We start from the raw sequence: 144,179 nt of genomic DNA on the forward strand, positions 1-144,179 counted from the left end.
ATCCATTCTCCCTGTTTGGCCTGGGAAATGGCCTTTATACACCTCATCCTCTCCTCCTGCTTTTGCACCTCGTTGACTACCAGCTTCCTCCTTTGAGCTGGGGCTGCCTTGTGCCATGTAGGAGGAGTTGAACTGAAACCAAGACCCCCTCTTCCATGCTGAACTTGCCCCATGATATCACCAATTCGAAGGGCAGCCTTTGCATCTTCCATAGCTTTCTTTGCCGCCCACTTTCTTCCAGTTTTCAACACAGGTGCTGCCTCCCTTACGCATTTATCGCGTGACTCTACTAATGTCATTTCCAGTCTGACCTTGGCGCACTTAAACTCCTCGGTTAGAGCAGAGACTGGTAGCTGCAGTATTCCTTTACCATAAAGTCCCACTCTGCTGAGGCAGCGTGGAACTCCCAACCATTTCCTGATGTATGAACTGATTAAAGCTTCCAGCTTCCAGCTTCTCTACTGTTGTCAAAGAAACCTCGTACACAGTCAGTGGCCACAGCAACCTCGGCAGTAGAGCAAACTGAAAGCACCAGAGTTTTAGTTTACCTGGTAGAGCGCAGCTGTCTATGCTCTTCAACCCTTCCACTGCTTGTTGTCTAACTTCTCCCACACGAACTGTGTCCTTTAGATCCCCGTCGTACCATCTCCCAAGACTCTTCACTGGCTTCTCAGACACTGTTGGTATTGCCTCACCATTAATGAAGAATGTTTTATCTACTACTTTGCCTTTAATTATAGAGATGCTCCTTGATTTAGTGGGCTTGAATTGCATTCGTGCCCATTCAATGTTATTGGTTAATTTGCCCAATAATCGATTAGTGCAGGCTACTGTTGTAGTCATGGTTGTCATGTCATCCATGTATGCTCGAATTGGTGGTAGTCGCATTCCAGAAGCCAAGCACTCTCCTCCTACTACCCATTTTGATGCCCTAATGATTACTTCCATTGCCATGGTAAAAGCCAGTGGAGAAATGGTGCATCCTGCCATTATTCCAACCTCTAGGCATTGCCATGTAGTGCTGAATTCTGAAGTTGAAAAACTGAATTGCAAATCTCCAAAATAGGCTTTCACTAAATTTGTTATTGTCATCGGTACACTGAAAAAATCAAATGCTGCCCAAAGTAGTTCATGTGGCACTGAACCATATGCATTAGCCAAATCCAGGAATGTCACATGGAGCTCCTTCCTCTCCTTTTCAGCTGATTGAATTTGTTGCCAGATCACATAGATGTGTTCTAAGCAACCTGGGAAACCTGGAATGCCCGCTTTTTGTATTGAAGTGTCAATGAAGCAGTTCTTTAATAGGTAAGCTGACAATCTCTGAGCAATAATGCTGAAGAAAATCTTGCCTTCTACGTTTAATAGGGAAATGGGACGAAACTGACTGATGCTTGTAGAATCTTTTTCTTTAGGTATAAAGACTCCACCTGCTCGGCGCCATGCTCTTGGTACAACCTGTTTTTCCCATGCCAATTTCATCAATTTCCACAGAATTCGTAGAACTCCTGAAGCACTCTTGTACACTCTGTACGGAACTCCATTAGGCCCTGGAGATGATGAAGCCCTTGCTTTTTTCACAGCTTGCTCTATTTCTTTCCACTTAGGTGCACAGTCCTCCATTTGGTATTCTGGTGGATTGATAGGTGGGATGTCTGACGGGACTGACATAGGCTCCTGCCTTTTTGAATCTGTATGTGTTTCCTCCAAATATCTCTCCAGCTCAACCTTAGATGCTTTTAGTGTGCCATTCTTCTCACTGGTGAATAACTTCTTTACAAATTTGAATGGGTCTTTATAAAAGTTCGCTCTCGCACGCTCCTTCTTTTTGTAGCGTTTCCGTAGGCGCTCAGCTCTGCGCAATGTTGCAAGCTTATCTTTTATGACCCTTTGTAAGAGATTGAGTCCCTCCTTCTGACTTTGTTCTGCTCTTCTCCATTGGTTCCTCAGCTGTCTCCTTTCTCTAACTAAGCGTTCAATCTCCTGCTGCCGTCTAGACTTTCCAGGAATAGTTTGTACTTTTTCCTTCCTTTTTTCAACTCCAAACCTCTCACTTCCATATGCGTAGATGATGTCCCCAAATTTATCCAGCTTCTTTTCAACTGTTCCACTTAATCTTTCCAATGCAACGCAGAGATCTGTGTTTACTGTGTCCCATGCAGTTTTCTCACAAGCTCTTGGCCATTTAACTCCAGGCTTGTGCCCGTTGAGGTTCTTTTCTCTCTTATGCTGGTTTGTCTGACCGGGTTCACAAGGATCATTAGGTTCATCACTAACTGTGTCCATGCAAGTCCTCCTCACATCTATGACAGGGGTGCTGATATCCTGCGAACTGTGGTTTGCTTCCTGTCGCTGGATTTCATTCGACTGACTTGACTGACTTCATAAGATCAATGCGAGGCCCTTGTCCCTTCTCCCTCAAGCATTTCATTCTCCCTTGATGAATCTTCAAACCCCTGACCGTTGTCGCCTTGCTCCAGCCGCAGACACAAACCTGGAGTTCCATGTCTTTGTTAACTGCAGATCTTGAACTAGTCTTTTGTGAAGTACTCTCCATACTCATATCTGTTTCCGTTCCTAAGTCGTTAACCGTGTTGTCCAACGTTGAGTCATCTTCCGCCCCCGCTCTCGCAGACTCTAGGGGTATTTTTCTCTTTAATTTCTTAGAAGCCTTGGGCGGGTGTCTCCAGCATCCTGTAAACACAGAGCTGGATACTGCCGACAAGGGTAGCTAACCCTTACCAGCCCCAATGGGGTCTCTTTCCTCCTGTCAGCTGTCTCTCCAGGCTGTCACAAGGTCTTTCCCTTGTTGCCAGCTGCACTATTCACAGCAGTCACTGGACGTATCCAGATCTTCATGATTTCCATTACACGAGAGTAGATGTTAAAACTTCATGCTGATTTGAACTCGGCTCTCGCCAAGATAACACCAACTAAGACGTAGCTTTACAGTAAACTAATGTGATCCATATGTGTCTCCCTCCATTTACGTTTCCTTCCATATGATGATGTAGATATCCTTCTGTCTGGTGTTAATGGCTGAAGTGTAATGCTGGCTCCAGGGATCAGCTTATTTTGCCTCCCTGGCGCATCAGCACACACAACGGCTGCGATGCTGGCTCCGGGGATCAACCAAAGTGCGGCCTCCCCAGCGCATCAGCATGACAACCGTCTGGATTGAGCTAAGTAGGGTACATCTCTGGGGTTTTCAAGTGGGCACCTTCCATCCTCAGTGTTTCGTCGACTAGCCCACGACACCTCAAGAGGGCTCGACGGTGATTCTGGCGTCCCAGCATCACCCCCCTCCGTCCCCCACTCAACTCAGCCCAGCTTACTTACCTGTCCCCAGCCAGAATCTTTCCGTCTCAACCACAGCCAGTTGCTGCTCCTCTCTGCTGCTTCAGATAAGTTCTTCACTGTGCGACGCAACTCTTGGCCACTGAATCCGACGTCTCTGAGAAACCGGGTTGTAGAGTGTGCCACAAATCCTCGACAACCCACTTCCACTGGGTAAACCCGAACTCTCCATCCTCGCTGTTCCGCTTCAGTGGCTAGTTGAGCATACCGCAGTTTCTTCCTCTCATACGCCTCATCTACAGCATCCTCCCATGGCACTGTTAACTCTACCAGGTGAACAAGGCGTGCTGATCCAGACCACAAGACAATATCTGGTCGAAGGTTAGTGGTGGCAATCTCAGGTGGAAAAATAAGCCGTTGACCAGCATCTGCCAGCAAATTCCAGTCTCTAGCAGCTTCCAGTTGTCCTGGGCGAGGATTGGTTTTAACACCTTTTCTTGGTGGTTGCTCTCCTGGGCGGAGGAATGTTGTCTTTTGTGTGTAATGTTTTGATGGAACAGGTGGCAACTTATTGGTCATGTTACGCTTGTCTTCCAATGCTAAGGCCAAACATCGCAGCACCTGGTCATGGCGCCAAGTAAACCGTCCTTGGCTAAGAGCCACCTTACATCCTGTCAAAATGTGCCTTAATGTTGCAGGTGATGAACACAAAGGACATGAGGGATCCTCTCCTACCCAGAGGTTTAGGTTCTGTGGTGATGGAAGAACATCATATGTTGACCTGATGAGGAAACTGATCCTGCTCTGTTCCATTGACCATAGGTCTTGCCAGCCAATCTTGCGTTGTTCCACACTCTCCCATCTCATCCATTCTCCCTGTTTGGCCTGGGAAATGGCCTTTATACACCTCATCCTCTCCTCCTAGTACAATCAACAATACTACTTTTTGCCGCGCCCATTATATCACTAACCCTAACCCTAACCCTCTCTTAATTACGCCAGTAATTTCAAACACACACAACAAACGAACAGACGACAAAACAAGCACAAAAGACAAACTATTAGTTCAATTAAGTTTTGTTAATGAACAACATAGAAAAAGAATAAAATATTGATCCAATTAATTTCTGCGTACAAACGATAATTATCCTAGGATTTCGATAATTATTATCTTAAACAAAACTTACAAGCGCTTCTTTTACAATGGAACTATTGTCCATTTGTAAGTATCCTTAAACGAATTTCCCGTCCGTTTCTTTTACAATGGACTAAATGTCCTGTTGTAAGTAGCCTTAAACCAGTTCTTTTACAATGGAACTCTTGTCCAATTGTAAGTATCCTTACTTATTTAATACAATATTGCAGTCTCACCGTGTCTCAATATTGTCCGGGATCCTTTATCCGGCTCACTGACACCCCCATCCAGATTTGAAGCGGACTCCGTCAACTTTTTTAATTACGGCCGTCCTGACCCAAGTTAAGGATAGGTCTCACCGGTGATTTACTCCGTTTCCCGGGACGATCAGTGGACGGAGTTTAGGACCCTGCTCGCAGCGCCATATTGTGGTGGAAGTTTTGATATTAATTCCTGTAATAGAGACTCAGTGGAACAGACAAAATTGAGTGAAAAAGTTTAATGATTTGCAAATCTGAGAACACTCTCAACACACGTGGTGTTAGAAAAACATTGAGTAGAGTTCTGACTTTGCAGAGCCAGTAAACACAATATATATATACCTTGCAACATACAGTTATTGCGAGCCAATCACAGAAGCTTAACTCAATATATGTCGGATAGCAAGAGCTTGGAAGATCAAGAGGAGACCAATCATATACAACAAAAACAACTTTGTCCTACTTTGCAAGCAGACTGTCTGTCTTAATATCTTAACTAAACTCGGTGCCATTTCTTAAGAAATGTCACGGATGCAGCTTGCGATTACAAAATGAAGAGAGCTTCCTCTCTCTAACTAGCAGTTAAAACTTTCCACTCCAAATAAGGTCAAGCCTCTGCACCTGCAAAAGGAAATGAGGACACATGCACAATAACAATTATTTTTATCATCTTAAACTTAATACTTCATAAGGCACAAAACTACTTAAATTGGTATATCTCAGGTTCTATATACCTTAAAAACTTGATACACATGTTATTTTAATGCATATGACAAGGTTAATGTAATGCATAGCAAATTATTCTTCCACAGGTCCCCCTGCAATATTAAATTCAACCAGCAGATGGCAGTATTTGTCAAGAAATAAATAAATACATTAAAAAACAGACTCTTTTCTCTATAATTTCTTACTAGACCTGAGAAACCCCAAAATATATTCATGTTTTATTAGAAAAAGAGGATTCTTATACCTAACCACGTATTTTTGTTCTTAAATAAGTCACATTAAGCCAACATATTCAATATGTGTCTGCTGCAATATTAAAATCAACCAGCAGATGGCAGTATGCGACATGCTTAATCCTGCAGCATTTATACAGTTTTTAACAGAAAAAAATATTATTCTTATACCTAACCACGTCTTGTATGGTCTTAAAATAATCACATTAAGACAAATTACGTGGTGGTCAATGTTTTTAGCTTCAAAAATAACATTAACTATGTTTTTAGAGTTCTCTGTAATGTTAATAGAAACCAGTATGCAAATACAGGTGTATTGTGGGTAGGCTCCTTAAAAACCCTAAATCCTTTACAATTCAGCCTGTGCTAACCTTTATTGTATTCAAAAACAAATTTAAATCGTTGTTTAGAATACGCTGTAATATTAAAATCAACCATTAGATGGAAACATGTGTATTATGGGATGGACACAGCTACCTACCACGGCCTGGAAAGCCAACAGAAATGTAGGGCCCAGCACATTTGATGTCTGTTAGTATGGGTTAATTTTCAGTGTAATATTTGTATGATATACTGATTATGAGACTCTTTCATATGTTTATGGACTCTCTGTTGGTTAATAACTCTGGTTATTATTATGGGGGTCTTGAATATAATCAAAAATATTTAGGGACTCTCTGTTTAGAACATAAGAAAGTTTACAAAAGGAGGCAATTCAGCCCATCTTGCTCGTTTGGTTGTTAGTAACTTATTGATCCTAGAATCTCATCAAGCAGGTTCAACAACATTTTTGGGGAGTTGGTTCCAGACCCTCACAATTCTCTGTGTAAAAAAGTGCTTCCTATTTTCTGTTCTGAATGCCCCTTTATCTAATCTCCATTTAGGATCCCTGGTTGCTCTTCTTTGCACTCTTTCTAGAACAGCAATATCCGTTTTGTAACGAGGTGACCAGAACGGAACACAATATTCTAGGTGAGGTCTTACTAATGCATTGTAGAGTTTTAACATTACTTCCCTTGATTTAAATTCAACACTTCTCACAATATATCCGAGCATCTTGTTAGCCTTTTTTATAGCTTCCCCACATTGTCTAGATGAAGACATTTCTGAGTCAACATAAACTCCAAGGTCTTTTTCATAGTTCCCTTCTTCAATTTCACTATCTCCCATATGATATTTATAATGCACATTTTTATTGCCCGCATGCAATACTTTACACTTTTCTCTATTAAATTTCATTTGCTATGTGTCTGCCCAATTCTGAATGCTGTCTAGATCATTTTGAATGACCTTTGCTGCTTCAACAGTGTTTGCCACTCCTCCTATTTTTGTGTCGTCTGCAAATTTAACGAGTTTGCTTACTATACCAGAATCTAAATCATTAATGTAGATTAGGAATAGCAGAGGACCTAATATTGATCCCTGTGGTACACCACTGGTTACCTCACTCCATTTTGAGGTTTCTCCTCTAATCAGTACTTTCTGTTTTCTACCTGTTAACCACTCCCTAATCCATGTGCATACATTTCCTTGAATCCCTACTGTGTTCAGTTTGAGAATTAATCTTTTATGTGGGACTTTGTCAGAATGTCTGGAAATCTAAATAAACCATGTCATATGCTTTGCAATTATCCATTGTCGATGTTGCATCCTCAAAAAAGTCAAGCAGGTTAGTTAGACACGATCTCCCTTTTCTAAAACCATGCTGACTGTCTCCCAGGATATTGCTACCATATAGGTAATTTTCCATTTTGGATCTTATTATAGTTTCCATAAGTTTACATATGATAGTAGTCAGGCTTATTGGTCTGTAGTTACCTGGTTCGGTTTTGTCTCCCTTTTTGTGGATCGGTATTACGTTTGCAATTTTCCAGTCTGTCGGTACAACCCCTGTGTCAAGAGACTGTTGCATGATCTTGGTTAGCGGTTTGTAAATAACTTCTTTCATTTCTTTGAGTACTATTGGGAGGATCTCATCCAGCCCAGGGGATTTGTTTATTTTAAGAGCTCCTAGTCCCTTTAACACTTCTGCCTCTGTTATGCTAAAGTTATTTAAAATTGGATAGGAACAGGTTGACATGTGGGGCATGTTGTCCGTGTCCTCCTTTGTAAAAACCTGTGAAAAGTAATCATTTAATATATTTGCTATTTGCTTTTTTTCTTCATCTATGATTTTGCCATTTGTGTCTCTTGGACATTTAACCTCCTCTTTGAATGTTCTCTTGCTGTTATAATATTGGAAAAACATTTTGGAATTGGTTTTGGCCCCCTTAGCAATATTGATTTCTATCTCTCTCTTGGCCTTTCTAACTTCCTTTTTGACTTGCGTTTGCAGTTCCAAGTACTCTTTCTGTGTACTTTGCTTTTGGTCCCTTTTAAACGCTCTGTAAAGTGCCTTTTTTCGCTGAATATTTTTTTTAATTGATCTATTAAACCATTGTGGCCATTTTGTTTTAGATTTAGATTTGTCTACTTTTGGGATGTAATTGTTTTGCCCCTCTAAAGTATCCTTTCTCTGAGTAGATTGGTTCCCTTTCTGTTTAAGTGCAGTCCGTCCCACCTATATAGATAGTCCTTGTTGTAGAATGTGATCCAATGTTCAAGAAAGGTGAAGCCTTCCTGTGTGCACCACGATCTCAGCCATGCATTTTGATTTTGTATTTCGAGCTGTCCATATGGTCGTTTGCAAGGTGCTGGCAGTATCCCAGAAAATACCACAGTTTTGGTCTTGTTTTTTAATTTCCTTCCTAGCTCTCTGAATTTGCTTTGCAGGGATCTAGGTCTGTCTATTCCAATGTTGTTTGTACCGATGTGGATGACTACTACCGGGTCGTCTCCTGTTCGTTCTAGGAGCCTGTCCACATTCTCAGTGATGTGCTTGACTGAGGCTCCTGGAAGGCAGCACACTGTTGTAGTAAGGGGGTCCAAACTGCGAACTGAACTTGCTGTGTTTCTCAGTATGGTCCCCAACAATCATGAACTCCCTTCTTTTTGTTGCCTGGCCAGCACTGTTTATAGGGTCCTGGATGTTGTTTCCTTCATTCTCTTGATGTTGGTTTTGGTCATCTAAATGTTGAAGTGGCTCAAATTTGTTGGATGTTTGGATTTCTGGTGGTTGTGTTTGATGAAGTTTCTTTTTTTCCTGCTTCTGACTATCTGAACCCAGCTGTTTCGACTCTCTTCCATCTCCCTGGTGGCTTTTAGTCTGCTAGGGGTGCAGACTTCCATGAATTGTGGGTTTGTCAGCTCCTCAAACTCCTGTTGCTGTCTCATTTCCTCCAGCTCCTTTTCTTGCAGACTCACTCGTTGAAGCAAGTCCTGGATCGTGCGGCACTTTACACAAACTTGGTTGAGCTCTGTTGGGTTTTCTCGGATTTCCCACATCATGCAGTTGTCACAGATTACAAGCTTGAAGACCATGTTTTATTTATTTATTTATTTATTTATTTATTTATTTATTTATTTATTTTTGGAAGTTCAGTTTAGCTTCTGCAGCTGTCAACCTGCTTTCAAACTGCTTCTAACTGCGCTGTACTTGGCCACGACTGTGGGTGTCCTCAGCTCACCGCACACCAGCGACCCCTGTAGTCTGGCCAGGTGCCTGCAGGCTTGCTGCCCAGAGCTGCGTTGTCCTCTGACGCTGTAGCTCTGAGGCGGCTGCACGGTGAGTCTGCAGAGTGTAAAGAAGCGGGCGGCTGATGGCACACGCTTCTGAGAACAGTGTGTGTTCGTCTTCGCCCCTCCCGTGTCAGCGCAGGGTGGTAACGGTGAGCTGAGCATAAAAATAATTGGGCATTTCAAATTGGGGAGAAAATAATAAAAACTAATTGGTAACGATAAATTAAAAAAAAAAAAAAAAAAAAACTATTACATCCGACTGTTTTTCCGTTCGTTATACTGCTGCGGGGCTTCTAGGTATGAGTATATCTCCAGTCCTTCTAGTGTTAAAAGATGACTAAATCAGGGGAAGACTGATCGACAAAATGGTTATCTGCTGCTGAGATGGCGGTGGCTTTACCAGAGAATGTTTTATAGTACTCATAGAACATAGTACCCCAATATCTAACACAGCTCGATAATGTAGAATAAATATTGATCCGGCTCTGATGGCAGTGTGGAACTTAATGTCACGTTGTAACAATCTACCTTTGACTCAAAAGGCCAACACAACATTCCCAGAATAAGAATCGGTTACTACCAAAAACTCCTTAAAAATGACATAAAAAGTAGATGGCAGAAAGGCAGATACACAGCAAAAAATAGGATTGCTAGGTTCGTTTGAGTGCAAAACATTTAATTTCAAAAACATCTGTCCAACCCACACAGATTACCAAACAATTTTATGACCCACAGTACCTCGGGTAGCTGCTGACCCATGCATATAAAACCAAGTTGAAACAGAAATAGGATGGTGGTAAATCCACCGGAAAGCCTATAGAGACAATAAATAAGTAAAAATAATGTCCAGTAGAAATGTCCCAAAATAATAGTCCAGTATCATAAACAAACAAAAAATAGAAAAAAACCCCAAAAATCAAAATTCAGTTTGTAATCCACCAACAAAAATAAAGTAAGAGGAAATGAAACAAACATCCGCTGTAAAAAAAAAAAAAAAAATCAGTTCGGTCTCACTGGTTTGTGTGGTTGTCCATGAGCGCTCCAGAAAGACGACACAAAGTCCAAAAAACACAGCTGTAATCCAAAATCCAATGGAATGTCTTGTTTTCCTCCAGGAAATAGCAATGAAAAAAATAAGTGCCAGCAACGTTTGCTAAACAAAGAACATTGACTAAAACTGTAAAAAACTAAAGCTAGATAAACATAGTATACATCTAACTTTATGCAGTTTTGCATTAACACATCTAAGTTTAGTAAACCTGTACACATGAAATACCCGACGGCAAACCTTCAGCAGCAAACGAACCAGAGTCCAAACTCCTAACAGGAAAAAGTGCCGTCCCATAGTGCATTAGTGCAGGGTTTATAAAGGTCAAGGTCCTCCAACATATTTAAAAGGGCAACGTTTCCTAAAACCCACTCTTGAAAGGGTAACAGTAAGCATACATTGAAGTATCATATATTCTGACTTTAAACAACACATTTTGAATACCTGGCCAGGCTAAAAAGTGGTGCGCTTATATGGACCACTTATATAATATTTACTTTTGTGTGACAGGCGTCACAACATGACTTGGGTGTGACATTTATATCTTTAGCGTCGATTATTTATTTGGTAAAAGACCTGAAAGTTATTGTTTAAACTATGTTTCCATGGAGGAAACGGATATCTCCTATTATTTGTTTTAGAATGTTTAGAGAGAGTGTGGTGCCAAATGGTAGAGGCTGAATGAGAACTGGATGCAATTACTAATGCTAAATTGTACTCTGCCTATGCTTGATGATTCCTTGCAGTGTGAGACGGACTGTTGGGATAGGCAGCAAGATAGGGGAAAAAACTGCCAATAAAACGATAGTGATACTGGATCCCACTAATGTATGATTTAATTGTGTCTAGAGCCAGATGGAGAAAGTATTTTGCATGTGCGATGAAAGCAAGGATCCAGTCTTGATTGAACGGATAGGACGAATCCAGTTTTGAGCACAGAAGACTGAAAGCAGTTACAGCCTGTGGTGCAAGACAACCTTGTGGATGGAACGCCTGCAATGGGACAGGAGCTGCTGCTCCGATGAGAGTGCGGAATCTGGTGATTCATAAAACCCCTGAATCCTAGAAATGAGGCGTCTGTGAAAAGGCACGAGTCATGGCTGAGATGTAGTCTTCGTAGAATAGTAAAAGCCTGTTCCAGTTTAGAGTTAATAATGCACGCATTTTGATGTCCTTCCTGGATTGCGCGGAGATGCTTTTCTGAGCTTCCTGGCTTGATGCTGTAGGAGATGACATTCTGCATAAAGTATTAATTATGTATTTGATTATAAGTTTCTTTACTTCTATGTTGAAGTTTTTTTTCATATTTTGATACAGCTAAGCAAGACATTTGCAGTCTCTCGTATCTTGGCGTCTGGGCAGAGAGCCAAAGTTGGCAGGTGTCTAATCAAGATGTGTGGAGGAGTGGAGACACAGTGTGAAAACAGAACACCTCAAACAAAGGACTAGTTTGAAAGGTTTCTAACAGATTAGGTTAAGATGCTTAAATGTGATGCACTATAGAATGTGATAGATTTGGGTGAGTTCCACCCTTACCAGGAGGTGTGTTGAAGGTGTGTGATAGCAGGGTGGATCCATACTGATTGGAAGAGAGTATAAGAAATGGGGTGGAAATGCTAATATATTCATAGTATTAATGTAATGTTTTTGTTTGAATCGTCAGTCAATTAGTGTACAGGATGGGGAAAACCCAGTACGAATAGCAATGTGAAGGCTGTTTTCAAAATAAACTTGATAAAACAACAACTTAGCCATATCTTTTAGTACTTGCAAGCAGTCTTAAATTAGAACTGTACTTGAAAATGTTCTTTCAGAAAATAAATTAATGATCTGGAAAATAGCTTTGAGAATGTAGCCATTAATGTTGCAAAAGTATTAAAAGTATAAGCCATATGTGGTGGCTGGACTTGATTTCCCACCACAGGCACATGCTGTGAACCACTGAGGGAGCTGATGCCACGTTGTAAGTAGGAACGTCAACTTTGGGGACCGAAAGTGTTGAACCGAGATGGCCGTCATGATTGGAGTGGCTGACTGGAGAGGAGGGCTGTCCCGCTGTCTGTCCTGAAGCTCTGGGAGTGAGTTTCCGGAAGTGCACTTGAGAAGCAGGCAGCATGGTGCAGCGGATTTAAAAGGTACAATAAATACTGAACAACATACTACCGCTTCCAGCCGGAATGGTGATATTGTTGTCGTGCGTTTTTTTTTAAAGTTAAGCGAGAGGCCGATCCTTGTAAAATAGCTGCTCCGGAGGCTGAGCCTGCTAGCGGGGGCATTTTGATCTCCATAATGCTGGGGCAGCGGGTCTGGTTGCTGGGAGAAGTTGCATTAGAAGGAGACGGTACTGAGAATAAATGAGATATTGTTGAGGAGAATCCGGCAGGGAGGTTTCCTGATCTGAAATGGAGTTGGTTCATGCTGAAAATTAAGTTTTCAATTTTGAACGGATCACAGCGTGTGCAAAAAAGCGAAAAAATAATGTCCAGTAGAAATGTCCCAAAAGAGGAGGAGTGTGAGATTGGGGTTTAAATAGGAGGTTAATGATGATAGACGTTAATTAATTAATCAGCCCAGCTACCACCCTCCACATTTGCAACTATATCTAAAACTACAACTTTACAAATACCAGAAATTATGTAACTGCCCAACACTCAGTGGTTTAATAAACAATTACACCACCAGCACAGCACACTTTATAAATCTGTTTCTTAATTCATATCTGTCTAACCTTCTCATTGATATCTCACTTGTCCTTCTCCTCCTTGCGCTCATTTGTAAAAAACTAAAATTGGTTTGAATAAACAAAAACAAAAAGCTGAATAAAACCGTAATCATAATCTCTAATCATCCATGCCTATAAAGTTACAGTGATGATTATTGTAGAAGACCGATATTGAGATTAGTAGCCTACTGTTTCGATGACTTCACGCGCATGTATAGATTTCAAATTGTAGCATGGAAACACTGGTCAGCCACTAAACTGAACCAGACTATTTGGAACCAGATCATTTGAAACCAGGATGTTTTTTAGGCAGTCCCGTGGAAACAAGGCATTACAGTAACCAAAAAGGTTTTCATTTTTTCACAAGCCCACGTTGAAAAGCCCAGAAGGACTCTTTTTCTTTGTTTACATGTTTTTCATTTCCTTTCTTTAGCCATAGCACATCCCCATTGTTTGTTGCTGAAGGTAGTTGCAGGAGGATGGTGGTTTGTGTTTGTTGCTGAAGGTAGTTGCAGGAGGATGGTGGTTTGTGTTTGTTGCTGAAGGTAGTTGCAGGAGGATGATGGTTTGTCTTTGTTGCTGAAGGTAGTTGCAGGAGGATGGTGGTTTGTGTTTGTTGCTGAAGGTAGTTGCAGGAGGATGGTGGTTTGTGTTTGTTGCTGAAGGTAGTTGCAGGAGGATGGTGGTTTGTGTTTGTTGCTGAAGGTAGTTGCAGGAGGATGATGGTTTGTGTTTGTTGCTGAAGGTAGTTGCAGGAGGATGGTGGTTTGTGTTTGTTGCTGAAGGTAGTTGCAGAACAGTGGTTTGTGCTTGTTGCTGAAGGTAGTTGCAGGACAGTGGTTTCTGTTTGTTGCTGAAGGTAGTTAAGAAGAACATAAGAACGTTTACAAACAAGATGAGGCCATTCAGCCCATCTTGCTCGTTTGGTTGTTAGTAGCTTATTGATCCCAGAATCTCATCAAGCAGTTTCTTGAAGGATCCCAGAGTGTCAGCTTCAACAACATTACTGGGGATTTGGTTCCAGACCCTCACAATTTTCTGTGTAAAAAAGTGTCTCCTATTTTCTGTTCTGAATGCCCTTTATCTAATCTCCATTTGTGACCCCTGGTCCTTGTTTCTTTTTTCAGGTCAAAAAAGTCCCCTGGGTCAAAATTGTCGATACCTTTTAGGATTTTGAATGCTTGAATCAGATCACCGCGTAGTCTTCTTTGTTCAAGACTGAATAGATTCAATTATTTTAGCCTGTCTGCATATGACATGCCTTTTAAACCTGGGATAATTCTGGTTGCTCTTCTTTGCTCTCTTTCTAGAGCAGCAATATCCTTTTTGTAACAAGGTGACCAGAACTGAACACAATATTCTAGGTGAGGTCTTACTAATGCATTGTAATGATTTCCATTACACGAGAGTAGATGTTAAAACTTCATGCTGATTTGAACTCGGCTCTCGCCAAGATAAGCACCAACTAAGACGTAGCTTTACAGTAAACTAATGTGATCCACCTGTCTCCATCCATTTGCGCTTCCTTCCATATGATAATGTAGATATCCTTCTGTGTTGATGGCTGAAGTGTAATGCTGGCTCCAGGGATCAGCTTATTGCCTCCCTGGCGTATCAGCACGCACAACGGCTGCGATGCTGGCTCCGGGGATCAACCACAGTGTGGTCTCTCCAGCGTATCAGCATGACAACCGTCTGGATTGAGCTAAGTAGGGTACATCTCTGCGGTCTTCATGTGGGCACCTTCCATCCTCTGTGTTTCATCAACTAGCCCATGACACCTCAGGAGGGCTCAACGGTGATTCTGGCGTCCCAGCATAACCCCCCTCCGTCTCCCACTCAACTCAGCCCAGCTTACTTACCCGTACATCAGTGTTTCTTTCTTTCTATTGTGCTTGAGATCCCCAGCCAGAATCTTTCCGTCTCAACCACAGCCAGTTGCTGCTCCTCTCTGCTGCTTCAGATAAGTTCTTCACTGTGCGACGCAACTCTTGGCCACTGAATCCGATGTCTCTGAGAAAGCGGGTTGTAGAGTGTGCCACAAATCCTCGACAACCCACCTCCACTGGGTAAAGTTTTAACATTACTTCCCTTGATTTAAATTCAACACTTCCCACAATATTTCCGAGCATCTTGTTGGCCTTTTTTATAGCTTCCCCACATTGTCTAGTTGAAGACATTTCTGAGTCAACATAAACTCCTATGACTCGTCCCTTTTCACAAACGCCTCATTTCTAGGATTCAGGGGTTTTATGAATCACCAGTCTTTATCATAGATTCCTTCTTCAATTTCAGTATCTCCCATATGATATTTGTAATGCACATTTTTATTGCCTGCGTGCAGTACTTTACACTTTTCTCTATTAAATGTCATTTGCTATGTGTCTGCCCAGTTCTGAATGCTGTCTAGATCATTTTGAATGACCTTTGCTGCTGCAACAGTGTTTGCCACTCCTCCTATTTTTGTGTTGTCTGCAAATTTAACAAGTTTGCTTACTATACCAGAATCTAAATCATTAATGTAGATTAGGAATAGCAGAGGACCTAATACTGATCCCTGTGGTACACCACTGGTTACCTCACTCCATTTTGAGGTTTTTCCTCTAATCAGTACTTTCTGTTTTCTACCTGTTAACCACTCCCTAATCCATGTGCATGCATTAACTTGAATTCCTACTGCGTTCAGTTTGAGAATTAATCTTTTATGCGGGACTTTGTCAAAAGTCCCACATAAAGTTTCAGGATGGTGGTTTGTGTTTGTTGCTGAAGGTAGTTGCAGGACGGTGGTTTGTGTTTGTTGCTGAAGGTAGTTGCAGGACGGTGGTTTGTGCCTGTTGCTGAAGGCAGTTGCAGGAGGATGTTCAGCTTTAGTTCAGAGTGGTCAGAATGGAATGCCCTGAATGCCAGAATAAAATGGGAGTCAATGGTGACAAGCTCAAATATACACTGACACCTGGACCTGGTTTATACACTGACACCTGGACCTGGTTTATACACAGACACCTGGACCTGGTTTATACACTGACACCTGGACCTGGTTTATACACAGACACCTGGACCTGGTTTATACACTGACACCTGGACCTGGTTTATACACAGACACCTGGACCTGGTTTATACACTGACACCTGGACCTGGTTTATACACAGACACCTGGACCTGGTTTATACACAGACACCTGGACCTGGTTTATACGCAGACACCTGGACCTGGTATATACACTGACACCTCACCTGGACCTGGTTTATACACTTACACCTGGACCTGGTTTATACTCTGACACCTGGACCTGGTTTATACACAGACACCAGGACCTGGTTTATACACAGACACCTGGACCTGGTTTATACACAGACACCTGGACCTGGTTTATACACAGACACCTGGACCTGGTTTATACAGACACCTGGACCTGGTTTATACACTGACACCTGGACCTGGTTTATACACTGACACCTGGACCTGGTTTATACACAGACACCTGGACCTGGTTTATACACAGACACCTGGACCTGGTTTATACACAGACACTTGGACCTGGTTTATACTCTGACACCTGGACCTGGTTTATACACAGACACCTGGACCTGGTTTATACACAGACACCTGGACCTGGTTTATACGCAGACACCTGGACCTGGTTTATACACTGACACCTGGACCTGGTTTATACACAGACACCTGGTTTATACACAGACACCTGGACCTGGTTTATACGCAGACACCTGGACCTGGTTTATACACTGACACCTGGAACTGGTTTATACAGACACCTGGACCTGGTTTATACACAGACACCTGGTTTATACACTGACACCTGGACCTGGTTTATACACAGACACCTAGACCTGGTGTCCCAGGTTAACTGCCTCATATAATTTATTTTAATGTAACGTTACAAACATTGTTATGACGTTTGCAGTCGTTCTTCGTGGTTCTTACTCAGTTTTTAAACCCATTTTAAAATGTGTGTTAAGGTGTTTTCACTCGAGTTCAGGAGTTGCCTTTCTTATCCACAGAGGAGGCTGTGTGGTCCGGTGGTTAAAGAAAAGGGCTTGTAACCAGGAGGTACCTGGTTCAAATCCCGGGTCACTCACTGACTCACTATGTGACCCTGAGCGAGTCACTTAACCTCCTTGTGCTCTGTCTTTCGGGTGAGATGTTGTTGTAAGTGACTCTGCAGCTGATGCACACTTCACACACCCTAGTCTCTGTAAGTTGCCTTGGATAAAGGCATCTGCTAAATAAACAAATGATAATAATGTAACTCAGGCTAGATCAGCCATCTAGTAAGCATCCACTTTGGCCCTTATAACAGGTAAGCATTGTAAACTAGAGATTAGAGTAACGCATATGGTAAATTCACTGTATAGACAGTGGTTTTCAACTTTTTCATCTCAAGTACCAGTGTTTCCAGCAGGGACCAGCAGGTGTACCAGTAACTATGTGCAATCTTAAACCGATGTTGTAAAACAGAGACCTACCCCATTACAAATGGCTTTCTCACTGAAAAGGTGAAGGCATCATCGTAATTATTTGACAAGAGTTCACCACAATCAATAACACTGCTGCTGTGTCCCAGTTGCAGTGCTGGTACACATACTACAGCTTGAAAAGCACTGCTCTAGATGGATATAAATACATTTTGGCTGATCAGCCCCAATTAAACATGTATATGGCAGGCAGCTAGAACTGAAGAGCAGCTCTTTATTGGTCAAAGACAGGAATTAAGTCATTGTAGAGGAAAGAGGAGGAGACAATTTCACCCTCCAGGTAAAATGACTAAGCAAGTGCAACACTAACTGAAAGCATAGCTTACAGAGATTTCCTCAATTCACAGCGATGCCAATTCCTATCGGGTAGACAAGTTCTGATAAAGTGTCCATGCACTTTATGTCATTTGCTGTTATCTGTTCATTTTCTTTTTTTAATGTTTAAACGATGCACTACCTATCATACTGCTCTGAAACGGACAACCCCCAATTATTCCAGCTGCACACCGTCATGTGGGTCATGTTTAACAGAGGATACCTGCTGCACACCGTCATGTAGGTCATGTTTAACAGAGGATACTTGCTGTGCACCGTCACGTGGGTCATGTTTATCAGAGGATACCTGCTGCGCACGGTCACGTGGGTCATGTTTAACAGAGGATACCTGCTGTGCACGGTCACGTGGGTCATGTTTATCAGAGGATACCTGCTGTGCACGGTCATGTGGATCATGTTTAACAGAGCATACCTGCTGTGCACCGTCACGTGGGTCATGTTTAACAGAGGATACCTGCTGCACACCATCATGTGGGTCATGTTTAACAGAATACTTGCTGTGCATCATCACGTGGGTCATGTTTATCATAGGATACCTGCTGTGCACCGTCATGTGGGTCATGTTTAACAGAGAATACCTGCTGCGCACCGTCACGTGGGTCATGTTTATCAGAGGATACCTGCTGTGCACGGTCACGTGGGTCATGTTTAACAGAGGATACCTGCTGTGCACCGTCATGTGGGTCATGTTTAACAGAGGATACCTGCTGCGCACCGTCATGTGGTTCATGTTTATCAGAGGATACCTGCTGTGCACCGTCATGTGGTTCATGTTTATCAGAGGATACCTGCTGCGCACCGTCATATGGGTCATGTTTATCAGAGGATACCTGCTGCACACCGTCATGTGGGTCATGTTTAACAGAGGATACCTGCTGCGTACCGTCACGTGGGTCATGTTTAACAGAGGATACCTGCTGCGCACCGTCATGTGGGTCATGTTTATCAGAGGATACCTGCTGCGCACCGTCATGTGGGTCATGTTTAACAGAGGATACCTGCTGTGCACCATCACATGGGTCATGTTTAACAGAGGATACCTGCAGCGTACCGTCACGTGGGTCATGTTTAACAGAGGATACCTGCTGCACACCGTCATGTGAGTCATGTTTAACAGAGGATACTCTTTTACCCTTCAAACAGGTCTCTTCAAGGAGTGTCAGACAGAAGTAAATAAGATATTAGGCCAAGTTTTATTTTATGAGAAATATTGCCTGTAGAATGGATTACTTCAAATGTTTTGCATACATTTGAAGAGGAGACTGTGAAATGTTCAGGGATGTTTAGATATTTATTAAGCAAGGGTGTAAAACACAACAAGAGCCCACCCACCCCCCTCATTCATGTATTCATGAGTCCAAATACTTGTGGGAAGGTAGTGTATACACAGCACTGCCTAATCCAACACTGTGGGAAGGTAATGTATACACAGCACTGCCTAATCTAACACGGTCTCTGTTTTCAGCTGACCTTCAATGTGAGATGCAGCAGCCATGCCAGTTAAAGCTTGGCAACTTATGTTCAATAAATCACTGCTAAAAAAAGTTCTGGATTTAAAAAAGCAATCAATCACATTTTGTGCATATTTACTTAAAACTGCAAAAAAGCAAAATAGAGAAATACAGGATGAACAGGTTTTTATACTACGGAGTAACCCTTTTTGAACACAGTTTTGAATCTCTTCATCAGGGCGGTAAACCCTCCTGACAGGTATCCAGGGTCCCCTCATCTCTTTTTCTTGCTCTCTTTCTTTGGTTTCTGTCTCGGCTGGGGGACGGGCCCCTTTGGTTTCTTCGTCTGATCCACACTGCGGTGTTCGAAGGGTTCAGGATCCTGAAAGGAGGGGCGAGTTCAGTTCAGTCAGCAAAATGATAGGGTTACTTACAAACACTGTCCTTTTCAAATAGCATGTTTACCCATCTTTGTATATGGAAGTTCAGAGGAGATCCTAGTTTTCCTGAGCAGTATTATCATGCATTGAATTGATCACTAGGCAAGTTAACAGATTTCTATTATGCATGATCACTAGGCAAGATTTCCTTTGGCAGGCTGCAAAAGCGACATTATTTTTTCTGTGTGGTCTGTATTTAAATCCCCTATAGTCTTAGGCATGGAAAAACATGTAGTTGCATAATAAAAGATTTAAAAAGTATTTTTCATTGAATGCTCTTCACTATTGTATAAGAATATAAGAACATAAGAAAGTTTACAAACGAATGGAGACCATTCAGCCCATCTTGCTCGTTTGGTTGTTAGTAGCTTATTGATCCCAGAATCTCATCAAGCAGCTTCTTGAAGGATCACAGGGTGTCAGCTTCAACAACATTACTGGGGAGTTGGTTCCATACCCTCACAATTCTTTGTGTAAAAAAGTGCCTCCTATTTTCTGTTCTGAATGCCCCTTTACCTACTCTTTCTAGAGCAGCAATATCCTTTTTGTAATGAGGTGACTCGAACTGAACACAATATTCTAGGTGAGGTCTTACTAATGCATTGTAAAGTTTTAACATTACTTCCCTTGATTTAAATTCAACACTTTTCACAATATATCCAAGCATCTTGTTGGCCTTTTTTTATAGCTTCCCCACTTTGCCTAGTTGAAGACATTTCTGAGTCAAACTCCTAGGTCTTTTTCATAGATTCCTTCTTCAATTTCAGTATCTCCCATATGATATTTATAATGCACATTTTTATTGCCTGCGTGCAGTACTTTACACTTTTCTCTATTAACTGTAATGTGTTGTCTGCAAATTTAACAAGTTTGCTTACTATACCAGAATCTAAATCATTAATGTAGATTAGGAATAGCAGAGGACCTAATACTGATCCCTGTGGTACACCACTGGTTACCTCACTCCATTTTGAGGTTTCTCCTCTAATCAGTACTTTCTGTTTTCTACCTGCTAACCACTCCCTAATCCATGTGCATGCATTTCCTTGAATCCCTACTGCGTTCAGTTTGAGAATTAATCTTTTATGCAGGACTTTGTCAAAAGCTTTCTGGAAATCTAAATAAACCATGTCGTATGCTTTGCAGTTATCCATTTTCAATGTTGCATGAGGTAATATAGGTAATGGTGTGGTGTGGTTCTGGGTCTGCCTTTGCGCTTGTCTGCAGAATCCGAAGTGCTGGGACTCAACAGCTCTCCTCATTCCATTCAAATCATGGGACAACGTATACAATGGAGAGTGGGTGGGGCTGGCACAGTTGAAAGGTCACATTGTCACATGATTTGAATAGAAGGTGAAACTTTTGTATCCAATTAGATGAGATACTGTACCAACAAAAAAAAAAACTGTTTTCATTGCCTGACTCCTGCAATTCCCCCCCATGGCTCAGGAGACTCAAAGGTTCAGTGGGTGTCCTCCGATCCCATGACCTGCGCTGTACGACTCGCCCTGCGCACCGTGCCGCTGCGCTTCTACCAGGTGAGCCACTCAGGGACCCCAGCTTTGTATTTTTAAACATGTTGCTGAATCACACATCATGGCTCATAAATCAACTGGGAAATACATTTCTCAACATTTACTGAAGAGCGCTTGCCAGGAGAAAAGAAAAAAAAAAAAAAAAACTAAGGAACGCAGGGTATCCAGATAATGCTCCCTTCTGCAACAATGCTGGTTTTCTGTTCCCACAACTCTCATTTCAATCACCAGCAAGAGGGAGCATGAACCAACACACTGCGATGTTCCCTAAAATGTTCCCTAGTTGATTTACCTATGATATGTGAATAAAAATATCAAAACAAAATCAGGATTATGTTGAAAAAATATAAATTATACTCACTTTGCGTACAGATAAGCTCTGGACCAGTAAACTTTCTTATTTAGTAACACGGAGTCAGGTGAGTATTTCATTCTAAAAGTAGCACAATTCAGTGTTTTAAATGTCAGAAGCAATAGTCCAAGAATTGTGTCTCAATCATAGGCGCCTAACTTTGTTAAAATGGGGGGCAAACTGAAGGCCTAACTGCCGAGCGTAGAGAATAGGGCTGTGTTTGAAGGTTTGTTCGCTGGCCAGGAATTTGAAGGTAGTTCTGAACCTTCGAAGGTTCGTCAGGCGGCATTCACACACTTTTTTACACACATTAAATGTCACTCACATGCAAAATTCGACCTTTTGATGTAAAATGCATATTACTTAAACAGAAGTTGTTGTATTAAAATCCACTACCAAATCGTAAGAGAAGTGCTATGGTGGAATATGTTTGAAACATACAAAATATACGCTAACACTAATCATTTTAATTTTGAAAACTGAACCCCGTCTGCCCCTCCCCCTCCAGCTCAGCAGAACTTAAATTTCTTCATTTGCCATCTTGACAGCAAAGCATTGTATAGCGCAAGCTGTATTGAAAAAAATGTCTCGAAACCCCTCTGCTGTTGGGATTTTTTTGTTAAATGCCCAGACAAAAAAAAAAAAAAAAAAAGTTGAATGCAAATTGTGCAAGCGACTCGATGTATCATGGAGGCAAATCCAATCTGCAGGGTCACTTGACAAGCGTGAGTTCATATTATTTTTGTAGTAATAGTAAAATGTTACTGTTAACCTGCTTGGAATGGTGAGTGTTAAATAAAGCTCTTAATTCGCCGCAAAAAGGTGCTGTTCCTATTTCTCTGTGCGCGTCCGGTGTAAAAGTACATTATATATATATATATATATATATATATATATATATACAAAATCAGCATGTCAAATAATTGTTTTGATTCCAGTGCTCAAAATGAAACACGGTGAGAGGGACATGTCCCTGTGAGAGGAGTTTGAGGGAGCCTGTTCTGCAAAGCGATTGTGCCTGTACTCGACCGAACACCTGGTGAGCACTGCACAGGCCTGACAAAAGGAGTGATCCTGGAATGCCTGTTGCGCATGCTCAGCCCCAAGACCACACGCATTGATTGTGCTTATCCTCCTGCAGGTCGTGCAAGAATATAACACAGGCATTGATTGTGCTTATCCTCCTGCAGGTCGTGCAAGAATATAACACAGGCATTGATTGTGCTTATCCTCCTGCAGGTCGTGCAAGAATATAACACAGGCATTGATTGTGCTTATCCTCCTGCAGATCATGCAAGAATATAACACAGGCATTGATTGTGCTTATCCTCCTGCAGGTCGTGCAAGAATATAACACAGGCATTGATTGTGCTTATCCTCCTGCAGGTCGTGCAAGAATAGAACACAGGCATTGATTGTGCTTATCCTCCTGCAGATCATGCAAGAATATAACACAGGCATTGATTGTGCTTATCCTCCTGGAGGTCGTGCAAGAATATAACACAGGCATTGTTGCAGCAAGACTGTATAGTAATGCGCACGGTGTACGGTGCAATACGGTGCCCGGTACGGTGCACGGGTAGTATAGGCAAAGCCTTCACAAAGCGGTGCCGAAGCTGCCCACTTTTGTGGCATGAGCAGAAAAGCAAAGCTCTCTAACTGTTGGGCTACAGCCCGCAAGCCAGTCTGTGCAGCCAGAGAGCTAACACAGTGCCCGTCCAGGAGCGCTGGCTTGCAAGCGAGTCTGAGCCCAGACCGCTGCGACTGCTTGAGCAGTGAGCCGCGCGCACAGCCCCTGGAATAAAACAGACAGGCACACAAATAGAGCAGCTTCAACCACAAAACATTGAAACGCAGTGTAACAGGAGGGAGACCTGTGCTGACTCTTCTGATGTGTTCATAGTGCTGCAGGGAGGGGGCAGCAGCTCGTCAATATCCGCCTGTCAGTCATGGCAGTGACACGGAGAGGTGGGAGAGTGGGTGTGCGGACTTTCCTTCTCTCTGAGTGGCTGAGAGGCGGGTCTTGGGGGAATTGCTGGCCCTATAAGTTAATATTCTGCTGTTCCCTCAGGTCTGCCCTCCGAGACGTAAAAGGTGTGCGGAAGCGCTGGAGAAAAATCAGCAGGGACGGAAATCCCCACAAGAAAAATAAATAAACAAATAAAGAAAAGAATTAGCGGTAGCGGGGAAAACTCTTGGGCAGCCCCGGTGAAGAGTGTATAGCAGGCTGAGGGAGCCGCTAGTGTAGGACGGAGACCCGGGCGGGTAGCGACGGTTGGGGTGAAGCTGCCGAGCGCAGCACCTTTTATTTTGTAGTTTTGTTTACTGTGTTTTATTTTTCCTGTTCCTTTCGCCTTTTGATTATAGTTTTGTTGAAACTCTGTACCCTGTACCGCCCTGGTATAGTTGTGGCTCTGTCGCTACCATAGCTGGTACGGCAGACCACAGACAATAGCGCCCTCTGCGGGCTGAAAAGAAATTAAGCTCCCATAATAAAACTGGGCACCTGTGCGGTGTTTCAGAATTACCTCTCTGTGTCCTGTGTCAGTGAATTACCCACCACCCTTCCACACGTGGTGTCAGCAGTGGGATTCACTGGCACTGCCCCCTGTAAGCAGTGCACACCAGCATGGATGCCACCCAGTTCGCGGAGATGATGAATCTCCTGCGCCAGACCCTGACGGCTGCCGTGCAAGGGGCGGCTAGACCGGCGGGACCTGACCCCCGGTTGATGAGACCCACCAAGATGACGGCAGAGGATCGACCCGAAGCCTACCTTGAGGTGTTCGAGGCCCTGGCGACCTCTACCGGGTGGGATCAGGCCCAATGGGCCAGTTACCTCTTGCCCCAGTTAACGGGGGAGGCGCAAGCGGCAGCGAGGACGCTGTCTCCCGACCAGATGATGGACTACCCCACGCTAAAAGCCACCATCCTGAATCGCGTGGGGGCCACACCGGAGGAAGTTTCGGGAGGAGCGCTTCTCGCCCGAGGAGCACCCGAGAACCATTGCCCATCGCCTGAATGAGTACGCCATGGGGTGGTTGAGGCCGGATGCGACCACGAAAGCCAGGCTGGTGGAGGTGATTGTGGTGGAGCGCTTCCTGGAGAGGCTGTGAGAGCTCCCGGCCCGGGGACCGGGGCAGCGTGGGGTTCCCCGCAGGCTGCTGCGGGGTCGGACCGGGGTTTCGCATGGCTTCCTTACCATCGAGCCCCTTTGATGGCTCCGGTGTTTCCACCTCTTGCCGAGGCTTCAGGGCGAGAAACTAGCCCACTGCGGTATTGGACGTGCCGGGAGGTGGGACACCTCGCGCGGGATTGCCCCGTGATGGAGTGTGACCTCAGCCGACCAGGTAAGCCTGTTCAATTACCTCAGTCACTTCAGCAGACGGGTTTTGTTATTCCTGTGACAATGGATGGTACAAAAACCCAGGCGCTCCTGGATTCAGGGTGTGGTCAGTCCCTAATACAGGATAGCCTAATCTCACTGGGGCATAAACGGTTATTGGGACAGGTGCATATTAAATGTATTCATGGGGATGTACGCTCCTATCCTAAGATAAGTGTGAATATAACTATTGGCCAGCAGGGGACGCAGGTGCATGTAGGATTATGTCCTCGATTGCCAGTACCAGTAGTTCTGGGGCGGGACTGTGGGCAGTTCAAGGATTGGTTAGCTGCTCTGACAGCCCCGCCCACCCTATTGGCCAAGAAGGAGGAAGTAATTGGAGAGATCTTCCCCTTCTGTGACCCGAATTGGTTTTGCCATAGATTTAGACCCCGAAAAACTAAACGGTAACGTCGGGCCGCTAAGAATGAGGGCTGGCGATGGAAGGAGTCCGAGAGGTTTCAGGTGGGGGCGGTTGGTGGAGAGTCGGGGGGGGGAGGCTGCGGAGCCAGCACAGGGGTCTGGCTCGGCTGCCTCCGCTCAGGACCGACCCGACCCAGAGCTGGAAGCCATGGGAGCTGATTTTTTAGCTTGTTCCCGTGACTTCCGACTCGAGCAAGGGCGTGACGACGTGCAGGGCAGGCTCTTTGACCAAGCAGCGGTGGTTAATGGTCGGGTGGTCGAGCCCAGACGCGCCGCCACGTACCCTCACTTTGAAATTAATCGAGACCTGCTGTACCGTGTTGAAAAATTACCCCAGACGGGGGAGGTGCGTCATCAGTTGCTCATTCCTCAGCCCTTTAAGGAGGATTTGCTGCAGCTTGCTCACACTATTCCCCTGTCTGGTCATTTAGGAAGGGACAAAACTAAAGCGAGGCTTGTGACACGGTTCTATTGGCTGGGGTTGGATGGTGACGTCAGACGGTTTTGTGAACGGTGTGGGGAGTGTCAGAAAGCTAGCCCTAGAGCCGTCCCACGAGCACCACTGGTGCCGTTGCCCCTAGTGGAAGCTCAGTTTGAGCGTATTGGGATGGACATAGTTGGGCCATTGGAAAGGAGTGCGGCGGGATACACACACCTATTGGTCATTTTGGATTACGCGACGCGCTATCCAGAGGCTATACCCCTCCGATCTATGTCCGCTAAGTCTGTTGCCAACGAGCTCGTGAAGGTTTTCTCCCAGGTGGGGATCCCCAGGGAGATACTGACCGACCAAGGCACCAACTTTATGTCCCGGCTAATCCGCGGAACATGTAAACATTTGGGAATTAAGACCATTAGGACCTCGGTGTTTCATCCTCAGACCGATGGTCTTGTGGAGCGCTTTAATAAGACCCTTAAGAGCATGTTGCGCAGATTTATTAGCAGTGATGTGCGTTACTGGGACCAGCTGATTCCTCCCCTTCTCTTTGCGATCAGAGAGGTACCCCAGGCTTCCACGGGTTTTTCGCCATTCGAGCTGCTGTATGGGCGAAGACCCCGGGGTGTGCTCGATCTGGTCAGAGAGATGTGGGAGGAACAGCAGGATAATTCGACTAATACAGTCCGGTATGTGTTGGACCTGCGCAAACGTCTGGAGTCTGTTGGAAAATGGGCGCAGGATAATTTGCAGCAGGCACAACACAGACAGGAGACCCAATACAATAGAGGAGCCCGGTTGCGCACATTTCAGCCGGGGGATAAAGTGCTTCTATTATTACCCAGTTCTGAGTCAAAACCTCTGGCTAAGTGGCAAGGACCTTTTGAGGTTACACGCCGGATTGGGACGGTGGATTATGAGATCTGCCAGCCGGAGCGACGGAGAGAGAAACACATTTATCATGTTAACCTCCTGAAGCCCTGGCTGCAACCGGAGGCATTGGTAGTGGCGCAGGCAGATGACGTCACCGACCTGGGACCTGATCTTTCTGTGTTGGCGAAAACAGGGTCAGTACAGATTGCAGAGAATCTGACACCAACACAGAAATGTCAGGCTCGGGCGCTGGTGACGGAATTTCCTGATGTGTTTTCTCCCGTCCCGGGGCAGACTCGAGTAGCCCACCATCACATTGAAGTTGAGCCAGGGGCGCCAGTTCGCCAGAGGCCATACCGTGTACCTGAACGTAAAAGACATGTAATAAAAACGGAGATTGATGAAATGCTGAGACTGGGGGTAATAGAAGAGTCCCAAAGTGACTGGAATAGTCCAATTGTTTTAGTGGAGAAGCCGGACGGTTCAACTCGATTTTGCATTGACTTCAGGCGAGTTAATGAAAAATCGAAGTTTGACGCTTATCCCATGCCCCGGGTAGATGAGTTGCTGGAGCGTCTAGGCACGGCTCATTTTATAACGACACTGGATTTAACGAAGGGGTACTGGCAGATACCCCTGACCCCGGAATCCAGAGAGAGGACGGCGTTTTCAACTCCCTTCGGGTTATACCAATTTAGGACCATGCCCTTTGGGTTGCACGGAGCACCAGCCACTTTCCAGCGGATGATGGATCGCATTTTGCGACCCCATCAGCAGTACGCCGCTGCTTACATAGATGACGTGGTTATCCACAGTGAGGATTGGCCGAGTCATCTGTGTAAGGTAGCGGCGGTGCTGCAATCCTTGCGGGAGGCTGGGCTCACTGCTAACCCAAAGAAATGTGCCATTGGGAAGAGTGAGTCGGAGTATTTGGGGTATCGAGTAGGGGGTGGCCAGATCAGACCGCTGATTGCTAAGGTGAAAGCCTTGGCTGACTGGCCGGTCCCTACAACCAAAACCCAGGTGCGCTCTTTCTTGGGACTAGCGGGCTATTACAGGAAGTTCATTCCGAGCTTCGCCACGCTTGCTACTCCCTTGACAGACCTCACCAGGAAGGCTGCCCCAAATACGGTTCAGTGGACGGAGCCGTGCCAGAGGGCCTTTCTCGCTTTGAAGCGGAGATTGTGTAGTAAGCCAGTGCTATGCAGTCCGGATTTCGGTAAGAGGTTCACCCTGCAGACGGATGCGTCAGAGACAGGTCTTGGGGCAGTGTTGTCTCAGGAGGTGCGGGGAAGCGAGCACCCGGTCCTGTACATCAGCAGGAAGCTCCTTCCCCGCGAGAAAAACTATAGTACCATCGAGAAGGAGTGTCTCGCGGTAAAATGGGCAGTCTAGTCACTCCGGTACTACCTCCTGGGGCGACACTTCACCCTGGTTACAGATCATGCCCCCTTGGCATGGCTTCACCGGATGAAGGATAACAACGCCAGAATCACGCGGTGGTACTTGGCCCTGCAGCCCTATGCCTTCAGGGTTGTCCACCGAGCAGGAAAGCTGCATCAAAACACAGATTTTTTCTCTCGGGAAGGCATGGGGATGTAGGATTTTCGAATGGACCGGTGGTGCCATTCTAAGGGGGAGGATATGTAACAGGGGGAGACCTGTGCTGACTCTTCTGATGTGTTCATAGTGCTGCAGGGAGGGGGCAGCGGCTCGTCAATATCCGCCTGTCAGTCATGGCAGTGACACGGAGAGGTGGTAGAGTGGGTGTGCGGACTTTCCTTCTCTCTGAGTGGCTGAGAGGCGGGTCTTGGGGGAATTGCTGGCCCTATAAGTTAATATTCTGCTGTTCCCTCAGGTCTGCCCTCCGAGACGTAAAAGGTGTGCGGAAGCGCTGGAGAAAAATCAGCAGGGACGGAAATCCCCACAAGAAAAATAAATAAACAAATAAAGAAAAGAATTAGCGGTAGCGGGGAAAACTCTTGGGCAGCCCCGGTGAAGAGTGTATAGCAGTCTGAGGGAGCCGCTAGTGTAGGACGGAGACCCGGGCCGTGCGAGTAGCGACGGTTGGGGTGAAGCTGCCGAGCGCAGCACCTTTTATTTTGTAGTTTTGTTTACTGTGTTTTATTTTTCCTGTTCCTTTCACCTTTTGATTATAGTTTTGTTGAAACTCTGTACCCTGTACCGCCCTGGTATAGTTGTGGCTCTGTCGCTACCATAGCTGGTACGGCAGACCACAGACAATAGCGCCCTCTGCGGGCTGAAAAGAAATTAAGCTCCCATAATAAAACTGGGCACCTGTGCGGTGTTTCAGAATTACCTCTCTGTGTCCTGTGTCAGTGAATTACCCACCACCCTTCCACACGCAGCTTAAAAACACAATACGCTTGTGAAAAACAAGACTAAAAACTCCAGCCGGAGAGAAGAGAGAATAAACAATATTAACCCTTTGCGGTCCATTGTCGGACTGGGTCCGACATTGCAATTATTCCTCACAGGTCCTTTGTCGGACTGGGTCCGACATCATTATAGCAACGCAATAAACGGGTGTTTAGTCGTTTTTTCTCCGGAAAAAGCCGAGAAAACCATTCAATTGCCGAGTGGTAGCGACAGGAGCCGAGACAAGTCGGGAAAAAAAAAAAAGGCGTATTTCATGAATAGTCATACATGGTATCAGGTATCAGATAATGGGCGTCCATAATAAACAAGCTGGCTAAGTGCGTCAGCGCACTGAGACTATCATGGACATTTGCAGAGCTTTTTTCAGATGTTATAGTAATAAAATAATGACTTGGATCGCATTATTGAGGAGTTTGGTGATAAAACGAGTGATCTGGAGATGATCGATCGGTATGTACGACTATTATTATTATTATTATTTATTTCTTACACAGCTGAACGCTATAGCAAACAAAAGGCTGGGGAGGGGCTGGAGATGCCTAGTGTGTGCTTTGTTGATATGCAGGGCCATTTAAACCCGTTTGACTGTGAAAAAAAATACTTTTAAACAGCGCGTATAAAATTAACTGCGCGTGTGAAAATTAATTAGACCTGGCGTGCCTGACGCGCGATTAATAAATGGACCGCAAAGGGTTAATACTACTGTGTCTGTGGAGTGCAGGAGCAGGCAAACCCGCTGCTGCCGCTGGCCAGAAGGCCGCGAAAAAAAAAACAACACAGACTAACAGTAAAACACAATTAAATTATTTAAACAATTTTTTGCTTCAGAAATAATATATAAAAAAAAAAAAAAAAAAAAAAAGGACTAGCTTATCTGATTGCTTCTGGTCGAAGATAGCGAATTTTCACTCTCTCGAATGCTGGGTCACTCTCTGGCTAGGTGAAAAGGCTGAATAGAAAAACGCACAGAGCGCCGTCCTGCATGCAGTTTTGTCTCCTGTGGGGGGCGGAGACAGGCGTGCCAACATTGCAGGCGTAAGATACAGCTTTGGTAGAAGTTTTCAGTTGAATCGGGTATAAGGTTAACCCATTGTGTAATGAAATACATTTCGTACTTGAAAGGGAACTAAGTTCAACACGCAAGTTCATAACCCCTCAGCTCCAAGCTAGTGCCACTGGAAGCACACCCTTTCACTTTCTACTCTAGATCTAACCCCAGACAATGTAACATTGAAGAAAAACTATGTGGTACTTCAGCCTCACCAAAGGGGTCATAAGCAATGCTCAAATGCACGACAAACACAACTTCAAAAATCTGCCAAAAATACAAAATCCTGGGGTACTGTGGCAGAACAGAGCTCTGCCCTTAGAAATACTGGCAGGGAAGGAGTTAAATTCTCCTCCCTGCCCAGATTGATTGTGTCAGGTGGGAGCAATCTGTTCATTAATTATCCAATTATGGACTTAGCCACATGGCATAAAAGGAGGCCTCAGCCTCCCAGTTGGGAGAGAGTTCTGGAAGGAGAAGAAGAAGAGTGTTTTTTGTTTGTGCTGTGTTATTGAAACCAGTGAAGGCAACGCCCAGCCTGGAAGCTTTATTTTGTAAGTTTTGTTTTGTGTTGTTGAAACCTTTTTGTTTGGCCCTTGTGCCTATTTATTTTGTATTTTTGTTTATTAAAAAGCTTTATTTTGAACTTTAAAACTGTCTCTGAGTCTCAAACCTCGGTCATCCTTGTCACAGGTACCAAAATGTTTTGCTTGATTCTTGCAGATCATCAACATCTATCCAAAAATATCTTTGGAATATTTTTTGGAGCCCCCCCCCACGTGAGTTTTGGCTTAAACTTGGTAGAAATACCAAAAATTCAAATTTCAGAGGATGTTAATGACCAGTGGGGGGCCTTGAAACCAAAAGTGTTTCACAAAATTTGGAAGAGTGGTCCCTAAGGTTCTTACAGCAATACAAACACTTAGGACCTGCATCCCCTACAGGGTAAAGGGTTGGGCTGAAGTTCGAATAACACTCGTCACTTACCCCTCATCTGGCAACTTGCCAAAAGTGAGTTAGGTGCTCTTGGTTAGGTCACTTTTTCACTTTAGGTTGAGCTTTGCCAGGTCACCGCTCAAAAGGGGAAAATTAAAACAAAATAAATTAGTATTTCTGAACTCCGCGGGCCCGAATCCTCCAGATTAATTTTACTAACAAAATCTGAGACGGTTGGGCAACGGCACTGGTTGAGTTGGTATGGAATGACCCAAATAGAAAGTGCTTACCGACTCCTGCAGCTTGGATGAAGGGATGATCACAGCCAGGATGCAAATAATCTGGAAGAGGGCACCCAGGAAGAGGCCGTAGCGCAGGACACTCTCCAGGAAAGTGGGCTCAGGAATCTCAGGGGCAGACAGATCCAGCACTCCAGCCATTCTGCTCCCTGCTCTGTACAAAGCCCTTGTCTATCTGCTGCCTGTGGCTGACACCGTGCTGCTGTACTCCAGACACTGCTCCTCCTGCACATACAAACACAACCACAAACAAGCAATCACGCATCAAGCTGGCCAACTTTTTGTGCTAGAACCACCATCAATCTGCTGTTTGGTAGCTTCTTTCTACCTGTGGTGGTCTGTACCGTGCAAGAACATTCACAGTGTCAACGTCATTAATAACTTCGGATTTTATGGAGATATAGATTTAAATTAGGAATGTAAATATCGTTTAATAAGAAATCGGTTTAAACTATTTGATCGGTTAACCAGTTTCACTGTCACACTAAATACCCTTTAAATAAATACACTTTCACATATAGGCCTGTCTACTCTTTGTCATGCACTGACATTTGTTTACCAAACATAAGAAGAGGCAGCTTAGAGCACAAATACTCTTTAATTGCATCACGATTGTATCGCATTGATGATGTGTGTACTGGTACACCTTTCTTCTAAGTGTCTAGTATCTCCTTCATAGTTAATCTTAACCCACTACAGGGGATACTGGGTTCACATAAAATAAAAACACCATTTAAAAAAAGAAAACAAACACACACACACGTTACCATCCCATAAACTTAGCGTAGCAATCAACAATTCATTTTTCAAGATTCTTATGAATTAAATGCTATGAATCAATTTTAAAAGCATGTTATGTAAAAGACAAGATTTTTTTCCCATTTTTTGAAATTACCAGGTACAGCTACAGCACTAAACTTCCAGGGTTCTCCCCAGGAATTCTGTACAGCCGGGCAGCAGACCATTATAGCCAGGAGCACTTTTAACTGAAAAATAAGCTTGCCTTACCTTAAATATATAATAAGGCAAAGAATTTGAATAATGTGTTGTCTTTCATCGACTATATCTGGTTGCTGTTAATGTTCTATATTTTCTTTTTCATTACTGTTTATTCTGGTAAATCACTGTGGTTATTTAGGCACTCTACGATTTGATTGGGGAAAAAATAACATAGGTTTATTGGAGTTCACCAAAAAAAAAAAACTGTAACCTTTGCACTTCCCTTTTAGCTTAATTATTGAGCTTATTGCTTCATTTAAATTGTTTTCTTTATGTTAAGTTTTCAGGGCATTTTGTTAATGCACGTCTATTTTTGTTTTTCACTGTTCTACATTTTTTTAATGCGAGACTTCATTTTAACCTTTTTTTTTTTTTTTTTTTTTTTACAAAACAGTATTTGCACAATTTGGTCACCATCATAACTGTTGCATGAAACCGGAGTGTAATAATCCTGCACTTAAGCATTTGTATGTCAGCTGATATCCCATCACGACTTTCTTCTTAAAGACGTACAGCCTCTATTTATGAACCCACAATATCTCTCATCAGGAACACAGATCAGCCAAAGTAAGAGGTGTCGGCACTTTGGGTCAAGCTTCCTTTTTGTAATACACAGCTGTGCACTAGATGGTGTTGGTGATTCGTCATTTTCCTAGGACTTGTGTACATTTTGTACCATGATAAATAGTCTAAATGAGTGGTAAATAAATGGGCTTTACCAGAGTGAAAATACAAATCCAGAAAGCAAAAGAAACAGCATTTTATAGACTTCTCTGTGTTTTTCTGTGTCAGCCATTTACTCACCAAACAATAAAGAAAATGATCAACAGACTTACTAGCAGAGATCTGCAAGAGCGATGTTTCAGCTCCATTACCCCTTTCACACAAACGGAGCAGTCTCAGAGCACATGCAGTTTCCTTTTAAAATACCCATTCACACAGCACCAAACTGCGCAATCTATGCCAGTACAATACCATCATAACCCTTTCACACAGGCAAAGGGTTCATGTGAGTACAACCTTCAAACCTGTCAGTCAACAAAACTTTTTCATGGCAATGGAAACCAAACCAAACAATCACAAAACAAAATGGCACCGTCGTCTGTTGAAGAAGTAAATTTGGCTGCATTTTGTTTGCTTTTCATTCTCAGTTATATTATACAATGTAACAACCTGTTAAGTGTCAAATTGCAGGAGCTTCAGGCACAATGTAGGTCGTGTGTTTTTATTGCAAAGAAGGCAATATAATATATTTAAAAGAAAGAGTCCAGCTCTACAGGCAAAAGCAGAGAGTGAAATTACAGTGGATGCTGGTATTTGCTATATAAGGATGCTCATGTGACGCTCCACTTGGGTAATGGAACGCCAACACGGTGATGTATTTTGGAGCCAAACGCTCCCAAGATTTTCAGATAGTGAGTGGAAAAAACATTTCCGCATGGGAAGAGAAACATTTGAGTATCTGGCTGAACAACTGCGTCTGGTATACAGTCACATGGGATGTTGACTTTCAATCCACGCCCACTATAGCGCTTCAGTACCGGTATAGCATTTTACACAGTTAAGATGGTTCAGTGCTGTCTCTGAACCACCTCACGAGCATAAAATCTGACAGCTCTGTGAGGGTATAGGCAATTCACACAGACCAAAATGCTACATCAGTGCCGGTTCTGAGCAGTGAGAACTCGTCTGTGTGAAAGGGGTATAAGAGGTGAGAGAATGGCTACGTTCTGCTAGAATCTGCGTTCCTTGATCTGCAACAGTCTGTCCTTGATGCCGGTCTGCATGCCTCAGCAGACAGGTCACTCAGGTACCTGAGCCAATGGAGCAGCAACACAAAGTAAGTGCGAGAGAAAAGACGAGGATGCAAACAAAGAAGTTCGGAAAAATCCAGAGAGGCATGTAAAAACAATTGTGGTTATATTTAAACCTGCTACTGCCACCTAGGTAGTACAGGGTAGCTATGGAAACATTCTGTTGACTATATTGACTGAAAATATGTTGTCTTTGCTTTTAATAAACTATTAAAGCTGTATTTTCCAACCTGATATTTCTCCTACTGCGTCAATGGAATACTAGTCTTGAAATTCCTTGTTACAATAGTTTAGATTAATCTTTGTGTTAAAAAATTGCCATTTATACAGGAATGTTAATATTTGATAAATATGTTTTAATTAGATTGATTGGTCATTAAATGTATAAGTGAGTGTTGACAACAGTTTCATTGGAAAATAAAGAGCAAAGCGGTTTAAAGCCACTTATTGACTTATTTTATGCATATTTAAAAGTCTTATTTTTGCATAACATACAAACACCACAACTGTAGAAAGTGACTCGAGAAATGTGTAAAAAAAACAAATGAAGAGGGAAGGGAAGGGAAACTGAGTGTGTAGGAAGTGCCTCACGAAGAGAAACTGGGTGTGTAGAAAGTTCCTCACGAGAGGAATGTATAAAAAACAAATGAAGGGGGAAGGTAAGGTAAACTGGTGGTATGCTGGCCATGCTTAAACATCAACGCTAGAGTATAGAGAGCCTGAAAAGCATTGGAGATGCTGCTGCAAGGCAGGTCTACACAGGCAGTGCATCCACACAAACAGTGTTTAATGTTACATCTAGAGCAGCACACCTTCAAAGCACAATACCCATGGGCCCACTTCCTTTGTTCATTTATTTTATTATTTTTTTTAAATGTATTTAGAATCCATAGGAAAATAATGTCACCGCTTTTCACCAACTCTTCAACAAGTAGTGTTTGATCTGTATCACAGCATGATACAGTATACAGTGAAGCCCAGCTTTAAAGTAGTGTTTGTTCTGTATCACAGCATGATTGAGAGGAAAAGTAGTTCCTTGTACAAGTTAGAAAAACTTGTTTGAAACTTGTTTGTTCTCTATACAGCTCAAAGAGTTTAGCTGTTTTTACCATGTTGCAGCGGCAAAACTAAATCACTTAGAATTACCATCTGTACCAGTATGAAAAGTCTGAAACTTTCTTACATCAAATGTGAAAAAAAACACATACCTCTTATACACAATGAGATAAACTAAGGTAAAATTGTTATTCTCCTCCTTCTTCCTCCTCTTCCGTCTACTTTTTAAGGGTGTGTAGCGACTTTTCAAACAGAAAAGCTAGATAACTGGACATCTACCAATCATGTTATTCCACAGGTTGGTCAACATCAAAATAAACCAGGGTATGCAAGCAGTTTGATATCCACAGCATCTATATTAAACAATTTATTTATGTTTTAAAACAGCACATATCACAGGAAGAAAAAAAAAAAAATACCATGGTTTGAACTTGCAACATGACGTTCTTGAAGAGCACACAACCTTAGCCCGCTGTGCCACTGCGCAGTTGTTGAAATGCGTTTATTTTTTAAGCTTATATCCAAGCCTGAACAGCTTTCGCTTAAAACCTGAAGGTTCTGCTCAATTCTAAAAATTTTCAATTTCCTGTTTGAAAATTTCTAGTTTCCTGTTTGTTTGGTAGATACCATAGAATGGAATTGTACACAAGAGTGGCATGTAACTTACTTGTCTAAATTTCTGATCTCTGATAAATTGTAGTTCCTCGTTTAATTAAAATAAAGGAATAATTTATTTGGTAGAAATAAATAAATGATTTAAACAAATGCATAGAGGAATAAATACATTTAGAAAATTATTTTTTTAATAAATAAATGTAGAAATGAATACATGTACAGTGCCTTGCGAAAGTATTCAGCCCCCTTGAACTTTGCGACCTTTTGCCACATTTCAGGCTTCAAACATAAAGATATGAAACTGTAATTTTTTGTGAAGAATCAACAACAAGTGGGACACAATCATGAAGTGGAACGAAATTTATTGGATATTTCAAACTTTTTTAACAAATAAAAAACTGAAAAATTGGGCGTGCAAAATTATTCAGCCCCCTTAAGTTAATACTTTGTAGTTTTGCACATCGAGAGACTGAAATTTTTGCCCATTCCTCCTTGCAAAACAGCTCGAGCTCAGTGAGGTTGGATGGAGAGCATTTGTGAACAGCAGTTTTCAGTTCTTTCCACAGATTCTCGATTGGATTCAGGTCTGGACTTGGCCATTCTAACACCTGGATATGTTTATTTGTGAACCATTCCATTGTAGATTTTGCTTTATGTTTTGGATCATTGTCTTGTTGGAAGACAAATCTCCGTCCCAGTCTCAGGTCTTTTGCAGACTCCATCAGGTTTTCTTCCAGAATGGTCCTGTATTTGGCTCCATCCATCTTCCCATCAATTTTAACCATCTTCCCTGTCCCTGCTGAAGAAAAGCAGGCCCAAACCATGATGCTGCCACCACCATGTTTGACAGTGGGGATGGTGTGTTCAGGGTGATGAGCTGTGTTGCTTTTACGCCAAACATAACGTTTTGCATTGTTGCCAAAAAGTTCGATTTTGGTTTCATCTGACCAGAGCACCTTCTTCCACATGTTTGGTGTGTCTCCCAGGTGGCTTGTGGCAAACTGTAAACGACACTTTTTATGGATATCTTTAAGAAATGGCTTTCTTCTTGCCACTCTTCCATAAAGGCCAGATTTGTGCAGTATACGACTGATTGTTGTCCTATGGACAGAGTCTCCCACCTCAGCTGTAGATCTCTGCAGTTCATCCAGAGTGATCATGGGCCTCTTGGCTGCATCTCTGATCAGTCTTCTCCTTGTATGAGCTGAAAGTTTAGAGGGACGGCCAGGTCTTGGTAGATTTGCAGTGGTCTGATACTCCTTCCATTTCAATATTATCGCTTGCACAGTGCTCCTTGGGATGTTTAAAGCTTGGGAAATCTTTTTGTATCCAAATCCGGCTTTAAACTTCTTCACAACAGTATCTCGGACCTGCCTGGTGTGTTCCTTGTTCTTCATGATGCTCTCTGCGCTTTAAACGGACCTCTGAGACTATCACAGTGCAGGTGCATTTATACGGAGACTTGATTACACACAGGTGGATTCTATTTATCATCATTAGTCATTTAGGTCAACATTGGATCATTCAGAGATCCTCACTGAACCTCTGGAGAGAGTTTGCTGCACTGAAAGTAAAGGGGCTGAATAATTTTGCACGCCCAATTTTTCAGTTTTTTATTTGTTAAAAAAGTTTGAAATATCCAATAAATTTCGTTCCACTTCATGATTGTGTCCCACTTGTTGTTGATTCTTCACAAAAAATTACAGTTTCATATCTTTATGTTTGAAGCCTGAAATGTGGCAAAAGGTCGCAAAGTTCAAGGGGGCCGAATACTTTCGCAAGGCACTGTATATATTATAAATGTATAAATAAATTAATAAAAAGCAAGCTACAAAACTACATGTCATATTAATTGATTCGGCTGATGCGTTTATCCACAGCAATTGACATTTATATACCTATATAAAAAGTACAAGTTTCATGTAAAATAAATCTATAACAAAACATTGTCAATGTAAAAAAACAAGTTAGAAAAATGCAACAGCCGATAAAAGGGGTGATATCACAAAAACGTAAGAAAGTTTACAAACGAGCCCATCTTGCTCGTTTGGTTGTTAGTAGCTTATTGATCCCAGAATCTCATCAAGCAGCTTCTTGAAGGATCCCAGGGTGTCAGCTTCAACAACATTACTGGGGAGTTGGTTCCAGACCCTCACAATTCTCTGTGTAAAAATGTACCTCCTATTTTCTGTTCTGAATGCCCCTTTATCTAATCTCCGTTTATGACCCCTGGTCCTTTTTTCTTTTTTCAGGTCAAAGAAGTCCCCTGGGTCGACATTGTCTATACCTTTTAGGATTTTGAATGTTTGAATCAGATCGCCGCGTAATCTTCTTTGTTCAAGACTGAATAGATTCAATTCTTTTAGCCTGTCTGCATACGACATGCCTTTTAAACCCGGGATAATTCTGGTTGCTCTTCTTTGCACTCTTTCTAGAGCAGCAATATCCTTTTTGTAACGAGGTGACCAGAACTGATCACAATATTCTAGATGAGGTCTTACTAATGCATTGTAGAGTTTTAACATTACTTCCCTTGATTTAAATTCAACACTTCTCACAATATATCTGAGCATCTTGTTAGCCTTTTTTATAGCTTCCCCACATTGTCTAGATGAAGACATTTCTGAGTCTTTTTCATAGTTCCCTTCTTCAATTTCACTATCTCCCATATGATATTTATAATGCACATTTTTATTGCCCGCATGCAATACTTTACACTTTTCTCTATTAAATCTTTCATTTGCCATGTGTCTGCCCAGTTCTGAATGCTGTCTAGATCATTTTGAATGACCTTTGCTGCTTCAACAGTGTCTGCCACTCCTCCTATTTTTGTGTCGTCTGCAAATTTAACGAGTTTGCTTACTATATCAGAGTCTAAATCATTAATGTAGATTAGGAATAGCAGAGAACCTAATACTGATCCCTGTGGTACACCACTCGTTACCTCACTCCATTTCGAGGTTTCTCCTCTAATCAGTACTTTCTGTTTTCTACATGTTAACCACTCCCTAATCCATGTGCATGCATTTCCTTGAACCCCTACTGCGTTCAGTTTGAGAATTAATCTTTTATGCGGGACTTTGTCAAAAAGCTTTCTGGAAATCTAAATAGACCATGTCGTATGCTTTGCAGTTATCCATTTTCAATGTTGCACCCTCAAAAAAGTCAAGTAGGTTAGTTAGACATGATCTCCCTTTCCTAAAACCATGCTGGCTGTCTCCCAGGATATTGTTACCATATAGGTAATTTTCCATTTTGGATCTTATTATAGTTTCCATAAGTTTACATATAATAGAAGTCAGGCTTATTGGTCTGTAGTTACCTGGTTCGGTTTTGTCTCCCTTTTTGTGGATTGGTATTACATTTGCTATTTTCCAGTCTGTCGGTACAATCCCTGTGTCAAGAGACTGTTGCATGATCTTGGTTAGCGGTTTGTAAATAACTTCTTTCATTTCTTTGAGTACTATTGGGAGTTATCAAACACAAAAGTCCAAGTTAGGAGAAGCAATTAGGCCAATCTTGTCAAGCATCAAGCAAATAGGCACAATTGGAAAGGTGCTGGGGCCCAAGATTCACACAATTCTTGCTTCTAACTTGGCACCTTTTTTTGATCGCTTCTCTCCACTTTATCGCTCCATGAAATGCTCTTTGTATGACTTGAAGTGAATGAGACACACACTCACACACCTGCTCAGCACCAGCACATCTGACCTACAACCCATTCACAAACCTGCTCAGCACATCTGACCTACAACCCGTTCACAAACCTGCTCAGCACATCTGACCTACAACCCGTTCACAAACCTGCTCAGCACCAGCACATCTGACCTACAACCCGTTCACAAACCTGCTCAGCACCAGCACATCTGACCTACAACCCGTTCACAAACCTGCTCAGCACCAGCACATCTGACCTACAACCCATTCACAAACCTGCTCAGCACCAGCACATCTGACCTACAACCCATTCACAAACCTGCTCAGCACCAGCACATCTGACCTACAACCCATTCACAAACCTGCTCAGCACCAGCACATCTGACCTACAAGCCGTTCATAAACCTGCTCAGCACCAGCACATCTGACCTACAACCCGTTCACAAACCTGCTCAGCACCAGCACATCTGACCTACAACCCATTCACAAACTTGCTTGTGTCAGCTGGCCCGTTCTGTCACAATTCAATTTAATTATGTCTAATCTCATCCGGGGAGAAAATGACAAATTATCACAATGTATTATTGTTGCCATTCTTTTTACTGTGCACCTCCCAGCACTAAGCCACCAGAAAGACGTACTGTATAATTTGTTAATGACATGCAAACAGTGTGAGGGATGCTGTTACAGTGAGCTCAATATGACTGCGCTTCCAGAAATGTTCAATCACAAGTGTTCACTGGCAGTGTCACTGTGATCTTTCTGTCTGTGAGCCCCGTGCCAACTCCAAAACGTTTAAAAAGGAAGAAGAGCTGTCTAAAACAGCAGTGAAGCGTTCTAGGATTTAATAATAATAATAATAATAATAATAATAATAATAATAATAATAATAATAAACACACAAAACAAAAACCATGTATGCAATGGTTCAAGTAAAAGCTCCCTGCGTTATGATAACATAATACTGAACAAAACACAATCTTGAGAAGTAGATCGATTTCTGTTTTCATTTATTTTTGTGTAATGCATTCTCACTACCTTACGATGTTCTGCTTTTTAACTAGAAAAGTGCGCTTTCATGAAAGGGCTTAGAATGTGTATGTTTTAAAACAGCACACCTTTTTTTTTCCCTGTATCGAGTGTCCACCAATGCAGCAGAACAAAACTGTAAATACTTTTCAACTGTAAATTTCAAGAACTGTGGAACTATATAAAGTCTTCCATTGCTATGCTGATGATCCCAGCTATATTTGTCCCTAAAGCCAGGAATTTCTTCTGTCTGAGTATTATTCGCTACTTGCCTTATAGACATCAAGCATTGAATGTCACAGAAGTTTCTAATGTTGAATTCAGATAAAACAGAGGTTATGCTAGTGGGCTCACAGAACCAACTAAAAAGCAAATGTGGGATTACATGAGCTCGACCCTTGCAGTCTCTCATCCAAACTTAAACTAGAAATTAAGAGTTTGAAAACCAGGAAAAAGGAACATATTACCCGTTCTGGCCTCTTTACACTGACTTCCTGTGCAGTATAGAATTGATTTTAAGATTGTTAACTTACAAGGTCCTGAATGGATTAGCACCTAATTATTTGCAGGAGTTACTGACCCTGTATCTTCCAAACCACATTCTGAGATCACAGGCTGCGGGCTGCTGGTTATTTCTCACGTCAACAAAAGCAGCACGGGAGGCAAGGCTTTTTCTTGTAGAGCTCCTAAATTATGGAACGCTCTGCCTTTGTTTGTCAGGGAAGCTGGGACCGTTACAGTTTGCAAGTCAAGACTAAAAACCCACTTTAATAAAATGGCTTAATTATCTTAGTGGGTTTAAATGCAACTTTAAAATTGCTGCTTTTGTATCATGTGCATACTGTTATTTAAATGGTGTGACTGTGGCAGCTGTATGTGTGCCATGCTATACAAATGTATTGTGGTTTGTTCTTTTTTTCTGCTATGTACTGTACAGTGCTTTGCAATACTTTTGTATAAAAAGCACTATATAAATGCAATAAATAAATAAATAAAAATTAATGTAAACATCTAACATTATGACGAAAAGCTGTTCATCACTGTGGTGTAGAGCACTCTCCATTATGTTTATCCAGCTGTTCATCATTGTGGTGCAGCACACTCTCCATTGCCTGCCGAAGCTTCTATTTCGAGGTTTGTTTTTTTTCAAACCCCCATTTTTTGTAAAGGTCACAGTGGTTAACAAATTACAGTTGCGCAGACACACTGCAGACCAAAAAACTAATATTGTTACTAAACTCCAGCCATGGGTAAATCTTCAGCCAGTTTTGTTTAACTTTCCCTTCACTGACATCTTATTTGTGTTGTTGTATCACTAAGGCTGTATATTTTCATGGTGAGCATGGATTTCACGATTTCCACGAATTAGAACCAATGCCATGTAATAATAATATCCAATTCTCCATGAAAATCTAAATTTCTAAAAGAATACTACTTTTAGCATTTAAAAATGCACTGATTCGTTCGCTTCACCAGCGGACAACATGCTATATGAAATCCAGTTGAACTTGCTTACACTAAGTTATGAAAACACATGTGTGGCGGAGTGTCCCAGCCATTGTTTATTATTTATTTATATTATGATTTATATGTTTATATGACGACGAAAGCCAATATTATTTGTTATTTTGTGTATATATTTTAAAAACCTTGTGAGGATGCGTGACTGATCAGCTACTGATTATTTAACTAGCTGACAGTCACGCATCCTTATTAAACTCCTGCAGACTGAGGGGTAATAAGATAATTAGTTAACAGCTAGTTAACCCCTCGGCCAGAATATAAAGGCCTGCAGCTGTCTGCGCTTAAGGAAGGGTGTTCGAGAGTGGAGAAAAAAAACCGGCACGCTTTTTTGTTTTGTGGTGTTTGTTTTGTATACATCTTTTGTTTGTTTTGTTATTTAATAAACAGGCTGAGCGCCGTTGCGCTTGTTTCACCCACAATTCATTGTTTTGAGTCTGTGTTTCTGGTCTGACGTCACCACTGCAAGCCGTCCTGTTCACAACATGGAGGGTTTTAAAAATGCTTTAATTACAGGACCCAGACAAGCGCTATATTTACCTCTTGTTAACTGAGATATCCTGAATATTTATTTTTTGTGCCAAATTACCCTTTGTATTTTTTCATTATGAAAGTTGGTTGTTTTTAAATTGGATATTTTTATACCAATTTTATTTTTGCAATGGAAAAGTGACCTATATTTTATTTTTGTAACAATTAGTGTGTCAATCACTCAGAAAACATTGACTTGTGTTTGTTTGACTTCAAATTTCATCAACATAATAGGCTCTCTGTATTCATTTTTTGTTGTTTTATGAATGAGTATATAACAGGGCGACGCTACTGCCGTCGCCTCCCGAAGGTCCTGCTTCGCCTGGGGTCACTGCCAGTCTTGCCATGCAGCAGGAGAAACTGCGGTCGTAGCCCCACGGAGGGGAGCTGCCGGCCATGAAGAAGTGGGGGAGGTCTGGAGACAACCCCCAAAATTTCCTTGGCCGGAGGAGCCGGCCTGTGCGCGGTCCACCAGGACACTACAGCTGTTTGGGTGAGAGGAAGATATCCCACCATGACCGCCACCCTTGGCCCATTGCTGCCCGTTCCTGGACTGTTAGCCGGGACTGGGACTAAGGGGGGAGGTGGCCGTTGGGCCATGTGTGCCAAGCAGGGGGGGGGGGGTTATGTAACAGGGCGAGGAGCCCTGTATGTGTGTTTATTTATTTTTAGAACGGGGTTTCCCCCTCCGCCCCTGTGTTATTTTGTATTTGTATTTACATGTCGGCGAAGCGCTGTATGTTTTGTTATTGTTTTGTTTTATTTAGAACGTGTTCTGGCAGTGGGGATATGGTGCTCATCCTCTGCCAGGAATAATTTAATAAACTCGTGCAGATTGTGGCCCGAGGGGTAATAGAATAATTATTAACCAGTTAAACCCCTCACCACAATATAAAAGCCTGCAGCTCTCTGCACTCAGGATGGGGTGTGTTAGGAGCCAGAGCGGAGAGAGCGAGAGGAGCGTGAGAGAAACAAAACTTATTTAAAATTAAAGTATACAGGAACAGTGACAGCGACTGCCTAGCCTAACCTGTATTATTTTGTGTTCGTGATTTTGTTTTGTTTAAACTTCTATTTTCGCTCTGGTAGCAAGTCTTTTTGTTAAAACCGTTTATTTATTTTTGTATTTAAATAAACGGCAACGCCGCGTCTTTTGTTTTGAATCTGCAGTACTGGTGTCAGTGTTTTGGTTCCTACTTCTGGCCTGACGTCACAACTCAGCCACCCTGTCACAGAGTATTTAAATCGCCTTGGTGCCCTTGGGTTGGATTTATATTTTGCATTTTTGCCCCCTGGAACTGCCTTGGTGCCCCTGAATCTTCATACTCAACGAAGGCAACATTGCCTTGCCCTTCATGACCTGAACTTGATGCCCTGCAGCACAACAATTTTGTTAATTTCTAACCCTGTAATACAGCCCAAAAAGGTAAATGAGAGCAGTTGCACAAAGGGAAACCTTAAACTGGATTAAGAAAATGGGCTAAATTGTTCAAAAAAGTGTTGATTAAAGAAGAAATGCCATGTCTACTGGTAATGAAGCACACACCCTATGAAGGGCACATTCTGTTAGTTCTTTGACTGGTATTAATAGAGGTTTCCCTGTATTGTGATGTTTTCAAGATTTAACAAACAAAAATGAGAAACGTCTGTATTTTATTTGTAACCAATTGCACTATTATTTACCCAGAATTAGAACAATTGGATTGGATCGTTTCTTAATCTGCTACTATTAAACACAAACATAAATTGACATTCCTCTCAACACATACGTGGACTGGCAAATGGTATGGCTTTACCCCATTTGCTATTTGATGCCGGACTAATCTGGACAATCAATAACGGCTGGTTTCACAGACCCAGATTAGCACTAATATTGGATTACTTTACCTAAATTAACATTGGGTAACCCAGGACTAGTACTAATCAGGGTCTGTGAAACCAGCCATTAGGGTCCGAACGCTGTTTTTGGTTGTTCTAGTGTCAATACTGTATCATAAATGAACACGTTTTAATAAATCTGGACCAATGTGTTAACGCTTTCAAATGACAGCAATTCCACAAAGCGCTGAATTGCGAGCGACTCGGCTTGGCGTGTATGAATGACTGCTATTCTATTTTTGATGTTACCATTCGGATACGAATTCTCACATTATATATATATATATATATATATATATATATATATATATATAGTTCCCCACACTAAACCTGCTTGTTTTCAGATTTGGATTTAGATTTTGGGCACCGGCGAACGACCCTCTATTACTCACGCTCCACTACAATCACAGGCCTAAACTACATACGAAGAGGACGGCAAAAACAGCACATAATAAAACAAAGCATGCCACAGTTTTAAAATGTTATCTGTGGACTTACCAGTTTTCACTCTCCGTGTTTGCAGGGTTGATACAACCGGAACTTATCATATCCTAAGCATCCGTTACAACCACAAAGACAAAGAGAAGTTCTGTGCCGTCAATTACCAGTGCTGCCACCTGCTGTAAGGACGGAGCCTGGAGGTCTTCATCTTTAAACAGAAGTCGGACTCTTTGGTGCCATCAACCACAAACATCAACCACGTTCCAATATTCAAGACGAGGTTCAGTGGTACAGTTTGGTTTTTTTAAACGTAGTGTTTCAGTGCTGACAGACTACGTTTTAAGTGACAGTAAGAGCTGACAGTCAAAAAAGACGGGAAATTGTCAAGTAAGACCATCACTGTGCTCTTACTTCACCCATGTTCTGACAAGGCTTTCCAGCACACATTGCTTAACTGGTACAGTAGGTAGGTTCACTTCAGACAGCATAGGTAGTCACCACCACTGGGCAGGTCAGTGGGTTGCTGAGGATTCAAAAGTTCTCTGAGACATCCTAATATGCCTTAGATCAGTGGTTCCCAATCCTGGTCCTGGGGATCCCCTTGTGTCTGCTGTTACTTTTTTCCAACTGAAGTTCTTTATTGAACACTCAATTAAACTAACAATTGGCCTAATGAAACCTGTTGAATGATTTGAAAGAGATGGAGATTTCAAGTTATGTATGAAATTAAATAGAACTTCAAACCAACTTCTTATAAGCTGAAGAATGGTTTAAAAATGTGATTAACCAAATTGTCAGTTCAATTGAGTGTTCATTTAAGTAACTGAGAGGTCATCTGGAACAAAAAACCAGCAGACACAAGGGGTCTCCATGACCAGGGTTGTGAACCACTGTTTTAGAAGTTAAGAAAGATCACTGTTCTTTGTAACTAAGACCATTGACATATGAATTGTAAGTATACAAATGTTTCTAACAGTAACCTTTGTTTTTAACCCTTTGAGCTTTTTTTTTATTTTGTTGACAAAAGCCATACTCGTGTTTAATATGCTGGAAAATAAATGTGATGTATGTGTGGCATAGTAATGAGATCATTGAAAGCACATCAAATAGTGTCAGTCATGGGGTTTGTTTTGTTGATTTTTAACTGAAGAGATTCATGTTTACAGTAGTTTTTATTTTGTTGGTTTAGCAGAAATGGACATGCCTTGAATGTGTATGTAAGTTGCCACAGAATAGTCAAATTTGTATTCAAAATTACACATAGTTGTGTAATGTTGTTCATAATGAACAGTACACTATTTCACTGGAATTATTACTACACAAATAAAGAGATTAAACAAATGTCACAGTCAGCAGTCATTACTACAGTTATTTTGGTTTTAATCACAAAGGACAGTGACTCTTCAAAACTTCTAAAGGATATCTACTGTATTGGGCTGTTTCAGAGAACTTTTGAATCCTCAGCAACCCACTGACCTGCCCAGTGGTGATGACTACCTATGCTGTCTGAAGTGAATCCACCTACTGTACCAGTTCAGCAGTGTGTGCTGGAAAGCCTTGTCAGAATGAACGCAGTGTCGCCTTACCTGACAATTCCCCGTCTTTTTCAGCTTTGTCAGCTCTTACTGTCACTTAAAACGTAGCTTTTTGTTTTTAATGAAGTTCATAACTAAAGTTCAGGAGGAGGGTCAGACACCAATCTTTGCGTCACCAAATTGAATCATTCAATTTACACATTAGCTAATTAAGATTGTTAGCACTATAAATACCCTCTTCACTAACCTCTCAGTTGCATTTCGATTTCATCGTAACCCACCACCTCCCCATCTCCACCTTTCTTAAAAACAATTTCTATGTTTTATCAATGGGGGTCTCAGCCTCGTCCAGTCGGCCAGGCAGCGAGCCCTCAAACCAAGTTAGGTTTGATGCCAAATGAATGTATATATACAACATACTTCTGTGTAAAATCGCATACTCCGCATTCTCCACAATAAATATTTGTACTAAAACATTTTGTGATTGGTGTTTGTCCCGAACTACTGAAATTTCCATTGTTATTTTTTTTTTTACTGGAATGCTGAGTTAAAATATCTGTATACATATGCAATGGAAAGTACATCATTTTTTTCCACTGTAGGTTTCTCTGTAAGTTTTAGATTTGCAAACCATCTTAGTATTTGCAATATCCTCTATTATTAAAGCACATATTTTCAAGTATGATCACATTTTAAATATATTATACACTTATACATATACTTCTTATTAATAGAGAGTGTACTTGAATTTTCTGTTTACTTATGTGGAGTCTGTGCAATGATGTGGAATAATAATAATAAAACAAAAAGTTGAAGGGAACAAAAATGTACAAATGCATCAAATAACTGCTGTCAAAATTGATTTGTAATATAAGTATAAATATATATAATTGATTGGACTATTCCATTGGTCATGTTAAGCTTTGTATGTAAGATTAACTAAACCACACATACCAGGAAATAAAGTTAACATGCCAAACAGTACACAATGTAAATAATGGTAGAAGTAGAATAGAAGACAAGCTTACCATAAATGTTTTCTTTTCACATTTAATAATGTACTTATTTTACAGGCCTTTTTTTTTTTTTGCATATTACCTGCGACCTCGTGGCTGCGGCCTTGTGTCTTCAACCAACCAGGCTACTCAGGCTTTGCGGGCTTCATGAAAAGCTGACCAATCATTTCTGAGGCTGTTTTCACACCAATGGCCGGTAACCGGCATAATTTCACTAGATTCTAAACCAGTATTAGATGATATGTGGACTAAACGAGTTCCGTGTCAGTTTTCGCAGTGCCGCAGTCCTTCCCGTCTGCGGCGAGCACAATAGAATTTTATGCCGAACCCGACCTTGTTTAAAAGCCCAACGGTTATGTCAGCAGAGAGAGTTTTATAAGGCGATATTTAGTTTAATAAGCAGATGCCGCTGCTGCATGTATATGCTGAGTGAGACTTGTGTGGTGATTTCTCAGATAGCTTTTGAATAGTGTCACTGCTACTGCTTACCTCTGAGTTTTCTTTGTTCTATTCTCTGACTAAATACCACAGTATATTTGCAGTAATTTTTCTGTAATTCTTAGTGACAGAGATGAAAAAACAGATTGTTGGGTGATTTAAATGTTGTTTCAGTTGTATGTTGACATTTTTACCTACAGAAACACTGTTTAGATAATTGTTACTATTAAGGCATAATAATATTAATAGATCAGGTAAGTAAGTTGGTCTATGATGTCATAGCCAATTATTACCACACGGTCATGTGATCTTGTTCAGCTAATCACAGCACTTAATTTATTCAAGCCATTTTATAACAAGTTTTCTTAAACTAATTCTGTGTAAACGTGACTTCTGTGAAAGCTGTTCACTGGGATTGTTTTTTTAATCGGGCCTACTACAGACACCCACATAATATTATTACTGGAGAGTGCACATCTGCATAGCAAATAACTTGCACAATACAGTAATCTGTGACCCCCGTTTATAGCCTACAGTGTCCATTTTCTTAAATTATTATCCCACGTAGCATATTGTGTGTGTGTGTGTGTGTGTGTGTGGTTTTTTAAATTAACGCACACCCCTCCTGTCAGTGTTCTATCTTCAAAATGTTGTTTTTTAATTATAATGATGTGTATATTTTTGGTCGTGAGCAAGAATTGGTGTATTTATACAGCATGCAAATAAGGTGGTTTAATTTTACGGAGACCGATTACAGAACTCTACGGTCTCTGGGGCCCGTGCGCTCGGTGGGAAGGTTGCAGGTACTTTTTCCCGAGCTGCTGGGACCCCGCACCGGGTCTCTGTGGACCGTGTGCTCGGTGGGAAGGTTGCAGGTACTTTTTCCGGAGCTGCTGGGACCCCACACTGGGTCTCTGGGGCCTGTGCGTTCGGTGAGAAGGTTGCAGGTACTTTTTCCCTAGCTGCTGGGAACCGACACCAGGTCGATGGGGCCCCTGCCCTCGTTGGGAAGGTTGCAGGTATTTGTTCCTGAGCTGCTGGAACCCTGCACAGGGTCTCTAGGGAGTGTGCGCTCGGTGGAGAGTTTGCAGGTATTTCTTTGCCAGCTGCTGGGACACCGGGTTGCAGGGGCCTTTGCGCTGGCTTGGAAGGTTGCAGATCATTTTTCCTCAGCTGGTGGGACCGTGCACAGGGTCACTGGGGCCTGTGTGCTCATTGGGAAGGTTGCAGGCATTTTTTTCCGAGCTGCTGGGACCCCGCACCGGATCTATGGAGCCTGTGCGCTCAGTGGGAAGGTTGCAGCTATTTTTTCCCCGAGCTGCTCGGACCCCGCTCTGAGGCCCGTGAGCTTGGTGGGAAGGTTGCAGGTATTTTATTCCGAGCTGCTGGGACTATGCACCGGGTCTCTGGTGCCCGTGCGCTTGTTGGGAAGATTACAGGCATTTTTTCCCGAGATGCTGGGACCCCGGACCAGGTTAGTGGAGCCTGTTCGCTGGCTTGGAAGGTTGCAGGTATTTTTTCCTCAGCTGCTGGGGCTCCACACCTGGTCTCTGGGGCCAGTGCGCTTGGTGGGAAGGTTGCAGGTACTTTTTTCCGAAATGCTGCGACCCCGTAGTAGGTCTCTGGGGCCCGTGCGCTTGGTGGGATGGTTAAAGGTACTTTTTCCGAGCTGCTGGGAACCCGCATTGGGTCTCTGGTGCCCTTGCGCTCGTTGGGAGGGTTGCAGGTATTTTTTCCTGAGCTGCTGTGTCCCTGCACCGGGTCTCTGCGGCCTGTGCGCTCGTTGGGAAGATTGCAGACATTTTTCCCAAGCTGCTGGTACCCAGCAACGGGTTGCTAGTGCCTGTGCTCTGGCTTGGAAGGTTGCAGATATTTTTTCCTCAGCTGCTGGGACCCCGCACAGTGTCGCTGGGGTCCATGAGCTTGGTGGGAAGGTTGCAGGTATTTTATCCCGAGCTTATGGGACCCCGTATCGGGTCTCTTGGTATCTTGCGATCGGTGGGAAGGTGGCAGGTATTTTTTTCCAAGCTTCTGTGACCCCGCACCGGGTCTCTGGGGTCTGGAAGCTTGGTGGGAAGGTTTCAGGTAATTTTTCCCGAACTGCTGGAACCCCGCATCAGGTCTCTTTGGAAAGTGCGCTCATGGGAAGGTTGCTGGTACTTTTTCCTGAGCTGCTGGGACCCCTCACCGGGTCTCTGGGGCCCATGCGCTCGCTGCGAAGGTTGCAGGGATTTTTCCCGAGCTGCTGGGACGCCGCACGGGGTTGCTGGGGACCATGCGATTAGTGGGAAGGTGGCAGGTATTGTTTACCGAGCTGCTGGGACCCCGCACAGGGTCGCTGGGGCCTGTGTGCTCATTGGGAAGGTTGCAGGCATTTTTTTCCGAGCTGTTGGTACCCCGCACTGGGTTGGTGGGGCATGTGCGCTCGGTGGGCAGGTTACAGGTACTTTTTTGCAAGCTGCTGGGACCCTGCACTGGGTCTCTGGGGCACGGGCGCTCGTTGGGAAGGTTGCAGGCATTTTTTTCCGAGCTGCTGGTACCTGGTACTGGGTCGCTGGGGCCTGTGTGTTGGCTTGGAAGGTTGCAGGTATTTTTCCTGAGCTGGTGGGACCCCGCACAGGGTCGCTGGCTCCCATGCGCTCGGTGGGAAGGTTGCAGGTACTTTTTCCTGAGCTGGAGAGAGCCAGCACCCGGTCTCTGGGGCCCGTAAACTCAATGTGAAGGTTGCAGGCATTTTTTTCCGAGCTGCTGGTACCAGCACCGGGTCACTGGGGCCTGTTCGCTGACTTGGAAGGTTGCAGGTATTTTTTCACGAGCTGCTGGGACTCCGCATAGGGTCGCTGGGGCATGTCCACTCGGTGGGAAGATTGAAGGTTTTTTATCCTGAGCTGCTGGGACCCCGCACGGGGTCACTGGGGCCCGTGCACTCGGTGTGAAGGTGGCAAGTATTTTTTCCCAAGCTGCTGGGACACCGCAACGGGTCGCCGGGGCCCATACGCTCGGTTGGAAGGCGGCAGGTATTTTTTCACGAGCTGCTGGGACCCCACACCGGGTCTCTGGGGCCCGTGCACTCAATGCGAAGGTTGCAGGCATTTTTTTCCGAGCTGCTGGGACCCCACACCGGGTCTCTGTGGCCCGTGCACTCAATGCAAAGGTTGCAGGCATTTTTTCCCAAGCTGCTGGGACCCCGCAGTTTCGTTAGGGCTTGTACGCTCGGTGGGAAGGTTGCAAGTACTTTTTCCCGAGATTCTGTGTCCCTGCACCGGGTCTCTGGGGCCCGTGCGGTTGTTTGGAAGATTGCAGGCATTTTTTCCCGAGCTGCTGGGACCCAGCACCGGGTTGATGGGGCCTGTGCACTGGCTTGGAAGGTTGCAGGTATTTTTTCCTCAGCTGCTGGGACCCCGCACCGGGTCTCAGGGGCCCCTGCGCTCGTGAGGTTGCAGGTATTTTTCTTGAGCTGCTGGGACCCCGAATCGGATCTCTGGGGTCCGGTCGCTTGGTGGGAAGGTTTCAGGTAATTTTTCCCGAGCTGTTGGGACATTGCACCGGGTCTCTGGGGCCCGTCTGCTTGATGGGAAGGTTGCAGGTATTTTTTACTGAGCTGCTGGGACCCCGCACCAGGTCGCTGGGGCCTGTGCGCTCGGTTGGAAGGTGGCAGGTATTATTTCCCGAGCTGCTGGAACCCGTGAGCTCGGTGGGAATGCCCCTTTATCTAATCTCCATTTGTGACCCCTGGTCCTTGTTTCTTTTTTCAGGTCAAAAAAGTCCCCTGGGTCGACATTGTCTATACCTTTTAGGATTTTGAATGCTTGAATCAGATCACCGCGTAGTCTTCTTTGTTCAAGACTGAATAGATTCAATTATTTTAGCCTGTCTGCATACGACATGCCTTTTAAACCCGGGATAATTCTGGTTGCTCTTTCTAGAGCAGCAATATCCTTTTTGTAATGAGGTGACCAGAACTGAACATAATATTCTAGGTGAGGTCTTACTAATGCATTGTAAAGTTTTGACATTACTTCCCTTGATTTAAATTCAACACTTCTCACAATATATCCGAGCATTTTGTTGGCCTTTTTTATATTTCTGAGTCAACATAAACTCCTAGGTCTTCTTCATAGATTCCCTTCTTCAATTTCAGTATCTCCCATATGATATTTATAATGCACATTTTTATTGCCTGCATGCAATACTTTACACTTTTCTCTATTAAATGTCATTTGCTGTCTGTCTGCCCAGTTCTGAATACTGTCTAGATCATTTTAAATGACCTTTGCTGCTGCAACAGTGTTTGCCACTCCTATTTTTGTGTCATCTGCAAATTTAGCAAGTTTGCTTACTATACCAGAATCTAAATCATTAATGTAGATTAGGAATAGCAGAGGACCTAATACTGATCCCTGTGGTACACCACTGGTTACCTCGCTCCATTTTGAGGTTTCTCCTCTAATCAGTACTTTCTGTTTTCTACATGTTAACCACTCCCTAATCCATCTGCATGCATTTCCTTGAATCCCTACTGCGTTCAGTTTGAGAAATCTAAATAAACCATGTTGTATGCTTTGCAATTATCCATTGTCAATGTTGCATCCTCAAAAAAGTCAAGTAGGTTAGTTAGACACGATCTCCCTTTCCTAAAACCATGCTGACTGTCTCCCAGGATATTGTTACCATATAGGTCATTTTCCATGTTGGATCTTATTATAGTTTCCATAAGTTTACATATGATAGTAGTCAGGCTTATTGGTCTGTAGTTACCTGATTCGGTTTTGTCTCCCTTTTTGTGGATCGGTATTACGTTTGCAATTTTCCAGTCTGTCGGTACAACCCCTGTGTCAAGAGACTGTTGCATGATCTTGGTTAGCGGTTTGTAAATAACTTCTTTCATTTCTTTGAGTACTATTGGGAGGATCTCATCCAGCCCAGGGGATTTGTTTATTTTAAGAGCTCCTAGTCCCTTTAACACTTCTGCCTCTGTTATGCTAAAGTTATTTAAAATTGGATAGGAACAGGTCGACAAGTGGGGTATGTTGTCCGTGTCCTCATTTGTAAAAACCTGTGAAAAGTAATCATTTAATATATTTGTTATTTTTTTCTTCATCTATGATTTTGCCATTTGTGTCTCTTAAGCCCGCCGCACACAGCCCGACTCAAGCCGTCCCGACTCATGTCATCTCAGTTTGGATTAATCGTATCAGTGTGCGTGCCCTTAAAACCAAGATTATGCAGATTTCAGTCGGGATGTCTTCAGATTTGAAGATTGAACATGTTAAATCATTTTCAGACGCAGTTTCATTCAGATGTGATCAGTCTGTCTGTGTGCGGTGGTTGCCGACCAAGACTTGACTGAGACCGATTAGTCGTAAGGCTGTCAACCAATGGTTAAGCCGGTTTAAGTGACGTAGCTTGTCATACAAGATGGCGGAATATTGACAGCTTTAGTTCCACAGGTAAAAATACATTAGTCTTGAATTGCTCCGAGTGTCCCGAATTCAAAAATACCAGATATGTGCACATTTGAATAGTTTTTTTTAGGCGTTTACTAATCAAAGGTAAATTATCAATTTACCTTTTTATTATCAATCTACTGGCAGCCTATATTTTCTTACTGCGCTAAAACAGAAGTAACCGGTGCGTCGATCTCCAAAAGGTCACAAATCACAAGCCCCTAGATCCACACGCTGAGAAAAAAATGCCAGTCAAATTAAAAAATCAACAGGTTGGATTTTATTTACCACAGGCTAAAGTGTAGTAGACAAGCTATACAAAAAATCAAACACTGCCTGAAACGTTTGCACGGTGTAAATGGTCAATTAATGGTCAATTAATTAATAGGCTAATTGGTTGCCTCGCGGCACTGTCTCCGCCATCTAATCAGCATACGATGCCATGCATATTATGAGGGTCGCTATGTTGGGCTAAGTTAATACAAAAATGTGTACAGGGCAGTATTAATTATATTTGCATACATAGTAATCACCAGTATCTAGTTGTGGCCAGTCTAATTCAGTCTTAGCAGTGTGCAACACCCAGTCGGGAAAAACTCAATTGTGACGTCAAACCAACTGAGCACGACTGATTGCAGAATCTGTGCACACTCAGATGAGATGAGTCGGGACGGCTTGAGTCAGGCTGTGTGTGGCGGGCTTTAGACATTTAACCTCCTCTTTGAATGTTCTCTTGCTGTTATAATATTGGAAAAACATTTTGGAATTGGTTTTAGCCCCCTTAGCAATATTGATTTCTATTTCTCTCTTGGCCTTTCTAACTTCCTTTTTGACTTGTGTTTGCAGTTCCAAGTACTCTTTCTGTGGACTTTGTTTTTGGTCCCTTTTAAACGCTCTGAAAAGTGCCTTTTTTCGCTGAATATTTTTTTTAATTGATCTGTTAAACCATTTTGGCCATTTTGTTTTAGATTTAGATTTGTCTACTTTTGGGATGTAATTGTTTTGCGCCTCTAGTACTACATTTTTAAAAAACAGCCATCCTTTTTCTGTGGATGTTTTCTCTATTTTACTCCAATCTACTTCTGTTAGTCTCTGTTTCATACCTTCATAGTTTGCTTTTCTAAAATTGTAAACCTTAGCTTTAGTCATTACTTTTGGGGTTTTAAAAATTACTTCAAATGAGACCATGTTGCGGTCTGAGTTTGCCAATGGCTCTCTGACCTCTGTTTTAGTTATTCTGTCTTCGTTATTTGAAAAGACTAAATCAAGGCATGCCTCCCCTCTAGTCGGTGCCTTGACAAATTGCTTTAGGAAGCAGTCATTTGTCATTTCCACCATTTCAATTTTGTCTGTTGTGCTCCCCATCGGGTTCTCCTATTTTATACGGGGGAAGTTGAAATCCCCCATTAGTATGGCTTCTCCTTTGCTACACGCATTTCTAATGTCATTGTATAACAGATTATTTTGCTCAGTGTCTGAATTTGGCGGTCTATAGCATGCTCCTATTATTATGCCCTTTGAATTTGTGTCCATTATTCTGACCCATATTGATTCGGCATTGTTTTCTTTTTGTCCTGATTTAACACCTGGGCTTGAAGACTATTTCTTATGTATAGCGCTACCCCTCTGCCTCTTCTGTCCTGCCTGTCTTTCCTATACAGTGTGTACCCACTAAAATTATATTCGTCTCCATCACTCTCAGACAACTAAGTTTCTGTAACACCTATCACATCGTAGTTACTTGTTAGTGCAGTAGCTTCAAGTTCTAACATTTTGTTTCTGAGACTTCTAGCATTAAGATAAATACATTTAATAGTTGTCTTACCTGAGTTGTTGCCCTTGTTTTGATGTGGTCTCCCTTCTGTTTTTTTGTTTTCTCCCCCCTTCCTTTCTAGTTTAAATGCTTCTGGACCTCCTCAAGGATCCTTTCTCTGAGTAGATTGGTTCCCTTTCTGTTTAAGTGCAGTCCGTCCCACATATATAGATAGTCCTTGTTGTAGAATGTGCTCCAATGTTCAAGAAAGGTGAAGCCTTCCTGTGTGCACCACGATTTCAGCAATGCATTTTGATTTTGTATTTCCAGCTGTCCATATGGTCCTTTGCAAGGTGCTGACAGTATCCCAGAAAATACCACAGTTTTGGTCTTGTCTTTTAATTTCCTTCCTAGCTCTCTGAATTTGTTTTGCAGAGATCTTGGCCTGTCTCTTCCAATGTTGTTTGTACCGATGTGGATGACTACTCCCGGGTCGTCTCCTGTTCGTTCTAGAAGCCTGTCCACGTTCTCATTGATGTGCGTGACAGAGGCTCCTGGAAAGCAGCACACTGTTGTAGTAAGGGGGCCCAAACTGCTCGGCGGGAAGGCCGGCAGGTATTGTTTCCCGAGCTGCTGTGACCCCACGCCGTGTCGTCGGGGCCACATGTGCTCGGTGGGAAGGCGGCAGATATTGTTTCCCTAGCTGCTGGCACCCTGCATGGGGTCGCTGAGGGCAGTGCGCTCAGTGGGAAGGTGGCAGGTATTGTTTCCCGAGCTGCTGGGACCTCGCGCAAGGTCGCTCAGGCTAGTGCGCTCATGGGAAGGTTGCAGGTATTTTTTCTGAGCTGCTGGGACCCCGTTCTGGGGCCTGTGAGCTCGGTGGGATGTTGCAGTTATTTTATCCCGAGCTTCTGGGACCCTGCACCGGGTCTCTGGGGCCTGTGCACTCGGTGGGAAGGTTGCACGTATTTTTTGCCGAGCTGCTGGGTCCCCACACCAGGTTGCTGGGGCACGTGCGCTGGATGGGAAGGTTACAGGTATTTTTCCCAAGCTGCTGGGACCCCGCACCAGATCTAAAGGGCCCGTGCACTCGGTGGGAAGGTTGCAGGTACTTTGTCCCGAGCTGCTGGGACCCTGCACTGGGTCTTTGGGTCCCGTGCGCTCGGTGGGAATGTGGCAGGCATTGTTTCCTGAGTTGCTGGGACCCCACGGGGTGGCTGGGGCATCATGCCCTCGGTGGGAAGGTGGCAGGTATTGTTTCCTGAGCTGCTGGGACCCTGAACGGGGTCGCTGGGGCCCGTGCGCTCGGTGGGAAGGTTGCAGGTATTTTATCCCGAGCCGCTGCGACCTGGCACCGGGTCTCTGGGGCCTGTGCGCTGGCTTGAAAGGTTGCAGATATTTTATCCTCAGCTGCTGGGACCCCGCACAGGGTCGCTGGGGCCTGTGAGCTGGGAGGGAAAGTAGCAGGTATTGTTTCCCGAGCTGCTGGGACCCCGCGCCGGGTCGTCGGGGCCCCTGCGCTCGGTGGGAAGAAGGGAGGTATTGGTTCCTGAGCTGCTGGGACCCTGCACCGGATCACCGGGGGCCCTGCGCTCGGTGGGAAGGCGGCAAGTATCGTTTCCCGAGCTGCTGTGAACCAGCACGGGGTCGCTGAGGCCAGTGCGCACAGTGGGAAGGTGGCAGGGGACCCCGCACGGTGTCGCTGAGCCCCGTGCTCTAGGTGGGAAGGTGGCAGGTATTGTTTCCTGAGCTGCTGGGATCCTGCGGGGTGGCTGGGGCATCATGCCCGCGGTGGGAAGGTGGTAGGTATTGTTTCCCAAGCTACTGGGACCCTGAACAGGGTCGCTGGGGCCCGTGCTTTTCGGTGGGAAGATGGCAGGTATCATTTCCCGAGCTGCTGGAACCCCGCGGGGTCACTGGGGCCTGTGTGCTCAGAGGGAAGATGGTAGGTATTGTTTTCTGAGCTGCTCAGACCCTGCACCGGGTCTTTGGGTTCCGTGCGCTCGGTGGGAATGTGGCAGGTATTGTTTCTCGAGCTGCAGGGACCCCGCACGGGGTCTCTGGGTTTCGTGCATTCGATGGGAAGGTGGCAGGCATTGTTTCCTGAGCTGCTGGGACCCCGCGGGGTGGCTGGGGCATCATGCCCTCGGTGGGAAGGTGGCAGGTATTGTTTCCTGAGCTGCTGGGACCCCGAACGGGGTCGCTGGGGCCCGTGCGCTCGGTGGGAAGGTTGCAGGTATTTTATCCCGAGCCGCTGCGACCTGGTACCGGGTCTCTGGGGCCTGTGCGCTGGCTTGAAAGGTTGCAGATATTTTATCCTCAGCTGCTGGGACCCCGCGGGGTGGCTGGGGCATCATGCCCTCGGTGGGAAGGTGGCAGGTATTGTTTCCTGAGCTGCTGGGACCCCGAACGGGGTCGCTGGGGCCCGTGTGCTCGGTGGGAAGGTTGCACATAGCGGTGGAAGCCAGCACGGTGCAGTGGGAGATGTCCCCAGGGTCGTCGAACCCTGCCTGGGCAAGTGGGAGCAAAAGCCCGGGTGGTGGAAGCCAGCCTGGTCAAGTGGAAGCCAGCCCGGGGCAGTGGAAGCTGTCCCCGGGGTCGTGGAACACTGCCTGGTCAAGTGGGAGCAATAGACCGGGTAGTGGAAGCCAGCCCAGGGCGGTGGAAGCTATCCCGGTGCAGTGGGAGATGTCCCCGGGGTGTGGAAGACAGGTTGGTCAAGTGGGAGCAGAGACCTGGATCGTGGAAGCCAGCCCGGGGCTTTGGGAACTTTCCACGGGATCGTGGTACCCAGCCTTGAAAAGTGGGAGCAGAGCTCTGGGTCGTGGAAGCCAGCCCAGGGCTGTGGGATCTCTCCCCGGAGTTGTGGAACCCAGGCTGGGCAAGTGGGAGCAGAGTCATGGATCGTGGAAGCCATCCCCGTGCAGTGGAAGCTGTCTACAGGGTCATGGAACACTGCCTGGGGAAGTGAGAGCAATAGTCTGGGTGGTGGTAGCGAGCCTGTGTAAGTGGAAGCCAGCCCGGGGCAGTGGAAGCTGTCCGCGGTGTCGTGGAACCCTGCCTGGGCAAGTGGGAGCAATTCCCCGGGTGGTGGAAGCCAGCCCTGGGCAGTGGAAGCTGTCCACTGGGTCGTGGATCCCTGCCTTGGCAAGTGGGAGCAATAGCACTTCTGGTGGAATCCAGCCAAGGGCGGTGAAAGCCAGCCCAGGGTAGTGGACGCTGTCCACTGGGTCGTGGAACGCTGCCTGGGCAAGTTGGAGCAATAGCCTGGGTGGTGGAAGCCAGCCCTGGGCAGTGGAAGCTGTCCACTGGGTCGTGGATCCCTGCCTTGGCAAGTGGGAGCAATAGCACTTCTGGTGGAATCCAGCCAAGGGCGGTGAAAGCCAGCCCAGGGTAGTGGACGCTGTCCACTGGGTCGTGGAACGCTGCCTGGGCAAGTTGGAGAAATAGCCTGGGTGGTGGAAGCGAGCCCAGGGCGGTGGAAGCCATCCCTGAGCATTGAATGCTGTCCACAGGGTTGTGGAACCCTGCCTGGGCAAGTGGGAGCAATAGCCTTGGTCGTGGAAGCCAGCCCTGGGCAGTGGAAGCTGTCCCCGGGGTCGTGGAACCCTGCCTGGGCAAGTGGGAGTAATAGCCCCGGTGGTGGAAGCCAGCCCAGGGCGGTGGAAGACAGCCCTGGGCAGTGGAAGCTGTCCTCTGGGACATGGAAACCTGCCTGGGAAAGTGGGAGAAATACCCCGGGTGGTGCAAGCCAGTCTGGGTAAGTGGAAGCCAGCCCAGAGCAGTGGAAGCTGTACCCGGGGTCATGGAATAATGCCTGGGCAAGTGGGAGCAATAGCCCAGGTGATGGAAGCCAGCCCGGGGCAGTGGAAGCTGTCCCCGTGCTCGTGGAACACTGCCTGGGCAAGTGGGAGCAATAGCCCCGGTGGTGGAAGCCAGCCCAGGGCGGTGGAAGCCAGCCTAGTGGAGTGGACGCTGTCCACTGGGTCATCGAACCCTGCCTGGGCAAGTGGGAGCAATAGCCCGGGTCATGGAAGGCAGCCTGGTCAAGTGGAAGCCAGCCCGGGGCAGTGGAAGCTGTCCCCGGGGTCGTGGAACACTGCCTGTGCAAGTGGGAGCAATAGACCGGGTGGTGGAAGCCAGCCCCAGGCAGTGGAACCTGTTCCCAGGGTCGCGGAACCCTGTCTGGTCAAATGGGAGCAATAGCCCGGGTGGTTGAAGCCAGCCTAGGCAAGTGGAAGCCAGCCCGGTGCAGTGGAAGCTGTCCACTGGGTCGTGGAACACTGCCTGGGCAAGTGGGAGCAATAGCCCCGGTGGTGGAAGCCAGCCCAGGGCGGTGGAAGCCAGCCTAGTGGAGTGGACGCTGTCCACTGGGTCGTGGAACCCTGCCTGGGCAAGTGGGAGCAATAGCCTGGGTGGTGGAAGCCAGCCCAGGGCGATGGAAGACAGCCCTGGGCAGTGTAAGCTGTCCTCTGGGTTGTGGAACCCTGCCTGGGCAAGTGGGAGAAATACCCCGGGTGGTGCAAGCCAGTCTGGGTAAGTGGAAGCCAGCCCGGAGCAGTGGAAGCTGTACCCGGGGTAATGGAACAATGCCTGGGCAAGTGGGAGCAATAGCCCAGGTGATGGAAGCCAGCCCGGGTCAGTGGAAGCTTTCCCCGTGGTCGTGGAACACTGCCTGGACAAGTGGGAGCAATAGACCGAGTTGTGGAAGCCAGCCTCGGGCAGTGGATGCTGTCCCCAGGGTCGTTTAAACCTGCCTGTGCAAGTGGGAGCAATAGCCCAGGTGGTGGAAGCCAGCCTGGGCAAGTGGAAGCTAGCCCTGGGCAGTGGAAGCTGTCCACGAGGACGTGGAACCCTGCCTGAGCAAGTGGGAGCAATAGCCTGGGTGGTGGAAGGCAGCCCGGGGCAGTGGGAGATGTCCCCAGGGAGGTGGAACCCAGCCTCGGCAAGTGGGGGTAATAGCCTGGGTCGTGGAAGCCAGCCCGGGGCAATGGAAGCTGTCCCCTTGTTCATGGAACCCTGCCTGGCCAAGTGGAAGCAATCACCTGGGTCACCATGAAGCCACATGACCATAGCTGTGGTTAAGTGACATGACCATAGCCACGATTCAGTGACATGACCATAGTCGCGATTCAGCGACATGACCAAAGCCGCGATTCAGTGACGTTACCCTAGCCGCGATTCAGTGACGTTACCCTAGCCGCGATTCAGTGACATGACAATAGCCGCGATTCACTGACATAACCATAGCCGCGGTTGAGTGACATGATCATAGCCGCAATTTAGTGACATGACCATTGCCGCGATTCAGTGACATAACCATAGCCACGGTTGAGTAACATGACATTAGCTACGATTCAATAACATGACCATAGCCACGATTCACTGACATGACCATAGCCACGGTTGAGTAACATGACCATAGCCGCGATTCAGTAACATGACCATAGCCACGGTTGAGTAACATGACATTAGCTACGATTCAATAACATGACCATAGCCACGATTCAGTGACATGACCATAGCCACGATTCAATAACATGACCATAGCCACGATTCAGTGACATGACCATAGCCACGATTCACTGACATGACCATAGCCACGATTCAGTGACATGACCATAGCCACGATTCAGTAACATGACCATAGCCACGGTTGAGTAACATGACCATAGCCAGGTTTCAGTAACATGACAATAGCCACAATTCATTGACATGACCATAGCTACGATTCAGTAACATGACTATTGCCATGATTGATCAACATGACCATTGCCACGATTCAGTGACATGACCATAGCCACAATTCAGCGACATGACCGTAGCCACGATTCACTGACATGACCATAGCCGCGATTCAGTAACATGACCATAGCCACGGTTGAGCAACTTGACCATTGCCACGATTGAGCAACATGACCATAGCCACGATTCAGTAACATGACCATAGCCACGGTTGAGCAACTTGACCATAGCCACGGTTGAGCAACATGACCATAGGCACGATTCAGTAACCTGACTATAGCCACGGTTGAGCAACTTGACCATAGCCACGGTTGAGCAACATGACCATAGCCACGATTGAGTAACATGACCATAGGCACGATTCAGTAACCTGATCATAGCCACGATTCAGTAACATGACCACAGCCACGGTTGAGTAACATGACCATAGCCAGGTTTCAGTAACATGATCATAGCCTCGATTCAGTAACATGACCATAGCCACGATTGAGCAACATGACCATAGCCACGATTGAGTAACATGATCATAGCCACGGTTGAGTAACATGACCATAGCCACGATTGAGTAACATGACCATAGCCACGATTCATTGACATGACCATAGCCACGATTCACTGACATGACCATAGCCGCGATTCAGTAACATGACCATAACCGCAATTCAGTAACATGACCATAACCGCAATTCAATAACATGACCATAGCCACGATTGAGCAACATGACCATAGCCACGGTTGAGTAACATGACCATAGCCACGGTTGAGTAACATGACCATAGCTATGATTAAACTTTACCTTCTCCTAAGGGGACAGATTTGCTATGTGTGGCCGAGCGGGAGTTCCAGGAGGTCGTCATGAAGTAGTGGCTTGCTCCTTTAATGCAAATACAATGGAGATACACGGGGGGTAGCTGTATATTACTAGGGGCACGGTATTTCAATCAAAAAAAAAATTCTAAGTCAGGACGGAGCTTCATTCCAAGGGCATGAGCGACTGATCGAGGCCATGTGGGAGGCTCTGTACCCAAGGCAGGGTCCCCATTCACCCCTGGCAGCTTCCGCCTCCCTGGAAATCTGCCTGGTGGCCCCCTCAACAGGGTCTTATTTCCCTGTTGATTCTGCCAAGCCCATTCCCTTGGCTGTGGTTTTGTTAGATAGTAGGTAGGGACAGTGGGAATCTCGTTCATCCATTCATGCGCGTCACTAATTAGATGATGAGGCATTTGGCTACTGAGATATCCCTTGCGGGTTCAATTCCGGGTTAGGTGGCCCGTCCACAGTGTCATCCAGTGACATGAATGATCATGCAGAGCCAACATGCATAGTCAAGCAAGGCTCGCAACAATTTTGTAATCATTATGAGACCCCACTGCCCTCCCCGATCTGGCGACCCACAAGGGTCTGGGGACGCAGATGTATGATCCTTTTTCTTTCGACAACCCCCCAGACCATACAGCAGAGGACCATCTAGTCCGACAACTTAGTCAGGGAACCTTTTCCGCTCGGTTGTATGCTCGACTTCTTTCGATAACCCCCAGAATGCAGACAACTACAAAGTGCCATCTAGCCGGAATTAAGTTAAGTCCGGCGACTTAGTCTCGTGGCGGGTGTTACGCCGAACATGGTACACTCGTCATTTTCGACAACCCCCAGGACGCAGCACGATGACTAAGGGGCGTCTAGCCGGTATAGGTTTGTAGACCCGGAAGGCACACGTTACAGAGGAACGGGCACAGACAAGGAGGGAGAAGTGAGAGACTTAACCACAGGGGAGGTTGCCCCGACATGGCTCCTGTCCAGCACAAAACCTCCAAAGAGGAACGGACAAAGGCAAGGAGGGGGCGATCGGAGACTTAACCGCAGGGGAAGACATCCTGACCTAGCTCCCGCCCCGCACGAAACCTCCAAAGATGAACGGACAAAGGCAAGGAGGTGGAGATCGAAGGGGAAGTCAACCGACCTAACTCCTGCCCTGCATGAAACCTCCAAGCCCGGGTCTTTTGTACGCTCACAATCTTTCGACAGCCCCCCAGATGCATACAACGACAAAGGGCTATCTAGCCAGGATGGAAATTAAGTCCGGCAAACTGTTCTCACGGAACCTTTTCCGCATCATATACAAGGGTGGGTCCTGGTTCACTTCGTCCTGATAGCAGACCCTCCCTCAGGGTCGCACACCAGACCATAGCTACTTCTACACCCTTCCCTATTAGGATCAGGCTGCCGCTCCTTGTCACTAGCACTCAGAAGGAAGGGGATGTGGTACCTTTTCCGCTCAGACCGCTTTTCCCTGTCCCCGTCTGACCCGGCTGATGTTTAGTCTTACTTCCTCAGCTGTTATCCAGGACTCGAAGGGTCCGTTGTCCGCTTGCCCTGAGGATTTAAACTGGCCTAGCCCACCGAAAGTCGCTGTATTTTCCGACCTGTCCTTGAACACATTGTGAACCTCTTCGAGTGGTACTCTACAGCGTATCTGTTCGATTCCATTGAGGATTAGCGATGAAAGTTTTGAGGTGTTCCTCGCAAACATCTGCTGATATTTCGCGTATCTACCCCTTTTCATCGCCCTTGTCCGCATCCACGATCTCTCGAGCTGCCATTCCGGAATCCTCTCCACCTGCTCTGCTCTCAGACAGGCCGCTCTTCAAGTTACCAGTCCTCCCGAATTCAGCGTCTGAATCAGACTTGACGCAGAGGATTCTACCAGGGCAGTGACCTGGTCTGTGTCCCTCAGCCAGGCCGCAATCACCGGAATGTTTGCCTCCTGTTCCCCCCTGTGTCTTCAATCCTTTTCCGAGCCAAGTCCCTCAACTTTTCCTGTACTCTGGATTTTGGACGGGGGGGTTCAGAGGCAACCTCTAGATCAACTGTGTTGATCTCTGTCCGGCGATCATGGTCGGCTTTCAGCCGAATGTACCTACTTTTATCACTCACCTGCTTCCCAGTCTTGGAGGCCAGTTCGCCAGCAGTCAACAGGTTAATGTTTCTTTGCCCGACGTACTTAGTTTCAAGCCTTTCTAGAGCTTCCATCTCTTCAGTAGACCAGACCTTCCGAGAGTCCTCAGCATTGGATCTGGCCAAACTCGCCATTGTGATCCTTTCCATATTCCTTTGTGTGACATGTGCATGCCCGACACAAGATTTAAACCCTCTCCCCCGGATTTTCAAGGACCAGCGAGAGCTCACCGGACGCCGGTGGAAGCGCAATGCTTTCCAAGGCGTGGGCCCCTCTCTCGGGGAGAACTCATTCCAGGGCACCCTACCCTTCACAAAGGGGCTCTCGCTGGCTTCTCCGGGATCAGTTGCGTTACTGCACTGGATGCCTCGCGGAGCCCGTCTCCACCACTCCGGATATGGGGATCTGAACCCGACTCCCTTTCGATCGGCCAGGGGCGATGGAGGCCATCGCCTTTCCCTTTCAGAACAGTGTTCGCCTATCTCTTAGGACCGACTGACCCATGTTCACCTGCTGTTCACATGGAACCCTTCTCCACTTTGGCCTTCAAAGTTCTCGTTTGAATATTTGCTACTACCACCAAGATCTGCACCTGCGGCGTCTCCACCCGGGCCCTCACCCTGGACTTTAATGCCCACCGCAGTGGCCCTCCTACTTGTTACGGCTAAGCCTTTGCGGTTCCCGTGGCTGGCGACAGCTGGGTACGGGCCCGACGCTACAGCACCATCCATTTTCAGGGCTAGTTGATTCGGCAGGTGAGTTGTTACACACTCCTTGGCAGATTCCGACTTCCATGGCCACCGTTCTGCTGTCTATATCAACCAACACCTTTTCTGGGGTCTGATGAGCGTCGGCATTGGGCGCCTTAACCCGGCGTTCAGTTCATCCCGCAGCACCAGTTCTGTTTACCAAAAGTGGCCCTCTGGCCACTCGCATTCCACGCCAGGCTCCAAGCCAGCGAATTGGGCTTCTTACCCATTTAAAGTTTGAGAATAGGTTGAGATCGTTACAGCCCCAAGACCTCTAGTCATTCGCTTTACCGGATAAAACTGCAGACAGAGTGCCAGCTATTCTGAGGGAAACTTCGGAGGGAACCAGCTACTAGATGGTTCGATTACTCTTTTGCCAGGTCGGATGACCGATTTGCACGTCAGAACCACTACGGACCTCCACCAGCATTTCCTCTGGCTTTGCCCTGCCCAGGCATAGTTCACCATCTTTCGGGTCCTATCACACAAATTCATGCTCCACCTCCCTGACGCTGCGGGGCTGGATGGGCAGGTGGTGCGCCCACCGTGCTGGGCGAGCGGGATCCCACCACGGCCCGCCAAACCCCGCCAGGGGGTAGGAGGAGCAGGAAGGGGAAGAGGAAGACGGAGAAGGAGCGGGCGCGGCAGCAGTCTCTTTTTCCCTTGGCCCCATGAAAGCGGCGTTTCGCGGCAGGGGGATGTAACGCTCTGGAGGTCGAAGCCACCTTCCGCTGCCGCTTCAAGCCGATCCGGAGCCGGTCGCGGTGCGCCGCCGCGGAGGGAGTGTGTGCCCGACGTGGGATGGGGGTTCAAACGGGAGGCGGTCCCCCCTTGAATGGGGGATGCATCCACCGACCCGGGACGGCCGACCCTCACCGGGTTGAACTCTCCGAGCGGGCTGCGCGGACCCCATCCGTTTACCTCTTGACGGTTTCATGCCCTCTTGAACTCTCTCTTCAAAGTTCTTTTCAACTTTCCCTCATGGTACTTGTTGGCTATTGGGCTCGTGCCGGTATTTAGCCTTATATGGAGTTTACCACCCGGCTTTGGGCTGCATTCACAAACAACCCGACTCCGAGAAGACCGGAGAGAAGGCCACCGGCCTCACACCGTCTGCGGGATGGAGCCTCCATCACAAGGACTTGGGCCTTCAATCGATGCCGGCGGGGATTTGGGTCTTCTATACGCCACATTTCCCTTGCCTGGGTGGGCGGGCGGGGATTCGGTGCTGGGCTCTTCCCTGTTCTCTCGCTGTTACTGAGGGAATCCTGGTTAGTTTCTTTTCTTCTGCTTAGTAATATGCTTAAATTCAGCGGGTCATCTCACGTGATCTGAGGTCATATTCGGAAGCTGCCCACGCACGCGTGTGCCCCAGTCCCAAGCCCCAAGCCCCAAACCTTCGAGACGGAAGGAGGGAGAAGGAGAGAGACAGAGAGAGCGCACGCTCACGAGGTCCAGCCGCTCGGCGACCCGAGAGAGTTCCGGAGCCCCGAATGGTGTGTTATAGGGGAACGGTGCGCACGGACAAAGGAGACCGAATGTTGAGGCGACGGGGTGTGGCAGCTGGGTCACACGGCTGGGTCACACGTCTCCACCAACAGCTCCGCGGAGCGTTCCACGTCCGCCACCCCCACCAGGTCCCTGGGGCAGCCGAGCGCGCGCCGAGCTTCCCTCGTGGCGGGTTAACCTGGGAGCACTGAGACCCCGCACCCCGGGTGGGCGATTGATGGCAAAACAACTCTCAGACAGATGTAGCCCCAGGAGTGAATCCAGCGCCGCAAGGTGCGTTCGAAGTGTCGATGATCAATGTGTCCTGCAATTCACATTAATTCTCGCAGCTAGCTGCGTTCTTCATCGACGCATGAGCCAAGTGATCCACCGCCAAGAGTAGTCATGTGTGTTTCGTCCGCTTTGACGCCAGCCTGTGCTGGGTCACTGACGGGGCCGGGCAACAGTCGAAACCAAGTGAGCAGAATTTTGTCATGGGCAGGCAGGCACTCAGAGGGGAAAATCCACGGAGGATCTTCCACGGAGAGCAGACAGGCAATCACGCTCCCCGGCGACCCGCGCTAACCGTCTGCTAACAGAGGGCGCGGAAGCCACCAAGTCCTTAGACCTTCCACCCGGAGGCGACAGGTACCTGGACCGGGGTTACGAGGGGACAGTGACCGAGCCCGAGCCGCCGTGCCCAGCAACAGTCTCCAAATGATGGCTTCAAACTGTTCCTTCACATGCATTCTGACACTTCGGTCCTGACTTAGTCAAATCATTTTGATCAAAAAACTGTGTTGACGGAAATCTCCGCGGACCCCCCCCCCCCCCCCCCCCCCCCGTTGTACCTCCACCATGGTAACCTGAAGGGAGGGAGGGCCTGGGTCCTCGGGCAAAGGAGTCGCTGCCGCCCGGCAGCACTTTTTTACCTCTGCCCTTGAGAGACTTCCGCAAACTGCCCTGACATGGCCATGGTGATGCAATGTTAAAGATAGGCAACATGACCATGCCTTTTGTAAAACTTAGATTCTGGTGGAGCCAAAAAACTCCGGACTCTGGTCGTGTCATATTAAAGCATCTCGAGCTGAAAATGGGAGCCTCCAGGCCCGCAGGAACGGGCGCCAGGCGTGGGAGGTCAACCCACTTCCAGCCACTTGACCAGAGCCTCGCCAGAACTGAACCGGGTCATTAAGGGGGCTTAGCCCCGTGCTGAGGCTGAAGGAGGGGGCCTCCATCCTGGCCTGAATTGGCCACAGGTGCGGGAGGTCAACCCACTTCCAGCCACATGACCACAGGCCAGCCGAAACTTTACCATGGCGTTAAGGGCACATAGCCCCATGCTAAGGCCAAAGGAGAGGGCCTCTAGCCCGGCCTGAACCGGCGCCAGGCGCAGGAGGGTGCAACCAGGCAGACTTCCAGGGATGCGGAAGTCACCGGGGGTGAATGGGGACCCTACCTGGGGTGCAGAGTCTCCCACATTGCCTTGATCAGTTGCTTGTGCCCTTGGAAAGAAGATCCATCCTTACTTAGAATTTTTTTTTGATCGAAATACCGTGCCCCCAATAATATGCAGGTAACCCCCTCCATGTATCTGCCTTATATTTTCATTAAGGGACCTTCTGGAACTCCCACTCGGCCATAAAAAGTAAATGTGTCCCCTTAGGAGAAGGTAAAGTTTAATTGTGAATATGGTCATGTACTTGAATTGCAACTCTGGTCATGTAACTCTATCACGACCATGGTCATGTGGCTTAATCACGGCCATGGTCATGTAGTGAAATTGGGGCCACGGTCATGTACTTGAATTGAAACTGTTTATGTAACTCTATCACAGCCATGGTCATGTGGCTTAATCGCAGCCATGGTCATGTACTTGAATTGAAACTCTGGTCATGTAATTGAATTGAAACTCTGGTCATGTACTAGTATTGAAACTCTGGTCATGTAATTGAATTGAAACTCTGGTCAAGTAATTGAATTGAAACTCTAGTCATGTACTACTATTGAAACTGGTCATGTACTAGTACTGAAACGCTGGTCATGTACTGGTATTGAAACTTCGGTCATGTACTAGTATTGAAACTCTGGTCATGTACTAGTATTGAAACTCTGGTCATGTACTAGCATTGAAAACTGGTCATATACTGGTATTGAAACTCTGGTCATGTACTAGTATTGAAACTCTGGTCATGTACTAGTATTGAAACTCTGGTCATGTACTAGCATTGAAAACTGGTCATATACTGGTATTGAAACTCTGGTCATGTACTAGTATTGAAACTCTGGTCATGTACAAGTATTGAAACTCTGGTCATGTACTAGTATTGAAACTCTGGTCATGTACTTATATTGAAACTCTGGTCATGTATTTGAATTGAAACTCTGGTCATGTAACTCTATCACAGCCATGTACCGCGGCCATGGTCATGTATTTGAATTGCAACTCTGGTAGCTCAATGGTGAACCAGGCTATTGCTCCCACTTGCCCAAGATTGGTTCCAGGACCCCGGGGACAACTTCCACTGCCCTGAGCTCACTTCCCCCTGTCATTTAATTAAATTCTGACTCAATTTATGTTGTCAGGTGTTTAACTCTGGTCATTTATTGATTTTCCCCCCTGAGCCCAGTTCCAATAACCCTAACTCTAACCTTAACCCTAACCCTAACCCTAAACCCAAACCCAAACCCAAACCCCTAACCTAAACCCTAACCCCTAACCCCTAACCCTAAACCCTAAACCCTAAACCCTAACCCTAACCAAACAGTAGTTCCCCGACCCATGCTCTCAGCTCACAAATCTCTCAAACCTGGTAGCTCCCTGGCTGATGAACCCCACCTGTTTTTATACAGCTCGCCCCATTACGAATTAGCACAGCAATTAGTATGGAGACCAACAGTCTCCCTGGGGTTTAAAGGGACAGTGCAACATTAAAAAAATGATAAAAATCACACAATAGAACTCAATATTATTACATGCAAAAAAATAAACAATACATCCATTGCACATCAGTTTCATATAGCAATAATTACAGTATTTTAAGGCTGTCTTTGTAAATGAATTAATTTGGGGTTAAGAATCATACATCTTTTACCAGAAACATTTTGTTTTACGTTAAATGGATTTCATATTAGAGTGAAGCTATGGTCACATTACTGAGTAAGGAATGACCATAAAACAAGGCACATGCTAATAGTGTGTAGTTAAAAAAATCAACTTTAGCACAGTACATTAACAAAACTATGTTGTGCTATGATTGAATCTTAATGGAAACATTTAACAAAAAATTACATTTAACCAACCTTGGATATAACACTTAAAGAAAGCAGAGATGGTGAAATATAATTATCCATTCATAGGATTTTCTTCTGAAGCTGCTGCTCAGCCACATAATGTCAGGGAGCGAAATGAAACAGTAAAGATCAAAAGTTGCTGAGAGTGTGGGGGTATAGCTCAATGGTAGAGCATTTGACAGCAACTCAAGAGGTCCCCGGTTCAAATCCGAGTGCCCCCTTTTTTTCATGTAAATTAAAATACAAGTGGCATTTTATAATTGTTCATTTCAGCTGCGAAAGTACAAACAATGCTTTAAACAGAGCAACAAGGTACGGATGGGGATTGAACCCGTGATCTTCAGTTTACGAGACTGACGCCTTAACACTTGGCCACAGCACCCTTCACAACTGGAGATGAAATCGGAAGCTTGGCATCTCTTGAGAAGGCCGCCCAGAAAGGCAATCTGGCTGGATACCACCAACCTTACGGTTAACAACTGAATGCCAAGGATGGGCAAAATAGTCACAGAAACTCTTTAACACCTCAAACCACCTTCTACTGGAAAGATCTTGGTTCGAATTTCTCTTAAGACACGTTTTAAAGTGTTTGAGTATTATAAGCGCTGTTAATAACACAGCTCTGTCCTAATATTGGTTATAAGGAGTCTAATTGAGGCATTGTGTTATTTTATAGATTATAAGAACATAGTGCATCTAACCTAGTCTAATTCATATTTAAATAGGTATTCTAGAAACTAAGAAAGATGATTTCCATTACACGAGAATAGATGTTAAAACTTCATGCTGATTTGAACTCGGCTCTCGCCAAGATAAGCACCAACTAAGACGTAGCTTTACAGTAAACTAATGTGATCCATATGTGTCTCCATCCATTTACGTTTCCTTCCATATGATGATGTAGATATCCGTCTGTCTGGTGTTAATGGCTGAAGTGTAATGCTGGCTCCAGGGATCAGCTTATGTTGCCTCCCTGGCGCATCAGCACGCACAACGGCTGCAATGCTGGCTCCAGGGATCAACCACAGTGCGGCCTCCCCAGCGCATCAGCATGACAACCGTCTGGATTGAGCTAAGTAGGGTACATCTCTGGGGTCTTCAAGTGGGCACCTTCCATCCTCAGTGTTTCGTCGACTAGCCCACGACACCTCAAGAGGGCTCGACTGTGATTCTGGCGTCCCAGCATCACCCCCCTACGTCCCCCACTCAACTCAGCCCAGCTTACTTACCTGTACATCAGCGTTTCTTTCTTTCTATTGTGCTTGAGATCCCCAGCCAGAATCTTTCTGTCTCAACCACAGCCAGTTGCTGCTCCTCTCTGCTGCTTCAGATAAGTTCTTCACTGTGCGATGCAACTCTTGGCCACTGAATCCAACGTCTCTGAGAAACCAGGTTGTAGAGTGTGCCACAAATCCTCGACAACCCACCTCTACTGGGTAAACCTGGACTCTCCATCCTCGCTGTTCCGCTTCAGTGGCTAGTTGAGCATACCGCAGTTTCTTCCTCTCATACGCCTCATCTACAGCATCCTCCCACGGCACTGTTAACTCTATCAGGTGAACAAGGCGTGCTGATCCAGACTACAAGACAATATCTGGTCGAAGGTTAGTGGTGGCAATCTCAGGTGGAAAAATAAGCCGTTGACCAACATCTGCCAGCATTTTCCAGTCTCTAGCAGCTTCCAGTTGTCCTGGGCGAGGATTGGTTTTAACACCTTTTCTTGGTGGTTGCTCTCCTGGGCGGAGAAATGGTAAGTCTTAACCAGTCTGTAATTAAAGAGACTTAAATGATGTCCTTCTGGTAAAGTGTATAGAGTCCCGCTAAGATAGTCACAGACCATATTGCAGAGCTTTAGAATGTAAATATCTCTGTGATGTATTTGTAAAGGTCTTTTAATAGACCCTTTTATTAGACATAGTGTACAGACCCAGATTAGCAGCAGTACTAGAAATAATAATAAAAACTACGTGCCAAGCAAGTACATAAAGGGGAATGATCTGACTACAACATTTTAATTTCAAATAACAAAAGCGAACTCGCTCTGGATAAAAGCGTCATGCTAGAAATAAAACAGTGGGTTCAGTATGGATACGACAGGGCAGAGAAGCAAGGACAACAATATAAAGTTAAACTCTTTATTTAAAAAAAACAAATCTGTACAAAATAAACATTAAAAAAAATCCAAACACGTCATGTCCTTGTATCAGTCCCCAATCCTAGGACTATATAAAGAAGGTTAGGAAAATGATGTCACAAGTGGGCGGGGTTAGTAAACAGTGGAGCATTTCTGGAGCCAGTAGAGAACTTTAACAGCGCACTCACAATGCTTTTAACTTATTCACGCTTGCCCTGTCAAAATGTTTCTTGACATAATCAAGCATTAAGTCGCATAAATAAGTCAGTCACTTTATATTAACAATATTTTGTATTGTTATTAAAACAATACCGGTATATCCTGGCGCTGCACCACAGGATCACCACAATGTATTCAGTACTGAGTGGGCTCCACAAATGGCGCCTGTAATTGAGTACCGAACTGCATCACGGGATTCACTGTCCTATCCTTCTTTTTAGTCCTAGCCCAATCCCAGATGTCCTGTGAAAGAGTAATCATACACATTATATATATATATAATCAAAACACGTGCTGAATATCATTCTGCAACAAGTGAAAAAATGCAGACCAACTACATAAAAAAAATGTTTGTGGAAGCACGCTTTTATTGCATGGTTTTACTTATCGTATTTACCAGTCTAGTTATGATGGAGCTGTATGGGAGCAGTGAAAAAAAAAACTTTAGTCGTCTGCAATCAGAAATTCTGTGGTGAAGCCCACTCTGACTGCGTCGTGTGTCCCAGCTCCTGGTAAGTGACGCTTTTGTGAACTTCGCAGTCTTCTGGTAATTGTAGTTTGGCGTGGTGATGTCGTAGCGCTGTTATGTGCAGTCGCTGTAATGTCTGTCGCGGTGATGTCGTAGCGCTGTTATGGGTAGTCGCTGTAATGTCTGTCGTGGAGATGTCGTAGCGCTGTTATGGGTAGTTGCTGCAATGTCGTGGTGATGTCGTAGCGCTGTTATGTGCAGTCGCTGCAATGTCTGTCTTGGTGATGTCGTAGTGCTGTTATGTGCAGTCGCTGTAATGTCTGTCTGTAATAGAAATGTTACAGAAAATAGAATTGGCTCGACATAATGTACTGGCATTTTGCACTCCTATAACCTTGCTCGCATAACCTTGTATACTTTGCCTAAGTCAGAACAAGGAACCGCAAGATGCCTACACTGCAGCTGCAGCTGTGAAGATAACAGGATGAGCCAGTCTTTTTGCACGTATACCCAAACTACCCATCCTGTTATCTTCTTGCTTAGCTATATGCCACGTATGCATAGTTATAAGTTGTTTTTTCTTATATGCTAATATCTGAATCATCATTGGCTAACCCTCTGCCTTGCTGACAGTTTTAAGGTATATAAGAAACTGATCTAACTCTGTATGTTGGAACACTGCTCGATGATTATCTAGCACCCTGTGTGTTGAGAGTGTTTTCAGTTTGCAAACTTAAGAAATAAAGGCCTGTGTGTTTGGAACTCGCAGTCTCTCTTCCTTTTATTAGAATTTCCACAACATGTCGCAGTGATGTCGGCGTGGTTTTAGACTCGCTGTTATGTCATGTAACCGTATATGTTATACTATAACAGTGTGTATTCTATTATTAAGATCTATCATTTGCTCAAAACAGCGTGATGTTGCAGTTTGTTTGTTAGAAAAATTCTAACCATAAAATAAATAAATAAATAAAGTACTTTGTTCAGCTGATGGTAAACAGAATTAGGAAACGATCGCTCATATTGTTTAAAAGCCAGACACTTACTAATACAGGGTATAACAGAATTAGGAAATGATCAGTCATATTGTTTTAAACCCAGACACTTACTTATACATTATTTAAGAGCAGAGGATGCATGCAATAGGGAGAGCCACACCAGTACAAATGTATTGTAATACTACAAGGGATGTGATTGGATGTATATCTACAGTTCACATGACATTGCACAAGTAAGCTTCCAATGTTGTTACTAATGATTATTACACAGGTGGAGTTTGTACAAAAAAACATATTGCTGCACTTTGAAAAGTTAGCATTGTGTAAATCACTTGTTTCCATGAAGCTGCTTTGAGAATAAGCAGCTCTCCTGCTGCAGCCCCTTGTCTGCTTATTGTATTTGACACATTGAAACTTGTATTCTGTGTTGACAGTTTCCATCCCAACCGTTATCACAATACAGTATGAGTTCACAGAAAGACATTCCTCAGATACTTTGCTAAGACTTGCCTCTGTTGTCCTCAGCTGTTGTGTAGTTTCCTGCTGTGAGGGAAAATGTGACATTATGTTGACTCAGAAATGTCTTCATCTAGACAATGTGGGGAAGCTATAAAAAGGCCAACAAGATGCACGGATATATTGTGAAAAGTGGTGAATTTAAATCAAGGGAAGTAATGTTAAAATTTTACAATGCATTAGGAAGACCGGACCTAGAATATTGTGTTCACTTCTGATCACCTTGTTACAAAAAGGATATTGCTTGATGTAAATGCTGCTCCTGTGCCTGGATGGAGCTTTAATTGGTTCAATTAAACAACTTAGAACAGGGTTGGAACAAAGAGCAGCAGTGGAAGGGCCAGCTTTGGACACCCCTGTGTTAGATCTGTGCCTTTCCCCATTTCTGGTAGACTGTTTGCAGTTGTGCTGCTCCCACAGCTTTACAGAGCTGCAGGGATCACATGTCCCACACTGGGTGATGTCAAATCCAGTCGGGTTGCTTAGCGTCCCCAGTAGAAACATTTCAGTAGAGAATTTCTATGGAGAGTATGCAGCAGCATCGCCACAATGAGAGAACCTGTATTGTATGACCCATCAGTCGTATTTTATTTCTTACACTTGATTCAAATATAATATCATTTTTAAAAGCTCATCTCACTACAGCTATCCCAGTTTGCTGGCAGCGCCACATTTCACTTTGTGTGTGTCACAGTAAGCATTGCTTTGTTATTATTGTCACAGTACAGTAAGTATGTGTGTGGATTGGTTCTGTACAGCAGACCAGCAAATCAGTTTCAGCTGTGAGGGGGATTCTGGGAATTGTAGTTTTACCGGATCTTTGCTTTACAGATATTTTACACAAAAATTTTGAATCATAAAAAGAGAAATTTGAAGTGGATCTGACTTTATCCTCTCAATACACAGTCATCAGAGTTCACTCTAGTTGTCATGTTTATGACATGAAGCCCTGCAATGCTGTACAATAACCTTTGTCTCTCTTCTCTTTCTTTCTTAAGCTTCTAAAGTAGATGAAGGAGAACACGACTCCACTCTATCACCCTAGTGCAAAAACTCTTCTAGTGGTGAACCACAGTGCACGAAGAACAGAGAAACAACACCCCAAGAAGAGTATGTGAAGACATTGGGGCAGTTTACAAACAAAAACTGAAAAGCGTGACAACAGATCTCTCATGCTTTTTTGGTCATGACAGTTCTGCTTCCACGTTTACATGACAGTTTATTTTAGAGAGAGAATTGAGTTGTCCAATTGCAAATGACTTCATTAATAATAAAATAATGGGAGGGTTTATTTAAATATCACCAAACGCGCTAAAAAGAGATGCTGCGCGATAAAGGATATCGTTCAAATAATGCATAGGGGATTACATGAAGCTTTACACGCTAGGCGAGATAAAGAGAAGGTTAGCCCCCATCTGTCTAGAATGCAAAAGGCTTGCAGTTAAAACGGTTCATGCTGCCAAGAAGAAAATAATAATAGTCATTACTATTATTGTTTAGAATTAGTTGTTCTAGAAATGGTAGAAGTATCATGTGTACAAAAACCGACAGCACTCACCAATTCCCATTACTGCTTTTCTCATGCTTCTACTGATGTCCTTTCACACACCAATATATATTAGTCTTAGCCAACTGCGTAACTGTTAATGTGCTAAACAAGAGATCTGGGACAGCGTGTGGAAGTGACATCGTGGGAGAAGTACGAGTGGACAAGTACAACGCAGTTAGAAGCAGTTGAAAGCAGGTTGACAGCTGCAGAAGCTAAACTAAACTTAAAAAAGGGTCTTCAAGCCAGTAATCTGTGACAACTGCATGATGTGGGAAATCCGAGAAAACCCAACAGAGCTCAACCAAGTTTGTGTAAAGTGCCGCATGATCCAGGACTTGCTTCAGCGATTAAGCCTGCTAGAAAAGGAGCTGGAGGAAATGAGACAGCAACAGGAGCTTGAGGAGCTGACACACCCACAATTCATGGAAGTCTGCACCCCTAGCAGACTGAAAGCCACCAGGGAGATGGAAAAGAGTCGAAACAGCTGGGTTCAGATAGGCAGAAGCAGGGAAAAAAAGAAACTTCGTCAAACACAACCACCAGAAATCCAGACAGCCAACAAATTTGAGCCACTTCAACATTTAGATGACCAAAACCAACATCAAGAGAATGAAAGAAACAACACCCAGGACTCTATAAACAGTGCTGGCCAGGCAGCAAAAAGAAGGGAGGTCATGATTGTTGGGGACTCCATATTGAGAAACACAGCAATTTCAGTTCGCAGTTTGGACCCCCTTACTACAACAGTGTGCTGCCTTCCAGGAGCCTCTGTCAAGTACATCACTGAGAACATGGACAGGCTCCTAGAACAAACAGGAGACAACCCGGTAGTAGTCGTCCACATCGGTACAAACAACATTGGAAGAGACAGGCCAAGATCCCTGCAAAACAAATTCAGAGAGCTAGGAAGGAAATTAAAAGACAAGACCAAAACTGTGGTATTTTCTGGGATACTGCCGGCACCTTGCAAAGGACCATATGGACAGCTGGAAATACAAAATCAAAATGCATGGCTGAAATCGTGGTGCACACAGGAAGGCTTCACCTTTCTTGAACATTGGAGCACATTCTACAACAAGGACTATCTATACAGGTGGGATGGACTGCACTTAAACAGAAAGGGAACCAATCTACTCGGAGAAAGGATCCTTCAGGCTGTCCAGAAGCATTTAAACTAGAAAGGAAGGGAGGAGAAAACAAAAAAACAGAAGGGAGACCACATCAAAACAAGGGCAACAACTCAGGTAAGACAACTATTAAATGTATTTATCTTAATTCTAGAAGTCTCAGAAACAAAATGTTAGAACTTGAAGCTACTGCACTAACAAGTAACTACGATGTGATAGATGTTACAGAAACTTGGTTGTCTGAGAGTGATGGAGACGAATATAATATTAGTGGGTACACACTGTATAGGAAAGACAGGCAGGACAGAAGAGGCGGAGGGGTAGCGCTATACATAAGAAATAGTCTTGAAGCCCAGGTGTTAAATCAGGACAAAGAAAACAATGCAGAATCAATATGGGTCAGAATAATGGACACAAATTCAAAGGGCATAATAATAGGAGCATGCTATAGACCGCCTGTGACAGGAATGGCTGGTGGTGACGTCAGACCAGAAGAAGGCACAACAAAACAAAAAGGTATGGTGCAGTGGCGCGGGCGCCGTTTTATTTAAAGCAACCAAAAAATAAAACAAATATTTAAACAAAAAGCACTGTGCTCACCGAGCAAAATAAAAGGGTAAACAAAAACAAATCACGAACCCAAAATATATAAACAAAGGTCAGGCTGGGCAAATAGCTGTCACTGATCCTTTTACTTTTACTTTTACTTTAGTTTTGTTTCTCTCCTCCCGTTCTCTCCTCTCGCTCCAAACACCCACTCTGAACTAGAGAGCTGCAGGCTTTTTATATCATGGCCGAGGGGTTTAACTAATTAGTAAATCATCCTATTACCCCTCGGCCACAATCTGCACAGGTTTATTAATTATTACTCCTGGCAGAGGACGAGCACCGATCTCGCCTCTGCCAGGACACGTTTTAAAAATAAACAAAACAATAACACGGCGCTCGCCGACATAAATACAATACAATAAAAATAAGTAAACAATACAAAACAATCTGCACAGGGGCGGAGGGGGAGACCCCGATCTAAAAATAAATAAACAATGTACAGGGCTGCTCGCCCTGTTACATATCCCACCCCTTGTGCAACGCACACATGGCCCCAACGGCCACCTCCCCCCTCAGTCTCAAAGTCCCGGAAGAGGGGGAAGCAAGTTGTTTCCGGGGGGTGGCCATGGTGGAATCTCCGGCACCCCCAAATTCTTTGTGGCCGGCAGCTCCCTCTTCCGGGGCTCCCTCCACACTCTCTCCTGCCGCGAAAGTGCGGCTGGGGGAGGTGGTCTCCTGACCTTCCCCCTCCTCTTCATGGCCAGCAGTTCCCCTCCGTGGGGCTCTGACCACCCAAACTCCTGCCGCAAAAGTGCGGCTGGGGGAGCTGGTCTCCTGACCTCCCCCCCTTTCTTGATGGCCGGCAGCTCCCCTCCGTGGGGCTCCGACCACATTATCTCCGGCCGCGAAAGTGCGGCTGGGGGAGCTGGTCTCCGGACCTCTCCCCCTTTCTTCATGGCCGTCCATTCCCCTCCGTAGGGCTCTGGCCATAGCGTAGTGAAACCAGGCGAAGCCGGATCTCTGGCGACCCCAGGCGAAGCAGGATCCCTGGCGACCCCAGGCGACGACAGCGGACCCTCGGGAGGCAGCGACAGCGGACCCTCGGGAGGCAGTGGCAGCGGACCCTCGGGAGGCGACGGCAGCGGACCCTCGGGAGGCGACGGCAGCGGACCCTCGGGAGGCGACGGCAGCGGACCCTCGGGAGGCGACGGCAGCGGACCCTCGGGAGGCGACGCAGGACCGGCAGCAACCCTAGGAGACGCAAGGGAGACACAGGCGACCCAAGGCGATGCTGACGGCGGGAGGGGAGCCCCTGGCCATGAAGGCGGCAGCAGGAGCTCCACTTCTCCCAATGGTGGTGGTGGTGGAGGTAGAGGTAGCTCCTGCTCCTTTCCTCCTGACGGTAAAGGCAGCAGGGGCTCCTCCCCTTCTGGCGGCCAAGGCGGCAGGGCTTCCTCCCCTTCTGGCTGCGAAGGCGGCAGGGCTTCCTCCCCTTCTGGCTGCGAAGGCGGCAGGGCTTCCTCCCCTTCAGGCTGCGAAGGCGGCAGGGCTTCCTCCCCTTCAGGCTGCGAAGGCGGCAGGGCTTCCTCCCCTTCAGGCTGCGAAGGCGGCAGGGCTTCCTCCCCTTCAGGCTGCGAAGGCGGCAGGGCTTCCTCCCCTTCAGGCTGCGAAGGCGGCAGGGCTTCCTCCCCTTCAGGCTGCGAAGGCGGCAGGGCTTCCTCCCCTTCAGGCTGCGAAGGCGGCAGGGCTTCCTCCCCTTCAGGCTGCGAAGGCGGCAGGGCTTCCTCCCCTTCAGGCTGCGAAGGCGGCAGGGCTTCCTCCCCTTCAGGCTGCGAAGGCGGCAGGGCTTCCTCCCCTTCAGGCTGCGAAGGCGGCAGGGCTTCCTCCCCTTCAGGCTGCGAAGGCGGCAGGGCTTCCTCCCCTTCAGGCTGCGAAGGCGGCAGGGCTTCCTCCCCTTCAGGCTGCGATGGCAGCAGGGGCTCCTCCTCTTCAGGCAGCGAAGGCAGCTCCTCCCCTTCTGGCAGCGAAGGCGGCTCCTCCCCTTCTGGCAGCGAAGACGGCTCCTCCCCTTCTGGCAGCGAAGGTGGCAGGGGCTCCTCCCCTTCAGGCTGCAACAGGGAAACCAGCAGGCATGTTCCCTCTGCTGGCGGCGGTGGAAGCGGAACCAGCAGGCATGCTCCCTCTGCTGGTGGTGGTGGGAGCAACACACAGTCCTCCCATGGAGACGGAGGTGGCACCAGCAGGTATTCTCCCTCTGCTGGCGGAGGTGGGAGCGACTCACAGTTCTCCCAGGGTGGTGGAGGTGGAACCAGCAGGAATGCTCCCTCTGCTGGTGGAGGTGGGAGCGACTCACAGTCCTCCCACGGAGGTGGAGGTGGAACCAGCAGGAATGCTCCCTCTGCTGGTGGAGGTGGGAGCGACTCACAGTCCTCCCACGGAGTCGGAGGTGGAACCAGCAGGAACTCTCCCTCTGCTGGCAGGTACCTGGGCTGTGGACCTTTGGCCTTCCCCTTCTTGGGCCGTGGACGCACCGACTCCCCCCTCTTGGGCCGTGGACGCTCCGACTCCCCCCTCTTGGGCCGTGGACGCACTGACTCCCCCTTCTTGGGCCGTGGACGCACCGACTTCCCCCTCTTGGGCTGTGGACGTTCGGGCTCCTCCCACTCAGGCGCAGGACATTCGGGCTCCTCCCACTCAGGCGCAGGACATTCGGGCTCCTCCCACTCAGGCGCAGGACATTCGGGCTCCTCCCACTCAGGCGCAGGACGCACCAACTCCTCCCTCTTGTCTCCCCTCCAGCAGCTGTAATCCCAGTCTTCAGGGAGGGGGCAATTAACTGGGAAATGCCCCCGCTCCCCACAGATGCAGCAACAACTCAGCTGGCTTATGCTATGGAGGAGGGCTTCCCAGCTCATCTCCTCCTGTGCCTGCTGTTGTTGCTGCAGCGGCTGCTGTCTCCTCATCCTCCTTCTTCCTCCCATCTTCCTTTTCTCCACACACAAAAACGAAAAAAAACGAAAAAACCTGCAGTACCCTCTTCTGCCTGCGTCCTGGAGGCGCTGCAATCCCACTCTGACACCACGTGTGACAGGAATGGCTGGTGGTGACGTCAGACCAGAAGAAGGCACAACAAAACAAAAAGGTATGGTGCAGTGGCGCGGGCACCGTTTTATTTAAAGCAACCAAAAAATAAAACAAATATTTAAACAAAAAGCACTGTGCTCACCGAGCAAAATAAAAGGGTAAACAAAAACAAATCACGAACCCAAAATATATAAACAAAGGTCAGGCTGGGCAAATAGCTGTCACTAATCCTTTTACTTTCGTTTTGTTTCTCTCCTCCCGTTCTCTCCTCTCGCTCCAAACACCCACTCTGAACTAGAGAGCTGCAGGCTTTTTATATCATGGCCGAGGGGTTTAACTAATTAGTAAATCATCCTATTACCCCTCGGCCACAATCTGCACGGGTTTATTAATTATTACTCCTGGCAGAGGACGTGCACCGATCTCGCCTCTGCCAGGACACGTTTTAAAAATAAACAAAACAATAACACGGCGCTCGCCGACATAAATACAATACAATAAAAATAAATAAACAATACAAAACAATCTGCACAGGGGCGGAGGGGGAGACCCCGATCTAAAAATAAATAAACAATGTACAGGGCTGCTCGCCCTGTTACACCGCCAAATTCAGATGCTGAGCAAAATAATCTGTTGTACAATGACATTTGAAATGCGTGTAGAAAAGGAGAAACCATACTAATGGGGGATTTCAACTTCCTCCGTATAAAATGGGAAAACCCGATGGGGGGGCACGACGGACGAAATTGAAAATAATGAAGACAGAATAACTAAAACAGAGGTCAGAGAGCCATTGGCAAACTCAGACCACAACATGGTCTCATTTGAAATATTTTTAAAACCCCAAAAGTAATGACTAAAGCTAAGGTTTACAATTTTAGAAAAGCAAACTACGAAGGTATGAAACAGAGACTAATAGAAGTAGATTGGAGTAAAATAGAGAAAACAAACAGAAAAAGGATGGCTGTTTTTTAAAAATGTAGTACTAGAGGAACAAAACAATTACATCCCAAAAGTAAACAAATCTAAATCTAAAACAAAATGGCCAAAATGGTTTAATAGATCAATTAAAAAAAATATTCAGCGAAAAAAGGCACTTTACAGAGCATTTAAAAGGGACCAAAAACAAAGTACACAGAAAGAGTACTTGGAACTGCAAACACAAGTCAAAAAGGAAGTTAGAAAGGCCAAGAGAGAGATAGAAATCAATATTGCTAAGGGGGCTAAAACCAATTCCAAAATATTTTTCCAATATTATAACAGCAAGAGAACATTCAAAGAGGAGGTTATGTCTCTTATGTCTAAGAGACACAAATGGCAAAATCATAGATGAAGAAAAAAAAATAGCAAAATATATTAAATGATTACTTTTCACAGGTTTTTACAAAGGAGGACACGGACAACATGCCCCACATGTCAACATGTTCCTATCCAGTTTTATATAACTTTAGCATAATAGAGGCAGAAGTGTTAAAGGGACTAGGATCTCTTAAAATAAACAAATCCCCTGGGCCAGATCATATCCTCCCAATAATACTCAAAGAAATGAAAGAAGTTATTTACAAACCGCTAACCAAGATCATGCAACAGTCTCTTGACACAGGGGTTGTACCGACAGACTGGAAAATAGCAAACGTAATACCGATCCACAAAAAGGGAGACAAAACCGAACCAGGTAACTACAGACCAGTAAGCCTGACTTCTATTATATTTAAACTTATGGAAACTATAATAAGATCCAAAATGGAAAATTACCTATATGGGAACAATATCCTGGGAGACAGTCAGCATGGTTTTAGGAAAGGGAGATCGTGTCTAACTAACCTACTTGACTTTTTTGAGGATGCAACATTGAAAATGGATAACTGCAAAGTATACGACATGGTTTATTTAGATTTCCAGAAAGCTTTTGACAAAGTCCTGCATAAAAGATTAATTCTCAAACTGAACGCAGTAGGGATTCAAGGAAATGCATGCACATGGATTAGGGAGTGGTTAACATGTAGAAAACAGAAAGTACTGATTAGAGGAGAAACCTCAAAATGGAGCGAGGTAACCAGTGGTGTACCACAGTGATCAGTATTAGGTCCTCTGCTATTCCTAATCTACATTAATGATTTAGATTCTGGTATAGTAAGCAAACTTGTTAAATTTGCAGACGACACAAAAATAGGAGGAGTGGCAAACACTGTTGCAGCAGCAAAGGTCATTCAAAATGATCTAGACAGCATTCAGAACTGGGCAGACACATGGCAAATGAAATTTAATAGAGAAAAGTGTAGAGTATTGCATGCAGGCAATAAAAATGTGCATTATAAATATCATATGGGAGATACTGAAATTGAAGAAGGTATCTATGAAAAAGACCTAGGAGTTTATGTTGACTCAGAAATGTCTTCATCTAGACAATGTGGGGAAGCTATAAAAAAGGCTAACAAGATGCTCGGCTATATTGTGAGAAGTGTTGAATTTAAATCAAGGAAAGTAATGTTAAATCTTTCCAATGCATTAGTAAGACCTCACCTAGAATATTGTGTTCAGTTCTGGTCACCTCGTTACAAAAAGGATATTGCTGCTCTAGAAAGAGTGCAAAGAAGAGCAACCAGAATTATCCCAGGTTTAAAAGGCATGTTATATGCAGACAGGCTAAAATAATTGAATCTATTCAGTCTTGAACAAAGAAGACTACGCGGCGATCTGATTCAAACATTCAAAATCCTAAAAGGTATAGACAAAGTCAACCCAGGGGACTTCTTTGACCTGAAAAAAGAAACAAGGACCAGGGGTCACAAATGGAGATTAGATAAAGGGGCAGTCAGAACAGAAAATAGGAGGCACTTTTTTACACAGAGAATTGTGAGGGTCTGGAACCAACTCCCCAGTAATGTTGTTGAAGCTGACACCCTGGGATCCTTCAATAAGCTGCTTGATAAGATTCTGGGATCAATAAGCTACTAACAACCAAACGAGCAAGATGGGCTGAATGGCCTCCTCTAGTTTGGAAACTTTCTTAGGTTCTTATGTTCTTAACACCGCACATCATCCTGAGAACAGCATCCCTACCGTGAAGCATGGTAGTGGCAGCATCATGCTATGGGGATGCTTCTCTACGTCAGGGCCTGGAAAGCTCATGAAGATAGAGGGCAAAATGGATGCAGCAAAGTACAGAGAAATCCTGGAGGAAAACCTGCTGAAGTCTGCAAGAGACCTGGGACTTGGGAAAAGATTCATCTTCCAGCAGGACAATGACCCCAAACATACAGCCAAAGCCACACTGAAGTGGCTTAAAAACAAAAAGTTCATGTCCTGGAGTGGCCCAGTCAAAGCCCAGATCTCAATCCAACTGAGAATATGTGGAAAGAGTTGAAAATTGCTGTTCACCAAAGGTCCCCATCCAACTTGACAGAGCTTGAGCAATTTTGCAAAGAAGAATGGGCAAAAATTGCAGTGTCCAGATGTGCAAAGCTGGTAGAGACTTATCCAAATAGACTCATGGCTGTAATTGCTGCCAAAGGTGCCTCTACCAAATATTAACTCAAGGGGGTGAATACTTATGCAATCAATTATTTTCTGTTTTGTATTTGTAATTAATTTAGAACAATTTGTAGATTTTATTTTTCACTTTGACATTATGGACTTTTTTTGTGTTGATCAGTGGCAAAAACTCCTAATTAAATCCATTTTGATTCCATGTTGTAACACAATAAAATGTGGAAAAGTCCAAGGGGGGTGAATACTTTTGAGAGCCACTGTATATAATTTAGTGTGTGTAAAGAAAAACACAAAGTTTCGGTTTTGTTACTTGCACTTAACCCTGTTTTTAACATTTTGTTTTTCAAAGTCAGCATAACGCTATACAACACAGTCCGTTTAATTACTGTATGAACATAGCCTAAAACGTTTTAAACATTTACAAAACTCGACAATGTTGCCAGAATTGTCATTCAAACTTATTTTGTTTTAATCAGTTTTGTCTGCTTGTTACTTTTTTTCATTTAAAATGACCCTTGTTTGTTACATTTTAAAAGATTGTTTTAAACGTTACAATGTAAATGTTGACTCATAGCTACCATTACATTTTAAAATGTTTCAACCTTGGTGATTTTCTTTGATGCACTATTAATTTTAGGCAACTTACAATAGAAACTTTAAAAAAAAAAAGGCACTTCCGTGACAATGCATGAAATGTATTTTTTTTTTTTATTTTTTTATTGTCATTCGTGAATTTCTTGAAAAAGTACCGTGAATTTTCCGTGGCCCTACCTCCACAGATGCTCAGAATGAGCTGGAGGGATTAGTGGCTGAAGAGAAAAAGCATACTGGGAATTGCCAGCAACAATTGACTGTTTAAAACATGCTTTCAAAAGTTCTTAACAAATTGATGCAGTTGTAACTGTCGTAATTGTCTGCAGCTTTAGTACATCTCACTATAATATTGTTTTTTACCGGATTTGTTTGGGTGTTTCTCATAACTGTTAGTCTGATTTTAAGGATGTTAAAAATGTCTTATTCCCAAATCCAATAGCTAATACTATTATAATGGAGCTTGTCACATCAGCCTACCCTAAGTTTTACTCTAGTACCAGTAATTGAGCATATGAAAATGAATAAATAGAAAAACCGTGAATACAGACTAGCTGTGGTGAGCCTCTCCTTACAGCTTTTTAAAATGTTTCTCGTTCAGAATTTTTTAAAAAAATTAAAAAATTAAAATAATAATAATAATAATAATAATAATAATAATAATAATAATAATAATAATAACAATAATAATAATAATAATAATAATAATATAGGCAAAATTACTGCAGCCAACGACAGATTTTAGGGTCACAATAACAATGACGCTAGGAGTCAGAACCTAAGTTTGCTCTAGATATGAAAGGGCTGGGGTTGGGATCCCGTTTCTTATAAGTGTGCAATGTGGCCAGGGATTCATTGATTATCAGTGAACCCTGGCCACATGCCTTTCACAAGGGGCTGGAAAGCCAGTTCCATTGTTCTACAAACTGTCTGTGCAAAGCGAGTCTGGCTGTAGGATCCTCACGCCAGTGTGTGGAACCAGGGGGAGCAGTCAAAGGGATGCACTACTAGTGGTCACAGTATGTGTTAACAGCAATTCGAGAGATTACTTCAGGAGATTTAATCCCATCCCAGGATATCTCAGTGTGTCAGGGAGAAGATTCCTATTTAATCTCACCCGAGGATATCTCAGTGTGTCAGGGAGAAGATTCCTATTTAATCCCACCCGAGGATATCTCAGTGCGTCAGGGAGAAGATTCCTATTTAATCCCACCCCAGGATATCTCAGTGCATCAGGGAAAAGATTCCTGGAGTGAGATCCTCCTTTTAATGGCGGTAGAGCTCGGCTGCCAGTAGGCCAACTTTATTTTGTTAGCTATGTTTTATTTACATTTTGTATTTCTTATTTTCATTTTCACTTGTGTGTATATCCTTTAGCACTAAGGCTGCCACTGCTGGTTCCCTAGTGGCGGCCACCAGCAACTGCAACCAGAGTTGCATGAAATCTTGTAAATAAATCTGCACGTCTGAGTGGCATGGCAAAGACAACCTCGTGTCTCTCCTGTCTATCGTGAGTGGAAAACACCCCCTGTTACAGCAAGTTTTACATTATCACAGAATATTGGAGCATGAAAAACCCATGTTTGTCCCAGCAATTAATCACTAGGATTGTAAAACCTCCAACTGCTCTGCAATAGTTCTATATACAGACAGCTGAAGAACTCTCACTAAAATGATAAGGACAACATCCAGCAAGCAGAATCAGAACAGAAACTACAGCTCCAATCATGCCTCTGCACTGCCAGTAACAAGGGGGGATGATGAGAGCTGTAGTTCTGAAGTTGGAGAGAGCAGTGATGTTAGTTTCCACTAAGCACACTGATGAGTATTAACCTGATTGGAATAAGTGAAGCTCTGCCCACATTGCTGACAGTGATAGGGTTTCTCTCCTGTGTGAATGCGCTGGTGAGTTTTATGATGCCCCGACTGGGTGAAGCTGTCCCCACACTCCTCGCAGATAAACAAGCTCTCGGGGGGCTCAACGAAACCCGCACCCCCTTTAGCGTGGACCCTCTGGTGCTCTTTCAGCTCCTGGAACTGGGAGAAGCCTGCCGCACACTGGGAACACTGGTACGCAGTGTCGCCCCCAGCGTGAATCAGCTTGTGCTGCTTCAGATCCCCCAGCTGTGCAAAGAGTTGCCCGCACTCAGCACAGTGGTAGGCTTTCTCCCCGGTATGGATCCTCAGATGGAGCTTCAGGTTGCCCAGTTGGCTGAAGCTCTTTTTGCACTGGGAGCACTGGTACTGAGCCTGCCCAGTATGAACTCGCTGATGGTTTCTCAGGTGCTCCAGTCTGCCGTAGCTCTCCCCGCAGTCCGGGCAGTGATACGGTTTCTCTCCTGTGTGAACTCGCTGGTGTCTCTTCAGAGAGTTTGAGTGGCTGAATTTGGCGCCACACTCGGGGCAGGTGTGGGTGGGCTCTGATGGGTGTCTGGGTATTTCAGACCCCTTGGAATTCTGATCGCAAACCGAACACCGGGAATTACCAGCCCTCGGGCGAGTCTGATAGTTTTTCCCACATTCTGCACAGATTTCTGAGTCAGATTTGTTCTCTGCTTTGATCAGTAGTTCAGGAGCCTCCTCCTTCACACAGATGGACCCCAGCTCTGACACATCCTCGGCAATGCTGCTTTGTGCCACTGGGGGGAGCTGCTCTTCTTTAATCTGCACCAATTCCATCTTTGTTTAGTAGTGTGTCTAAAAAAAAAAAAAAAAAAAAAAAAAAAACACATTAGTTTCCGTTTTAAAACATTTCAAACTTTAGGATTAAACATATCTTTTATTATACATGTTTACTGAATTTAAAAAAAAATAAAAAATAATTGAGAAATTTCTGCATTTCTCAAAGTTTGTATTTATCGATTTATTTTTTTTCAACAAAAATCTGGCCCAATTCAAGCACGTAAAAAAACGTACCCCCAGAAAACCCTGGACTTTACAAAACCTCGGACATTACATCCGGCAGATACAGTTACGTGAATAACAGTCAGAGTGCAATCCGGGGCAGTCTGTTTCACACTGAAGCACTGACGCAGGTTCACGTCACATGGTTTGCATTCACACAGAAGAGAGACCGGTGAGCTGCTTTTCTGGCTGTCCGAGTATCACACCCCCTATTTACCTACAAAACAGAATAATGCATGCTTTTCACAGATTTTAACCTGTAGGTTTCTGTTTATTGGGAATGTATGGAACCACTCTGAATCCCACAATAACTTACTCTTCACATTTTCCCACACATCTGGAGAACCTCTTCTCTAATTGTGATGGAACTTGATATTAACATTATTAAATCAGAAGTGATTGAGAATACCAGCTGTCTGTCTGTCTGTAACACTTCTATATCTGGAGTACCGCTTCTGAAAAAATAAACACCTACCTACTGTTTGAAATAGACTGAATAACTCAAAACTATCACATAGTAGACTTTTATATTTAAATCAGAAAGTATTTATTGAAACCACTTTGTGCTAAACTAAAGTGGAATGTGTTTCTTTAGAAAAATCTCAAATATGAAGTTTTTGTGGAGGAGGCCCTAGGACAGACCGTTCCGTTCAGAGGCCAGACCCACAGTTGGAGTCTGGTGCCAGAGGGTGCCTCTCACCTGACTGAGGAGATCCATATGCAGCAGAATCTCTTGGGGCTGGGCTTGCAGGCAAAAGTTTGAAAACCAGATTCTCCTGGGCCATCTGGGGGCCACCTGGAGAACTGTTGCCTTGTCTCTCCTGACTTTCTCGAGGAAGGCGGGGAGCAGCGTTATCTGCGGGAATGCGTACAAGAGTGCACTGGGCCACTCGTGGGCTAGGGCGTCGATGCCTAATGGACCGGTGCAGTGGCGGAGGGAGAACCACAGGGGGCATTGGGTTGTCTCTGCTGTGACAGTATATGATAGTATATGATTTATTTGATGATCATCCAGATGAGAATTGCCCTAGGCGTGTTTTTGTAACCCCGTTGTAAGTTTTTAGCGAGACTGAATTGAGAAGCGGACCCTAACAAATATTTCACATACTGATCTATCTCCATCAACTAACCGAAGCAATGCAATTCCAGCTTTGTTGCAGGTGATTTTTTTTTTATTTGAGTATGTTATTGCAGTGTAGATCATACCATTAACATTATAACTATAATCATGGCGTGAATCTACGTTTAATTGTTAACAAGCAGCACCAAAAGCACAGCTTGAGAGAAATGAAGACTTCATTAGCAGAGGTAGAAACATACAAAGTAATACCAGCTCCATTGTAGTTTTGTGTTTGTTATCTACAGCGTTTTCTTTTCTAAGTACTTGTGACAGAAAGGCAATGATTCTTGGTGGTCTCCCTCCCGACCTGTGAGGGCGCGAAGTAACGGGAACAGAGTACCCTGGACTGCTTGACCTGACACTTCGTTCCAAGGGTTAAAAGGAAGTCAGTCACTTAGAAAAGGGGCGGAGCTTCAGTACACTAACTCATCAACCCGGAAGGGAAATGATGTGGGGTCATGAGTGACGGTGTAATTAGGGGACGAAGCGACGCAATCTTTTCCTTCGTTTTGGTTAATGAAAAGTGACCTGGAAGGACCTGTGATTTGTGTATCCGTATCGTGAGTGTTTGTTTGTTCTGTCTATTTGTTGCTTGTTATCACTAGACAGCTAACACGTTCCGGAACTGTCGCCAAAGGCCAGCACAAACCCGGAACAGCACTGCACTTCTATCACAAATAATTGTATTTGCACCACTAGCACTAATTCACCCACTAACGGACTTGTGTACGTGTTTTGTGTGGGTGTATAATAAAAACTGGACTATTACTTCGGGACAAACCTGGGGATTACAAATTAAGTAATACACGCTGCTGTATTACTTAACATAATTTATTGTTTACTGTTTGTTTTGCCGTGAGGCACTGGACATAGAAATATCATTAAACAAACTTTGCACCTGGATTAGAATTGTCTGTCTGTTCATTGATCACCTGCACCCGCACACTATCAACCAGTTTGCCACACGTGGTGTCAGAACACGGGATTATGGGTCACGCAGCACTTTCAGCGCTGCTGGAGGCGCTGGACAGCAGATAGGAGGCTGCGGAGAGACGTAGGTTGGAGTGGTACACGGCATTGGTTGAGAAGGTCGGTCTGGCGATCCAGACCACAGTACCAACGGCACCTGTGATGATGGCCCCAAAGTCAAGGGCACTGAAAATGATGGCGGAGGATGACCCCGAGGCTTACCTGGTCGTGGCCCAGAATGTACTGGGCGAGCCAGCTGGGATCCTGCCTGATCGGGGAGGCTCAGGCAGCGTATCAGGCCACGATGGACACCAAAGCCGCCGACTACAACCTGGTAAAGCGAGCCATCCTATGCCGGCTCAACGTCACGGGAGGAAACGCATAGGGTACGATTCCGGGAGTACTGAAGATCCCCAGATACACGCCCCAGGGTGGTTGCACAGCAGTTGTGTGACCACATGGTGCACTGGCTAAACCCCGCCCAGAAAACGGGTAGGCAAATGAGCGAAGCCACAGCAGTGGAGCAATTCTGCCATGTGGTCGGCGCCGAAACCCAGGTATGGATACGGCACCACAACCCCACCACCCTGGAAGACTAAAACTGGCTGAGGATTTTGAAGACACCCTGGTCTCAGCCCACACCAACCTGGCCACAGCTCCCGTCCACCGGAGCAGCTGCACACCACCTCCTCTCTCTGCTCCACCTACAACACCGGGACCGAGACCTCCTAGATCTCCAGCCACAATGGGCAACCCTGCCTCCCCTTCATGGAGGTCAAGGTTGGCCCCCAGGGGTAAAGCTGCTACACCGGCCCCATTGCCATACCAGCAACGAGAGAAACATTTAACCAATATTCCTTCCTTCTCCCCTATCTGTTTTAGATGCAACCAACAGTGTGACCAAGAGGGCGAGGTTACTGGCCATCTAGGGCAGATGTACTCCCGCCCCTCTCAATAAACCGGACATGTGGCAATCAAGTGCGGACATAGTGCGGGGCCAACATAATGACCCGTCACTAGTGCACGCTTGTGGGCAGGTCCGGTCCATTGAAGGTAAGGATGTTGATGGTGCTGGGGCGCTAGTATTTCCACACTTCAGTGTCAAGGGGCAATTACTGTATAGGATAAATCTAGCCACGGGCACAGGGCAGTCTGTAACACAGTCAATGGTTCCACCGCCTTGTCGGCCTGAGGTCATGAGGCTGGTGCATGATATCCCTTTTGAGCGGCACCTCGGAGCTGACAAGACAAGGGAACGGATATTGGCTCGATTCTATTGGGTAGGACTTCATACTGATGTGTCGAAATATGTAGCCACATGCCCAGACTGCCAGCGAGTAGCGCCGGGTCGAGTGTGCCCCGTCCCTTTTGTTTCACTGCCGATTATTTCTACCCTTTGCTACCTTCTGATTCCGGGTATACACATATATTAGTGGTGGTAGATTATGCAACGCGATACCCGGAGGCAGTTTCATTGAGATCCACTAGTGCAGCTGCAATTGCCAAAGAATTAGTGCATATTATGGCTAGAGTAGGGATCCCCAAGATGATTTTGACTGATCATGGAACCAACTTTCTGTCTAACACGCTACAGCAGGTATATAAAATATAAAAAATACGTCCCATCAGGACATCTGTTTATCATCCACAGACGGATGGTTTGGTGGAACATTTTAAATCAGACCCTAAAGCAGATGATGAGATGTTTTGTAAACCAAGATCAAAAACATTGGGCATCGCTCCTTCCCTACCTCCTTTTTGCAGTGAGAGAGGTGCAGCAGAGTTCGACAGGGTTCTCCCCCTTCGAGCTCTTGTACGGTCGACAGCCTCGTGGCATCCTCGATCTGTTGAGAGAGGGGTGGGAGGAGCACAAAGGCTCGTCCAAAAACGTAGTGTAGCATGTGCTCCTACTAAGAGATCGTCTGGATTTGGTCGGTCGTTTGGCCCTGGACAACCTCAGATCGGCTCAGCACTGACAATAGCAGCATTACAACAAAAAAGCACTAATTCGAACCTTTCAACCAGGAGACAAGGTAATGTTGCTGCTTCCCTCCTCAGAACACCTAACTTGGGAAAATGTGCATTTCCCAAAACAGAGACTCAATATTTGGGATTTTTAATGGAAAATGGAAGGGTGAAACCCGTTGTCACCAAAATCCCGATATTTTATATTAGTAACAAGATGGTCCCTCGGGAGCGCAACTACTCCGTAGTCGAAAAGGAGTGTTTGGCCATTAAATGGGCTACTCACTCTTTACGATACTACCTGCTGGGACACTCATTTGATCTGGTCACAGACCACGCCCCACTCAAGTGGTTAAGCACAATGAAGGACAGCAATGCCCGGACAACTCGGTGGTATCTGGCATTACAGCCCTTCATGTACCACATGGTACATCATGCAGGGAAAGACCACCAAAATGCAGATTAATTTTAGCCGGGAGGGGGGAGTAATGGGAAAGATAGATTCTGCCGAGTGTTCCTTTGGCTCCACTCTGAGCGATGGGATATGTGACAGAAAGACAATGATTCTTGGTGGTAAATCTCCCTCCTGACCTGTGAGGGCGCTAACGGGAACAGAGTACCCTGGACTACTTGACTTGACACTTCGTTCTAAGGGTTAAAAGGAAGTCGTCATGTAGAAAAGAGAAGAGACGGAGCTTCGGTACACTAACTCATCGACCCGGAAGGGTAATGATGTGGCAGCCGCGGATTGGAGGAGCGGCTGCAATCGTTTACCAAGGGGTCATGAGTGACGGTATAAATAGGGGTCGAAGCAACGTAATCTATTCCTTCATTTTTGGTTTATTGTTTGGTTTGGTTTGTTTTGCCGTCAGACTCTCGACATAAAAATATCATTAAACAAACTTTGCACCTGGATTATAAATTGTCTGTCTGTTCATTGATCACCTGCACACTATCAACCACTTTGCCACAGTAATAGATTAACAAAAATGTATTTTGAACTTTCCACAGATATTTCTTGGGATACACATCTAAAAGCAAATAGAAAGATAGACAGATAAACAAATATTTTTGTAAATATACTTTATTAACAAATATCCCATTAAATACAATACACAAACATTACATAACATTCTGCATTGTTTGTACTGTAATTACATGTGATTATATATATATATATATATATATATATATATATATATATAATTTTTTTTTTACTTTTTTAAAAAAAATATATACTTTTTTTTAATCAATGAGAGCCTAACCGCTGTAAAATAATTCAACAGGTCAGTTTAATCATACTTTTAAATATAATTATAACATTACATTTAATAGAAAATTATGAACTTATACAGTGCCACTCAAGGACATTTTCCTTTTTGTTCCTTAGCAGTGTAGCTTTGGCTGTGTGCTTTGGGTCATTGTCATGCGGAAAGGTGAACTTCCGTCCCAGTTTCAGCTTTCTTGCAGAGGGCAGCAGGTTTTTTTCAAGGACTTCTCTGTACTTTGCTCCATTCATTTTCCCTTCTATCCTGACAAGTGCCCCAGTCCCGTCCGATGAGAAACATCCCCATAACATCCCCATACTGCACTAACAAGTTACTACGATGTGATAGGTGTTACAGAAACTTGGTTGTCTGAGAGTGATGGAGACGAATATAATATTAGTGGGTACACACTGTATAGGAAAGACAGGCAGGACAGAAGAGGCGGAGGGGTAACGCTATACATAAGAAATAGTCTTGAAGCCCAGGTGTTAAATCTGGACAAAGAAAACAACGCTGAATCAATACGGGTCAGAATAATGGACAAAAATTCAAAGGGCATAATAGGAGCATGCTATAGACCGCCAAATTCAGACGCTGAGCAAAATAATCTGTTATACAATGACATTAGAAATGCGTGTAGAAAAGGAGAAGCCATACTAATGGGGGATTTCAACTTCCCCTGTATAAAATGGGAGAACCCGATGGGGAGCACGACGGACAAAATTGAAATAGTGGAAATGACAAATGACTGCTTCCTAACGCAATTTGTCAAGGCACCGACTAGAGGGGAGGCATGCCTTGATTTAGTCTTTTCAAATAACGAAGACAGAATAACTAAATCAGAGAGCCATTGGCAAACTCTAGGGATGTGCACGACAAATATTTTGACTATCGATAATTCCACAGCTGTTGAGGTCGACTAATCGAATAGCCCCCCCCCCCCGCCTCCCATTCAAAATGAGACCTACATTAAATGCGAAATAATGCAAAGTGACAATTATTGCAATTGCAATAAATTCTGAACTTTATTTTAAAATACTTAGCTAACACAACAACTTTAACAACTTTGTTCAATAAACATTAGGCTATGTAAAAAAACAGCTTCCTATTAGGAAACATACAGAAATGCCATAACAGCAGCAATAACATGCATACCTGTCAACTCTCGTGTGAGACTTTCGTATTTTGCAAGCAAGTGTTATTTTTTTTTACCGATATTGTCACAAGCTTTTCCGTTAATTACAATTTCAAATGAACTATAAAGGTTGTGACAATTTAAAAAAAAAAAGTAACGCTTGCTTATAAAATATGGGCGTCTCCTGTATAATTTTTATTCAATTATTAATTTAATTTTCATTCAATAATAGTTTAGCAATGTGAGCTGCGAGGCAAATGCCTTAACATTAGCATCCTTGTGGCAATAATGTTTTACGGTCATAACAGCGAAATACAAAATGCATTAGACTATCTAGCTAGCTAATTTATACAATCCACTTAACTAAACGATTTACTTTTCCCACGTTTTCAAACCACACACAACATATAGACTACCGGTCTACGTTAAATCAAATCGGCAACATACCTGTGCGTTCGAGTTCCAGTGAATAAAAAATAAATAGCCTGTATAGGCAATAGCTTGCTATGTATGTAGCTAGCTTAATAATATTAATAAATAAATGAATGAACAAAAAGGCCTGAGTGGCATTAACGCACTAGCCTTCCATGGAAGCAAAAAAAAATCCTAACAAAAACTTTAGGAATAGTTAGGCTAGCAATGTCCATTATTATTATCATGTTCACTTATTCTTGTTTAAAAAAATCAGCATGTCTATCAGGTCCGGCAATACTGCAGCAGACGGTGCTCAGGCAGAGTTTGTTGTTTTTGTTTCAACTTCAGAGCCTGAGTAGCTATTGCACTGTGATAAAAATGTGACACAAAACGGCTGGCTGCACCGACTACATTATGTATGGCACCAAGTTTAAAGCCATCGTTGAAGGCGAGCTGCAGAGTGTGTGCAAGCACAAATTCAAGTCCCATTCAACAAACTCCGAAGATGATGTTGCTGGCATTGTCGTGAACACAGGCAGTGATTTCCCCCCTTAAACCCGAATGGTCTACAGCGGTGTTTAACACATTTGCGAGATTCTCTGCTGTATGCCTCTCTGGCGTGGCGCGAGTCTGTAGAACTACGTTTTTCATTTCCCAATCCTCAATGAAATGACTTGAAATGGTTATTTATGACGTACGACTCGGTATTCGGTGCAGTCCACGCATCTGTAGTAATCACCACCTTCTCAGCCTTTGACAAGTTTCTGCGGACAGACGCTGCTGAATCGGCATGCATTTTTTTCGAGTCGAGTGGTAATTGTTTTAGTGCAGGGTTTTTCGTGCATGGACTGTGTATTCAGGTTCCACAAATTTCATCAACTCCCGAAATCCCTCACCTTCAACAAAACTTATGGGAAGCATGTCCTTTGCCACCATATTAGCAATAAGGGCTGATGTTTTTTCAGCACGTACGTTGTCACACTGACGAGGCCTCACCGCAAAGGATGCAATGGCGGTTTGTTGCAGTCCTCTTTCCTTTTCTGTCGTTGCTAGCGTCACAGAAGGGTGTTTGGCTTTTAGGTGGGTTAACATACCAGTTGTAGATTTGTGGTAGTTTAATTGCACTGCACATATTTACATTTACTTTGTCAAAGTATTTCCATGCAGAACTTTTCTGTGAGGAAGCCATCGTTAGCCGAGGTACGTTCTAGTTTAGCCAATCACAGACAAGAAATAACAAATCCCACCCTCCAGTCAATCTTCATTACCGCTACATAGAGAGCCAATCAGCAGTACAGGCTTTAAAATAAAATCAATATATACATTTTTTTTTTTTAAACTTTCGAATGTTGGATTCACTTGTCGATAGGTGCAATCGTTATCGAATAGTCGAATGTTCGACTATTTGGTCTCACCCCTAGCAAACTCAGACCACAACATGGTCTCATTTGAAATATTTTTTAAAACCCCAAAAGTAATGACTAAAGCTAAGGTTTACAATTTTAGAAAAGCAAACTACGAAGGTATGAAACAGAGACTAATAGAAGTAGATTGGAGTAAAATAGAGAAAACATCCACAGAAAAAGGATGGCTGTTTTTTTTAAAATGTAGTACTAGAGGCACAAAACAATTACATCCCAAAAGCAGACAAATCTAAATCTAACACAAAATGGCCAAAATGGTTTAACCCTTTGCGGTCCTATGTCGGACCTGGTCCGACACTGCAATTATTCCTATCCGGTCCAATGTCAGACCCTGTCCGACATCATCAAAAAAATGCAAAAAACGGGTTTCTAGTCGTTTTTTCTCGTGAAAAAGCAGAGTAAACCATTCAATGGCTGAGTGGGAGCGACAGGAGCCGAGACAAGCCGAAAAAAAGGGCGTATCTCATGAATAGTCATACTTGCCCCTGGGATCAGATAGGGGTGGCCATAAGGAAACAAGCTGCCTGCGACTGCATCAGCACTCAGAGAATATCACCGACATTTGCAGAGCTTTTTTCAGATGTTATAGTAATAAAATAATGACTTGTATCGCATTATTGAGGTGTTTGGTGATAAAACGAGTGATCCGGAGATGATCGATCGGTATGTACGACTATTATTATTATTATTATTTATTTCTTAGCATATGTGAAAGCTATAGCGAACGAAAGGGTGAGGCGGGGCTGGAGATGCCTAGTGAGTGCTTTGTTGATATGCAGGGCCTTTTAAACCTGTTTGACTGTGAAAAAAATACTTTTAAACAGCGCGTCTAAAATTAACTGCGCGTGTGAAAATAAATTGGACCTGACGCGCCTGACACGCACTTAATAAATGGACTGCAGAGGGTTAAGTTTATTGGGCTAGGGTGGGGAGATACAAATTATACAACTTATATGAGAGCAGAGGGCCAGAGGCTAGGTCAGGGTCGGGCAAGCAGGTTCATAACAGGAGGTCAGGGGCCAGGAGTATCAGTAAGGTGAGGTAAATCAGGTTGGAAGGAATGGAGCGACAGAGGTTCATTACTTTGCAGTAGGGAGAGATTGGAAGGAGGGGGATGTGAAATGTAAGGTAGGTGCTGGGAGGCATGGAGGAGTTTAGAGTAGGGACCAGGGAGGAATGGTGATCAGAGTGGCTCAAGGTGCCAGGGGCAAGGAGAAGATGGACGAGGAGTATAATGGTAAAGGGAGAATGCGTAGTATGGGGGGTACAGTGTGGGGAGAGGAAGGGGAGGGGGGGGGGGGGGGGTAGGGACGGGACATTAGAGTGAAGGACTTGCTCTCACAGAGCCCAGGGAGTTGGTGAAATCCTGCATGCTGTCACCTACACAGAAAACAGGGCTGGAGGAGGGAATACCTAAGGGATGGGAGGGGGGGAAGAGAAGGGTTAAGACAAACACTCCAGGGTTCGACATTAACCATGGCACGGCGGCCCGGGGCCAGTAGAGATCGCAGTTTGTCCTGACCACTGGCCCGACTGGGCCGGTTACATTTAACTAGTATAATATATATAGTAATCATAGCTTCCGTTTCATGAATCCAGGGCCAGTGTGCCATACAGCTGAAAACTAATTTACAAACCATTTTTTAAAAACATAATTACGAACTAATCTTAACTTTCCCGCTGCACGTCATATTTGTTGTACAGTCAGAATATGAGACCTTGTATCGAAGTGCTGTGTTGGTGGTACTCATTCTCGCGACATGGCAAATCTTTTACAAAACTGGGTTTTCTACAACCAAGCAACCAATAAACCAAAAGGAAAGCGCTGGGATCAATAAATCATAAATAAAGTAATTATGAAAAAGAAAAAGATGAAGCTGAACATTTAGAGTGGAGGCTTCATGTGGTTTCATTATGACATTGTAATGTTCTGCCTTGTTTGGCGTCAGTTTCCCAGACTTGCAGATAAAACAGCAGCTTTATTTGTTGTGAATTCAACATTTCATTGACATCATATCCAGTCTCACAGTAAGATGTCCCGATGGATACCCAGATACGCGATCGAACTGTCTAACTTTGGGATCCGATGTGTTCAGGTCAAAAATTCCATTCATAATCTTTACAGGACTCGTTGGTATCACTCAGCAAGATTGGCGCTGACTGGGGGAGGCTACACAAGCGACAACACTCTGAGAATGATTGTTATTATTTTGTATTATGAATATTGTTTTAATAGTATTTATTATTAGGATTAGGGATGGGAATTTCAAATAGTTTCCTATTTGAATACACAGGGTGCAACATTTTTGTGTATTCGACTACCCAAACTCCGGTCCCTTACGCTCCCAAGAATAAAAGGCAAATGCGTGTGTACAAGCAGACAGCTTAACAGTGTAAGCCGGTAAAGTTTAGCCGGGTTCACAAAGTGTACAAACAATGTCCCAAGACGAGATTTCTTCATTCAATACCCTATTTCCTTAGGCACAAGTGTTTCCTTTTGTTTACTGAATTAACATACAGAACTCAAGGAGCAGCAACGTCACAGTGTGTATCTCTTCCAATTAAAGCAACAGTAGCATAATACTGCGCAACCCACCAAATAATTTTTGCTGTAGTGTATTCAGAATAAAATAACACCTATCATATGGCAACCTAAATATTCTACATCTGTTTAAATTCTAACAAATAATATTTATAAAATAATCTTAGTGTAAATATTGTAACCTGGTCAAAACAATAGAAAATACATTACAATTAGTAATTACAACTAGCCATCAAGTACTGACATCAGATGAATCTAAGTCAAGTTACTTTGTTTATTCAATAACCTGTAAATAATTCAAAAGAAGAACACCTGGTTGTACTTTTAATGGTCAGTGCAAATGTTGACGTTACTCCATCCATTCACAGAAAGTCAACAGTAGATGTTTTACATTGAACTGCAGTCCAGAGTTAAAAAAAAAAATCCTTTCCAACTCCTTTCCATCTTGCCTTTTCTTAAATAACAAGTTTAAGACTGACAAACACTTTAAGCGTCAGTATTCAAAAAAGTAAGATGCGTTTGCTTCTGCTAGTAGCTAATGTATACGTTTATTTTTTGTGTACTCGAATATGTAATATGCTATTTCAATATTTTTATTTTTATTTTCGTGCAATCGTGTATTCGACTACACTGACCCATCCCTAATTAGGATTATTATAATTCAGTTTTAGCACTGCTGTGACCGTATGGTAACAGCTCGGTTGCAGGTTTGCTTGTGAAAAAATGAGTATCTTTTGCACACATACATTTTCAAATCCTGAATACAGTATTTTCATTTTCTGACAAGCACACACGTGTGCATATTAAATGGCTGAAGTGACATATACAGAAAGGCTTCATTTAGCCACTTTCTTTTGAGACGTGGGCTTTCTTTGGTTACCATACACAGTTAGAAACATACTGAAAATAAAAACCATCATGAAAAAATATATAAATATATTGGGCCAGATAAAATTGCATTCAGGCTAGTAAAAACACTAGCTCAGTGGCCCATGGCCAGTAGTTAAAAATCTAAATGTAGAGCCCTGCACTCACATGGAGCTTGGGAATTAGCTATAGGGTCTATACTGAAAGCAGGGGATGACGGGAGTGGGAGTAATTTAGGTAGGGTGCGGGGAAGACAGACAGGAAGATAATGAATTGGTTGTCGTACAGTGGTTCCAGAGCAGGTAGTTATCAGTCCAGGTGAGAGAGAAAGTCAGAAACAAAGCTGGGTGGTGGAGGACAAGGTGCCGCTATGCGTTGAGCTTCGGTGGAAATAGCCTCCCAGCCACGGCCTGAAGACGCAGTCACCTGCCCTGCCTCCAGCAGGTCAGAAGCTGCTGTGATGTGAGTCACAGTTGTTTTGAACAGCAGAGCCAAGTGAGCTACAAACAATGAATAATGCAGAGCTGAATGTAGACACAGAACCCCTGTAACAGGCATCTGGGACCCTGGCCTGAGACAGCCACAGCTGCCGCGTGCTACCATCAAGCCTGCCAGGCTTCTGCACAGGACTTGCCCCAGAAAGTCGGAGATCTGCAATAGCATACCCAAAACCAGGCGTAGCTCCGAAGCTAGTGGTTCGGGAAGGGATAGATTGCACCGTGCCATCCAGGTAGGCCGTCAAGAGGCCTCCTGTGTTGGCCAGGCACGTTACTTGCGCTTCAGCTGCGTACGGCTTCTGTGATCCTGCATTGGCCGTTAGGGCATACAGGATCTTTAGACAGGCCTCCCACTGGGGGAGCTCGCACCAAGACCGCTATGGTGGAATCCACCGGCGGAAACTGTTTTAGCCCCCTCGCCTCTGCACCATCCAAGGAGGCCAGTGAGGCCGCGCTCTTAGATACACTGGGCTCCGAGGCCAGGTGGTGCCAGGAGGACTAGACCTCCTCCAGAAAATCAGGGAACACCGGAAAAGGCTGGGGGTTCGAAGCTTGCTCTGGTCTGAACACAGACTGGCGTTGTTCAGGCACTGCCTTCCAGGGAACCTGAAGGAAGCTGGAGGCTTGCTCCATGAGCGCCTATACTGAGCTTGAGGGAGGGGCCATGTCAGTCTCTGAAGCAACTTCAGAGGTGGGGCCCACCTCCTGTGTCATCTCTTGGACCTCTGGTTCTGGACGTCCTATCAAGTCTCCATCCCAGGATGCCTCGATGGATATGGCGCTGTGTTCCTCCACGCTCTTCGCCCCGTTTCTCTCCGAGACGACCGGGGCGACCGCCAGTGAAGGCAGTGGGGCTGGAGCCTGATTGTCTGGGCTGACCGTGGAGGTCTCGCCTGTGAACTGTGACAGCAAATGGGACAGAATGTACTATCTGCTAAGGCAGAACAGGTGTGCTGCCTGCCCAAATACCAGACACACAATGTGCGTTTGTCTTGTGGGACAAGGGTGAATGCCCGACATTATAGGCGTGACGGTGGTCGAGGCAGAGACACAAACGCCTGTGAGGCTCTAGAGCAGATCTCAGATGGTGCCGTCTGGATCGTGTGCAGCACGTAACTTGCAGCAGGGAGGCACAGCCTACAGATGTGGGAAAAAGAGAGACAGAGAGAAAGAAAGGACCTACATACTGCTTTTTTGGGTGAGTGGTTTGAATGTGCGTGGGGTTACTCAACAGTAGGAATGGAGGGAGCACACGTTTGTTGTTGTTTCTTATTTATTTTTTTAACTGCAAGGCAGTAACACACACAGACACTCAACAGCAAGCTGGAGTGTAAGGGTTTTTCTGTGAGCAGTAATAAATAGCAATCGAACAACCTCTAGGGGCAGACTAGGCCGTGCACAGAAAGTGTGCGTGCCAAGGCGGCCCAGAGTACTCCGCTCAACAGCGAGCACAGCAGAGCTGGGGCTCGCTGAAGGAAAACGTCTCTCTGGTATTTTTCAAAAGCTGCCAAGGGCAGAGGAAAATAGAAAACACAGGCAGCAAGCTGCAAGGTTAGTAAAGGCAGACTTCAGTCGCTATGCGATGTAGGCTGTTAAATACTTCTTTTAAAACGGAGCGCTGTTGTGCAGCGTTTAGATCAGGCTTCAGCTGCCGAGTTCTGAGTCCAGGGAAGTGGCAAGCCGATTTCCAGCAATAAAATTGCCAAGGAACTCACAGAAAACTCTGAGTGAAGGGCTCTTAAAAAGAGACAATGAATAACTGGAAAGAGGTTTGTGTATACCCACCTTACTTACGTGGTTGTGAGAGGCAAAAGAGAATGAGTTCTCCGCATAGTGACTATTTAATACCTTGATGGACGGGACTGAGGACGTCACTCCACGGAGGGGTATCGGCAGCTTTAATATAAAATGCTCAGTGAATACCTGACCTGTGGCAGACATATCTCAAAAGTATTGGTTTGTGGTCGTCTTCGAATTGAAAAGGAAAAGAAATACGCTGTGTTTGTTTTATTAAACAGTGGCATTAGTTAGCCATGTGTGTTTATATATAACAAGGTAGTGATAATCTATTATAAATAGAAAACAGATAAATTAATGCACCTCAAGATTGTATTTCTCTTAATTGTACTGATAAAACAAGGAAGATTTTACTAGGACCATGGTAACGTTATAGCTAGCTATTTGCTCTTGTTTTTTTTGTAGTCAGAATTGATAAAGTAATAATTATCTACCTATTATGTGTTCATTTTTAGCGTGGGTGAAACCAGGGTTAACATCATAACAAAAGAATCTCCACGACAGATTAAATTAGCATTTTATAGACACTGAATAAACTTAATATCCTGTTAGGTCATTGTCTGTTATCTTATAAAATCGTAATGTTTTTAAGAGTTACCTAATTTTACTTTTGGTCTATAAAATAAACTTCATACCTTTAAATTGTATCCATGTTGTTCAGTAGTACTGTAGGTATTTGTACGCCACTGTCCAATACGATTTGCATTATGGGGCGGTACAAACCTCAGTCATCTATCGTGAAGCTCTATTAGCAATGGTTTCCCCGCTTTATGAAAGATACTAATAATGTACATGTTAAAAAAAAATAATACCAGTAAATATGTATGTGTTCACTCTGGGTCGGTCGGTTTTGGGCAGCAAAATGCTACCAAATATACATTAACTTCAAGCCTTCATATACAGTCTATATGAAAATCACTACACAACATTTTCAAGAAGTTGGGTATTGCAGACCTGTCAACTCTCCCGTATTCACCGGGAGTCTCCCGTATTTTGGACCCTTCCGGACATCTCCCGGGACAGTTTTTCTCCCGTATTTTGCTCAAAACTTTAACTACTGTTAAACCCCCTGTAACAGGCGAGCAGCCCTGTACATTGATTTGTTTATTTTATTTTAGAACGGGGTCCCCCTCTGCCCGTGTTATTTTGTATTTGTTTATTATGATTTAGTATTGTATTTATATGACGGCGAAACGCTGCGGGATGGGTTATTGTTTTTGTTATTTATGTATTTAGGACGGCGTAGCCGATTTGTTTGTTTTGTTTAGCATGGATGGGAAGCCCCATCCACAGCACTTTAATTAATAAACTCGTGCAGATTGTGGCCGAGGGGTAATAGGATAATTACTAGCCTGTTAAACCCCTCGGCCACGATATATAAACCTGCAGCTCTCTGCACTCGGGGGGTGTTTTAGGAGTGGAGAGAGCAAGGAGAAAACGGAGAGAAAACGAGACTAAAAAGATACAGGATCAGTGAAGGCTACAGCTCAGCCCGACCTGTATTTAGTATATTTTGTGTTCGTGATTTGTTTTATTTACACCTTTTATTTTTCTCTGTGAGCACAGTGTTTTTGTTTGAATATTTTATTTATTTTTGCTTAATAAAAACGGCGGCCAGCCGCGTCTTACTTTAAACTGCAGTGCCTGGTGTCAGTTCTTCCTTCCTGCTTCTGTCTGACGTCACATCCCAGCCACCCTGTCACACCCCCTCATGTCAGCATACCTTTAGGCTGCAAAATTCATGTCCGGTGTGTGGTTACTGCAATCCCCATCTGTACGGAAGGGTTTAGGACCCAGGGGAGCCCTGTGGCAGGCATGCATTCAGTGCACAAGGCAAGTTCACATACTTAGCCACGCACTATCACAGTTGCCAAGTCCGCTTATAATAAGCGGAATTGGGCTTGTTTTTATTAGTCACAGGTTGGTTTTTTTTTTGTAATAGGTGACGTGACTTTGTTAATACTGTCACTCGTGGTGTACCACAGGGATCAGTATTAGGTCCTCTGCTATTCCTAATCTACATTAAAGATTTAGATTCTGGTATAGTAAGCAAACTTGTTAAATTTGCAGATGACACAAAAATTGGAGGAGTGGCAAACACTGTTGCAGCAGCAAAGGTCATTCAAAATTATCTAGACAGCATTCAGAACTGGGCAGACACATGGCAAATGACATTTAACACTAGAACCACCACGGTAGTCATTTTGACGGTTTTCACTTTTAAAATTTAAATTACTCTGTGTGTGTTAAAGATCCGTGGTTGTCTGTTCTTGACTTTTCCTAAATACATGTATTACAACGTTTGAAAGTCAGAATCGCAAAAATAAAAGTTATGAGCACGTCTACCTAGAACTGCCAAAAGTAGTCATTCTGACAGCTTGTTACAATACATGCTTTTATTGTTAGTATAACCGACAATACTCTATTTTTTATATGAATGCAAGCCAGTTTGTTATCTCTACCTCCACGGAGTTTCAGCAGTATGTATTTGAATAGAATATTGCTCTTGACGTCTAGAGGTGTGTTATTCAAATCTCTATTGTAATCCTATCAATTCCTTGGAGAACTGCCATCTGGCTGTCTACGTGAGCATATGTAGTCTGACGTCTTATAATATTACAAGAATTTTTTGAGAAATCATTTTATTTTTGTATTTTGATTTGAGAGCAACTACAGATATATTTGCCTTGGCATCAGAAATTTGGAATTACTTCATTGAAAACAGCATTGCCTGTTTCAAGCTAAACATAAAACATTATATAAACAAGCAGCTGTTTCCGACAAAAGCACGGTGTCGCTGGACAAGCAAACCTGTCAAATTTGGGATGAAGTTTTGGCTGGCAGCGGACCCTACCCCTACCTGTGCAAAGATGAAACTCGCCCCGCTGGTCAGAGACTGGGTGACCATGTGTTAGGCTGATGTAACCGTGCTTAGGAAAAGAGATGAATGTTACCAATATATATATTTTTTATTTTATTTTATTGTAATTAGCAAAACAGTTGAAGAAAAAAAACAGCCTGGTTGCAACACTAAACAAAGAAGAAAAGCGTTTCCACCATCTGCGCAAAACTTAGTACTCTGTGACAGCAATCACCAGTGTCCAGTTGCTATATTTTACAATGTACTGGACATGGCAGCCATCAATTCCTTAGTTTTGTACAATGAATGCTCCGGGGAAAATATCAGTAGGAGAGATCTCTTATGATGCTAGCCACGGAGCTTTGGCAGAAACATTTCGATCAGAAAACTGCAAAGCGGCAGGGAAACGCTGCTCAACCTGGACACAGTGCGCATCAAGTGACACCCACAACAGAAGACAATGCCAGGTAACTAAAAGCAGTAAAAATAAAACTTCTGATATCTGTGCCCAGTGTGAAAGAGCAGTATGTGGTAACTGACACAAGTTAATAAGCGTTACATCTGTGTGCACTGTGCTAATATGGGGGCTACTTTGAAGTATGATTCCCTGAATGCACATTCCCGTTACACAATGGGAATGTGCAATTCATTTTTTGAAGTCGTGCTATAAGAACATAAGAAAATTTACAAACGAGAGGAGGCCATTAGGCCCATCTTGCTCATTTGGTTATTAGTAGCTTATTGATCCCAGAATCTCATCAAGCAGCTTCTTGAAGGATCCCAGGGTGTCAGCATCAATAACATTACTGGGAAGTTGGTTCCAGACCCTCACAATTCTCTGTGTAAAAAAGTGCCTTCTATTTTCTGTTCTGAATGCCCCTTTATCTAATCTCCATTTGTGACCCCTGGTCCTTGTTTGTTTTTTTAGGTCGAAAATGTCCCCTGGGTCGACATTATCTATACCTTTTTGAATTTTGAATGCTTGAATCAGATCACCGCATAGTCTTCTTTGTTCAAGACGGAACAGATTAAATTCTTTGAGCCTGTCTGTATACGACATGTCTTTTAAACCCGGGATAATTCTGGTTGCTCTTCTTTGCACTCTTTCTAGAGCAGCAATATCCTTTTTGTAACGAGGTGACCAGAACTGAACACAATATTCTAGGTGAGGTCTTACTAATGCATTGTAAAGTTTTAACATTACTTCCCTTGATTTAAATTCAACACTTCTCACAATATATCCGAGCATCTTGTTGGCCTTTTTTATAGCTGCCCCACATTGTCTAGATGAAGACATTTCCGAGTCAATAAAAACTCATAGGTCTTTTTCATAGATACCTTCTTCAATTTCAGTATCTCCCATATGATATTTATAATGCACATTTTACTGCCTGCATGCAATTCTTTACACTTTTCTCTATTAAAATGTCATTTGCCATGTGTCTGCCCAGTTCTGAACGCTGTCTAGATCATTTTGAATGACCTTTGCTGCTGCAACAGTGTTTGCCACTCCTCCTATTTTTGTGTCGTCTGCAAATTTAACAAGTTTGCTTACTATACCAGAATCTAAATCATTAATGTAGATTAGGAATAGCAGAGGACCTAATACTGATCCTTGTGGTACACCACTGGTTACCTCACTCCATTTTGAGGTTTCTCCTCTAATCAGTACTTTCTGTTTTCTACATGTTAACCACTCCCTAATCCATGTGCATGCATTTCCTTGAATCCCTACTGCGTTTAGTAGGGATTCAGTAGGCTAATATGAAAAAAAGCCTTTTATGTTATTTTTGTAAATAATGACTTCGTTTTCACAATTTTGTATGTGCATACAGCAGTTTACACCTGTTTACACAATATCTTTTTTTGAAATGTTTATTTTATTACACTTTTTCATTTTTTTACGTCATGCATTACAGTGGCTCTCAAAAGTATTCACCCCCCCCCCCCCCTTGGACTTTTCCACATTTTATTGTGTTACAACATGGAATCAAAATGGATTTAATTAGGAGTTTTTGCCACTGATCAACACAAAAAAGTCCATAATGTCAACGTGAAAAATAAAATCTACAAATTGTTCTAAATTAATTACAAATACAAAACAGAAAATAATTGATTGCATAAGTATTCACTCCCTTGAGTCAATATTTGGTAGAGGCAGCAATTACAGCCATGAGTCTATTTGGATAAGTCTCTACCAGCTTTGCACAACTGGACATTGCAATTTTTGGCCATTCTTCTTTGCAAAATTGCTCAAGCTCCGTCAAGTTGGATGGGGACCTTTGGTGAACAGCAATTTTCAACTCTTTCCAAATATTCTCAATTGGATTGAGGTCCGGGCTTTGACTGGGTCACTCCAGGACATTTAACTTTTTGTTTTTAAGCCACTCCAGTGTGGCTTTGGCTGTATATTTGGGGTCATTGTCCTGCTGGAAGATGAATCTTCTCCCAAGTCCCAGGTCTCTTGCAGACTTCAGCAGGTTTTCCTCCAGGATTTCTCTGTACTTTGCTGCATCCATTTTGCCCTCTATCTTCACGAGCTTTCCAGGCCCTGACGCAGAGAAGCACCCCCATAGCATGATGCTGCCACCACCATGCTTCATGGTAGGGATGGTGTTCTCAGGATGATGTGCGGTGTTAGGCTTGCGCCAAACATAACGCTTAGCGTTGAGGCCAAAAAGCTCTATTTTGGTCTCATCAGACCATAGAATCTTCTTCCACTTGGTCTCAGAGTCTCCCACATGCCTTCTGAGTTTTTTTCAACAATGGCTTTCTTTTTGCCACTCTCCCATAAAGGCCAGTTTTGTGAAGCACCCGGGCTATTGTTGCCATATGCACAGTGTCTCCCAGCTCAGACGTGGAAGACTGTAACTACTTTAGAGTTGCCATAGGCCTCTTGGTGGCCTCCCTGACTAGTGCCTTTCTCGCCCGGATACTCAGTTTTTGAGGACAGCCTGTTCTAGACAGATTCACAGTTGTGCCATATTCTCTCCATTTCTTAATAATGGGCTTTACTGTGCTCCGGGGGATATTCAATGCCTTGGAAATGTTCTTATATCCTACCCCTGATTGGTGCTTTTGAAGAAGCTTATTCCGGATTTGCTTTGAATGTTCCTTCGTCTTCATGATGTAGTTTTTGTTAGGAAATGTACTAACCAACTGTGGGACCTCCCAGAGACAGGTGTATTTAACCTGAAATCATATCATGTGAAACACCTTAATTGCACACAGGTGGATTCCATTCAACTAATTATGTGACTTCTAAAGACAATTGGTTGCACCAGCGTTTATTTAGGTGTGTCATAGCAAAGGGGGTGAATACTTATGCAATCAATTATTTTCTGATGTATATGTGTAATTAATTTAGAACAATTTGTAGATTTTATTTTTCACTTTGACATTATGGACTTTTTTGTGTTGATCAGTGGCAAAAACTCCTAATTAAATCCATTTTGATTCCATGTTGTAACACAATAAAATGTGGAAAAGTCCAAGGGGGGTGAATACTTTTGAGAGCCACTGTATATGCGCTAATTTTGAAAATAAAGCCTTTTATGTTTATTTTTTTCATTTAAATACGATGTTTCTGCTATGCAAATGTTAGCTATGATGTTCATAAATAAAACCTTTGAGTTGTATCTGATAGATTGTGTTTCATTTTCATATCGAAGCTGTTTAAAATGTACCCGTCAAAATGACTACCGCTGGCGGTTCTAGGTAGTAGCATAAACCCGGCGGTTCTAGTGTTAATAGAGAAAAGTGTAAGATACTGCACGCAGGCAATGTATTTTTCTTTACAACTGTAAGTCGCCCTGGATAAGGGCGTCTGCTAAGAAATAAATAATAATAAATAATAATAAATAAAAATGTGCATTATAAATATCATATGGGAGATACTGAAATTGAAGAAGGAATCTATGAAAAAGACCTAGGAGTTTATGTTGACTCAGAAATGTCTTCATCTAGACAATGTGGGGAAGCTATAAAAAAGGCCAACAAGATGCTCGGATATATTGTGAAAAGTGTTGAATTTAAATCAAGGGAAGTAATGTTAACACTTTACAATGCATTAGTAAGACCTCACCTAGAATATTGTATTCAGTTCTGGTCACCTCGTTATAAAAAGGATATTGCTGCTCTAGAAAGAGTGCAAAGAAGAGCGACCAGAATTATCACAGGTTTAAAAGGCATGTCGTATGCAGACAGGCTCAAAGAATTGAATCTCTTCAGTTTTGAGCAAAGAAGACTACGCGGCGATCTGATTCAAGCATTCAAAATTCTAAAAGGTATAGACAATGTCGACCCAGGGGACTTTTTTGACTTGAAAAAAGAAACAAAGACCAGGGGTCACAAATGGAGATAGATAAAGGGGCATTCAGAACAGAAAATAGGAGGCACTTTTTTACACAGAGAATTGTGAGGGTCTGGAACCAACTCCCCAGTAATGTTGTTGAAGCTGACACCCTGGGATCCTTCAAGAAGCTGCTTGATGAGATTCTGGGATCAATAAGCTACTAACAACCAAACAAGCAAGATGGGCCGAGTGGCCTCCTCTCGTTTGTAAACTTTCTTATGTTCTTAAAAATGGATGTAGTAGTTTTGGTGATTGATGTGTCAATGTATATGCACGTCATTAGAAACAAAATATGGAATTTGTATAAACAAAGTATTTTTGTCACTTGTAGCGAATACGAACATCTCATTTCTGTATCCGAATACATGTCTAAAAATATCAAATATTTGTCCTAGCACTAATTTATTTAAAGAAATATTGAATATGAAGTGCTGGCCCACACTGTACTCTGACTGATGTGTAACACAGAGGCCAATGTCTAGACCTTTTTATGATCTCACTGAAGTCCTTTATTGCTGCATTGATAAATCTGGATCCAGCAAATCACTCTGATTGCAATGACTCAGGTCTTGTTATTGCTGCATTGATAAATCTGGATCCAGCAAATCACTCTGATTGCAATGACTCAGGTCCTGTTATTGCTGCATTGATAAATCTGGATCCAGCAAATCACTCTGATTGCAATGACTCAGGTCCTGTTATTGCTGCATTGATAAATCTGGATCCAGCAAATCACTCTGATTGCAATGACTCAGGTCCTGTTATTGCTGCATTGATAAATCTGGATCCAGCAAATCAATCTGATTGCAATGACTCAGGTCTTGTTATTGCTGCATTGATAAATCTGGATCCAGCAGTTCAAATTACCAGCCACAGACACACCGCAGCTCCTGAACGTGTTGCAGTGAAAGAAGCACAGACTACACATACATAAACACATTGCATACAGTATTTGAGTAATTGCGGAATGATGGCACACTTCATGAAAAGGTTAGGACACTGTAACAAAAGCGATAATAAAATCAGATTCGAAGTTACTAACTAGTTTCAATAAACTGTTAAGCAAACAACGTATGCTTTAGTGAAACGGAGAGGAGCGCTGAAGGTTAAACTGGAAGAATGCACTTAATACTCACATCTTTCTGGAGAATATCACTGAATATGACAGAAAGACATGTTTGGCAGCCGGGAATATCGCACAGGCTAAAGTGGACGCATGTAGTAAACAAACATTATGTGTTGAATAAAATTGAATATTATTGTAAATAGCGTCTGTGTTATTGCTTACCTCGATTAACGATGAACTGGGTCGCAAATGGTAGCGTTCTTCTTTCACGTCGGTCTTAAAAGTAGTTATCCTTTGATACATTTATAAAAGTTGTATCCAGAAATAACGCTCGCATTACTGCACTATCGTACCAGCAAACCATTCTCTGTGTGTAGCTCAGAGCAGAGCCGAACCCCGCCTACTCTCGCCTCCGTTGGCTGAGGCGTTTCAAACCCGCCTACTCTCGCCTCTTATTGGCTAAAATTTCTCATACTGCCGGCTTCGTCTGTGATGGGTACTGGTCTTTCTTTTTATCAGGAAGCCACTAAAATAAAGCAGAAATGCTCGGGGCAGCGTCGTCAAATATACAGAAATCGCACTTGTAAACAAACTATTTTAAGCTTATAGGCGTTTTTGGTTGTTTAACTAATTTGTAACTGTACCGTATTTGAGTTTTAAATACACGGAGAAGAAGCGGAAGCCGTCGTGACCTGACACTGGATGCCTTTTATGTCATATGGGCGTAGTTAAGACAGGGGCGAGTGCCTGGAGCCCAGAAAGGATATTCTTGCTCAGATTGCATAGGGGAATAGAGTGTCAAGGAATACGTTGTGCAGGTATATTGCAAAGACATGTAGGGGTAGTTTTTCAAAGGTAACAAAAGTTTAGTCAAACGTCCAAAGTTATACGTCTTCTTAGACGACTACATCTGCGTCGAGATTTTCAAAAATGACTTTGATGAATGAGATTCGGCGACGTTTGAGTTTACTATTCGTGGCATCGACGCCCAGTCTTCTCACAGGTTATCATCGGAGTTAGACGTCAAGAGAAGGGCGTGATTTTCAAACATTTAGACATTAGTCAGCTAGCTGTCTATGTAAATGACTTTTGCATATTACAATATATGCAGATCAACGGGAAGTGATGTGATGACTTTCTTAATCGAGACGACTTTGTTCTGTTATTAGATTAATATCTCACCTTTTCATTTATGATACTCTCCCTGTATTTAAAAAAGCAACAGACCTTGCATTGGAACACTATTGCATTTTTAAAGTACATAGAAAATAAATTTGCTTTATAGTGAAACTTAATTTGAATGAAAACTTTTGGCATGCTGTACCCCTAGCAATTCATAAATACTGCTTGATAATTTAATAAAACCTTTTGAATGTCTGTTATTGCTCAGACTTTACTTGAGGACTTTTTTGTGCTTATTGATCACATTATCAACATGGTACTGTTCTGATTTGTCCAGGTGTATGTAATAAAAACATGAATGTAATTTTGGGTAATCTCCAGAAACTAATGTGATCAAGTGTTGAGAAAACACAGAAAATGCGAACTTGGGGAAAATAAATGAACGTATAATCCCTTATGACAAGAATTCTTAGTTTTGCTATAGGAATCTTATAGTACAATTTAGTTAATTGGGACATACTATAGAATTCTATAGTAAATATTATACAACACTACAGAACGAAGTAGTACAAAAATAAATACTATACAAATCCTATAGGATCTTATAGTAATATTTTTTGTGTTAGGGATGAACTATATAACGTTCTTATATACACACAAACCTAATTCTTTTTCAGCTATCAATACATGATTCTGACTCGATGTTTGTTTAAGATAAATGTAAATAATGTTCACAAACATTACAACACACCTGTCTCCCTCTCATCCACTCTCACCTCTTTCCACTCTCACCTCTTTCCACTCTCATCTCTTTCCACACTCATCTCTTTCCACTCTCACCTCTTTCCACTCATCTCTTTCCACTCTCATCTCTTTCCACTCTCACCTCTTTCCACTCATCTCTTTCCACACTCATCTCTTTCCACTCTCACCTCTTTCCACTCATCTCTTTCCACTCTCATCTCTTTCCACTCTCACCTCTTTCCACTCATCTCTTTCCACTCTCATCTCTTTCCACTCACCTCTTTCCACTCTCACCTCTTTTCAACCTCATCTCTTTCCACTCTCACCTCTTTCCACTCATCTCATTTGTATCTCTTAGACATTTTCATTTCTCATTTTCATGTTCATTTCTATCTCTCTCTTGGCCTTTCTAACTTCCTTTTTGACCTGTGTTTGCAGTTCCAAGTACTCTTTCTGTGTACTTTGTTTTTGGTGCCTTTTTTCGCAGAATTTTTTTTTTTAAATTGATCTATTAAACCATTTTGGCCATTTTGTTTTAGATTTAGATTTGTCTACTTTTGGGATGTAATTGTTGTGTGCACTACATTTTTAAAAAACATCCATCCTTTTTTTGTGGATGTTTTCCCTATTTTACTCCAATCTACTTCAGTTAGTCTCTGTTTCTGTTATGTAGTTGGAGTGAAAGTATGACTAGTTAGAGCTCAAATCATGCCATATACAGTCACCTCCAAAATTATTGGCACCCTTGATAAAGATGAGCAAAAAAGACTGTATAAAATAAATAATACCAGTACTAAGCTATATTGTATTATTATTATTGTTATTATTATTTATTTAGTAGACGCCTTTATCCAAGGCGACTTACAGAGACTAGGGTGTGTGAACTATGCATCAGCTGCAGAGTCACTTACAATTACGTCTCACCCGAAAGACGGAGCACAAGGACCACACAGCCAGCCTCTTTAACCACTGGACCACACAGCCTCCTATAACCAACATGTGGAATATATTTGTCACAATTATTGGCACTCTCCCTTTGCAAGGATAACGGCACTGAGTCTTTTTCTATAATGTTTAATGAGATTGGAGAACACATTGGGAGGGATCTTAGACCATTCCTCCATACAGAATCTTTTCAGCCTCCTGGCAGAGGCAACCAGGTTTTTGGCTAAAATGTCCTGGTACTGGGTAGAGTTCATGATGCCGTTGACTTTAACAAGGGCCCCAGGACCAGTGGAAGCAAAACAGCCCCATAACATCAAAGATCATACCTCATACCTATTTTACAGTAGGTATGAGGTTCTTCTCTGCACACGCATCCTTCTTTCGACCCCAAACCCACCGCTGGTGTGTGTGGCCAAAGAGCTCTATTTTTGTCTCATCTGACCATAGCACCCGGTTCCAATCAAAGTGCCAATGCCGTTTAGCAAACTCCAGGCGCTTGCGTTTGTTGGTTGCTCTCAATAAAGGCTTTTTTTTCTGGCAACCCTTCCAAATAGCCTATTGGCATGGAGGTGGCGTCTAATTGTAGATTTGGAGACTTGGTGACCCCAAGATGCAACCAAGTTCTGTAATTCTCCAACTGTGGCCCTTGGATTTCCCTTTGCCTCTCGAACCATCTGCCTCACTGTGCGTTGGGGCAAGATACACTTGCGTCCTCTACCAGGCAAGTTTACCACTGTTCCAGTGGTTTTGAACTTCTTAATTATTGCCCTAATAGTGGTAAGTGGTATATTTAGTTTTTGAGCTATTGTTTTGTACCCATTGCCTGATTTATGAAGGTCAACAACCATTTGTCTCTTTTTCATTTGTGAGTTCTTTGCCTTTTCCCATGGTGATGGATGACAAATGAATTTCATATGCCTGTTACCTCATTTTTATACCCCAGTGAAACAGGAAGCCATTGAAGGCCACAATACAGTTCCTTAAGACTGAGATTAACTTAAAGAAGTAGAATGTTAATGCAGATTTAATTTTGTTTGATTTTATTTATAAGAATAAAGCAAAGAAGCTGTGAAAAGAGATGAATTATTGCTTATTCTACAAAGATATTCTAAAATGGCCTGGACACATTTGTTGGTACCCCTTAGAAAAGATAATAAATAATTGGATTATAGTGATATTTCAAACTAATTAGTTTCTTTAATTAGTATCACACATGTCTCCAATCTTGTAATCAGTCATTCAGCCTATTTAAATGGAGAAAAGTAGTCACTGTGCTGTTTGGTATCATTGTGTGCACCACATTGAACATGGACCAGAGAAAGCAAAAGAGAGAGTTGTCTGAGGAGATCAGAAAGAAAATAATAGACAAGCATGGTAAAGGTAAAGGCTACAAGACCATTTCCAAGCAGCTTGATGTTCCTGTGACAACAGTTGCAAATATTATTAAGAAGTTTAAGGTCCATGGAACTATAGCCAACCTCCCTGGGCGCTGCCGCAAGAGGAAAATCGACCCCAGAGTGAACAGAAGGATAGTGCGAATGGTAGAAAAAGAACCAAGGATAACTGCCAAAGAGATACAAGCTGAACTCCAAGGTGAAGGTACGTCAGTTTCTGATCGCACCATCTGTCGCTTTTTGAGCGAAAGTGGGCTCCATGGAAGAAGACCCAGGAGGACTCCACTTTTGAAAGAAAAATATAAAAAAGCCAGACTGGAATTTGCTAAAATGCATATTGACAAGCCACAATCCTTCTGGGAGAATGTCCTTTGGACAGATGAGTCAAAACTGGAGCTTTTTGGCAAGTCACATCAGCTCTATGTTCACAGACGAAAAAATGAAGCTTTCAAAGAAAAGAACACCATACCTACAGTGAAACATGGAGGAGGCTCGGTTATGTTTTGGGGCTGCTTTGCTGCGCCTGGCACAAGGTGCCTTGAATCTGTGCAGGGCACAATGAAATCTCAAGACTATCAAGTCTTTCTGGAGCGAAACATACTGCCCAGTGTCTCAAAGCTCTGTCTCGGTCGCGGGTCATGGGTCACTGGTTTGATACAGCACTTACTTTTTAACTCACAATTGCCAGGAAGCAGAGCTCCTCTTTCTGCCTCCTTCTCCTCAGCAGCCGCCCCTAGCAAAATGACTGCTCTCTTTTAATACCCTGCACCTGGTTTTAATTTAATAATAGCTACCAGGTGCAGGGGATAATTAATAATAAAACAATTAACAAATAAAATTAAACAAAGCAGTACAAACAATAAAACAATTAAACTAAACCAATGTGCATTTTCACATGTTTTTTTTTTTTTCTTCAGGGAGGCCTTAACCCCCTCCCTGCTATCTCACAATATATATATATATATATATATATATATATATATATATATATATATATATATATATATATATATATATATATACAGTGCCTTGCGAAAGTATTCGGCCCCCTTGAACTTTGCGACCTTTTGCCACATTTCAGGCTTCAAACATAAAGATATGAAACTGTAATTTTTGGTGAAGAATCAACAACAAGTGGGACACAATCATGAAGTGGAACGAAATTTATTGGATATTTCAAACTTTTTTAACAAATAAAAAACTGAAAAATTGGGCGGGCAAAATTATTCAGCCCCCTTAAGTTAATACTTTGTAGCGCCACCTTTTGCTGCGATTACAGCTGTAAGTCGCTTGGGGTATGTCTCTATCAGTTTTGCACATCGAGAGACTGAAATTTTTGCCCATTCCTCCTTGCAAAACAGCTCGAGCTCAGTGAGGTTGGATGGAGAGCATTTGTGAACAGCAGTTTTCAGTTCTTTCCACAGATTCTCGATTGGATTCAGGTCTGGACTTGGCCATTCTAACACCTGGATATGTTTATTTGTGAACCATTCCATTGTAGATTTTGCTTTATGTTTTGGATCATTGTCTTGTTGGTAGACAAATCTCCGTCCCAGTCTCAGGTCTTTTGCAGACTCCATCAGGTTTTCTTCCAGAATGGTCCTGTATTTGGCTCCATCCATCTTCCCATCAATTTTAACCATCTTCCCTGTCCCTGCTGAAGAAAAGCAGGCCCAAACCATGATGCTGCCAACACCATGTTTGACAGTGGGGATGGTGTGTTCAGGGTGATGAGCTGTGTTGCTTTTACGCCAAACATAAAGTTTTGCATTGTTGCCAAAAAGTTCGATTTTGGTTTCATCTGACCAGAGCACCTTTTTCCACATGTTTGGTGTGTCTCCCAGGTGGCTTGTGGCAAACTGTAAACGACACTTTTTATGGATATCTTTAATAAATGGCTTTCTTTTTGCCACTCTTCCATAAAGGCCAGATTTGTGCAGTATACGACTGATTGTTGTCCTATGGACAGAGTCTCCCACCTCAGCTGTAGATCTCTGCAGTTCATCCAGAGTGATCATGGGCCTCTTGGCTGCATCTCTGATCAGTCTTCTCCTTGTATGAGCTGAAAGTTTAGAGGGACGGCCAGGTCTTGGTAGATTTGCAGTGGTCTGATACTCCTTCCATTTCAATATTATCGCTTGCACAGTGCTCCTTGGGATGTTTAAAGCTTGGGAAATCTTTTTGTATCCAAATCCGGCTTTAAACTTCTCCACAACAGTATCTCGGACCTGCCTGGTGTGTTCCTTGTTCTTCATGATGCTCTCTGCGCTTTAAACGGACCTCTGAGACTATCACAGTGCAGGTGCATTTATACGGAGACTTGATTACACACAGGTGGATTCTATTTATCATCATTAGTCATTTAGGTCAACATTGGATCATTCAGAGATCCTCACTGAACTTCTGGAGAGAGTTTGCTGCACTGAAAGTAAAGGGGCTGAATAATTTTGCACGCCCAGTTTTATTTGTTAAAAAAGTTTGAAATATCCAATAAATTTCGTTCCACTTCATGATTGTGTCCCACTTGTTGTTGATTCTTCACAAAAAATTACAGTTTCATATCTTTATGTTTGAAGCCTGAAATGTGGCAAAAGGTCGCAAAGTTCAAGGGGGCCGAATACTTTCGCAAGGCACTGTATATATATATGTGTGTGTATATGTGTGTGTATATATATATATATATATATATATATATATATATATATATATATATATATATATATATATATATACTGATGTACAATGAAAACACAACAGTCTAAGTTTTACATCAATAGCTCATTGGACACATACATGATGTTATTTGCATTTTAAATAGTGAGCAGATACAGGTAGTTGACAAAAAAAATGGAAACACCTGGGTAAATGAGGGACACCGAGTATATTGAAAGCAAGGGCTTCCACACAGGTGTGGCTCATTATTATTATTATTTATTTCTTAGCAGACGCCCTTATCCAGGGCGACTTACAGTCATAAACAAATACATTTCAAGAATCACAGTACAAGTAATAATACAATTAAGAGCAAGATAAATACAATGACTTTGGTTCTAGCAAGTACAAGTATGACAAAATACGATTCAATAATACGGCAGATAACAGTGTTAATGATAGTTACATCAGGATATAATTAAATACAAAATACTACAGATTAAATAACAAATAACATCCTAGCATGCTTAGGGGCATTTATAAAAATGCTGGACAGGCCCGGTTGCCTATAATTATGGCTAACATGGCTGCAAGAAGAGACCTCAGTGACTTTGAAAGAGCGGTGAGCAACTGCACATCAATTGACTGCAGTGTTTGTTATTTGAATTGAGTTAAAATTGCCAAAATGAGCTGATTAAGAATCTGTTTAAACAGCCACTCAAAAAGATATGATTTTAATTAACGCAAGCAGTAACATTTAATAGAGAAAAGTGTAAGATACTGCACACAGGCTTTTACTGCATTTTCACATTTTATATTGAAGTGTTGGAACAGCAGACAAATGGACGCTCTCTTATTAAATGGTTTAGTGCAGATAGACAGCTCCAGGACACACAGCTACATGAAAACCACAACACGGCCCCGAGCTGCACGCAGGCAGCTACTAAATAGTGATCCCCCCGAGCCCTATCGGCTGACACACAGAGGGGTACATTTACATACACACGGTCCAATCGCTCACACCCTCGGTCCCGCGCAAACAGCTCGTTGGCAGAACCAAGCACAAATCACAGTGCAGCCAACACACACCCCATCTACATACAGCTGCACTGTGCACATGACACCCCAGGCAGTGCACTAGATACAAAACGTGCTTCTACTCATAGCAATACACTGATGCTAACATTCCTGTACCCCCCCCCCCCCCATTGTCCAGACCCAAGCAGTCCCAAATTGACCCACCGCTACACTGCCACCCACTCAAACGCTTCAGGAAGCACTGACCTAGTCCCGGCAGTGCTCTCAATGGCAGTGTGGGGCACTTTCTCTTGGGCGGCACGGGACACTCTCTCAGACAGCAGTTGTGGAGCGGAGCTCTCTGGCGGCAGCTGCAAAGGGGGGGTTCTCTTTCTCAGGTAATAGCGCTGGGCACTGGCGATGCTGGGCTCTCTCTCTGGGGCTCTGGCGCTGGCAGCATAGGACACTCCCTCCTTGGCGGCATGGGGTACTCTCCCTCTCTGACTGCACTCTCTCCGGCAGTGACTCGACGGCCACCTGGATGACCTCATCCCACTCCCTCTCTGAGCGCCACGGCTTCTCCTGGCACCACACCCCCAGCTGCGCTCTCTCCCACTTGTCCGGTGCGGGGCTGTCTGATTCAGCGGGTGATGGTACAGTCTCCTCAGCTTAAACATTCAGTTGTCACTCGCTAAAGCTGATTTTACAGGAAACATACAGATTCTAGTTCCCTTTCAATTCGAAGACGGCCACCAAAGACACTACGTATGGGATATGCCTGCCCATTGGATAGGTATCGCTGAGCTCTATACCAGAGCTGCCGATAGGCCCCTTCCTTGGATGATGCACTTGGTCCCGCCCACCGAGGGGATAAAATTGCCATCCAGAGGAGGCAATTTCTCTTTTTCCTTCTCAAGACGGTACGGTAAGACCTCTGTGTTGAGCTAAGCGTGTTGATAGAAAAGAGCTTCTCGAGTCGAATTGAGTTGATTGTATTTCCCTTGCATTCGTGCTATAAGCTGGCTTGCTGCTTTCCCGGAATCAACGACTTGAAAAAGACAGAGCCTTTTTTGCCTTTCTCTTTTTTAGCGGCCTCCTCACTTGCATGGTAGGCCGCTCTTTATCTGTCTGTTGTGTGTGAATGACTGCCTGTGCAGTCATCCGCGAATGGTTGACTATTCTTCTGGAGAGTATACAGTTCCTCCACGGGGCTAGGCCTAGCCGTATCCCCGTTTTTGAGTGACTCTTCTAGCCGTGCTCTCCTCCACGGTGCTAGGCCTTGCCACATCCCTGCTGTCGAGTAGACCCTGCTGGCTGCATAGGCCCGCCCTCCTCGGTTTCAGCCTTGTGTCCCCCTGGTACAAGCTACGCGCTGACCAGGTGTGTTGACCACGCGGTTAGGGTAGGCACCTTGCATAGCGGCCTCCCCAGTGCTTCGGTACCGCGGCGCATGCATAGCCCTTGATACTCGGGTATCTCAATGCACAGGTGCTTAGTGCATATGGCACACAGTGCCCAGCACCTCAGCATCAGTGCACGGTCACAGCACTGCATGGTACTCGGTGCGCGGTATGCACGGTGCTTGATACCCACTGCCACAATGCTAGTGCGAGAATGCACGGTACTCCGCATGATGTTGTGTGGTCCAGTGGTCAGGAGGCTGTGTGGTCCAGTGGTTAAAGAAAAGGGCTTGTAACCAGGAGGTCCCCGGTTCAAATCCCACTTCAGCCACTGACTCATTGTGTGATCCTGAGCAAGTCACTTAACCTCCTTGAGCTCCGTCTTTCGGGTGAAATGTAGTTGTAAGTGACTCTGCAACTGATGCATAGTTCACACACCCTAGTCTCTGTAAGTCGCCTTAGATAAAGGCGTCGGCTAAAATAAACTAAATGATGCATGCAGTGCACTCAGTGCTTGGTACAAGGCTAGTCCGGGCACGCACAGTGCTGCACGGTAAGCGGTGCACATAATGCACGGTACGTGGTGCACGCGGTGCTTGGCCACTGCCTAGACCTAGCGCAACAGCTCACAGTGCTGTATGCTGCTCCGGGTGCATGGGCTCACCACACATGCTGCACGCTGTGTACGGTACTACACTGCTGCACGGGCATACGGTGCCGCACGGTACGCGGTGCACAAGGTGCCCACGGTACTCAGTGTGCGGTGCGCAGTGTTAGGTACCCTCTGCTACAGCGCTAGTGGGTGAGCGCACGCCGTTCAAACTTAACCAGTGCTTGAGCGCAGTGCAAGTGGTGTTTTCTGCAAGGGCCATGCAAAACACCAGGCCCATGTCAGGCAAGTCGGGGTTCCACCCCTGCAAGGCTTGCAACTCCAATATCCCGCAAGAGGACAAACATACCCGCTGTGTGCGATGCTTGGGCGTTCAACATGCCACCTTGGCCCTCGAGAGGGAGGTGGCCTGTAACATCTGTGAGGCTTTCCAGCCCGGGTGAAAAAAGCTTGTTTGGGGAGGGCCACGAGGGCGAGCTCCACATTCTCTATGGCCTGACCGTTGGCGACTCTTGGAGCCCCAGAGCCCCTCCTCCATGACCTGTCACAGGACCCCCTGCTTGACATCTCCAATGTGCAGGCCGCCTGCAGCCCCTCCCCATCGCCACGAGCAAGAAGGGTGAAGTGTTCCAAGCAGGCAAGGGATATTATGGACCTTAAGTCCCAGATGGCCCAGGTCTTAGAGCTCTTGGCTAAACAGGCGTTGCAGCCCCAATTGCCATACCACCCCCTCCCCTAGGGGAGTTCAGGGTGGATGGGAAGAGGCATCTCAGCCGGTGCAAGGGGACACGCTCTCCATAGCGGCCTCTGGGGAGGAGGCTTCCTTCTCCTCTGACATGCAGGTGGGCGAGACCCCTGCTGAGGAAGACCCTGGCCCCCCCATTGTCCAGCTTAGTTTCGGATCTTATGGGACGCGCTGCAGCTTTCTTGCAGGTCCCTTGGACGCCAGCGGCGGAACCACGCCGGTCCATGGCTCCTCGCTCTCAGAAGTTCCCGGCCTTCCCAGACTTCATGGAGATCGTCCGGCCTCGGGTCCTAGCATGCTAAAACATGCCACACCACTTGTCCTCCTTAGAAGGCGCGGATAAGCTTGGCCTAGCGGGGATCCCCCCGGTAGACTCCACCATCGCGACCCTGGTTAAGGCCCCGCCGGTGGGTGGATTGGCTAGAGACCCGGCGTGCCCGAACCCTCAATGTAAGGTGACAGAAACGCATCTCAAGCAGGCATATCCAGCAGAGGCGCAGGCAACTCGCCTGTCTAATACAGTGAGTGTGCTTACTGCTTACTTGGATGACGTATTGCGCAAGGCCATGCACCCAGAGTTGGTGGCCATGGAGTTACGTCTCCTGTCCAGCACACTGCTGCAGATCTCTGGTCTCCAAGGGCAAGCTCTTGGCCGGAGCCTGGTTAACTTGATCGTGGCTCGTAGAGACAGCTGTGGCTGTCAAAAGCCGCACTCCTTGACGCGCCTATATCCCCAGGATATACCTTTGGGCCAGCCATGGAGGAGATCCTACAGAAATCCCACCAGGAACGTGAGGCGTCCCGGCAGGTGGCCGCGTTGCTCCCTCTCCGTGCCTCCGCCTGGGGCAGGTCGAGCCTCTGGCAAGCTTCTCAGACACGGACTGTCACCAAAACAGTTCCAGTCCCCACGGCTCTGCTGGGTGACCTAAGGCATCGCCTACAGGGCACATCAGCAGTAAGCAACCGGGCCCAAGGGAACGCAGGTCGTGGCCAGTCCACACACCAGCGTCACAGGAGGTGTTTTCAGGGCCAGCACCCTAAACAGCCACCCCAAACTGCCCCGTCTCAGCCTTGGCAGCCCGAGCAGGGCCCTTGAAGGCTGATGGCCTCAGACCCCCTTTTCGGGACAACAGCTGCAGTACTGGCACGCTTGCACCTCAGACTCCTGGGTGCTCGCCACCTTGCAAAACGGTTACACTCTTCAGTTCCGTTTGGGACCTCCTCCCCTTTGAGGCATCACAAATACTTTCGTGACAGACCCCCTCCAGGCCTCTGTACTTCAGAAGGAAGTTACTGACCTTGCTGTGCAAGCGAGCCATTCATCTCATAGACCCCTCCTCCCACGGAGATGGGTACTACTCGAGGTATTTTCTGGTGCCCAAGAAGGACGGCAGGTTTCGCCCCATCTTAGACCTGAGGCTCCTAAACGGGTTCTTAAAAGAAAGGAGGTTCCAAGTGCTGACGCACCGTCACATCCTCCAGGCCATCCAGCCGGGCGACTTGTTTACCACCGTGGACTTACGGGACGCATAATTTCACGTTCCCATTCGTCCAGAGCACAGAAAGTATCTCTGCTTTTCCTTTCAGGGAAGCATTTATGACTTTGCTGTGCTGCCATTCCCTAGCTCCTCATACGTTCTCAAAGTGCGTGGACGGTATCCTGGCTCGACGACTGGTTGATCTGTTCCCAGTCGCTGGAGGGAGCAGTGGCCCACACGGCGGTTGTGACAGAATATCTGGCGAGGCTGGGCCTCACCATCAATGATGCAAAGAGTTGGCTTACACCGGTGCAGTACACTACATACTTGGGGCTCCGGCTGGACTCCACTACGATGCACGCATACCTGTCGGACGACAGAGTTGCAGCTATCCAAGGTTGCCTCTCCCAGGGATTGCAGGTTACCCTCCTATTGTGCCAGAAACTATTGGGTCTGATGGCCACAACCACATCAGCCATTCAGCTCGGTCTGCTTCGCATACGTCCGCTACAATGCCAAACACGACAGACACCATCAGCTGACTGTGTCTCACGCGTGCTCGGCAGCCCTACGCTGGTGGAGGACTTCCTCTCACCTGCGCGAAGGTGTGCGAATAGGAGTAGTGTTGAACTGCCAAGTGGTGACGACAGACGCCTCCAACTTGGGTTGGGGAGCGGTCTGGGAAGGCAGAGGAGTACGCGGGTATGCAGAGTTGCAAGCAGTATCTCTTGCTCTCCACCACTTTCTCCCAGTGCTGAGTGTTGATCCGGACGGACAACACGACACTGGTGGTGTATGTCAACCACCAGGGTGGCCTACGGTCCCCGGGGTTGCATCGCATAGCCTTCAGGCTATTAAAATGGGCTCAGAGGAACTTGCTGTCCCTACAGGCGACGCACATTCCCGGAGCAGTGAACTGGGCAGCGGACCTCCTCTCCAGGAGAGATCCGCATCCGTCAGAGTGGCAACTCCACCCTCAGGTAGTGGAGCACATTTGGGAATGGTTCGGAAAGGCGCAGGTTTATCTCTTTGCCTTGGCAGAGACGACACATTGCCCCCTATGGTACTCCCTCCACCGTTTAGGCGGTCCACTCGGCATAGACGCCCTAGCCCGAATGGCCCAAAGCGTTTTTGTACACTTTCCTGCCTATACCGCTACTCCCGGCTCGGAAAAGTCAGGTTAGAGAACGTCAGTTCTCCTAGTGGCCCCCAAGTGGCCCAGTTGAGTCTGTGCCAGCCCTGGGAGATTCCACTTCATATGGATCTCCTCAGTCAGGCGACAGGCTCTCTTTGGCACCCGGGCAGGTTCCGGCTATGGGTCTGGCCCCTGAAATGCGGTTGTGGGTACATTGCAGAACGCTAGGGCAGACTCCATTAGGTCCTTGTATATCTATAAGTGGAGGCATTTCCAGGCTTGGTGTCTGGTTAGAAGCCACCAACCCTGCTTTCCTCCCCAAGGTGATGACAGCCTTCCACGTTAATCAGTCTGTGGAACTGGAGTCCTTCCATCCACCTCTGTTTGCTTCAACAGAGGATGAGAGATTGAATTTCCTCTGCCCAGTGTGGGCATTGAGATGCTACGTGCATAGGACAAGAGCTCTGCATCAATCTGACAAGCTCTACGTCTGTCACGGGACACAGACCCTATGGCATCCCCTCTCTAAGCAGCGTCTGTCACACTGGATACAGTCTCGACTGCATATAATAGTGCTGGCTTGCCCCCACCTGGTAGGGTAGCCGCACACTCCACTAGAGGGTTGGCTACACCTTGGGCCCTCTTCAGAGGTGCCTCGATGTCTGATATTTGTACTGCAGCTAGCTGGGCTACGCTGCATACTTTCTCCATGTTCTACAGTCTTAATGCGGTAGACCCTGCCTTGCCTTCTGTAGGCACAAGGGTCCTTCAAGGTGTAACTTCACACCGCTAACCTCTGGGTTAGACAGTGCTTGTGCGTCCCTGTGGCAAAGTGCCCCCCCTGTGTGTTATATGTTACGTGTTGTGTGTAAATGTTGGTGTATAAGCATTGGTACACGGGATATAAGCGGGTCTGTGTTTCACGTGTGTGTAAATTGTATATTTGTATTTAGGCACGGGGATGGCACATCACATCACGTGCAAGTAAAAAGTAATATGTGAGCACGGGGAATTGCACTTTAATTAATTCACGTGCAGTTGTACCGAGATTCCAATTGAATGATTGACTAGCAATCGAGTCTTGGTACAACTGCATAAAAGCTGCATGTTTTCACTCACTGGGGGTTGGTGTTCGGTGAGTGGAGAACGGGAGAGGGAGGAGAAAAGAAAACAAAGCAAAGTAAAGTAATTAGTGTTTTCACTCACCGTGTTTGTCCGTTTGTCTGTTCACTGTTTAGTTTGTTTTGTTTGTCTCTTTATTTTGGCGTATAGTGCCGTGTCCTGTTTTTGTTACAACTGTTTATTTTCTGTATGTTTATTCATTAAATGCTGAGCAAAAGCATTCGCTCAGCTCCACCAAACTCCACCTCTCTCTGTCGTTTGTGTTCCTGTTTCTGCCGTGACGTCACCACTTAGTCATTCCTATCACAGTCCCTCATATGCTGCCATTCCTTCTCCCTCGTGACGGCTCTGGTATACATGATCCCATACGTAATGTCTTTGGTGGACGTCTTTGAATTGAAAAGGAACGTTAGGTTACTTACCGTAACCCTGGTTCCCTGAAAGAGAAGACGACCACCAACCATGGGGACGCATTGGACGCCCTCACAGGTTCGACGTAAAAAGAGAAATGGCTTCCTTTGGATGGCAGTTTTATCCCCTCGTGGGCAGGACCGAGTGCATCATCCAAGGAAGGGGCCTATCAGCGATACCTACCCAATGGGCAGGCATATCCCATACGTATTGTCTTTGGTGGTCGTCTTCTCTTTCAGGGAACCAGGGTTATGGTAAGTAACCTAATGTTACTGACACTTCGTAAAACAAGTTTTTTTTTTTTTTAATCCCCGTACAAAGTTATGATACTCTTATACCAAATATGTCATATACATTGTTTTAATTGTACATGGTTTACAAGTACCTGGCACATCATAAATTATATCTTTCTAATTCCTGTGACTGAAGGTAGAAGAAAAATACTCTGGTTGCAAAATACCGACAGTATGTAGGCTGCTGGGGTCACGTGACTGCAACCCCTCACTGGGATTGTTTACATCATGTGGATATGTTTGTTGTCTTCAGCATTATTCAGATGCTGGGGACAAAGTAGAATGTACAGACTAGTACTAAACAATACCTTTTTCTAAATAAGATAGTGGAACTCGTTTAAGCAACTAATGTATGTCAAAGAAAAATATTATAGGAAGACGTTAGGATGTCCGGGCTTGTAAATTCCTGCCACATGGACACAGATGCCAATTCCAGGACTGTTTGGTCAAACCCGGACCGGTGGCAACCCTAACTCAAGGAGACGGTGTTGAATTCACAAAATGCTCTGCAACCTCCTAAACAACAACACATTCCCCACTCATTCACTCACTCCCCCTTCCCATGCTAACAGCGTGATCCGTTCCCCTTACAATACATGTAACATATATAAATGAGACGAGACTAACTGATCAGACAAGTCCCGCAACAAAGCAATTGTCTGGGTTGTTACAATGTATTTTTTAATTTGAAAGTATGACGACCATTATATACAAAAATCTTTACTAATATACAATTGAACAAGAACTGTTGAATATTTATTTTGTATTAAATGTCATTGTTTATGATAGTGAAAAATAAATATCAAAATAAATAAATGTCTATGTATTCATTTACCTATTCATTTATTTCAATATTTGTATTAATGTATTTATTTATGTTTTACCAAATATATAGGCAATCCTTCATCATAGCTAATTCACAGAAATTATGTTCCTTTTTTTACCCAGTAGGGACCACAAATAGCGTTACTCTCATCGACCAGTATAGTGTGAGGAAATCGTACTTCCTTGTGCCAATAGGGACCACAATGACTGTTACACTCACAGGACACCAAATATCAGAGCTCCAGCTCAATCTCAGAATGAGGATGATGATGGCTGATGGCTGATCACATAGCACTGACAGTTAACACAACATGCTTGCAAACTGTAGGTTCAAATCCCATGTGTATTAGACCTTTTTATTTATTTATATAAAGAAATTTTATTTATTTATTTATATATATATATATATATATATATATATATATATATATATATATATATATATATATATTTTGCAGGCAAATGTTGCATTTTAAAACAGAAATAAATCATTTAATATAAATGATATAGACATCACAATAAATGCGTTCCCTGGTATATTTTCATGTTGATGGAATAAGTTGTCATTAAAATAGAATGTCTTGTAACATACACATACATATGCGTGGATAAAAGCGCCTGGGATGCATGTGACTATTCCATTTTAAAACATCAATAAATCGTCTAATATACATGATACAAACGTTAAAATAAGTGCGCTCCCCGGTATATTTCCATATTGACAAATACGTTAATTGTCATTAAACCCGGATGTCGTGTAATATACATATGCGTGGATGAAAGTGCCTGGGGCCTGCAGAAATCTGCAAAAAAATACTTCTGGAGAAAAAGGACATTTCTACCTTCCTTTGGCCACTTATTTCTCTTACTGTATGGCAGGTATTTACTTTTTTTTTCTACATTTCACGAAAGTGTTGAGAACTACAAATTAAAAGTGGAATGGTGCTTTTGGCTGATTTACTCTTGCCATGGCAATACTCCTGCGCCAATACCCTGAAAACACGTGAAGTATCTGTGCTGTATAGTCACTGTTGGCTCTCGTGCTTCGCTGTCACGAGGAACTACCCCTCCTTTCGAGATTTATATAATTGTAAATCCAGTAGTGGAAGATCTGTCTCAGAGTTGATCACTTTAACAGAGAAAACAATTCCCAGAGGTGGGGAGCACCCCGGCCACAGCTAAAACATCAGTGCCACCAGCATGTTTCTACTGTATCAGCATCTGAACTGAGAACTTACCTGGGACATCAGCATCCTCTGTTGGAGCTGCACATTGGGAATGTGTCGAGATACAGGGATATATTTTGCAACACTATTTGTTCATGTTTTTTTCATAATGGCTTTTTTGCCCCAGGTGCTGAAATTTAGCTGAGCTTTGCAGACCAACTAGATTTCAGTGATTGGTTTCTAACTTTGGGGTGAATAAAACGAGCGAACCCTTTTAGTGTGAATAAGCCATGCAGACCAATGTGCTGTGAAGAGGAATTGAGAAGTGAATACATGGGAATGGGAATGGAGCTAAACTAAGACACGGTTTCAGTATTAATGTGCTTCTTAAACATTTTGCAAGTTACACGTTCACTTCTCCTGAATTCTTTAACACAAGTCTGAAGACACAAGCGGCTCTTCCAGTTGTTTACTCCTGCTTTTTAAACGGATAAAAAAAAATCATATTAATGTAACAAAATGAAACACAAAACACACTGAGAAAGCATTAGAAGACTTGAAATGTATATTTTAGTTGTTTGGTTCCAGTTTTTACCTCTTAAAAAAACAGGAGTTAATTAAAGACTGCAGTAAATGCCTTGAAAACATGTCCCTTAACCACGAAATCAAAAGTCATACTCAAGTTAGTTTAACCATGTCTCACGAGCATTCTACTGGACAGCCCTAGTCTAAACAGCAGCAGATCGAAATACTGTCACCCTTTACCTCTGCATTACTCCAGCTGCCAAACCAGGCTGGTAAATTTCATGTTGGCAGTAAAACAGATCATCCCCAGTTAAGATCATTATAATAGAGCCCTTCTGTCTGCCTCTCTCAACCCATTCTGGAATTCTGGATTTAGTTTCTCACATTCCAATATTTCTAATGTGCAGGAGTGAGCAGAGTGACACTATTATATTATTATTGCAAGATATTGATTGATGGTTTCGTCAGCTGGAATGTTTGAGGTTGATGTAAAAGCATTGCGATTGGTTGATTTGGTGACATTTCTTTGTAAAACACCAATCACAATGCTTTTTACACAGTGATGCAGAGAATCTATTTGTAAATGAGTACTGTCAAAACACTGTCTGTACTTGGAGGTTTACATTAGTTTACAATGTGTTTCAGGGATACAAATCTAAATGGAGATTTACATTAGTTTACAGTGTATTTCAGGGATACCAATGTAGTGAGCGAGAAATGAGCAATAATTGCCTTCTGACCTGACCAAGTGGTTCTGCGAAGTGTACATGAAAGGCTGGTTCACAGTTCATTGGTGCGACCGTTCTAATCTCCCTACTCATTCAACGGTCTGGCGATTCAAAGGAAACTGGCTACAGGGTGGAATATTTCTCCTCTAGCTGGCTGAGTCGCAACACTAAAGTAAACAGAAGACTCTGAAATGACCTTGACTCAAGAGGTAAAGCTGTTACAGCTCAAAGGAGATGGGTTTGACTGAGATATACGTGTGTGTGTGTTTCTTTCTTTCAAACAGAGGTATGTGTGTACAAGACTGGAAACAATCTGTGATATGTACCATATGCTGTTCTGTCAATGCTTTTTTAACATAAGGTGAAGGGCACAGAGAGAGAGAGAGAGAGAGAGAGAGAGAGAGAGAGAGAGAGAGAGAGAGAAGAAAGAAAGAAAGAGAATGAGAGAGAATGAGAATTGAAAAACTTGAAACAGCAAGGATTCTGTTTACTGAAATACAAATCAAGTCCCTGAAACTGGGAAGATGAACATCAAATCAATTCACAGAAAGATGCACCTCACTCTCACCCAGCAGTATCACCACAGCACCTCCTAGTGTATCAGTCTTGAATCTCTCTCTAGCTAGGTATGCCTCATTGTATGGTAGTTTTGTGCTGTAGTGCTAGCTAAAGACCACTAAACTGAATTCAGCTGTTGTCTGGAAATTGAGATTCAACCCTGGGCCCCAGAAGTGAAAGGCCTGGGCCAATGAGGAATATATTTTGAAAGCAGATACTAAACTAATTTCAAAACATAAAAAAAGAAAAAAAAAAAAAATGACCAGCTTAATATGGGGCTCATTTCTTTTTTTCTTTTTTCATTTCAGGTGTCTGAAAAAAAATAAAAAAATAAAAAAATAAAATAAAAACACACAAAATTAAACAAATTTAATTAAATACTATTTGGTGCAATTTTTTCTTTATTTTTTCTTTCTTTAAATCAGGTGGAGAAAAATACCTTTTGTTCTGTATAATAAAATATGTTATTTTTTTTTTTAATGAAGAAAAACAAAAAAAAAATCATTGCCCCTTTTGTAAACGGGGATAGCAGGCTGCCTGGCGGGGGACTCCTGCGTGCAAAGCCAGTAATGACAGGGCTGACAGACAGGAGGTCCTGAGGGAGGGGGGGCACGGAGGCTGGCTGCGTACAAAAACAGGTGCCGGCTTTGCTGGGGTCAGGGTTTAAAGGTCACTTTCTCCGTACAGTGCCGTGGAGAAGGACATGTAGTCCAGGGCTCCAGGCACAGCATCAGGGCCGCAGTACGGAGCCATGCGGGCGATGCAGTACTCAGCCTGGTCTGGAGGCAGCTCACGGCGAAGCTCGTCAGCCAGGATGTAATTCTGCAGAAAAAGAAAGGGATGATCATCCTCCTCATCATCATCAGTTACAAAGGACACTACTCTCTGTGACTGTGCTCTCATTTACCTGTGTAATCATCCCTTAAAGCTGGCGGACACCAAGATTGAAGTTACATTCCTGGTCTAAATGGCAACCAGTTTACATGCAGTGTATTGTCTAGTGCCTCAAAGGTTAACCATGTCACTGACTTCAGACCCCCTCCAAGCATCAGCCTCTCGTGCCCAACTTCTCCATTACATTAGCAAAACCTCTCCTCTCCTCTACACCCCTAACCCCACCCACATTACCAGAACCCCTCCTCTCCACCCCTAACCCCACCCACATTACCAGAACCCCTCCTCTCCACCCCTAACCTCACCCACATTACCAGAACCCCTCCTCTCCATCCCTAACCCCACCCACATTACCAGAACCCCTCCTCTCCACCCCTAACCCCACCCACATTACCAGAACCCCTCCTCTCCACCCCTAACCTCACCCACATTACCAGAACCCCTCCTCTCCATCCCTAACCCCACCCACATTACCAGAACCCCTCCTCTCCACCTCTAACCCCACCCACATTACCAGAACACCTCCTCTCCACCTCTAACCTCACCCACATTACCAGAACCCCCTCCTCTCCATCCCTAACCCCACCCACATTACCAGAACCCCTTCCTCTCCACCCCTAACCCCACCCACATTACCAGAACCCCTCCTCTCTATCCCTAACCCCACCCACATTACCAGAACCCCCTCCTCTCCATCCCTAACCCCACCAACATTACCAGAACCCCTTCCTCTACATCCCTAACCTCACCCACATTACCAGAACCCCTCCTGTCCACCTCTAACCCTACCCACATTACCAGAACCCCTCCTCTCCATCCCTAACCCCACCCACATTACCAGAACCCCTCCTCTCCATCCCTAACCCCACCCGCATTCCTAAAACCCCTTCTCCTCTCACACACTATCAAGCCCCTCCTCCCCTGGAGGTGTACCTTGTCTCCTGCCAGCACTTTGAAGGAGGCCATGACCTGGTCTGCTGTATCGGTGTCGGCTGTCTCCCGGGACATGAAGTCGATGAAGGCCTGGAATGTGACCACGCCAAGCCGGTTCGGGTCCACGATGCTCATGATGCGTGAAAACTCAGCCTCTCCCTGCAAAAACCACCAACTCACTTCAGCACCCAGTGTCTCCCAAGCCTCTCCCTGCAGAGACACACAGCACCCAGTGTCTCCCTCAGCCTCTCCCTGCAGAGACACTCAGCACCCAGTGTCTCCCTCAGCCTCTCCCTGCAGAGACACTCAGCACCCAGTGTCTCCCTCAGCCTCTCTCTGCAGACACACTTGGCTTCTTTCTCTGTCAATGCCGACTGCTGCAGGGGACAGTGCAGGAGCACGAAGCTAGGTCCTGATCTCATTGCTGGCACTATTTTTCCTGGGATTCTTGCTGTGATGTCATTGCTTAGCTTGTGTTGTGTAGATTACTCTGCAATTGAGATGGATGTAGATTATCTTCAGCCTTTTACACATTATCTTTACGTGAAGCCTCCACATTTAGGCTAAAGTTTTCCTCAGGGTGCAGTCACTGGGGGTGTACTGATCCTTGCACTCTTACTTATTGTCAGGTACCGTATATGCCCGAAATAGCGCCCATTATCGACTCTCCACCCTTATTCATCAAAAACTAATATATTAACTGTTTATTTCCATGTGTTATGCCCTTTGGTAAGTGTAGTTGATGTCTGAAATCACGGTTTCCTCGAGTACAGTAAATCGCACTCTGCACTTTTATATTCCTCCAAATGCACGGCCTACGTCTCTTCTCCCGAATCTCCAGATAGTCAGTGAGGCCGTCATGCAGAACGTCACATCAGACACATCAACCGCTGCATGATAATACACACCCATGTCTGCAATTGCCACAGTGGATTTCACTTTTTATACGCTGTCACATTAAGATCCAGCGCAACCCATCTCCACCCGATTTTAGATCCTGCATGCTGGCGGAATTTGGTACTTCAGTCCGAACTTGACAGGTACTGCTGTGGCCGACGAGATTGAGATTTTATAATTTTATAATAAAATTCAAGGAAATTGATTGATCTTCAGAGGTGATTCTCCCTTAACCATGCATAAGACAATTCTTACTGCATGGGCATGTGATCTTGTTCAGCCAATCAGTGTTTAATTTAAAGTCATATTATAATTTGAGGTTGTACGACTCATAGATAGTTGTACGGCCACTACAGATAGTGTTTATGCACTACTCTAGTGCCAGCTAGCAGCAGCAGTAGGTACCACTGATACATTTCACAACCTTTCAGTTTTTTTTGCTATAAAAAATGTGTTTTTCTGGGGGAACTAATTAGTCATAACAAATCTCCTAGTACTGTTTGTTATAAATGAGCAGCGAGGAGTGTTTCATCAGAAAGCATTGGGGATCAGTATACATCATTACAGTGGAACGCAACATTATGGTATATAAATGAACCCTACCAGTTTAAAGCACAGCAGACCTGTGTAGGGTCAATAACACCACTTTCAAGTTGCTTCTAAATTCATAAAATTCTATAAAATGTGTAAGTGTGCCTATGTTTTATTGTGATCTTCAGTCCAGTATTTATCGGTATTGTGTACTTTGTAACACTAATGTTGTCCCGAAGTACTGAAACATGTTCATGTGTTCCTACCTCACCACATGTTATATGTAGGTGAATTATAAAAAGAATGTTATTCTCATTGGTAAAACAAGCATCAAAACGTGTATACCCGTGATCATAGAGGCTGGCTGATGCGTACCATTTCATGTTTTCATTATTCAGATGTCCACTTATATTTTACTTTAATATTTGGATTGTCTCATGCCGTTTGAACAGGATTTGAAACCAGACTAGGATTGCAGGGTGGCAACTCCCCAGTAATGTTGTTGAAGCTGACACCCTGGGATCCTTCAAGAAGCTGCTTGATGAGATTCTGGGATCAATAAGCTACTAACAACCAAACGAGCAAGATAGGCCGAATGGCCTCCTCTCGTTTGTAAACTTTCTTATGTATTTCCAACTCCCGCTGATGTGGATGTTACCTGAGAGTCCAGGGCGAAGGGTTTGAAATACTAACAGACTGCAGAAGCAAAATAAGGGCTGTGTTTGATTAGAAAATTGTACACAAATGTGATATACAGGTGCTCTTTGTCTGGTTGCAGATTGGATCTGCAGACGGGACCAGTGGCAGACCCAGTTTTATATTGGAATGAGAGCAGATGGAGTTTAAGAGACTGGTTTCATGGTGCAGGTGGATACATGGCAGAATTGGGCCCCTGGTAAGGATTACCAGAAATAACTCCATGTCTGCTGTGTCTTGCTTCCAGCTCTAGACAATTTGTTAGTTTGTTTTTTTACAAAGTTTTACAAGGAACCTAACAAACCAAGGGGAACATGCTGCTAGAGCCCTAGTCAAGTATGAAGTATACTTTCAACCCAGCCCTAATGGCAACGTGTCTGAGGACAGCTTCAGAGACAGGAACAAGAAGGGCAGCACTTTACCATGTTGTAACCCATGGAGATGAGGCAGGTTCGGAAATCTTCAGCATCCATCATACCTGTTCTCTTCTACCGGGGGGGGGGGGGAGGGGGGGGACGACGAGCCACAGACAAGAGAGGGGGACGGGGGTGGGGTGGGGTGGGGAATGTACCAACCACAACATAAAGGGGAGATTAGACCATTGAGAGGGGGGAGGTGGGGAGGCGGGCAGGTAAAACCACAGAAAAGGAGAAAGTCAGAGGAGTTTAGAAAAAGTACAAGAGGATTCAGGAAGGGAAGATGGGAGACAGGAGGGAAAACGTGTGAATGAGGGAGGAAGATAGGAATGATTTATGAATTGAAGCAGGTTTTTAAGGGTACAGAAAGCACCACACAACCATATTTACAAGCGGAAACATGTTTAAAGGAAAGCAAATATAAAAAGGGGAAGAAAATAACGAAGGGGAAAGAATAATTGACAGAACACAAGAACAGGAAAAAAAATAATGGTAAGAATGAAAAAAGAAGATACATGAGAATGGAGTACAAGAGGGCAAGAAAGCATCGCAAGAAATGCAGGTTTGCGATCGACGAGGGAATGAATGGTATAAAAATGGACACCCAGCCATACATGGGAGGAAGGGAGGGTCACACGAGAGGGTAAAACAGACAACACGAAAAACAAAAAAAGAAGAGAAGAGAAGGCAGTTTAATGTGAGTGCCTGGCGCTGCAGTACCTGTGCGTCGTTGGCGATATCGAAGCCCAGGCTGATGAGGCAGGCTTTGAACTCTTCAGCCCCCATCTTCCCGGAGTGATCCTGGCCACGCGGTGCAGTGAAGAGGTGCCGTCAGGTCACGAGGCCAGCATGCAGGGGGGTGCATCATGCAGAGAGGGACAGGGGAACAGGGGCATGCACAAGGGGCAGAGACAACAAAACAAAGTGCACAATCATTAGGCTTGGCACACTGTCAAAGGACATACAAATCTGTGCTGTCATACCATGGTGAGGTCTATTACTGAGTTAATCAATGCCGTGACTAGCAGGAAGGACTGTGTGCATAGTTAATACGTTCTGGTTTAAAACCACCAGTTTCACAATACAATACAATACAATACAATACAATACAATGGTGTATTTTTACTACATTCTTCCAGTGTAGAGCACTATATAGAGTGCAGAAACTAGCTCTGTGAGTAGGGGCTAAATAACATTGGGAAAGCAAAACAGCAATTAAAAAAAAAGAGGGGCAAGTAACCCGAGGCTTGCCTTTGATAGCAAGGTGAGGTTTAGTAGAAACCTAGGCAACAGCAATGTTCAACTGGCTTGTACATACAGGATGTACATTGTGAACAGTTTCCATTTTACACTGGGTGTGTTTTAATTAAAGTGAAGCTTGTGTAAACGCTGTGTGTTGAATGGTTTGAATGCAAGTAAGCTAGCAAGTGGAAATCAGCACAGCCTTGCATAATGCAGTTCTAGAAGGGATTAGCTGACGTGGCCTCCCTTAGCCTTTATGATAGCACAGCACACATTCCTCGAACAGGTTTCTAGGGGACTCTCAAAACTCAGCACTTTTTCATTGTACCTTTGTGAGTTTGGCACAATGTAGAAGTGTCCAAGTGTAAAGTAGTTTACATTTTTTTGTAAACAAACTCAATCTCTCATTTGACTGAGCCTCTGTTATTAAAGTCCTTTCTGCATTCACTCCCTGTGTTGCAATGAAAAGGAGGCTCCTGACCCACACGCAGTCTCAGGAGGTAAAGGTCCTACTGCCTGCAACACAGGAAGGAAGTGGACCCAGAGTTGTGTGACTTGACTATGCATACTTCACTTACAGGCAATTCAGTGTTGTGAAGTCCTCCTTTTGAAACAAACCAGTACCAAACAGTTGCTTGTGGCTAACAGAAGGCTTACAAATTGGAGTGGTGGGGGCTCCCGAGTGGTGCATCCAGTAAAGGCGCTCCTCGTGGAGTGCAGGATGAGCCCTATAGCCTGGAGATTGCAGGTTCGAATCCAGGCTATATCATTGCCATCCGTGACCGGGGGTTTCTAGGGGGTTCCGCACAATTGGCCAAGCGCCGCCCGGGTAGGGAGGGCTTTGGTTGGCAGGCAATCCACGGTTCACTGTGCACCAGCGACCCCTGTGGCTGATAGGGCGCCTGCGGGTCTGCAATGGAGCCATTCAGATCTGTGTTGTCCTCCAGCACTATAGGTCTGGTGGCTTCGCTGTGGATGCAGTGTGAAAAATGATGGATTGGCAGGAACACATTTCGGAGGACGTGCGTTTCAGCCTCCATTCCGAGTCGCTGGGGGGTTGCAGCGGTGAACCGGGATAAAAATAATAATTGGGCATTCCAAATTGGGGAGAAAACCAGGGTAAAAACCATTGGTGATGACTAAATTAAAAAAATAAAAAATTGAGTGGTGAGAACAGTCCTCTGTAGAAGGTGTATATTTATATTCCCATCTTTGAAAAACAAAGTTGTGAATTCCTGAAACAGCCTCTCATCATTTGACAGTTGTTTTTGCTCTTTTTTTATTAAAAGAAGAGCTCTGAGATAGCAGTATGAATGGTAAACACATGCACATCAACACAGGCAAGCAAGCACGCAGTCGCACCCCCCCCCCCCCCCCCCCCCCCCCCCAATACAAAGCACAGATTATACACACACTTGTAAGGATCAGACACACATGGTGTAGTCCAGTCTCACACACGCCGCTCTCTCTCAAGGACAGACACACACGCCGCTCTCTCTCAAGGACAGACACACATGGTACAGTCCAATCACACACACAGCTCCCTCACCCTGTCAAAGTGGTTGAAAGAGGCTCGGAACTCGTTCATCTGGTCCTGGCTGATGCCCTTGGCGTCTCTGGTCAGGACCTGGTTCTCAATCTCGTTGATGGTCCTGGCGATGGTGGTGAGGAGCTGCTCCCAGCCCACACGGATGTGCTGGTGGGGGGGGGGGGGGGGGTAGACAGAGAGAGAGAGAGAGAGAGAGAGAGAGAGAGAGAGAGAGAGAGAGAGAGAGAGAGAGAGAGAGAGAGAGAGAGAGAGAGAGAGAGAGAGAGAGAGGAGGGTGAGGGGTGGGACTGTGTGTGTGTCTACATATGTAATTCAGTTATTCTCTCACCTGCATGGTGAAGTTTGTATGCTTGCTTAAGCACAGTGAGGTTGGTAGGGAGTGTATAGTGTTAGTTTAGCAATGTTCGATTCTGTTTAAACTTTAGGATTAAAATCCTTTAAAACATTTAAACTAACATTTGGAAAAGTCATCATGAGAAGCCTTCCGATTAGAGTGCTGTTACTTTTAAAAATGTACTACATCAATGTGGATCAGACTGCAAGTGCACAACATTGATGTGTTTACAGTACAGGAACACACTGCTACATAAGCACTACAGCTTGACATTGGTTAAATAATAACCATAATTCTACACATTTAAAGTCTAGTTTAGGTCTCCTCCTCACCTCCAAGGTGTAGCGTGTGCTTGCTGAAGCAGGGGAGGGTGTGTGTGTGTGTGTGTGTAGACACACACAATATTTTTATATATATATGTATATACCTCCATGGTGTAGTTGGTGTGCTTGTTGTCGAAGATGAGCTCCTCCTGGATGAGCTGGTGGTCCACCTCCAGCTGATCAATCTTTGGCTTGTAGTTGACGATGCTCTTCTCGTACTGCCGCAGGTGAGTCAGCTGGTCCTCCAAGGTGCCGTGCATCTCGATGGAAATGCGGCCAATTTCCTGCACAAAACAGCAGGGGGCGTCAGACACACAGACAATGAACACAAGTGGACCATCCGTTCAAGAAATGTGCTCTAAAGACGGCATGAAGGTCCATCCGATACAGGTGAGAACTGAACAGAATTTCTAGAAGTCTTTTACAAAGTGTGGTCTTCGTATCTGGAGTTCCTTACATAATGAATGATTTGAGAAAGGTTAAAGAAATCTCTGTTTGCATGAAAGTCTTCCAGGTAGTCCTTCATTGGCCCTTTCACCTGCAGAGTGAAATTGCCCCACCCCTTCATGCCTAGGAAGTGAAAGTGTAATAGGCATGCAAGCCGAGTGCTTTCTGTAGTCTAATACCACTACAGTACCAGATACTGTTTCTTTAAAATGACCTGCATAGCAAATGGAAGTGCACGACAGTCATATGTTTGGAATTATGACATTAGCTAGCAAATGTAAAAGGACATATTTAAGTGCATCAATTCATCCCACTTGAGGGTTCCAGACTGGGATCCACACACTAATTGATCCTCTTCTCTCCCCCCGTCACTGAAGCACTGGAGTTAAACATGCGTGGATATTTATGAATGGTCTGTAAATACATTTAAAAAACGAACTCCAGTGCGAGAAGGACGGTAACAATCTGATTGAATACAATGTGTGGAAGTGCAGAGGTGCTGCATTATCACCAGCAGAACATGAGGGAAGTTAAGCTTTCATGCAAGGGGAGTGATGGTGACCTAACCTGTGCGAGTCGCTCTTGTGAATCCAATAAACCAAACCTGTGCGAGTCGCTCTCGAATCCAATAAACCAAACCTGTGCGAGTTGCTCTTGTGGAGTCCAATAAACCAAACCTGTGCGAGTTGCTCTTGTGGAGTCCAATAAACCAAACCTGTGCGAGTTGCTCTTGTGAATCCAATAAACCAAACCTCTGCGAGTCGCTCTTGTGAACCCAATAAACCAAACCTGTGCGAGTCGCTCTCGAATCCAATAAACCAATGCTGTTTTTCACCACTCAAATTATAGGATGTCTGATTAAGGTTTTTTTTTTAAAAATCTGTTGCATCTTCAACAGCTACATCCTATCCCAGAGGATAGATTCGCTTACATTGTTTACCCTCAGGAGTTTGAGGATGATTTAATTGCGCAACAGCTTCCCTTATTAGATGATGAGTTTTGTACTAAAGCAGGGTCAGCTGTTGTAGGGAAACGGGAGTTAACAGTTTGAAGAAAGCAGAAAACATAGAAATACTTGGGAGTGTAATCAGGAAGTGAACATCTTCCGTGTCACCGGTAGTCACAGCAATGTGCTACTGAAGTAACTGCTGAGAAAAAAACATTTGGGGAATTACATTTCTTAATGCCACCTACTTTACTGCAGTAGAAAACCTGCCATTCACTGCTAATGAAAAATAATGGTCTAAATATCTGAAATATGACAAATGTGCTTTCATAATGTCTAAAACACAAACTTGTTGAGTTCATTGCAGTCATCAGCTGCATAGATAAACCATTTCAGCAAAATGAGGCAACAAACATGCGAGTACAAACTAGTACCCCTTTCACACAGACGAGTGATGACGGCTCAGAATCAGCACTGATGCGCTATTTTGGTCTGTGTGAATTGCCTATACCATCACAGAGCCATCACAACCGTCTCAAATCCTGTGTGAAATGCTATGCCGGTACAGAAAGTCAACATCCCACGTGACTGCATGTATACCATACGTGTTGGGTGTGTTTGGTTCCAAACTACATCACCATGCTGGCGTTCCATTACCCAAGTGGAGCATTCACACGAGCATGCTTTACATACAGCAAATACAATACCAGCATCCACCGTAATTTCACTCTGCTTTTGCCTGTAGAGCTGGACTCTTTCTTTTAACCCTTTGCGGTCCATTGTCGGACTGGGTCCGACATTGCAATTATTCCTCACAGGTCCTTTGTCGGACTGGGTCCGACATCATTATAGCAACGCAATAAACGGGTGTTTAGTCGTTTTTTCTCCGGAAAAAGCCGAGAAAACCATTCAATTGCCGAGTGGGAGCGACAGGAGCCGAGACAAGTCGGGGGGGAAAAAAAAAAAAAAAAAAAACGTATCTCATGAATAGTCATACATGGTATCAGGTATCAGATAATGGGGCGTTCATAGTAAACAAGCTGGCTGAGTGTGTCAGCGCACAGAGACTATCATGGACATTTACAGAGCTTTTTTCAGATGTTATAATAATAAAATAATGACTTTGATCGCATTATTGAGGAGTTTGGTGATAAAACGAGTGATCCGGAGATGATCGATCGGTATGTACGACTATTATTATTATTAATTTCTTACATAGGTGAACGCTATAGCAAACAAAAGGGTGGGGCGGTGCTGGAGATGCCTAGTGAGTGCTTTGTTGATATGCAGGGCCATTTAAACCCGTTTGACTGTGAAAAAAAATACTTTTAAACAGCGCGTATAAAATTAACTGCGCGTGTGAAAATTAATTAGACCTGGCGTGCCTGACGCGCAGTTAATAAATGGACCGCAAAGGGTTAAATATACTGTATCGCCGCCTTTGCAATAAAAACACACAACCTACATTGTGCCTGAAGCTCCTGCAATGTAACACTTAACATGTTGTTATATTGTACAATATAACTGAACATTAAAAAGCAAACAAAATGCAGCCAAATTTACTTCGGCAAAACGATGTGCCATTTTGTTTTGTCATTTTGTTTGGTTTCTGTTGCCATGAAAACGATCTGTCAGGTTTGAAAGTTGAACTCGCACCACCCCTTTGGCTGTGTGAAAGGATTGCGACAGTATTATACCTGCATGGATTGTGCAATTTCGTGCTGTGTGAATTTTTTTAAACGTTTCTAAGACGGCTCAGTAGCGGCATGTGTGTGTGAAAGGGGTATAAGTTACTGTTTTAGTTTCACTTTAGTGTCTTAGGAAGTTGGTGCATTTTAATCAGTTGAATATGGTAGCAACCAACTTGCTCCTAAAGTGGCACCCAACAATTTTTATTTTGCAACCAATTTCTTTTGGCCCAGAAGCCATTGGCTCCCAAGGCAAAAAGTTTATCTGGAGCCCTGCACTTGAGCCTTAATTTGGGTGCATGTGGACAGAAGAGCAGCACTAAAATGCAAGGTCTCTTCCAGTTAGGGTGGCGCCCCCCCCACCCCATCCTCTCACCTCCATCTTGGTCTGTATCCAGGGTCCGATGATGTTGGCCTGGCCTGCAAACTGTTTCCGGAGCCGCTCGTTGTTCTGCTGCCTGGCATGCTCCTCCATCAGGGCCTGGTCTCTCTGGGGCACCAACTGCCTGACCTGGAGAGAGCAAACGCATCAGGGACTCGCTCACAGACACACACACACACACACACACACACGCTTCAAATTAGAAATGTTGTTTTAAGTAGGCCAAAGTGCTGAATCGGTGTATGTAAATCATCCTCCGTTTCTGGTAACTGAGTTATTTTCACAGATTCTCCGTTTATCTCACTGTTGTTTTTTTACTTTGCTTTCTGTAATGCTAGGACGAGTCGTACCTTGTCCCACTTGCCGTTGATCTCCTGGGGGTTGATGGTGGTGTAGGGGTTGGTCCCGACCATGTTCACGTGGTAGGTCTGCACGATCTTGGTGATCTCGTTGTGGATGCCCAGGATGGCTTGTCGCTCCTTGTCTGCCTCGGGGAGGGTGGCCTTGAACTGCTCGTGAGCCGTGCTCAGCCCCTACACCGTGGAACAAAACCACACACATTAAAACCCAGCAGGGACAGTCTATTTCCATACATGTATCACAGCACTGGAGCCTCAAATACCATGGAGAGAACAGGGCTCCTGTATCAACCTGAACCTCTTATCAATCCTCCTATAGGTTGGACAAACTTTTGGATTAAAGGAATTGTAGCAAACAAAATCTTTAGCACACAGATCCCAAATGTCCAGTTTTGAAGACCTTGTAAAACACTTTGTCAAAGTTTGCATCTCTATTTCTTTTTGTTATTTTTCAGTTTTGGAAGAACAATATATGTTACAGCAAACCTATAATGTGCAAAGTTGCCTTTGCACTGCGGACTCCCCTGTCCAATCTCCTTGTCCTTGTTCTGGAGTACCTGGATCTCCTCGATGGTGTGGACAATGAAGGTGTCCTGCAGGTCCTCCATCGCCCCCTCCATCCAGTTGTTGAAGGGCGCCGCCCTCTTGGCGAACTCCAAGTACAGCTGGTCGATGGTCTCCAGCAGCTTCTCTGTTCTCTGAAACACAGACAAGCACAAACTCTGACTCAGGCTTTCATTTAAACGAATGTAAGCTCAAAGGGGTCACAATTACATTTCAAACCAAGTCAAGTTGGACAAAGTTTCAGATAATATCCTAATCAGTGCTGTAAGTGAACAACTTAACATCAATCATAAACTGAACACCTGGCCTCTCAATTAGACTGACAATTGTATCTAATTGTGTCATCCATAACTGAAAATACTCAATCTGAGACAAGACGTCAAATAAATGAGGTCAAATAGCAAACGTTTCAGCCAATTCCCATTGTGACTGCTGAAGGCATTAGATGAAGCGATTGCCTGCTTGACTTGCTCTAGTTTATGATTGAGTGTTTTATATAGTGCAGTATGATGTGTTGACAGATTTCTGTGCATTCCTGCAGCATCTCTGATGCGGATGTTCTTATTTTCAGTGAAGGGGGTGTGGTTTCGTACCTCCAGGGCCTCACTGCGTTTCTGTGTTAGAGCTCCCAGGGCGTCCCACTGGTCACAGATGCACTGGCAGCGTGCGTTCACACTGGGGGAGTCGTAGTAATCCAGCTCACTGTGAACACAACAGACAGAGTCAGGGACTGACTCGTGGAAACACTGGGGCAGCAGTGTGACTCCTCTAAACCTCCCCCCCCCCCCCCCCCCCCTCCCTCACTTGAGCTCCTGGGCGATGGCTGCGATCTGCTCCACTCTGTCCTGGTGCGCTGCCAGGTCGCTCTCGAAGGCCTCGTGTTTCTTCAGCAGGGCTTTGATCTCTGACAGGGAGGCCGTCTCAAAGTCCTTCTCTTGCAGCATCCCCTCCTTGCCTGCGGGGGAGCCAGAGGGTACAGCCGGTACAGACTTTAACCACAAGTTGCAGCAACAGAATAGTGTTTCTCAAGTGCAATCACAGCAGACCACCAGTAACCCCCCACCCCAGTAGCCCTTCTCTTACTGAACCTTACTGGCCAATATACTAGAGTATGGTCACTAGCAGGGTTGGAGAGAAATGCTATTTCAGTCCTGCGATTACAATATTTACCAGTCTCCTATTTTAACTAATTAATTATGACTTCCTTCCTAGTTAGTCATTTTTTTCCCCCTCACTCACCTTTTTCTTGGTCTGCTTTTTGCTTGATGACTAAGATAAAACCATTCCACTGTTCTATACAATAAATAAATCAATACATATTTCATCCCACCATCACATTCAGTGGGGCATATATGGCAAGAAATCTGTAGAACCGATTTGAGAATTGATTCCCCAGGACAACTAGAAGCTAATATCTGAAATTACTGAGGTCTACATAAACAGGAAACCTAAAAACCACGACCATCAGATTAGGGGTGTGGTCAAGGTCAACACCACAAATGATGATTCCCCATTGTTTTTGCACAATACCCACAACTGAACTTGAACAGAACACAGCAGAATACCAACTCTGAACTTGAACAGAACACAGCTGTAGTAAGTAAGTATCTCAATTTGGTCTTCTACATTCAGAAATCTAAATGGTACATAAAATGTCAAATATTCCTCTGGGAGGCCATTCTCTGCTCTGTCCAGGCTTTCCCTCACCCACCTCTCCTCTCCCCTCCCTCAGTCCAGGCCTCATTGATTGTGTATGTGTCCCTTACCCGCAGTCCAGGCCTCGTGGATGGCAGCTTTCTGTCTAAATTTCTCAGCCAGGTGGTCGAGTCTCTCGAGTCTGCGGATCTCGTTCAGCAGCCACTCCTCGTAGCCCTTCTCTGCATGCTCCAGCCCGCCCCACGCATTGTTGATGTCCTGAGAGAGAGCGAGAGAAGAGGGAAGGTGTGACAGACAGCCTAGATTGAAATTCCTCAGCAAGTCGTGCTGTGGAATGGGCGAGCAGTGTGACAGACAGGCTAGATTGAAATTCCTCAGCAAGTCGTGCTGTGGAATGGGCGAGCAGTGTGACAGACAGCCTGACTCCAGGCTGCAAGGCCTCCTCTTACCGAGACCATCCTCCCCTCGGAGGGCATGAAGGCGGGCCGGTTGCTCAGCCTCAGCTTGGTCTGCAGGGTGTTGAAGTTGATCTCCAGCTGACACTTTTCCTGCACCTTGGGGGGCTTGTGCATGCGCCGGTAGTCACGGAAGTCCTCCAGTTTCTGCTGCATGGCCTGCATTGTGTTCTCTGGGGCACGGTTCTCCAGCCAGGGGACAGTGCGGCGGATCCACTCCAGCAGCTACAGAGACGAGTGAGACTGGCCATTCATTACTCTACAACACTCAGTGGTGTAATAGAAGGAATACTAATACATGTATTCAAAATGTCTGTCAACTATCTCTCAATGTCTTCACAGTATAGTTCTACTCCTAAAGTAAATAGGTCAATTACATCACCAAGTATAACCATGTAGGCAGAGGACAGAATGTACAATATAGTACAGTTAGAAAAATATTAATGGCAGCAAGTATCCTTCTAAAAGTTTACCACAGTAATTATGCAGGGTAGTATTCAGTAAAAAAATAAAATAAAAATAAAATCTTATCTCCAGTGAGGACAATAAGAAAAACTTGTCTACGTATTTACAGTATGTGGGATATATGTGGGACCCCAATCTGGACAGTTGCACTCACATCGCTAGCCAGCTTCTCATAGTCCTCCATAAGCTGCTCGTTCTCCTGGTTGACAGCCAGCACCTTGCAGATCCGATTAGCTGCCGTCTCTGCCTGTGAACGGGACCAACACAGGGGTCAGCTACAGCTCAAAGCAATGGCTTTATTAGGCAGTGTTTCACCAACCTTATGGTATATTGTACCTACGTATGAAACAGGACTATTTCAATAGGCGTGGTAGCAAGTAAGATGAACACATTGACATTCAACTCCTAACAGTGGTCTAGCTTGACTTAAAGATCAAGATTTGTGGATATGTTTGACGTGCGTGTTTATTGTACAGTATACATTAGATGAACCCCCCAATGCAGGGTCTCCCTAAAGGAAATGCAAACATTCAAAACATCCTTAACTCTCAGGAGCTGAGACTGCTTCTTCGCAAGTCTCTTCATGTGTTGTGCATAGTTTTGGTTATCTGTTAACTATAAAGACTCAGCAGTGCTATACTCTGTGACTTGCTGAACTAAAGTTTGTCAGTATTTCTACATGGTTTTGGTTTCCAGACATTTTTGCTATCCTACCACAACAACCACCTGCCATTCCACATTCACTTCCTGTGCCACTGGAAACAGGGCCCCAGGGGCCCTCGCAGTTTTTAGTGAGGCTAAGATGGGGTCCTTTTACCTGTAACATTTACCTTTGTTGTGGAAAGAAAAACGAGCTAGCGAAAAATAAAACATTGGGAACAAATAAGGGGCTGATACCAAACTGCAAAGCAGCATTCCTGTTGTGGTCTGTTCAAACCTCACCTTACCAGAACATGCCAAGACACAATCCTGTTGTTATTGTCATCCTTCCATAAAAAACACAGCACAGCACGCTTCTGGAATAGTTAGTACGACAGGAAAACACGGTGCAACACTGATACTGGCTGTACCCACTAGAACACCGGGGAGATTTACATTGTGAGCAATACTCACCTACAGACCAGTGTACCATGGTCCATCACATTGAAATGGCAATCCCTTAAGCATGATAACACTGACTATGTGTACTAAGCCATCCCTCAAGCATGATTCA

The 144,179-nt window shown here is 44.5% G+C and overlaps 3 protein-coding genes and 2 non-coding genes across 8 annotated transcripts in view; 1 reads left to right on the forward strand and 4 right to left on the reverse strand.

Annotated features, from left to right (window-relative positions):
* Positions 1-19,042: 19,042 nt before the first annotated feature.
* Positions 19,043-45,175, reverse strand: manbal (mannosidase beta like). The gene is made up of 3 exons (XM_034041267.2): positions 45,045-45,175; positions 31,438-31,671; positions 19,043-19,701 (listed from the first exon to the last, which is right to left on the reverse strand). Exons 2-3 carry the CDS (start codon positions 31,585-31,587, stop codon positions 19,594-19,596), a joined length of 258 nt encoding a protein of 85 aa, XP_033897158.1. The 5' UTR covers positions 31,588-31,671; positions 45,045-45,175; the 3' UTR covers positions 19,043-19,593.
* Positions 45,176-66,362: 21,187 nt separating this feature from the next.
* Positions 66,363-66,517, reverse strand: LOC117425458 (5.8S ribosomal RNA). Its single transcript, XR_004548001.1, has one exon. It is a non-coding gene; the product is annotated as a 5.8S ribosomal RNA (ribosomal RNA).
* Positions 66,518-69,558: 3,041 nt separating this feature from the next.
* Positions 69,559-69,630, forward strand: trnac-gca (transfer RNA cysteine (anticodon GCA)). The gene has a single exon. It is a non-coding gene; the product is annotated as a tRNA-Cys (tRNA).
* Positions 69,631-84,267: 14,637 nt separating this feature from the next.
* On the reverse strand, positions 84,268-110,083 carry LOC117431107 (zinc finger protein 239-like). The gene is made up of 2 exons (XM_034051779.3): positions 109,542-110,083; positions 84,268-86,834 (listed from the first exon to the last, which is right to left on the reverse strand). Exon 2 carries the CDS (start codon positions 86,814-86,816, stop codon positions 85,947-85,949), a length of 870 nt encoding a protein of 289 aa, XP_033907670.3. The 5' UTR covers positions 86,817-86,834; positions 109,542-110,083; the 3' UTR covers positions 84,268-85,946.
* Positions 110,084-128,572: 18,489 nt separating this feature from the next.
* Positions 128,573-144,179, reverse strand: part of LOC117419763 (alpha-actinin-1) — a 78,169-nt gene continuing 62,562 nt past the window's right edge. The window contains exons 9-22 of one of the 4 annotated variants that reach the window (XM_058991232.1): positions 143,121-143,213; positions 142,496-142,726; positions 142,157-142,304; positions 141,195-141,345; positions 140,984-141,092; positions 140,384-140,524; positions 139,818-140,000; positions 139,462-139,596; positions 136,109-136,288; positions 135,348-135,494; positions 133,277-133,357; positions 132,563-132,628; positions 130,017-130,175; positions 128,573-129,011 (exon numbers count right to left, since the gene is read on the reverse strand). In XM_058991232.1, coding sequence (XP_058847215.1) covers positions 128,853-129,011; positions 130,017-130,175; positions 132,563-132,628; positions 133,277-133,357; positions 135,348-135,494; positions 136,109-136,288; positions 139,462-139,596; positions 139,818-140,000; positions 140,384-140,524; positions 140,984-141,092; positions 141,195-141,345; positions 142,157-142,304; positions 142,496-142,726; positions 143,121-143,213 — 1,983 coding nt within the window. In that variant the 3' untranslated portion in view covers positions 128,573-128,852. Of the gene's footprint in view, positions 129,012-130,016; positions 130,176-130,203; positions 130,311-132,562; positions 132,629-133,276; positions 133,358-135,347; positions 135,495-136,108; positions 136,289-139,461; positions 139,597-139,817; positions 140,001-140,383; positions 140,525-140,983; positions 141,093-141,194; positions 141,346-142,156; positions 142,305-142,495; positions 142,727-143,120; positions 143,214-144,179 lie in introns of those variants that run through there. The other 3 variants (XM_058991230.1, XM_058991229.1, XM_058991231.1) reach the window with 3 other exon arrangements.

The sequence above is a fragment of the Acipenser ruthenus genome, chromosome 18 (assembly GCF_902713425.1).
Source record: "Acipenser ruthenus chromosome 18, fAciRut3.2 maternal haplotype, whole genome shotgun sequence".
Classification (NCBI taxonomy): Eukaryota; Metazoa; Chordata; class Actinopteri; order Acipenseriformes; family Acipenseridae; genus Acipenser; species Acipenser ruthenus.

Coding starts and splice junctions, on each gene's coding strand:
- manbal (XM_034041267.2), bottom strand. CDS start 31,587: ATGGCTGGAGTGCTGGATCTGTCTGCCCCTGAGATTCCTGAGCCCACT. Junction 19,702..31,437: donor CATCCAAGCTGCAGGAGTCG/GTAAGCACTTTC, acceptor CCCTCCTTTCAG/GATCCTGAACCCTTCGAACA.
- LOC117431107 (XM_034051779.3), bottom strand. CDS start 86,816: ATGGAATTGGTGCAGATTAAAGAAGAGCAGCTCCCCCCAGTGGCACAA.